This window comes from Lepidochelys kempii, chromosome 2 (assembly GCF_965140285.1).
Source record: "Lepidochelys kempii isolate rLepKem1 chromosome 2, rLepKem1.hap1, whole genome shotgun sequence".
Lineage (NCBI taxonomy): Eukaryota > Metazoa > Chordata > Testudines > Cheloniidae > Lepidochelys > Lepidochelys kempii.
The window spans coordinates 239,580,767-239,724,945 of record NC_136381.1 but is presented as its reverse complement, the minus strand read 5'-3'; the positions used below and the strand labels follow the sequence as shown (position 1 = coordinate 239,724,945).

Sequence of the window (144,179 nt, the reverse complement as noted above, 5' to 3'; positions counted from 1 at the left end):
AGGTGCATATCATAGGTTGGGGGAGTCTCTGCCTCCCCAAACTGCCCTGTGTGGCCCTGCCCACACTCCACCCAGGAGGCTCCCTCCTCCTTGCTCTTCCCCCCTTGGCCCTAGCCCAGGCAGGCTGGCTGCTCCTCTTCAGGGAAGCATGCTGGGGATGGGCTAGGGTGGCTTCAGCTGAAACCTGGGGTGGCTCCGGGTGCCCAGTGCTGCGGGGCCCCTGGGCACTGGGGCTGTGCTGCCTGGAGCTCAGGGGACCTGCCAGCACTGGGGTTGGGCTGGGCTGGGCTGGGCGCACTGTGGCTGCGGGGGGAGGGGAGAGGTGCACCGCCAGCCACCCGCCCGGTGCTGGGGACAGGGCTGGCAGCTGTGGGGAGGAGAGGGGCCTCAGGCAAGAGCCAGCCAGGGCTAGCCTCCCAGAGCCTGCAGGTCACCTGCTGCCCATGCTGAGGTGGACTGAATGGTAGCTAATATTAATACCCTTTGATGTGGAATAGGGACATTAATACTGAGAGAATTATACAACTTTAGTAAACCTGTATTAGTCTTCATATTAACAGCACATGCAAATTCATTACCCAGGTGCTGGTCAGTTAAAGTTTAAAAAATTTAGGCACTCTTTTGTTGCTAGTTTTTTCCTTGGCAATCATGCAGAGAATAGGAGACAATTATCCTAGCTATGTAGAAACATGGACATTATTAGTAAAATAAATCACTCCACACACACAAAAAGAGGATAACTGGCAAAATGTAACTTATGCTCCACTTTAAGGCACTTTCACATTACTGGAGCCTTAATGGAGAATCCAGGACACAAAAGTAATGTCTACACTGCAATTAGACAGCGGCAGCTAGCCCGTGCCAGCTGACTTGGGCTTGTGGGGCTGTTTTATTGCAGCATAGATATTCGGGCTCAGACTGCAGCCTGAGCTCTGGGACCCTTGCAGCTCACGGGGTCCTAGAGTCTGGGCTCCACCCTGAGCTTGAATGCTTTCTACATTGCAATTAAACAGCACCTTAACCCAAACCTCACGAGCCCGAGTTAGCTGGCACGGGTCAACCGTGGGTTTTTAATTGCAGTGTAGACATACCTTAAGAGTCTGTAGAAACTGGTCATGAGTAAGAAAGTCTCCTTTTTGATATGTGATTAGCCTGTTTAAGAAACTGAGGATCTAAAAGGGATTTGTTTAAGGAGGTTACAGTAGGAGTAGCTGAATTGTGCCTATTGGTCTCTGTTGTTCTAGACCCAATTTCATTGATCTCTTTTTGGTTGCCAGGCAATAGATCACAATTGGCATGAAAAATGTCCCAGGGGTTAGAATTGTCCAAGCATGAGAGAGAGACCCAGAAAATAAATGTTGCAATATTTAGTCTCACTGTGGGGTACTAAGACATGAACAGTTCTTGTGGTTTCCTAAGTGGCCGCTCATATATCTGTTACCTTTGTACTAGTGATATACAGCATGTTTCGACTGTACCTGCCATTGTATTATATCGCCTCTCTCCTTTTTGTGAGCTACTAGTGTGAAATGAATCCTTCTATCAAATATATTTAATGTAACTAAATCAGGTTTACAGCCAGTGGAGAGTTTGAAAGGAGCCCTGCGGTCAGCTGACCACTACTTTATAATGAATGGAAAATTCAGTTTAATGTGGAATTGGAAATTGGTGGAATCTCACCAGTTTGGGAAGCATCCAGGGCCATGCCCAAATCCATTTCAGGCCCTTGCCTCAGGGCACAATTTATTGTTCAAAAAACACAACACTCATGACAGGTTTCAGAGTAGCAGCCGTGTTAGTTTGTATCTGCAAAAATAAATTTGTTAGTCTCTAAGGTGCCACATGTACTCCTTTTCTTTTTACAACACTTATGAGTTACAAAGAAAGCAATTCCCCGGAGGCTTTTCCCTTGCCTGTCTCAGTGCCATCCTTCCCTTAAGTCCCTTGCTGGGCCATCTGACAGCCCTTAACCCTTTCATGGCAGTTATACCCAGGCACAGGGACTTTCAAATCCAGGAAATGTAGGATGGTTCTGAGATGCTCTTCCGTTGACATAGGTACAAACCAAGTCTGCCTAGATACTTTCTAATTTTGTGCTCATGGAGAATGGTTGAAGTTACTGGTGTTGTGACTGACTTATTCAGCCCCCTGAAAATAAGCAATTGGGGATAAATATTCTTCTCGGGTTGCAAAGGTATCATCCTCATTACTCTGGAAAGCCATCCAACTCCTGCTCTGAAACACATGCTATATATTATACTAAGTATTATCTATAAGCTTATCTCCAGATTGCTTCTGGAGCCTGATGTCCAAAGGCTTCAATCAGGATCTGGGCCCCATGGTGTAAGACAGTTCTGACCCTTACACTAAGCAATGGAGCCAGTCAAAAATTGTCATTCAGTGTAAAATGGCTTTTCTGTCAAAATGGAAACTTCTGTGGAAAATTGACATTTTCCATGATTTTTTGGGGTGTGTGTAAAAACTAAACCAATAAGGGTTTGGTTTTTTTTCGGGGGGGGGGTTGCAAAAAAATTAAACAAAAATGAAAACTCTTGTAGTTGCCAATTCTTGATCAGCTCTAACAATATAAGATGGGTGAAGTAGGAAGCTCTCCTTAAAACATTCACAGCACTTAGATTTACATATAAAAACCCTCAGTTGCTACACCCAATTGCTCCTCAACCGAGCCTTATTTAGTTGGCTAATATGTTATTAATGCCCATATCTTCAGTATACAGTAACAGCTGAATGCTGCCCCACTCAATTTGCTATACATGCTAGTGCCTGGTTTTCATGTGGAATGTAGCTATGAAGCCCACACAGCTAGACACCGTAAGGCCAGACCACCTCAAAAAATTAAGTTTGTTTTAATCTTTTGTTTTTCCATCAAGAAATTACCTACACCAAGCAGTTAGCTCAACTGAGCCAATGGCAGAAAGAGACAGAGGCACAAACAGCTTCTCCACAAAAAGTAAACACTCACAATATTCATGATTTGAATGATGATTGCACCTAGCGAGCCCAAACGAGATCAGCACTCCATTGCACTGGTCACTATACAATCAATGAGTAAGGTAGTAAGAAACTGTACCTCTGCTAAAATGCTTGTAATCTAAATTGACAAGACAGAGACCAGGAGAAAACTATCATTATCCTCATTTTACAGATGGGAAATCAAAGCACCAAAAGGTGACGTGGTTACACAGGGAGTCTGTAAGAGAACTGGGGACTGAACGCACATAGCTCAGGACCAGTTCAACGCCTTAATCACAATAGTGTTATGCTTTAGAAGGAGTCTGAAGGTTTTAGAAGATCTGTATTTATGTTCTCTCCCCCCGCCCGGCGTCCATAGCCACAGAATTTGAATGGCTACCGGTATTTCCCCAAAAGACAGCAGAGTTCTGTCTGAGGCAGGATCAAACTGGACTTCTCCAGGACCACTTCAGAGTGGTTATCTGAAAGGACTGACCCATCAGCAATGGGGATGGAGTTACATTTCCAACCCTCCTCAAATCAGAACTTCCCTTTCCATACTTATACATGGGAGCAACTTCATTTTCTCCCACCCCCACAGTAGGTTGTCTTGTGTCTACCTTTCATGTGGAAAAAGCAAGTGTTCTGATCATTTATTTCTAACAGTGTTCAAGAAGAGAGGCCTCTTGTGCTCAGTGTTGCACAAAAACTGAGTGAAAGATGATCCACAGAGCTCACAATCCAATGAAACCATTTAATTCTCTGTGCATACTTTGAAACTGCAAAACCAGGATGGGCCCGTTAGAAAACAAAGCAAAAGAGAAAAATGTGACATGTGTCCCACTGGGAATATGGATATATTTTTGCAGAAGACTGAACAAATAAATTAGTGGTTTCTTTTCTGATAATGTGAATACTCCCAGGAACACTGCAGATCCCAGTGAAGTCATCTGGATGGGGGTGTAATGCAGAGCAGATGTGCAAGTGCATGAAGAGAAAGCTAGAGAGCCCAAGCCTTTCTTAAAACTCCCCCCATATTTCTATGACAATGATCTGCTTGATTATTATTGTTGGCATGGTTAATACAGCAGCCGTCTCAGCTCAGCTTCATACTGGAGAATCAAGCTACAGGCCCAATTCATTAAAAGAAGATTTATTGGTGTTAGAGGGTTTTGCTATAGATCTTGTTTTCATGAGCTGGGCTCCATCCTGTATTATGTATGTGATTTACACAGGGGGAAGAAAAAAAAAAAATCAAGGCAGAGGCCAAAGTATACGACAAACAATTCTGAACAGGTTCTTGTGGTGTGAAGAGATTAGCATGGAAATCGGATATGGCACTGGGGGGTGGAGGGGGAAAGAGAAAAATGCAACTTCCACCTGTCCCTTGGTGTCTTGATACGCATGGCAGTGCTGGGGTTGTTGCAGATCTCTGCTATTGTGCTGCTGCACTTTCATTGTCAGGAAAGGTGCAAAGAGTAGATCTGGCTGTACTCCCTTAACTCCCATTTCCTTCTAAATGCAACCTGTCCTCACCTTTGGGGACTGTCAGGCTCGTGATCTATTGTTGCTAAGCAAGCAACAACCTGTGTGGATTAGAGCTTGTTCTCATGTTTGAGATAAGAACATAAGAATGGTCATACTGGGTCAGATCAATGATCTGTCTAGCCCAGTATCCTGTCTTCCAACAGGATGTTTCAAAGGGAATGAACAGAATAGGGAAATTATAGAGTGATCCATCCCCTGCCAGTTTCTGGGACTGGATAACAATCAAAAGCTTAGGGACACCCAGACCATGAGTTTGCGTACCTGACCATCTTGGCTAATAGCCATTTCATGGAGGATAGGGCCATCACTTATCTAATTCTTTTTTGAACCTGTCAAGGTTCCTTCCCCACTCTGAACTCTAGGGTACAGATGTGGGGACCTGCATGAAAAAACCCCTAAGCTTATTTTTACCAACTTAGGTTAAAACTTCCAAGGTACAAACTATTTTACCGTTTGCCCTTGGACGTTATTGCTGCCACCACCAAGGGTCTAATATATAACAGGGAAAGAATCCGCTTGGAAACGTCTCTCCCCCCTCCCCCCCCCAAAATCCTCCCAAACCCTACACTCCCTTTCCTGGGGAAGGCTTGATAAAAATCCTCACCAATTTGCATAGGTGAACACAGACCCAAACCCTTAGATCTTAAGAACAATGAAAAAACAATCAGGTTCTTAAAAGAAGAATTTTAATTGAAGAAAAAAAAAGAAAAAGAATCACCTCTGTAAAATCAGGATGGTAAATACCTTATAGGGTAATCAGATTCAAAACAGAGAATCCCTCTAGGCAAAACCTTAATATACATTCCATTCAGCACAACTTATTTTATCAGCCATTTAAACAAAACAGAATCTAATGCATATCTAACTAGTTTGCTTATTAGCCCTTTACAGGAGTTCTAACCTGCATTCCTGCTCTGGTCTGGGCAAAAAAGACAGAACCATTTGTTCCCCACCCCCAGCTTTGAAAGTATCTTGTTTCCTCATTGGTCATTTTGGTCAGGTGCCAGCAATGTTATCTTTAGCTTCTTAACCCTTTACAGGTGAAAGGGTTTTTTCCCTCTGGCCAGGAGGGATTTAAAGGTGGTTAGCCTTCTCTTTATATTTACGACAGAACCCAATTATAGTTTTGGCCTTCACAACACCCCCTGGGAATGAGTTCCACAAGTTGACTGTATGTTGTCTGAAGAACTACTTCCTTTTGTTTAAGCCTGTTGCCTATTAATTCCATGGGGTGATGCCTGGTTCTTGTGTTTTGTGAAGGGGTAAATAACACTTCCTTTTTCACTGTCTCCACACCATTTGTGATTTTATAGACCTCTACCATATCCCACCCAAGTTGTCTCCTTTCCAAATGGAACAGTCCCAGTCTTTATCTTTCCGCATAAGGAACCTCTTCCATACCCTTAATCATTTTTGTTCCCCTTCTCTGTGCTTTTCCCATTTCTAATGTATCTTTGCTGAGATGAGGTGAGCAGAACTGCAAGCAGTATTCAAGGTGTGGGTGTATACCACAGATTTATATAGGGGGTGTAGAAGGAAGAGAGCCTGAGACATAAGTCTGTGTGTCAGAAGCCTGATATGAGGCAGGACCTGCTCACAGAATCTGGCAAAAACAGGGCTGATAATGCAGAAACACACATTACTAAAAAGTGCTAAGCACAGAGTACTCACGCAAATACATCCCCGTTATCAAGTGGTACCAGGACATTCCCATATCAAGGATGGCACAAACATTCCCCAAGAATAACAGGAACACATTGACCGCTCCTAAAAGATAAGGTCAGGATTACAGTACAGACTAGAGATGTTTTGATCGAACCAACATGTACAAGGTGATGGGTAATAACTAGCCACGTCAGAGGCAGAACTAAACTTGTTTGTATCATGGTATAAAGATGTATTTCAGAGGGAGTATCTTTGTCCAGCCAAGGCGGGGAGGGGGGGGGAGAAATGGAAAGTCCCATCATTCACTGAGCTGTGTCCATTATCATGTGTGTCTCCTAGTAGAGTCTACCAGGTGCTATTACCATGCTTTGTTGACAATAAACCTTAGTAGCGGGTGCCTTCCGCTACTAAACCAATTCTTGTGGTTGTTGGGCTGAGGTCTGCTGTGCCAACTACCTGCACAGAGCTGGGACAGCACACAACAGCCAAACATCTGATGACAGGGGGATTATGATATTTACTGTCCTATCTATCCCTTTCCTAAAAGTTCCTAACATTGTTAGCTATTTTGACTGCCAGTGCACATGGAGCAGCTGTTGTCACAGAACTACCCATAATGACTCCACGATCTCTTTTTAAAGTGGTAAAAACTAATTTAGACACCATACTTTTGCATGTATAGTCAGGATTCTGTTTTCCAATGTGCATTATTTTGCATTTGTCAACACTGAATTTCATCTGCCATTTTGTTGCCCAGTCACCCGGTTATAGGGGATCCCTTCACAATCTGCTTTGGCTTTAATGATCTTGAGCAAATTTTGTATCATCTGCAAACTGTTTACCCCTTTTTCCAGATCATTTAAGATTATGTTGAATAGTACTGGTTCCAGTACAGATTCCTGGGGGAAACCACTATTTACCTCTCTCCACTGTGAAAACTGACCATTTATTCCTACCCTATGTTTCCTGTCTTTTAACCAGTTACTGATCCATAAGAGGACTTCCCTCTTATCCTGTGATTTCTTGCTTTGCTTAAGAGCCAGAGGTGAAAGTAAGCTGGTACACGGCCAACCATACCGGCAGGGGGCAGCTTCCCCAGGCGGGCAATTTAAAGGGGCCTTGGGCTCCCAGCCGCTGCCGGGAGCCCCTGGCCCTTTAAATCACTGCCAGAGCCCTGCTGCTGGAGCCCCAGGTCTCTGGTGGCAATTTAAAGGGCCTGGGGATTTAAAGGCCTCACCCCTTCTGCCCAAGGGGCCTTACCCCACCTGCTCAGAACCCCAGTCCTGCATACCAGTAAGTCCCTTAAGTTACTTTCACCCCTGTTAACAGCCTTTGTTGAGGGACCTTGTGAAAGGCTCTCTGAAAGTTCAAGTACACTTTATCCACTGAATCACCCTTGTCCACATGTTTGACCACCCCTGCAGAGAACTCTATTAGATTGCTGAGGGATGATTTCCCTTGACAAAAGCCGTGTTGCCTCTTCACCAACAAATTGTGTTCATCTCGGTGTCTGGTTGAAACTCTAGTGAAGCACAGATTTAACAATTTGCCTGTACTGAAGTTAGGCTTACTGGCCTGTAATTGCCAAGGATTGCCTCTGGAGTCTTAAAAATTGACATCACATTAGCTATCCTCCAGTCATCTGGTACAGAAGCTAATGTAAGTGGTAGGTTACATACCACAGTTAGTAGTTATGGAATTTCATATTTGAGTTTTTCAGAACTCTTGGTGAATCCATTCTGGCCTTAGTGACTTATTACTGTCTAATTTATCAGTTTGTTCCAAAACCTCCTCTGACACCTCAGTCGGGGAAAGTTCCTCAGATTTGTCATCTAAAAAGAATGGCTCGGGTGTGGGAATCGCCCTCACATCCTCTGCAGTGAAGGCGGATGCAAAGAATTCCTTTAGCTTTTCTGCAATGGCCTGGTCTTCTTTGAGTTAACACCTCAATTGTCCAGGGGTCTCACTGATAGTTTATCAGAAGCAGGAAGTCTGCAAAACAAACAGCAAGAAAAATGTTAAGTACGAGTCTTTTACTCTTCAAATTCTTTTTTGGCCTGCTTAATTATACTTTGACATTTGACTTGCCAGAGTCTGTGCTTCTTTCTATTTTCTTTAGTAGGATTTGACTTCCAATTTTTAAAGGATGCCTTTTTGCCTCTAATGCCTCTTTGTGTTTGTTGTTTAGCCATGGTGGCATAACTTTCCAGAGATGGTTACAGGCATAGCCTAGCAGGTGTTAACAGTGTGTCCTTGAGGCTGTGTGTCCAGGGCACAGGCACTGAATTTCCAAGTGCTGGGGGTGCTTGACCCCCAGCTGTGTCCCAGGCCCCGCCCCAACTCTTCCTATCCAGTTCTGCCATGTCCTTGCTCCTCCTCCTCCCCAGCTGTGAAACAGCTGTTAGCAGTGGGTTGAAGAGGTGCTGATCTGCAGGGCCCACCAGTGGGAGGGATGTGTTGTGGGGGGAGGGAAGGGGATGGGAGGGAAGCTGATGGGGAACTGCCAGTGGATGCTCAGCACCCACCATTTTTTCCCCTGTGGGTGCTCCAGCCCCAGAGCACCCACGGAGTCAGCGCCTAAGGTCCAGGCTCTTTACAAAGGAAATACGTAAAATATTCTGTTTTTACTAAACCAGGAATTCCTAGGATGAAAATAGCCTAAATATCTTAAATTGTAGCTTCCAAAAAATTCTGTTGGTGTGTGTAGTTTTTCCTTCAAGGAAATCAGAGCAGAATGCACCAAACTAATACTAACTTTGCCCAAACTAAAACGAACAGTGATATACATCCCCATATTATATCCTTATTGATTGGTCATGCTGCAACCACGTGTCGATACACACCACATCTGTACTAGAAGTGTTTTTTGCCATACATATTAATGCAAAGTAGTTAGTTACATCTCATTTGTTTTTCCCTTAGGGCTGCAAAGTTTTATATGCTGTAGTGACGTAAGCATGACAAGCCATTATTCTACAACAGTATTCAGAAAGCATGGGATGCCTGCTCTAAGGAGACCATCTAACCGAGGCAGTCATGTGCAGATATCGGTGAACACTGCAAAATGTTGTTTGCAAACATTCATATGTTTAAAGGCAGTTCATTTTGCCTGTATCCATGCCTCTTTGTGGTTCATGCACAGCCACGTGAACATATCAGAGGCCAGAATGGTTGCAGAAATTTTTAATGAAAACAAAGTGTGATGTGAAGCATTTCCTGTTTTTAATTTAACTGGTTTATGCTTCTCTTGTGTTCAGGAGCTGCTTTCCAGAGGACTTGCAGGTGTTCAAGGGCATACTGGAATTGTTTAGCCTTGTCAAACAGAAAACTAATCTAAAATTTGGGAATGTTCACACAGCAAGAGTTTTGAATTTGTAAGGCCTGGTATACACTTAACTTCTACAAGGATAACTATGTTGGTTAGGGATGTGATTTTTCTGCCAACAGCTATACCAGTAAAAACCCAAGTGTGGACAGTTTTACTTGTATACAATTGTGATATAGCTTATTTCATTTCACAAATGAGAATAAGCTGTACCACTATAACACTGTGCAGCACTTAAGCAGAGACAAGCTCAAAAGTGAATATTCATGCTATAAACCAGAATCTGAGAATTACACTCATCCAGTAGGCTTTTATTTCATTTGAACAAATCTGACTTGTTATGCTTTGACTTCTAATCACTTAAAATCTTTATAGTTAATAAATTGTTTATTCTACCTGAAGCAGTGCTTTTGGTCTGAAGTGTGTCAGAGGTTCCCCTTGGGGCAAGAAGCCTGGTACACATCAATTTCTTTGTTAAATTGATGAACTCATAAGCTTGCAGTGTCCAGTTACGCCCGCTGGACACTGCAAGACTGAGGTTCCCAGAGTTGTGTCTGGGACCACAGATATTGGCTAGTGTCAGTCGCTTGCAAGTAGCTGGGAGCAGCTTACATGCCAGAGGCTGTGCGTGAACAGCCCAGGAGTGGAAGTTCTCACAGCAGAGCAGGGTAAGACTGGCTCTCAGAGTCAAGGATTGGAGTGACCTCGCAGATCACCCATCCAGATACACCAGAGGGGAATGTCACAGCTCTATTCTATTTAGCTACCATGCTAACCTCAAGCCATATCCATCTAGCCACACTAGACACGAAGAGTGCTAGCCACAGCAGACCCACAAAACAGCAGCGAAGCATGCTTTCAGTAGAATGATAATAGACAACTAAATATTTACCCTTGTTTCTTGTATTGTTTGAGAGTGAGATTAAGAGGATTGCCTCAATTAAGATTCACCATTGACACATTACTGTACACAAAAAATTACCTTAAAAAGATTATTAAAGTTGCAAAGTTAGGAAATACCAGCACTAAGGTTGCCTGGGCAACACCAATACAGCCCCCTTGTGCCGTATGTATGCATTATGACAGAGTCTTTAATTACATGGTCATACACTATTTCTTTGCACAGAACCTCTGCCTCATCTAGAGCACAGGATTGAAAATACCAAACTGTGATGAGGTGTCCACCCCACACAGGACTGGAAGTGGGGGGTGGGGGGGAGATTCACTCCATGGGCTGCACCTGGAGGAGAAGCCAGGGAGCAGGGAATTGATTGGAAGCAAGATCAGCTGGAGGGCCCTATGAGCCAGAAATCTGGCAAAAGAAGGAGCCTTCCATCACTCCCTGGAAGAAGGGAGGTGTGTCAGGGGCTAGAGGCAAGTAACCTACAGTTACTCCCTGGAAGGGGGGGAAGTGTAGCTTGGCAAGCCCAGAGAAGTTGGAGAGCAAAAGGTGGGCAAGTACCAGGGGAAAAGCAGCCACATATGAAGTAGGTCAAACCTTGGGTGCCAATGAGAGGGGCCCTGAGCCGGGGCCCAGAGTAGAGGGTGTCCCTACCAGGCATTGATGAAGTGGCACAGTCAGGGCAGTGAGCAAGAGTAGCTCATTTGTCAAGAGGGACTTTGATATCCAGGAAGGAGGGGATACATATGGTGACTCAGCCAGAGGGTTGAGTTATGAAGAGGAGGCTATGGTTCCTAGAGTGAGAGGGGCCACAAAGTGAGACAGGATGGGGAAGACACCACCAATGGAGGGTGCAACACCTGGAGAGAGCTAGTCCTTAGGACAAACAGGAAAAAGCACCACGAGCATCACAGCTCGTGATCAGCTATTCAATATTTTGTTTTCCTGTTGTTCAGTGTGTGGCACCAGCCCTTATTTACTGCACACTATTCAAATGATGCCCTGAACGGACAATTATTAATTTCCTCACAGGCTTTTCTATGGTGCTCATCTGCATCTACAGTGCAGTATCTGAGTACTTCACAAACATTGAGGTCTTCACAACACCCCTGGGAGATGGGACTAACAGCTCCACCCTATTTTACAGCTGGGGAACCAAGGCACACAGAGGCTAAGGGACTTGCCCAAGGTCACAAAGGAAGTTTGTGTGGAGAAGGGAATCTCAAATCCTAGGCTAGTGTCTTAACCACAGGGGCAGCCTGCCTTTCAGTCCCAACTCCTTGTCCAGACACTCAGAGTTCTGTTAGAGAGCTTATTCCTTCACTCTCCCACTTCTCTGTTCATGCAAGAAAGACCAGGGAGCAACAATACCCAAAGTCCGAAGGTGCAAACAATTTGATGTTTATTGGGGTGAACTTCCGGAAAGCTTAAATACAAGTTCCTTTTTCCTTATTTTCAAATCCCAACTTACTTCCTGTTTGCCCCTAATTTATACAGTAATATTCTTAGCTATACCTTAACCAATCATTCTACTGAAATTTAACTAACCAATCCTAACATATTGTAACATGATTAGCTAACCAATTATATCCCACCACCTTAATTAGTTTACACCCTGCAAAATTAATTATACAGCAGACAGAAACAATCACAGAACCAGACAGAGATTATACAGACAAACAATAGCAAAGTGGGAACTATAATGACAAAACAATACAGAAGTGAGGATTTCACATCCCAGCTATTGATAAGTGAGTTCTTGCCAGACAGGATGCTATCAAACTAAGTTTCCTTTTACATTTTCTAGGCACTTCCCTTTCTCTGGAAGTGATAGGAATACAATCCTGTCCTGATAGTGCCTGACAGCCCAATAGCACCTTATTTCAATGTGACTAGTTTGGAATGTGAGGATGTGACCGTTCGCTTCCCAGCTTATGGCTGCCTCTGCTGCTTAGCCAAAGGCCTTAGCCTAAGAACAGGGCCTCAGACTGTCACAGTAAGAGACGGCCCTTACACCAGCAGACAGTGATTTTGATTCTCTCTTTTATACCTCTAGAACTAGCCAAGTGATAAGAATACCCCTAAATTCTTAAAGTACAGGCCTTTGCAGACAGGCCTAAATATCTATATCCTAACAAGTTCCCTCCTCCTGCCTCCAACCCATGTGTTCCTCTCCCCACCACTGGTTCCCAGTACGGTCTCCCATCCCAGGCTCTTCATCCAATCTTGGCCTCTCCCTGTGATGGGGTTTGGTCTACTCACCACTGGATGGTGCCACTTGATGGTGGTCCTGTGGATTAGTGTGGTCAAGGCCAATGGACCTTCCAGCACTTACACCCCATCAGTTTCTCCTCTACAGTCCCTCTTGGACTCTCAGGAGCCACAGCTGCCCTCTTCATGATTCCAGCTAGGTCACTATTGTGGTTCCCCTTCCAGGGGGGACTATCAAGTTTCCTGCTCTCCAGCAGTCTCAGAAAGTCTTCTGTTTCACTGCCTCACAGTGCCACTCCCTCAGTGGAGGTAATCTGGGTCTGCCCTCTACTCCAGGTTCCAGCTCAGGGACTTTCCACACAACAGCACAGGTCCATTCCCTGCACCTTGCTGCCTTTCCCTGAGCTGCTACCATACCACCTGACCTTCCCCACTCCTCTGTGTTTGCCAGACTCTTCACTCCCTCCTCCCAGGGAGTAACTTTAAGCAGATTATCTCTGCAGGCTCTAGGCATATCTCCCTCTTTCCAGGGAATGCTAACAGCCTTTCTGAGTAGCCCCTTTTGTTGCCAGCCTCCTGGCTTATATAGATCCTGCCTGTCACCCACAGGGTCTCTCTAGTTAGCTGCCTCCAGCCTGTTTGCAGCCTAACTAGCTGATTGGGACCACCTGGCCAAATTCAGCTCTTCCAGGACCAGTGTGCAAAGTGTAATTTTTTTCAATGGTCAGATATGGGTGGATTTTCATGAGGATGGCAAAAGGACATACCTAACAAGACATGACTGTCACCCCACTTCCTAATTTTAAGTGCCTACTCCACAGCATGGGGATGTTAGAGCATTTATTACAAGGTCTCAAGAATTTTTTTATTATAGGCAAAATGTATTTTCCCTGAGCCTTATCCTCAGAAACAAATTAAATTTTCCAGAAGAATTCAGCCTGGTGCATACACTAACATATCAGCCCAAACACATAAAGTTTGGCAAAGTTATAAGAACTGAATACAGGGTCTTATAACAGGAAGTGTCAGGCAACCTTCAGGGGCAGCAAGTTTGTAGAAATTTTGATGGTGCCCAGAATACCCAGAACCTGCTTCCCCCTTTGCAAACTCCCCCCCCCCACCTGCCTAAGGCTCTGGGAGGGAGTTTGGGGGGGGCTGGGGTGCAGGCTCTGGGACACAGTTTGGGTGCAGGCTCTGGGCTGGGGATTGGGGTGCAGCTGGGGTGCAGGCTCTGGGAGAGAGTTTGGGTGCAGAAGGGGTGAGAGGTCAGGCTCTGGGAGAGAGTTTATGTGCTGGGTGCAGGCTCTGGGCTGGAGTAGGAGGTGGGAGTGCAGAGGGGGGTGAAGGGTGCAGGCTGTGGGACGGAGTTTGGGGGCAAAAGTGGGTGCGGGGGAGGGGTGCGTGTGCAAGCAGGAGTTTGGGGGGAGGGAGGGGTTCAGGCTCTGGGTTAGAGTTTGAGTGCTGGGTGGAGGCTCTGGCCTGGGGCCAGTGGGTGGGAGTGGAGAAGGGGGTGAGGGGTGCAGGCTCTGGGAGGGAGTTTGGGTGCTGGGTGCAGGATCTGGGCTGGGGCAGGGGGTGAGGGGTTCAAGCTCTGGGTGGGAGTTTGGGGGCAAGAAGGGGTGCAGGGGGGTGGGGGTGCAGGGGGAAATTTGGGGCCGGAGGGGGTGTGGGTGCAGGCTCTGGAAGTGGATGGGGGGGTTCAGTGCTTACCTGGGGCACCCCCTCTGGCAGCGGCTCCTAGGTGGGCCAGGCAAGGGGGGGTCTCTGCGTGCTGCTGTTCCCCAGGCACCGCCCTCGAAGCTTCCCATTGGCCGCAGGGGCGTTCGGGGCAGCGGCACAGCCCCTCCCCTCCCCCCACAGGCTGTCAGGTGGTGGCAGGAGTGGCCGGGCTGTTTTAAAATCACCAGGGGGCAGCAGTCAGGGCCAGGGGATGCGCGGGAAACTTTGCTGGAGCCGGGCCCTCAGGCCAGGAATATTCCTGGTGCCCGGGCACCACGAGCCCATAGAACTCACCACCCATGACAACCTTAACAATAGGCAGTGCTGTCGCTTTGCCTATAATAATGCTCCAAAATGATCTTTATAATGTAACAGTTTTAAAGGAGTTACCGCACACGGGATTCAAAATTAATGATTTAACTGAGGAAGCCATAGGAGAACCCATTCTGATTCGAGTAACCACAGGAGATCCCTCCAGTTTTCCTATAGACTTCCACTGAGATTAGACTGACTTCAAGAGCAGCTCTGAACTAACTGAACAGCCATAAAAAGTGACAGTGTACCAGTGTTTCATATGGGCTTCTGCTGAAATTGGATCACTAGATTTACATTTTGTACTAACTGTATAATGTATCGACTAAAAATAATCCACCTATTGAAACAAGGTGACAACAAAAATCCCCACAAATCAGGTTTTTTATTATACAAATAACTAATTTAAAAACACTGGTCCAGGTTTAGAAACAGAGCAGTGGGTGCTTGGTAAAGGTGAACCACTGGTTTGACAGGGATCGTTTCTGGGTCACTAATGCTTCTCTTTGCCTGTTTTTCTCTTTATAAGGGCGAAATTTCCAAAGCTGGGTGCTTAAAACCAGAAACCAGTGTTAAATCCCCTGGGTACTGATTTAGGTGCCTGACATTAGTTCTGCTCGAAAATTTAGCTGCCAAAAATGTGGTCTCTGGTTTTCTGCCTTATCCTCATTTCAGCTCCTTTGGATCTATTTTGTTGTATCTATTTTTCACTGATGTCTCTTTTCCCTAAAGCCTCTCTCTCATTGCAGGAGAGATGGCTCTCTGAAGTGGGCTGGCACAGAGCTTTAAAATAATAGCAACTTATACATTGAAGAAAGACCCAGCTAGAACTAAGGGCACAAGTTCTTCTGATCTTAGAGAGAGGTACCTGGTCACAATGAAAATTCATTTTATGCAAATAAAAGCCAGGCAGAAAACTCTCCACTTAATTCAGTTTTGAAAAGAGGCAATTAGATGCATCTTGAGGAGCAGGGTGAAGAATCTGATTCAAAACCCATTGGACTCAATAGGATTCAAAGCCCTTCTCCCTTATTTTTCAGTGCCATATCTCACCAAGTCATGACTGGTTTTTGTATTGACATTGGGTCTGATGCTCCCCTATGTGGACGTAATATGCACAGGGAATAGAGGCAGAAACTTCACTCAGTTTCCTTACAAGTCTTTCGCTAAGCAGTGTGTGATTGGTCTCCTGAGGAAGAGGCCCTGGGTTACAATCCCTAAACCTGCAGACCTCCAGGATCTGTTGGACGGAAAGGACATGTGCACAGAGACTCTTGGCTGCTCCCCACCTCTCAGCAGCCTGGCTACAGTGGCAGGGGCTCACTCTACTTACAGCTACCCTGTGAAGACCCTCTTTGGGGTCATGAGAAGGGGAGGGGAGTTCCAGAGTACCAAGGTGGGCAGGGATGGAACTTTGAATCTGGGGTAACTACTTTTCCCAAATCAGTGGGGAACAGCTGTGGGAAAAATCGGGGGGAATAAAGCCCCACTTCCTCCATGTCTATGGAGCAGCTAGTGAGGGTTTCTGGGCCATCAGGGTGGGTGTCTGTGGGGACAGAGGAATGCAGTGCATTTGGCACTCCTCAGCTGCCATCCTCGAGACTCAATCCACGGCATCAAGTTGCTCACTAGAGGCCTGCTCCGGAATCCATTGACATCAGTGGGACTCTTTTCATTGACTCCAGCAGGTGCTGGCTCTCACCTGGTTGTGTATTAGAACAGGGGCGCTCAACCTTTCCAGACGACTGTACCCCTTTCAGGAGTCAGATTTGTTGTGCATACCCCAAGTTTTACCTCACTTAAAATCTACTTGCTTACAAAATCAGACATAAAAATACAAAAGTGTCACAGCACACTCTTACTGAAAAATTGCTTACTTTCTTATTTTTACTATATCATTGTAAAATACATCAACTGGAATATAAATATTGTACTTACCGTTCAGCGTACAGTACACAGAGCAGTATAAACAAGTCATTCTCTGCATGAAATTTTAGTTTGTACTGACTTCACTAGTGCTTTTTATATAGCTTGTTGTAAAACCAGGCAAATATCTAGATGAGTTGATGTACCCCCTGGAAGACCTCTGTGTACCCCAGGGGTACACATATCCTGAGTTGAGAATCACTATATTAGAGGACCACTGAATTAGATGGCCTTTGAATCTGAAAGATTAAGGCCAACATTTTCAAAGCTGGGTGCATAAAGGTAAGCACCCAACTACATGGTGATTCTCAAAGGTGCTGAGCACCCACAGCCAATGGGAGACACAGGTGTCCAGCACCTGTGTAATCTCAAAAGGTGGCACATCCTTAGAGGAGAGGAAGGTGCTTGTAATCTGCTTCAAGGTAAGTGGCAGGCTCTTGGCATATTGCCCAAGAGAGGGGTCCCTATGTGCAAAAATATGGGTGCCCAGCCTTTACTACACAACCAGGTGCAGATAAGTCACAGCACACTTCTCACTGGTACAGCAGCTCCCAGAGAGGGCTGAACTCAGCTACATTAGAACATGTCTGGCGCAATGTGGTATGTTTCCTGCTGATGTGTGGTTTGTACAGAGTTAGCAGTTTCAAGCGTTGTCCAATCGGCTGTGAGTGAGGTGACCTCAATAATGTAAACATACTGCTCAGCTCATGCAATGCTCTCACTATCGATGAATGGAAGAGACCTATCAAGGCATCTAGCCCACCTCCCTCCAGTGCCAGGAGACATTTTGCCTTGTAGAAAGGTGTGGAAAAGGCTTTTTCAAGAACTAAAGATGAAGAACAAGGAAAAAATACCTCTAATAATATGTTGCAGTGTAGTGGTCCCTTGCTCCCAAGTGAGGAGGGAGACCACCCTACCTCACTACAGGCAGCCAGTAGTCTGTGGGGAAGCTCTGGCCCTCGGGCGGGGGGGGGGGGGGAGAAGAGTGCAAACAGTCTTCAGCCCACAGCCTCCTGGCTGTGGCAGACAACAAGCAACAGTCTATAAAGGAAAGCTCTGGCCTTCTGGGTGGGACAGAGCCACAAACAGTCTTTACCCCACAACCTCCTGGCAGGGGCAGACACCAATTAACAGTCTATGGCTCCATAGCCTTCCGGCTGGGATAAGCCAACAACACAGTACAGGTCTTCCAGCCAAAAGGGGGAGTTTGGCCACCCCAGGAGTGGGGTCAGCAGCAGGGGCATAGAGGGACCCAGTCCCACCTGACTCCACAGGTTTCAGCCCAGGGCCCTAACAGTGGCAGATGGGTCCACCACTGGGTCAGTGGAGATCTTATCGAAACACACTAACTAATTCTTTGGCAGCAAAACCAGACTAAAGTCTTGTTCCCCTGGGCTACTTCCTACCATAGTCTGGACGTACAGACCCAGAGTCCAAAGGTTCTCCATCTCCCCGGGTACTCGGCAGCAAGCAGTCCCCACAGCTCCCCAGGGCATTTGTCTGGAGGCAGTTCCGGCAGCTCCTCGGAGTACTTGTCTGCCTCCTCTGACTGCAGGGTGCACCTCCACTCAGGGCCTAGTCCAGGATCCTGTTGAGATCTCAGCTCCCTGGAAGAAATGTCTGCTCCTTCCAGTGCTTCATCACCAACTGAGCTCCAAGGTTCTCCTATCTAGAGTTCTCCTATTCCAGTGAAGGGGGCGGGGGGGATTTAGCTCCTCCCACCAGAGGGAATGTCATGGTCCCTCATTCTCCAGTTCAGAGAGGCCATTCCGCCTCACTACATGTACTATATAGTATCTTCTAAACTGTAGATCTCAAAATGCTTTCAAAGGTGGGGATTATTTCTGTTTTGTAGATGGGAAAATTGAAGCACAGAAAGCTTAAGTGACTAGCATAAAGTTATAAAGTCAGTGAAGCATCAGAGTCCAGAAATAATCTGTGTGGGACTGGGGGGAGTGAGGTCATTTATACTTCTGAATCCTTGGAATAGGTGAATGGAAATAAAGCTGTGTGGAACATTCCTAACCTCTCCTCTCTACCCCTCCCAATACAACTAATGCTGGGTGTGTTACAAATGTGACACCCGGGACAAGTTTGTTGAGTTCACAAACTTCTTAGCTAGCCTAGGGACAAATTTTGAGAAAACCTGGATTAAGTTAGGGAGCCAGCTGGAAACGAGGCAAATCTTGGTGATCCTGGCAAAGTTTCGCTCTGTTTTCTGATAATGCAAACAGAAATGTAAAGGAAAATTTAAAGGGATGAGTGAGATGAGAGAAATTCAGATTCCACAGGGCTAGTGATGGGCAACTCCATGCTTACTTCATTCATATCTGTTGGGGCACCAAACTGCCTCACTCGGACAACTCTCCCTTGAAGATAAGTGCCCAAGCCCCAGCTGACCTCCTCCAGATGAGTGACCCCACAATCAGACTAACACACAACACACTTTTTTCCAGCTACTCTCTAGACACCCTGATTCCCACAGCCATGGAAAATAAGTGCATTCAGCTGAACATCACCATATTTACCTCCTAACTGCCTGAGATTTCTTGCTTTTAAACAAACAATCGCCTTCAGTTTATTTCCTATACAAGCTTCTAGTGCCACATCTGCCTATCCCGGAACAGGATTCAGTTGCAGAGGGAGAAGATTCTCCTTGTGGAGTCACTGAAATGCTAATGGGGGCCTAGGTCACAGTCTCAGGGCTGAGGTGCAATTCTGGTGGGTGGGAGAGGAGGAAACCCTGGATTCTCTGTATTTCTGACTATGATACAACATTACACCTTGGGAGATGACAACAAGGTCTGGTTAACCCAAACCTCGAAGGCCCTCAGTGTGTTGGTTCACTGCCCTCCAAGTGCTGATACTCAGAGGAGGCAGAATGGGCTTATCCAGAGTGGAATTTCTCCAGGATACAAGAGCTGGCACTTCCAGTCTTGTGAAAAGTGCTGTAGGATCTAGGCACTAGATGCCATAGCCAGGACTTTGGTTTTATGTCTCTTTCAAAAGATGGCACCCCCAGTTAACATGGCCACTGTCTCAACCTCACCTAACTGCCCCTGCCAGTATGATTGGTGTGCGAGGTCACGCTGGCGGGGACAGAGAGGCATGCTCTTCAAAATGGTGTCCTCCACCCATGGTACCAGATAAAGCCATGTCTAGTTTTGCCTCAGTACCACATAGAGGACAAAACCTGAGAAAAAGAGGACTGTCCAGCTTCAAACTGGACAAGTGGCTTGCCTACCTCCAGTATGAGTAGCACATGACACCATGCAGAAGGCCAGGGCTGGCCTTAGGGAAAATGGCGCCCTGGATAAACTTGAATTTTGGCACCCCTGGTCCCTGCTACCTCCCCATCCATCCCCTGATCGCCTCTGGCCCCCACTGCTGTCCCCAGCTCCTCACCCATCCCCATCGCCCCTGGCCCCCTCTGCCTCCCTGGCCTCCCACCCATTGCCCCAGCACCCACTGATTCCCCAGGCTTCCCACCCCTCCATTGCCCCTGGGCCCTGCTGCCTCCCCACATTGCTTAATTTGTAATGAAAGAGGTGCCAGGACTCAGCCCTGCAAAGCCCCAGCACTGGCTGAGCAGCTGGAGAGCAGCTGAAACTGAAAGGCGCAGGACGCAGAAAAGAAAGGCATCCCAGTTGCATCGCTACAAGCAGCAGATCAGGCTTTCCCCAGGAGTCCCAAGATCTGCCCTTGCTCATTTTCTGAAAACCCACAAGACCACAGCACAGGGTGTGCAGATAATCCATTTATTGAAACTTCCTCTCCCTGTACCCCTCTCCCAGGACACTTCATCTCACTTTGGAGGTATCCAAGTTTTCCCAGACCAATTTGGCTCACCACTGTTTACAATACTTCTTTAAACATCAACCCATTGGATAAAGGACAATCCTAATTACACCCACATGAACAGCTTCTGCGTGTATCAGGGACTTTCCGTACGTTTTGCACATGCCGACATGCAGAGATTAGACATTCTCCACAGCTATTTCCTTGCCAGGCCCAGCACAGTGCTGTGTGACTGAACTCTGTGTGAAATCAAATTCTCTGGCAGCTGCTCTGAATCACGAAAACGGCAACATCTTGAAGCATGTGAGAGTAATCATGTGAAGAAAGAGGGACAAGATTAAGCAAAATCAAAAATTTCCTTGTCATCATGTACAACACTCAAGTAAGTCAATCTTCTCCCACCTGCAGGAAGGTGCTCTGCCCATCTGCAGGGAAGCACAGAGCGAGGGGTAACAGACAGAACCTCAGTCTAGAAAATACCTTCTGGAAATTTAGAAGAGTTCAGGCTCTTTAGAACTTGATTACACCTGAGTACTTCCATCAGCCGTCCAGCAGGTGGTGCTGTTGTCAAGCCTTTCCTGCCTCAGTCTCTCTCCACATTTAATGAAAGGATGACCCTCAGGTCAGATGGAGCGGGAAACGTGCATGGGTGGCTGAACATCTGCATTGTACTTGGCAAGAGCTCTTAATCAATCCATCCTTCCCCCCAGCTGATTGGCATATATTTCTTAAACATATTAACGATGAACCTTGCTGCACTGATGAGGAAAACAGGGTGCATTCTTCTTTGTATGAAGAATTGCACAGAAAGCAAAATTAGCCAATTGGAGAACCTTGCCCACCTAGAAATCCTGGTTCCATAGAATCGGGCAAATACATAAATCCAAGACTGTATCTAGCAGCAGGAAAACACCAACCTTATGACTTCATTCAGTCAAACCTAGAAAACACATACCCAAGAGCAGGGAAGCTGGGCTTTGCTCCTGCCCTTTCCATGCTTATGCTGCACTGGAGCTCCTGCCACTTGGCCTTATACGCACATCTATATGTATCCAATCAGACTTGAGCAATTGCAGATCCACCAACTGAGCTACTTTGTGCATTTTCACTCTGCTCATACATCAGGGAGCCGTTATGCAAATGCAACCCTGATGATAGTCAGTGCAGAATACAGACAGGTATTCAAGGGACAAATATCAACTGCAGCCTTATCTTTATTTATAATTTAGCCACGTTAGCAAAAAACTGAACCAGAGACCTCTGCTTCCAAAAAACAGCTGAGGTCAGGCCCATTATAAAGACTTATAGAATCATAGAAATGTAGGGCTGGAAGGGACTTCAAGAGATCATCTAATCCAGCCCCCCATGCTGAGGCAGGACCAAGTATACTTAGATCATTCCTGACAAGTGTTTGTCTAAAACTTGTTCTTAAAATCTCCAGTGATGGTGATGCCAGTCTCCCTTGGAAGCCGATTGAGGTGCTCAACTATCTTTATAGTAACAATTTCCCCCCCTAATATCTAAATCTCCCTTGCTGCAGATTAAGACAATTATTTCTTGACTTTCCTGCAGTGGACATGGAGAATAGTTGATCACTGTTCTCTTTATTACAGCCCTTAACGCATTTGAAGACTATCATCAGCTTCCCACTCTGTCTTCTTTTCTCACCACGAAACACGCCCAATTTTTTTAACTCTTTCCTTATAGGTCAGGTTTTCTTAACCTTTTACCATGCTTGTTGCTCTCCTCTGGATACTCTGCAATTAGTCCACATCTTTCCTAAAATCTGGTACCCAGAACTGGACATAGTACTCCAGCTGGGGCCTCACCAGTGCTGAGAAGAACAGGACAATTACCTCCTGTGTCTTACATATGACACTTCTATTAATACATTCCCAAATGATATTAGCCTTTTTCTCAACTGCATCACAATGTTAACTCATATTCAATTTGTGATCCCCTATAATTCCCAGATCCTTTTCCTTTGTCTATCCAGTTATTCCTCATTTTGTATTTGCGCATTTGATTTTTTCTTCCTAAGTGTAGTACTTTGTCTTTGAAGCCAAACCTCTCCCAGCTTGTTGTTTTCCACATATTTTATAAGCATACTCTCCTCTCCATTATACAAGTCATTAATGAAAATGTTGACTAGTATTGGATCCAGGACGGACTGCCGTGGGACCCACTAGACATATCCTACCAGTTTGACAATGAACCATTGATAACTACTCTTTTAACCAGTTGTGCACCTCATAGTAATTTCATCTAGACCACATTTCCCTAGTTTACTTATGAGAATGTCATTTGGGACTGTGTCAAAAGCCTTATTGAAATCAAGATATATCATGTCTGCTTCTTTCCTACTATCCTCTAGGCCAGTAACTTTGTCAAAGAAAGAAATTAAGTTGGTTTGGCATGATTTGTTCTTGACAAATCCATGTTGGCTATTAATTAATACCTATTATCCTTTAGATGCTTGCAAATTGATTGTTTAATAATTCATTCCAGTAACTTTCCAGGTATCAGAATTAGACAGACTGGTCTGTAATTCCCTAGTCCCTTTTAGTTCCCTTTTTTAAAAAAAGATAGGCACTATGTTTGCTCTTCTCCAGTCCTCTGGCTCCTCTTCTGTTCTCCATGAGTTCTCAAAGAGAATCATTAAAGGCTCTGAGATTGTTTCAGCTAGTTCCTTCAGAATGAATTTTGTCAGTCCCTGCTGACTTGAATACCTCTAACTTATCTAATATTCTTTAACCTGTTTTTCCTTATTCTGTTCCTTCCCCTTGTTGTTAATATTAATTGTGTTAAGGATCTGGTCACAATTACCCTTTTTAGTGAAGACTAAAGCACAATGGGCATTAAACACCACAGCGTTCTTCAAGTCATCTGTTATTAGTTCCCCTTCCCCACTAAATAACGGACCTACACTTTCTCTTGCTCCTCTGTATTTATAGAACTGCTAAATGTAACTTAGCCTTTCTGATTTTGGAGGGCAGAATAGCATACGGGGGAATTCATCCAGTACAGAGGCTGCATCGGAGCAGTATGCAAGACCCTACACTTCTCCCCACGCCAGCCCCTGGTGCAAGGGCATGCTTTGCGGGACAGGAGAGGGTGTGGCTGGAGTCCTTAGTGCTCTTTCTATTTTAGGCTGCAGAGTAATCCACAAGCTATATGTTAGCCCTGGTCTACACTAGGACTTTGGGTTGAATTTAGCAGCGTTAAATCGATGTAAACCTGCACCTGTCCACACGATGAAGCCCTTTATTTCGACTTAAAGGGCTCTTAAAATCGATTTCCTTACTCCACCCCTGACAAGTGGATTAGCGCTTAAATCGACCTTGCCGGCTCGAATTTGGGGTACTGTGGACACAATTTGATGGTATTGGCCTCCGGGAGCTATCCCAGAGTGCTCCATTGTGACCGCTCTGGACAGCACTCTCAACTCAGATGCACTGGCCAGGTAGACAGGAAAAGAACCGGGAACTTTTGAATCTCATTTCCTGTTTGACCAGCGTGGCAAGCTGCAGGTGACCATGCAGAGCTCATCAGCAGAGGTGACCATGATGGAGTCCCAGAATCGCAAAAGAGCTCCCGCATGGACCGAACGGGAAGTACGGGATCTGATCGCTGTTTGGGGAGAGGAATCCGTACTATCAGAACTCCGTTCCAGTTTTCGAAATGCCAAAACCTTTGTCAAAATCTCCCAGGGCATGAAGGACAGAGGCCATAATAGGGACCCGAAGCAGTGCCGCATGAAACTGAAGGAGCTGAGGCAAGCCTACCAGAAAACCATAGAGGCGAACGGCCGCTCCGGGTCAGAGCCCCAAACATGCCGCTTCTATGATGAGCTGCATGCCATTTTAGGGGGTTCAGCCACCACTACCCCAGCCGTGTTGTTTGACTCCTTCAATGGAGATGGAGGCAACACGGAAGCAGGTTTTGGGGACGAAGAAGATGATGATGATGAGGTTGTACATAGCTCACAGCAAGCAAGCGGAGAAACCGGTTTTCCCGACAGCCAGGAACTGTTTCTCACCCTGGACCTGGAGCCAGTACCCCCTGAACCCACCCAAGGCTGCTTCCTGGACCCAGCAGGCGGAGAAGGGACCTCCGGTGAGTGTACCTTTTAAAATACTATGGTTTAAAAGCAAGCATGTGAAAGGATTACTTTGCCCTGGCATTCGCCGCTCTCCTGGATGTACTCCCAAAGCCTTTGCAAAAGGTTTCTGGGGAGGGCAGCCTTATTGCGTCCTTCATGGTAGGATACTTTACTACTCCAGGCCAGTAACACGTACTTGGGAATCATTGTACAACAAAGCATTGCAGTGTATGTTTGCTGGCGTTCAAACAACATCCGTTCTTTATCTCTCTGTGTTATCCTCAGCAGAGTGAGATATCATTCATGGTCACCTGGTTGAAATAGGGTGCTTTTCTTCAGGGGACACTCAGAGGAGCCCGTTCCTGCTGGGCTGTTTGCCTGTGGCTGAACAGAAATGTTCCCTGCTGTTAGCCACGGGGATGGGGGAAGGTTGAGGGGGTAGCCACGTGGTGGGGGGAGGCAAAATGCGACCTTGTAACGAAAGCACATGTGCTATGTATGTAATGTTAACAGCAAGGTATACCCTGAAAGAGTGTAGCCACTGTTTTATAAAATGTGTCTTTTTAAATACCGCTGTCCCTTTTTTTTTCTCCACCAGCTGCATGTGTTTCAATGATCACAGGATCTTCTCCTTCCCAGAGGCTACTGAAGATTAGAAAGAAAAAAAAATGCACTCAAGATGAAATGTTCTCCGAGCTCATGCTGTCCTCCCGCACTGACAGAGCACAGACAAATGTGTGGAGGCAAATAATGTCAGAGTGCAGGAAAGCACAAAATGACCGGGAGGAAAGGTGGTGTGCTGAAGAGAGTAAGTGGCGGGCTGAAAACAGGGCTGAAGCTCAAATGTGGTGGGATCGTGATGAGAGGAGGCAGGATTCAATGCTGAGGCTGCTGCAGGACCAAACCACTATGCTCCAGTGTATGGTTGAGCTGCAGCAAAGGCAGCTGGAGCACAGACTACCACTACAGCCCCTGTGTAACCAACCGCCCTCCTCCCCAAGTTTCATAGCCTCCACACCCAGATGCCCAAGAACGCGGTGGGGAAGCCACCGGCCAACCAGCCACTCCGCCACAGAGGATTGCCCCCCAAAAAGAAGGCTGGCATTCAATAAATTTTAAAGTTGTAAACTTTTAAAGTGCTGTGTGGCATTTTCCTTCCCTCCTCCACCACCCCTCCTGGGCTACCTTAATAGTCATCCCCCTATTTGTGTGATGAATGAATAAAGAATGCATGAATGTGAAGCAACAATGACTTTATTGCCTCTGCAAGCAGTGATCGAAGGGAGGAGGGGAGGGTGGTTAGCTTACAGGGAAGTAGAGTGAACCAAGGGGTGGGGGGTTTCATCAAGGAGAAACAAACAGAAGTTCACACCGTAGCCTGGACAGTCATGAAACTGGTTTTCAAAGCTTCTCCGATGCGTACCGCGCCCTCCTGTGCTCTTCTAACCACCCTGGTGTCTGGCTGCGTGTAACCAGCAGCCAGGCGATTTGCCTCAACCTCCCACCCCGCCATAAACGTCTCCCCCTTACTCTCACAGATATTGTGGAGCACACAGCAAGCAGTAATAACAGTGGGAATATTGGTTTCGCTGAGGTCGAAGCGAGTCAGTAAACTGCACCAGCGCGCCTTTAAACGTCCAAATGCACATTCTACCACCATTCTGCACTTTCTCAGCCTGTAGTTGAACAGCTCCTGACTACTGTCCAGGCTGCCTGTGTACAGCTTCATGAGCCATGGCATTAAGGGGTAGGCTGGGTCCCCAAGGATACATGTAGGCATTTCAACATCCCCAACAGTTATTTTCTGGTCTGGGAAGAAAGTCCCTTCCTGCAGCTTTTGAAACAGACCAGAGTTCCTGAAGATGCGAGCGTCATGTAGCTTTCCCGGCCATCCCACGTTGATGTTGGTGAAACGTCCCTTGTGATCCACCAGAGCTTGCAGCACTATTGAAAAGTACCCCTTGCGGTTTATGTACTCGGCGGCTTGGTGCTCTGGTGCCAAGATAGGGATATGGGTTCCGTCTATGGCCCCACAACAGTTAGGGAATCCCCTTGCAGCAAAGCCATCCACTATGACCTGCACATTTCCCAGGGTCACTACCCTTGATATCAGCAGATCTTTGATTGCTTGGGCTACTTGCATCACAGCAGCCCCAACAGTAGATTTGCCCACTCCAAATTGATTCCCAACTGACCGGTAGCTGTCTGGCGTTGCAAGCTTCCACAGGGCTATCGCCACTCGCTTCTCAACTGTGAGAGATGCTCTCATCTTGGTATTCATGCACTTCAGGGCAGGGGAAAGCAAGTCACAAAGTTCCATGAAAGTGCCCTTATGCATTCGAAAGTTTCGCAGCCACTGGGAATCATCCCAGACCTGCAACACTGTGCGGTCCCACCAGTCTGTGCTTGTTTCCCGAGCCCAGAATCGGCGTTCCACAGCATGAACCTGCCCCATTAGCACCATGATGCATGCATTGGCAGGGCCCATGCTTTCAGAGAAATCTGTGTCCATGTCCTGATCACTCACGTGACCGCGCTGACGTCGTCTCCTTGCTCGGTATCGCTTTGCCAGGTTCTGGTGCTGCATATACAGCTGGATAATGCGTGTGGTGTTGAATGTGCTCCTAATTGCCAAAGTGAGCTGAGCGGCCTCCATGCTTGCCTTGGTATGGCATCCGCACAGAAAAAAGGTGCGGAACGATTGTCTGCCGTTGCTCTGACGGAGGGAGGGGCGACTGACGACATGGCTTACAGGGTTGGCTTCAGGGAGCTAAAATCAACAAAGGGGGTGGCTTTACATCAAGGAGTATTTCAGGCAGGACTTCACGGAGGGTTCCAATAAGAAATGGTGCACCTAAGTTATTGTTCTTATTGGAACAAGGAGGTTAGTCTGGCCTCTGATTGATACATGGCTAGATTTACCTCGCTGCACCTTCTCTGCGAGTGACTACAGTGTGACCTAGAGGAATGAGTCCCCTAGACAGGGGAGGGGGGGAAGCAAACGAGTACAAAACAAATCTGGTCTATTTCTTGTTTTGATCCACTCCATCTATCTTTTACATCTTTGGCTGGCAGCAGACGGTGCAGAAGGACTGCATGCCATCCACATCTCATGGCTGCTCGGTAGAAGATGGTACAGTACGACTGCTAGCCATCCTCATCTCTTGCCTGCCCGGCAGAAGATGGTACTATACGACTGCTAGCCATCCTCATCTCTTGCCTGCCTGGCAGAAGATGGTACAGTACGACTGCTAGCAATCCGTATCGCCTGTCTGCTCACCATAAGACGGTTCAATAGGACTGACTGCAGGACTAAAGAGAATGACCTGATCAAGTCACTCCAAATTTAGTCCCTGCGCCCATGTCTGCCCAGGCGCTCCCAGCCGACATGGCCAGGAGCACCTTGGACACGACGATGACGGCTACCAGTCGTATTGCACCGTCTGCTGCCACAAGGCAAGGGGTTGCTGCTACTGTGTAGCAATGCCGTACCGCGTCTGCCAGCACCCAGGAGTCATAGGGTGACGGTTACCTGAGCGGGCTCCATGCTTGCCATGGTATGGCGTCTGCACAGGTAACTCAGCAAAAAAGGCGCGAAACGATTGTCTGCCCTTGCTTTCACGGAGGGAGGGAGGGAACGGGGGCCTGACGATATGTACCCAGAACCACCCGCGACAATGTTTTAGCCCCATCAGGCATTGGGATCTCAACCCAGAATTCCAATGGGCAGCGGAGACTGCGGGAACTGTGGGATAGCTACCCACAGTGCAACGCTCCGGAAGTCGACTCTAACCTTGGTACTGTGGAAGTGCTCTGCCGAGTTAATGCACTTAGAGCATTTTCTGTGAGGATACACACACTCTTTACTCTTTACTAGGCTTAGCTGTATTAGACTTTTGAAGCCAAATAAAATCAGACATACTTAAGCCAGCAATAGCTTGTTTTATAAATACTTCCATCACCACAGCCCTGGCTTCCTGGGCCAGGTGCTACTATCTCAAAAGCCCTAACTCAAGAGATTCCACCCACATGGATGGCTTCAAAAGTCATCATTTACCCATGGTTGTTACCCCACCATGTCTGAGACACCCTCCTCACGTCCTGGGATGGATCTAGGAAGACACAGCAGTATTGCAGACAGCACAGTAGCTCCACTTCTCAATCGAGCCTGATGTACCAGGGGTTAGTGGCTTTAAAAGTTTAACAGAGCCATCCCAGAGCTATGCCTAGCCAGTAGACCACCCTCCAAAGGACAAACAGTCTGTGGACTCAGTCTCTCTTGCTAGGTTTTCCCCTGCACAAAGAACAAAAGCCCATGTCACTTTCAGTCTAGAGGACTTATTTCCAATTAAGGAAAACAAAAGGGAAAGAAAGAACACCTAGGAAGTCTCCATGCAACAGAGAACAGCACACTCAGAGCCTCAATCTGACATCCAGCACCTGAACTGACGCACAAAGCAGCAGCTGCCTCCACACGTAAAGGTGCTGTGTACAGAAACAGATTGATATTTTCTTTCAGTTACATCCATACATACAACTGGAAGCAGGAAGTCTCCAGGCACTCTGTGCGGGGGGGGCGGGGGGGTTAGTTAGTTGACATTCATCGGGCGCTTTGAAAATGTAAAGTGTACTATTAACTCAAACTCTTGTCCCCTTACCTGCTGTGTTCCATGAGTTCTGAAGGGCTTAGTAAATTGGAATGTCCAATAAACCGGGGAGTGGTAAATCTCTCTTCTCTCTGGGTTTCTTGCATAAGGAGAAGTGGAGGTAGTGGAGAAACATACCGTAACACTACTGAAGAAATAGTGGGCACCGCTAAGACTGGCTGGACAACACAGGAAGTTATCTAGAGTCTCTTTTCACACTGGTGTTATCACTAAGGAGACTCAAATTGAGATCAATGGCGTTACACTGTGTAAAATTAGCATATGTGAGAGGGGCCTCAGGGCCAGATCTTAGGTAGGATGATCAGAGACACTGCCTATCTAGGATTTCCTCTCATCAGACGAACTACCTGTTTTTCTCTTACCAGCAGCGGCAGCCATCTGTAGAAGGGGCTCTTTGGCTCATCTGTTTCCTGTTGGATATTAGCGAACAGAGAGAAAGCCATCAGCTTTCTTGCCCATGATATTTTTCCATATAAGGGCACAAACCCTGTGGTTGGTTAGATCAAACCTGTGGCAGTGGGGAGGGGTGGCTGCAGGATATGGGGGGCTAATATCCCATAAAGGGGTAAGCAAGCAACCAAAAACACTTTAAAGTTAAGCTCTAGGCTGACAGAAGATCAGAGGCAAGCTGAAGCCAGTTTCAACAATCTACTGGCAGGAACGGGCTCTGTTTGGTTTCTTGTATTGTCTTTTTGGGAGTGAGGTTTTGTCTCCCTCCCAAAATGAATTCCCTGGCTTAATAGCTCTACTGGAGTAATGAATCTCTTTAACTATTTCTCTGTTTTTAATGTACAGACAGGGCCTTAGGAATTTCTTAGAAACAGAACATAGGGGTGAGACAAGCTTACCCTCTCTTTCCAGCTGCCCGCTTTTACTGTGTCTGAGGTGGGTGGGGGCTGACTTGTGGGTAGGCCCTGGAGTCAACCAGCACCTGTACCTGGGTGAGGAATGTTGGAGGTGTGCAGATTAACCCTACACAACAGCTGTCTGACCTCAGCTGAACAGTGGGTATGGCCCCCCAAGTGCTTAGTCTGTTCTCTCACACAGCCGAGGCGTTTCTGAAGCAGGATATGGATTTCAGAGCCATTAGCTGGCTGATTCTCGGTGTCACAGGGAACTTTCTGTAGATCTGGCTATAGATAAGGAATATCCTGTGGGAGGAGAAGGTGGGTGGGGCGTGAGGGGTAATCAAGCAGGTTGACAAATGAAAAACTAATTTTGCAAAAAATGTTGAAACAGCGATGTTTCATTTCAAAGGAGCCAAATTGGATCCATTTGTGCTTTATTCAAATGTCTTTGCAAATTTTTCCACCACAAATGATCAAAGCCGTGAAAAGGGTTACAGAAATTAAAATGTTTATTGCATTTTTCAATAAATATGTTTAAAATATACAGAAAAAGGCCCATTTTCCATAACAACCCAAATGGGTCTATGATATTGACCACTGTCCACGATTGTTCCCCTTAGAAACACGCCTTTTTTTATTTCTTTTGGTGGGTGAAGACATTTGTTGTTCAAAAACTGTTGACCTGCTCTAGTAGGGCGTGACTGCTGCTCAGGTGCCTGGATGCACCTTCCTGCGGTGAGTATGGATGTTGGGAACGTTAGGCAGGGTTGCTGCATATGAGATTCAAAGTGAAGGTATTGGGGCTGTCAGACAGGCTACTGGCCTGAACGCCAGGGCTATAAATGTGGGAGGAAGGGTGTTGCAGGGAACCGGAAGCTGAATGTGTTGGGAGGACTCTGTGGAAGGGGAAGCTGGAAGGTAGTTCAGGAGGGGAGTCTTTGTGGAGCTGTGACACTTTTCAGCCCATATACTGAGGGGATTGGCCAAGAAGGGAAGGAGAATAAGAGGCAGCTCCAGAAGTCAGTGGCGCTATGACGTTGTACAGCTGCTGAGGATCGGCACCTCAGAGTTTATTCTTCTTTCCTGTGGGTGTTGTCAGAGCCCCTTGCAAGGGGATATTATCGCTCTCTCCCAGACACAAAGCCCTACATCCATCCTTTGACCCACATCCTGAGAACTAGAGACCTCCTGTCTTATGCCATCCGGGATATTTATAGTCTGACCAGCTACTTGGAGAACAGAGCATTTCCTTTCCACTGTAAACATTGTGCTACAGTAACAAGGAGCTACTAGGATGAAACACAAACCTTCCTGTCTTAAGGATTTCCCAGCTCTGCGTCCCAGGGTTTCAGATGACACTGGCCGGCCAGCAATTCGTTGTATGGCGCTATTATTATTTGTATTACAGTGAGGCCCAAGCAAACACCCAGGAGGAGACACTTCCCGCCCTAAAGAACTTACAATCTAAATAAAGAAGACAGAGCAAGGGGAAACAGAGGCACAGCCAAATTAAGTGACTTACCCAAGGTCACATTGTAGGTCACTGACAGGTCTTGGCTTAGAATCCAGGCCTGCTGATTGCCAGGCCAGTGCCTTATCCGTGGGGACACAGTGCCTCCCATGTACAGCTAGTTTGAGTGAAGGGTGCTTTGCCAAGTGATGTTGCTTCCCTGTTTGGTCGTGATCATGAGACAATGTTTTTATTTCAATGGGAAAGCATAGGGGCAGAGGCCCAGATCTTCAGAAGAATTTAGGTCCTTAACACCCACTGACATCAACAGAAGTTAGGATCCTACATCCCTTCAAGGATCTGGGCCAGACTCCCTAGTCAGTCACCCTTCCCTTTGTGCAGCATGTACGGCCTGGGACACCAGCTTTACCCCAGGGCCATGGAGCAACATTCTGTGGGCTATTGCTAGCAAATCACTGCATGAATTTGCTGTGGGGTTGCCATGGCTGGGTTTTCGCTCTCCACAAGAAAACAGCAGCCACTGCAAGGTGTCAGAAGAACTGAAATGGGTTTGAGTGATCTTGAGCCACAGTGGTATCTAGGCTCAGTAAGAGATGATGTTTGTGCTGGGCCTGGAAGAGGTCAGCGAGAGAGAACCAATGAAGTTAGCGTGGTAAAAGGTAAGAGTGTGACAGTTTGGGCCCAGTCATAGGGTTGCCAACTTTCTACTCGCACAAAACCGAACACCCTTGCCTCACCCCCTGACCCCCCCAACTCCGCTTCTCTGAGTCCCCAGCCCCCTGTTCACTCCATCTCCCCATCTCCATCGCTCGCTCTTCCCACCCTCGCTCACTTGCTCATTTTCACTGGGCTGACTCAGGGGCTTGGGGTATGGGGTGGTGAGGGCTCTGGCTGGGGGTGTGGGCTCTGTTGTGGGGCTGGGGATGAGGGATTTGGTGTGCAGCTTCAGGCTGAGGGATTCAGCGTGCAGGAGAGGGCTCCAGCTGAGGGTGCAGGCTCTGGGGTGGCGCTGGGGATGCGGGGGTTTGGGGTGCAGGAGGGGGCTCTGGGCTGGGGCAGGGGGTAAGGGCACAGGGGGGTGTGAGGGTTCTGGCTGGGGGGTGTGGGCTCTGGAGTGGGGCTGGAGATGAGGGGGTTGGGGTGCAGGAGGGTGTTCTGGGCTGGGATCAAGGGGTTTGGAGGGTGGGAGGGGGATTAGGGCTGGAGCAGGGGGTTGGGGCACAGGAGAGAGTCAGGGGTGCAGGCTCCAGGCAGCGCTTACCTCAAGCAGCTCCTGGAAGCAGTGGCATGTTCCCTCTCCGGCTCCTATGCAGAGGCACGGCCAGGCAGCTTTGCGCTCTGCCCTGTCCGTGGATGCTGCCCCTGCAGTTCTCGTTGGCCTTGGTTCTCAGCCAGTGGGAGCTGCGGAGCCGGTGCATGGGGCGGGGGCAGTGTGCAGAGCCCCCTGGCTGCCCCTACATGTAGGAGCCAGAGTGGGGAAGATGCTGCTGCTTCTGGGAGCCGTGTAGAGCCACGGCAGGCAAGGAGCCTGCCTTAGCCCCGCTGTGCTGCTGACTGGACTTTTAACGGCCCAGTCAGCAGTGCTGACCGGAGCTGCCAGGGTCCCTTTTCAACCAGGTGTTCCAGTTGAAAACCAGACACCTGGCAACTCTATCCGGTGACTACGTGCCCAGAGAAGGGTCATGCGTGAGTGCATCAGGCATCATCAGGCATGTGCTAGAAATCATGAGAGCCAAGGAGCGCTAAGAGTCTCAGCTAGAAATCCTCCTGGGCAGCACTGCATGGGAGGAAAACTACACTCCTCCCTCTGCAAAACACACAGCATATGCCCCCTCTGGACCCAACTAGTTTGCTGGCAGGCCAAGTGCCCACAAAATTGCTAGGCGGGAGCAGGGACTATGTTCCCCAACAGGAGTGTGGCCAGCTCCTGTTAGCGTGTGATTGCTCTCTGTGCCCTGCCCCTCACATGCTGACAGGGGCTGGCCAGAATCTAGCCAGAATCTACCTGTGTGAGGTAGAAGTAGGAGGAAATGTGTGTACAGGGGTTTGTACTTAATTTCTTGGACTCTCAAGGCATATTGACTTAGGGCCAGATTTTCAGACGTGCTGATTCCCTACATCTCACGCTGACTGACCAGAGCTATAGGTGCTTAGCGCTTCTGGAACTCAGGCCCTTAGCACGCACCTGAAATGAGCAAACTAAGAACCAGCCCGGTCAGTGTTCAGTGTTGAACCTGCCACTCTCCTCTTTTAAAAGGATTTTTGGTGCTCAGGAACAAGTCCAAGCAGGGAGAACCCTGGGCACTCCCATCCTCTACCTGTCCCACACAGCAGGCAGCTTAACCTTCCCCACACCACCCTTCCAGGGCGTCTCACCTTTGCTTTGAAGACTCAGCTCTTAGGATGAAAGTTCAGTCACTGTCCTGTCTACACTACACAGTTAGGCTGACGTAAGGCAGCTTACCGCAACCTAATTATGTCAATGTACACACTACAGCCTTACTTCCGCCGTTGTAAGTGCCCCAATACACCCACATCATAACTCCACCTCCATCAGAGGCACAGGGCATATGTTGGTGTTTAGGGCGACACAGTGTCTTTGTAGACACTCTGTTACTTACGTCGGCTGTTACATTCCCTGGAGAGCTGGGTGGCTGGACCCCACTCCTGGCTGGGAGCTGTGGTGAGAAGCCCACCTGGCTGGACCATGCTCCCATTGGGGAATGGGGAGGCAAGAAGCCCCAGGTGGCTTCCCACAGCTCCCGGCCAGGAATGGGGAGTGGGGGGCAGCCCTCCGGGAGCCTGGGGGGCAGCTGGGCTCCTAGCAGGGAGCTGCCAGCAGAGCTGAAAGACGGGACTCTCAGTTCCCCACTCTGCCCCTCTTAGGTCAGTGGAAACGGTCTGGTGAAGACGTGCACCACCGACCCAATGAGGGTAGCGTGGACATGCACCATTGAAATAACTACTGCAGTGGCTGTAAGTTGACTTAAGATTTTTAGTGTACGCATACCCACTGTGTCTAGTCATTCTGTGTCCACTGAGGCTATCAACTATCCAGCAATGCCAATAGGAACATGGACCCTTCTGGTCCTTTAAGAAATGGACTGAGATAACCAGCTTCTTTCATGTGGAACAAGCAACCATCAGACAGTTAATGAGACACTAACCTTGGTAGATTAAAAACCATGACCTGAGAGCGAATGGCTCAGTATTCTATACTATCATTGTCTGAGCCATTCAGTCTTGAGCAGTAAACTTAATACTGTCCACAGAACTCTTAATGCAAGAAACACATTAATGCAACTCTTAATGCAGAACTCTTAATGCAAGAAACAATAACACAGGCCACTTTACAAACCCTTCCAACTTAGAGCCCAGCATATCCCTAAAAAATAATGTTATTAAAATGCTAAACAGACTAATAGAGTTTTAGTGGCTTTGTAATTACTGCTCTCTGTGAGTGGGCCTCCTGCACAACTTGGTGTCCTCTCCACCACAGGTACGTTTAAGAGACATTGTATCACTGATAAGATAGTTATAGAGCTGGCTTCTTCAGCAGTCAATGTATGGAGTTCTCCAAGTTCAGGCGGATCTGATAAGGTTTATTATTAAATGTCTAAAAGGCCCTCAGTCAGACTCTGTGCCAAACTGAGGCTGCCATGTGAAGTTGTGTAAAGGGAAGAAGAGCTTTTCCTCATTGCATGGGGCTGGGAAGCAAAGGTAATGTGCATGGTTGGTGCCAATGGTCAGGGCTGCTAGCTTTCCCACAAAGAGAAAGAAAGGCGAGGGCTAGAAGAAAGTGAACCCAGCCAGCTAGAATTCCTCCTGGTGGCTTCTAGCATAGAGTAGCTTTTCTACCCATCGCTCTAGCACTGGCTACGGCTTTAAGCCACACAACAGGGTGGTGCGTCTTAGAAGCAGTAACCAGTGTATAAAAAGGTCTGACTAGATTCAGGCAAAGCTCAGAGTTATTTTTTTCATCAGCTGTTAGAGAAAACTAAATATCCACTCCTGCCTCTGGCTGGGCAAAGCTAGGAAAAATGCAATTCAGACCACAGGGAGGGGGTGTATGTGTGTGCGAGAGAGAACTGAACACTGGTGAACTAGGGGTGCTGGCACAATTTGTAGAGAGGGGGGTGCTGAGAGTCATTGAACCAAACTGTAAACCTTGTATATACTGGAAATCACTTCAAGCCTAGGGGTGCAGGAGCACCCCTAATTCCAGCACCTATGTGGTGAGCCACCAAATATAGAAGACCTGTATGTCCCAGCCATTCCTGCCACCTGTTACACTATGTCTTCATTGCAAAGAAAGGTGTTTTTACATCGAGAGAGTTAACAAGATCGCTCTCTCGATGTAAAATCCTGTTGGAGACAAGGCACTGCAGCTTTTAACCATGGTAGGTAGCTAAGGTGAAATCTAACAGTGCCATTTCTCACTTAGGATTTTACATTGATACAGCTAGCTCTCTCAGTGTAAAAAACACACATCTTTTTTGCAGTGAAGACATAAAGTGAGACACAAAATTAAAGCGACAACTGGACTGTTATCCTGTGCATTTGGATGTCAAATGCGCTTGTTCTAATCTGGCAGGAGTTTACTCCCAGTTAGCCTAGGTGTAAATGACATGCTCCTAGGCAGTAAACGACCACCAGATTCACACATATGGGGAGAACAGATTCCAAAGCTACAGAATAAATATATGGTGCAAAACCAAGATGGTAGTGAGCTGAATTTAAAGTCTGTTACAAGCTAGAATGCCATCCCCTAAGAAGTGGGCCAGCTTTGTGGTGCAGGAAATAATTTTTCAGGGCACATACTTTAATTACAAGGTGAATTCTCAATCCACGAGGACATAAAATGACCATAGTTTAGTGGCTGCTACCACACTCCCCTGACAAATACCATGATGCTTTACAGTTTCAGTAGTCCCACTATCTATCTCCAGGTGAAGAGAAACATCAGCTGACACACCCCATTCCTTCCCAGAACAAAAAAAGCAAAGATCAGCGTGTTCATGCAAAACCTTTATTTGGAGAACGTCTATTGTTGGCCAAAAGCGCCACCTGACTTACACGGTAGCATGGAAACATAGTGTTTACATTGTGCAGAAAAATACAAAGAAATCCTTAAAGACATTCATCCTGCAATATTATACAAATATTATTGTAGTTGCTTATCCCTGTTTCCTCCCTTTATCCCTCTGAATCCCCTCTTGGCCTGTCTAGAGCAGAGATCAATGGCAATGACTTATTGTTGGCAGTGGAGATGACCCACATGTTGAAGCTCTCTCTCTAGAAATACTTCCCGTTTTACATAAAGACCAACACGTGTACACTGATGCATATTGTCTGTATTTTACATCTTCTTGTTTTCTGCTCAGTTTAGGAGTTACGTGTGGGATGTTTTTGGTTATTATTTCAACCAGTTGAGAGTTGGACTGCTCGGCTTTCTACTGGCTAGGGTGGAACGTTCCTCATTTATTGTATAATCTCTATGTTCCTGCGGTTTCCCCCGGATAGGAAATTTCATTTTATTTCTTCTCTCTGCTCTGTGTTGGTCACTTCAGACTTTTTGTTCTTTTCACCCACTCCCTGCACTGTAACACAGTGGAGGCATGTTGCAAACACAGTTGGCAGAATGGGTGGTGGTGAGGATTGTGGATTTTGGTTTTGCTAGGGATATCAAGATTCATCTTTTTCTTTGTTTCAAACAATTTATTTTAAATAGTGGTTAGGATAAACAGCTTTGATTTACTCCCACATTGAGGCTTCTGGTAAATATTTTCATGTGAGTTGGAAATAAGAGAATTAAATTGCAAATGTTTTAGCATTTCAACCTCCCTAACAGCGTTCCAATGGCTTCAGCAATTTAGCCGTTGTCTGTGGGTTTGCAGGCATGAGCCTGTAAACTCGCACCCTTTGGAGTAATCCCAATTAAATCAGTGGGGTTCCTTGTGTGAGTAAAGCTTATGCCAGTTAATAAGGGCTGCCATATTGTGGCCTTAGCGTCTATATCACCGAATTATGGAGAGCAGTTGAGTCCAACCTAAAAGAAACCAACTGTCGCAGAAACTATCAGTTTATGGACCATGATCCATAGACAATCTACCAATTCTCTCCGTTCCATTTAACACAGCTTATGATACAGTTTAGCTCATGCCTCCACTTGCCTCTTTGGTCTAATGGGTCCTATCAAGGAAAGAGTCTGTTTCCAGTTTTACCAGCTTAACCTGAGAGACTGGAATCTGAGCTGCAGCAGCCCGTGTACAGTTGAAGGATCTTCTGCTATTCGCAATTAGTAATGCAAAATAACTTTACCTTCTGCCTGCCCCCCACACTCACCCTCTTTCTCCCCTCCCCCTATACCAGGTATGTAGGAGTTCAGTCCTACTCCTAATGAAAGCGAAGGGTAGCAAAAGTTACATTTTGATTCCCAGCATAAGTGCCAGCACTAGAAACCCCTCAGTCAATAGGCTGTGTGTGCTTCCAAGGCAGCAGAACACTGACCATATATATATTACTACACCTTATTGAAGAAGCAAAAGCCTTTTTACTAAATTCAGATATTTATATATAAATAAGCCTGCTGGACTGGAGATTTTCAGATAGGCACAAACTTGACACATTATTTGTATTACTTGTAAATTTTAAACACAGAGTGTAAACAATCACTTCTTTTCAAGGTTGGTTGGGTGCTGTAGTGTATGAAGTACTGTACTTACCTCTAATGACTTTGCACTACTAGGAAGTCTCCCCACTGGACCTAAATTGAGGGAGCTTGGTGGCCCTGTATAGGATACTGGTGTCTGACTCACAGACTACCCCTCCGGTACAATCTACCTTGATCTTTGCTTTGAATGACCTGAGATTGTGAAGGCTAAGTTACGGTATTTTTTACTCCTAGAAAGGTTGTTCTGAGTTAATTTAATGGCTGGGAGCACTCATGCAAGTACATGGCTGGGCATTTCAATTGCCAGATTTCTTTGGCCATTAACAGACTTTTTCCAGACAGGCTCCAATTATTTCAAGGAGACCTAAGGCCACACGCTCCTGTCCCTTACTCCTCCCCCTCAGCAAGGTCTGGAACCTGCGCTAGAAAAGTAGTGATTCTTTAAAGGAAACGTAAACCGCAAATTAACCCCAGTCCTGCAGAAGGATGGATCTGTGCAAGCGGCTGCTTAGGCCTGCAGACAATCCCACTGGCTTCCCCAGAACTCCATGTGGAAATAGAGGGTCTGCCCACTGCATCCCCGCATAGGCTAGGAACCAGCGTGACTCCCCGTTGTTTGTGGTTGGCAAGGGAGTGAACAATGCAGAGAAGCATGGAAAGGAGCTGTGAAATCTGTCTACTTACACTTCTTCCCCGACGAAGAAAAGTGGCTGGGGATTTGGGGCTCTCACCTTCTTCCTGAAGGATGCGTCATTGCACTGGCAATAACATGACTAGTTCTTTGGATTGATCATTCACTCTGAAGCTTGATGGAAAAATGGAAGATGATGGTGGGTTCTAGAGGACTCTTCCCGTTACACTTTTTTTATTTTTAAAGCGGGCAGTAATTCTTTTTATACGTATTTGGGAATGCCTGGAAATGTAGTGCTTCTAGAGGGTTACACAAGGCTAGCCACACCGGAGCCTGCTGTCTTGTTTACTCACAGAATGGCTGCAGCAGTGCACGCCTCCTACACCAGTACTTGGAGGGACCACCAATGAAATTCGGTGCCCGATGCTCCACTGCTGTTCTGATTTGGTGGCATTTTGCACCCACGCTGATTTGGTGTAATTGATACACAAGGTGTAGGGAAATGGACAATCAGGCTCTTGGTCTTTCTGCTGAGACTACCTCCACCACCATTGTTAGTTCCTGCCACTTGTGGGGATGGTTTTATATACCCAGTAAGAAAGGCACAGAGACAGAAACTATATTCACGGCTTAGCTTTTTATGAGGATCAGTTTGGGACTTTTGTCCCAGCAGGTAAAAGCGTCCCTATGCTGAATGCTAACTGCATCTGGCAAAAGCCTCTTGGACTTATCCACCTATAGCGTTAGCCACTGGTTCCATGCCAGACAGCCATCTTCCTTAACAATGACACACGTGCTGTAGAAAAAACAGACTACAGATTTATGAATAATACACATTCAAGAGTATAGAATATTGTATCTTAGTAGGAAAGGACATGACCAGTGTTAGACAAATATACTATGTTCTTATAGCATTAGTGCTACTGTTGTTTCAGCTGTAGGTCAGCCACAAACTACTGTACCACCAGGGTTATAAACCTGCTGTCTAGATTTTAATTTTCCATGCATAGGCAATAAGTCATCCCCTACTCTCTGTTCACCTTTCTTTAAGATGTTGGCTGTTTACATGTCCTGGTCATTTCACTTTATCCACTCTCGATGGATTTACACAACAGATACATTGAAAAAATTGTTAATTCCCCCCTGCCTAAATTTGTGGATTATTCCCTACAGAATAAACGGATTATCCCCTACAGACATGAACTGCAGGTAGGTGGACTGGTGATGGATGGCAGTTTACAGTTCTCCTGAAAATCAAGTTATTGCCAGGCATCTCAGCTTTGCTACTCAACAGTATCATTGACATCAAGTGGTTCATTTAAAAAACAAAAACAAACACAGAGTGTGACTCTCCTGAGAGAGCAAGGGGAGAAACTTATTTTGTAGCTATTACTAGCACAGAGATGGTCTAGGTTGTTGCTAGTGATGAGTTGACAATGCAACCTATTATGGTATTACAACCAGAGAAGCCAGATTTAGAAAGGAGCAGGCGATGGCTAAGCCTTATGGATACAGATTGTTCACAAGTAGAGCTGGAGAAAGTCTGCAAGATTCAGTTCAATAAATTATACAATCACATTTTCTTTGAATATGTAACAAAACTTTTAAAAATTCCATGAAGTTCCTGTGTAACCGAATCATGTGTTACAGATAAGAAATTCTTGCTGCCAAAGCACAGTATGTGTGTTTGGTCTGTTTTTGCCAACTCACAGACCACCCAAAAATTTATATTTCAGGAATCTGAAATGTTTAAAAGATAAGGTGGTTCTCCAAAGCAAGAATGGCTTGTAACAAAGGTCTTGAAATTCATGGATATATTGTCAAAAGAATGTCAGCAAACAACACTTAAAAAACCCCCAGAAGTGGACATAAAGGCTTTAAAAACACAAACATTGTGCAGGTTAATTCAGTATTAAACACAGCAGAATGTACAGGCCTTTTAATATACTCTTTAATGTTTGTTTAAAAAGCCATATATTTGAATGTTACAAAGAAGCTGTCCAAATCTATCCACTCCCTTCGGTGATGCCCATTGGCTCCAAGGGTGAATTTGACCCAGATTTATTTATTTTCACGCACTAGCCTAATTCAAAACCAAACCACATAAAAAAAATGTTTAACAAACCAACCCAGGTATTTTATCAAAGCTGCTCCCAGACACCGAGACAGGGTTCCAAACCCACGTTTTGGTAATTACAGCCCGAGGAATGTTATGGCAGCAATACCAGCAGGGATGGTTCTCAGCTGTGTTCTCCAAAGAGCTGCTCCAAAAAGAACGATCCAACAGTTGAGGGGAAAATTGTAGAAATTAACCCTGTACTCCATATACATACATATACACTGACTGTTCTTTTCACAACAAAAGAAAGTGGCAGTACTGGATATGAGGCCATATGGAACGTGCATTAAGATACATAAGTGACCCCTCCTTCGTCTGTCTTCTGTCAAAAGAATTATTCTTAAAATATAATAATAATAATAAGTCTTTATACTGGCCACTTAACAATTGTTTACATCGTAGAAAAATAGACAGTATTCTGTAACAAGAAATATAGTTAACTTTGTTAAAATGGGCTATTTTAAACCAGCAATTATTGTGTCATATAAAGAATTTCTAAACAGCAAAACACAAATAGATAATACTGAGTGCAAAACAGCCAGTGGTATTGTTTGCATTGGTTCAATATATTTAGTTGCCAGCTACTGTAATTACATGTTCTGTACACGGTACTACAAAAGTCTTGATCTTTTAGGAGCTTTGGGGAGTTTGCTTTTATTTTCTCTACATGTGGCAAATAAGTATTTAATCAAAATTAATTCAAACTGTGGAAGTCCAAACTGATTTCACAATCAATCAATCTTCATTTGCTTTATCTTGCATTCATTCCAAAGCATCCCCCCCTCCCCCCCGCTCAGTACAGCAGCACTCATGACTCATGTCTTATGGCCAAAGATTCCTCAACTTAAGCAAAGTTTTGGCTTTAGAGATTCAGAAGTTTAGCTTATAAATTCACATTCCTTTAAAATCATTTTACTAATCTCCTGTGTTTAAATGTACACAGAAGAATAAGCTCCAAAGCCGAGCCTCATTGAGTTTACTATCTCAGCTGAAGACTGTTAAACATCGTTTAGATGAAAACTCTTTGTCAAGTGTAGGCATTAAGTCTTAATGCTACAAAAAACAGATGGTATCCAAGTAAGAGTCAGAGTTTTCTGTGATCTCCGCAAAGCAGATATGTGTGAATAACTAATTTCCTATTGGCAGTGTTAAAGGCTTTATCAGAATATCATAAACACCACAAATGGAGGCAATTTCCAAGTGTTAAAACACAGAGCAAAATCAGCAAAACATTCTTAGGAGAGCAGACGTCTCTAGATTCTCATCGGTGTTCAGCTCACACCCTTTCAACCCTGGAGGGATCGTACATATCTGAAAAATGCAAGACAGGAAAACCATGAGTGATGGGTTCTGAAATCTACTCAAGTTTAGTACATGTAGCTGGCAAGAGAATAAGACACTATTTTCTTAATTTAAAAGTACAGAAAAGCCCGGGCAAACACATTCTTCTTCTACAAAAAGTCCATTTAAAAATTGAATAATGAACTTGCAATTATTCTTTTTTTACATTGCGTGGGAGAATTCAGTGCTGGTGCTGGACTGAGAGCCCTGGAGATACAAGTTCTTGACTAGAGCCTGATTCTTGTCCCATTGGCTCGGATTCCGATCTCACTTACACTAGTGTGATTTGGGAGTAACTCCACTAAAGTCGGTGGAACTATACCAGTGTAAAACTTGTGTAGATGAGTCCAGGATCGGACCCACCAACTAGAAACGGAGTTTTGCTATTTTGCCGTTGAACTGAGTTGGGATGGGGCTTGGCCCCTAGGGGTGTGTCTGTACTGCAGCTGGGAGCGAACCTGCCAGCCCAGGTGGACAGACTCCGCTAGCAGGGCTAAATATGGCTGTATGAACATTGTACCCAGGGGATAGGGTGAGCTTGAGCTGAGCTGGGCCCAAGGCTCCTCCAGTGCCACAACGTTATTTTTAGCCTGCTAGTGCGACTTTGTCTACCCCAGCTGGGAGGCTCACTCTGAGCTACAGCACGGATATACCTTAACACTGCAGAGCAAAGAAGGGGCAGCGTACACCTCCCAGCCATGTGTCTCAACCCGGACCCATATGACCATTTTACAAGGTGGGGATACAGTTCTGTCTTCATTTTTCAGCACTCAGTGTCTCCTACTCTGTGGAATAATGCCTTTGCTTTAAACATTGGTATCACAAAGAGAGGCTGTGTTACATCACTGTGGCCAGGCTGTCTTCCTCCAGCGTGCAAAGCTCCAGGCCATAGTTTTCAGAGTTATTTTGTGTGGACAGAATGCTAGACACAAGATGTGATGATTATTATCAAAGAAAATCAACCCCATGCTTTGGTGAATGCAACAAGTAAACAAATAGCATCATCACCCAATTATACCCATTTTTCTAGCTAAAAGTACACAAAAGCTGGTCTATTATATTTTCAATGGGTTTCAAACTGAAGTTCTTACTCAGGTTCTGATCATGCAAGAGCTTACATGCAAGCAAATATCTGCATCCTCCCATGCATATCAGCCTGCAGCACTGGGGTGGAAATTCACTGAAAGTCCATGGGATGTGTGCGTCCAAATCACGTAGGTCCTTGAAAACCACACCCATAGTTTGTAGTCATGTAACCCCCCACTGCAGTGCCTGATCCCACAAACACTGGTGCATGTGAGTAACTTTACTCGTGTGTGTAAAGGAATAACCATGCAGATTTACACATATGCACAAGTGCTTGCAGGATCAAGGCCTAAATCAATGGAAAGTTTTCCCAAGTAAGAACTTCTGGATTTAGCCCTGTGTAAAGATAATAGGAATAAACATTTGTCGCACTGACAGATTGGTGTCGTATCATTTTGTCTCCTCTCTTGCCGCGCTCTCCCTCCCTCCCTGCAGTATTTGCAGGGCAATCAATAAAGGAAACCTTGTCAGCAACAGATATATTTTAGAAAATGTGTCATTCACCTTCTTCTGACAGTGTCCAAATGTTTTTATTAACACACAACACATGGATCAAAGTCAATAGAAGACTCCTGTTGGAACTGCTGTAGTCTAAAAGACATTGATGCATGCATTTAAGCCCTATGGATCAATGCGTGGGAAGAACCCGTGAGGTATGGGCACTTTTCCCCATGTAATTTTTTTTGGCCATTTTTTTTATATACATCCAGCCTTTTGGTATGTAGGAACTACGCTTCGTAGGAGGAGATGAAGACAAAACTAGAAAGGAATTCATGGTTTTGAATCATGGTTCTCCCTAAAGGCCAGAGGTGCTGAACACTTGCTACTTCCATCAACTCCCAAGAGAGCTGCAAGTGTGCAGGCCTGTGAAAATCAGGGCATAGGATGATGGAAGCTCACCCAGCCAGAACACTATTTATTCTCTGAAAAGTTACTCACACTTTCAGCTATCTGAACTGAAGCCAAATGGATTAGGGCAAGATTCTGTCTGGTGCATGAAGGGGCAGCAAAAGGACTGGGTTGTGGCTGGACCCTCCAGGCAGAATTCTGGCTTTGTCATACAGCTGGTGGGCAGGCTGGGGGAGCAGATGCTAGAGTAGTAGATCTGCTCCCCTGGGATGGCGCAACATGCTCCCCTGCTCAGCACCCAGCCAGTGCAGTGCATGCATGGGAAACATGGCCAGGGGACTGTTTTACTCTGCCCAGACAGCTAACAACCATGGGGGGCATTAGCAGGGAACAGGCACTTCACTTCCCAATGAAATCCTGGCCAGTCCCTGTCCAGAGCTTCTTCCACCCTTCCCATTGTAAACCTATGCAGCTAGTTCGTACTATTGCCCTCCTGCTTACTACTTAGGAGTACATTGCACTTCAATAGCCCCTTCCACCAGCTGGATCTCAAAGCACTCACCACCATTAGTAAATAAAGCCAGATCCCCCTTGCTAGCTGGGTGACTAATTAGCACCAGCACTTCACGGAGGTTAAGCGACTTGCCTATGGCCACAGCGGCATTTCTACAGCAGAACAGGGAAGTAAGCCCAAGTCTCCTGATTCCCAGCCCTGAGCTTTAACTCTTTGACTTTTCTTCCTCACATCTGACAACAAAAATCTAAAAAGTCTCTCCCCCATCCCGTCAGTTAAACAGCTCATTAGCTTACTGTATAAGACAGCTAATTAGAAAGATCAACATACTAAGGAGGAAATCCTTGTCCCACTTCAGTCACTGGTAAAACTCTCACCGACATCAATGAGACTGGGAACTCACCCAAATGCTTGCAGCTCAGTAATTACAATTGGCCCTAAAACCAGTGTGTGTGAGGGTGGGAGCTCAGAGGGATGGAAAGGCATGGATATGGGTGCACACCGGACAATAGAATAAAAGCTTGGAAAGGTAAAAGATTTCAATGTCAAGGTTCCAAGGTAATTATTATAAACAGTTGGGAGGAATTGTTTTTTTGAATTGTTTGAAATACTTTTACATGTCCTTTGAAGACAACGGCATTGATTTATTCTCATTTATTCAAAATACAGTGAAACCTGTCTTAAGTATGCACTCAAAAAACAAAAATCAGCAGCTTAAGAAGTGATCTTTTACTAATGGTGGGGCAGAAATGTACTCGTGTGTTTGGAAATACATTAGGGTGGTCTGTTGCAACGGTAGTTTGCATAATAAGGGACTGTCTCTTGTACAGTGTTTCATTTTAACTCCAACTCCCTCATTTAAAAATAACTGGTGCGTTTGACAAGTTATTGTATAAAAATAGCAAAACAAGGCTTTGGATGAGAATCTCTGTTTGTTGACTCCTCTAGCATCTGTGATTGACCTAGCCTGCAACTAGGATAGACATCAGTCTTTTCCTGTCCAAGCTGCATGGCACTTTGGCTCTTTTCTCTAAAATTCTGCTGGATACTTACTGAGTCCTCACACCACCTCCCCATTCCAGTCTACCCTCTCACTAGACATATAGTAAAACCTCAGAGTTACGAACACCAGTGTTACAAACTCACCGGTCAGACACACATCTCATTTGGAACCAGAAGCCCACATTCAGGCAGCAGCAGGGACAAAATAAATAAAATAAAATAATAATAATAATAATAAAAGTACTGTGTTGAATGTAAGCTACTAAAAAAAAAAAGGAAAAGTTTGAAAAAAGATTTGACAAGGTAAGGAAACCATTTCTGCGCTTGTTTCATTTAAATTAAGATGGTTAAAAGCAGCATTTTTCTTCTGCATAGTAAAGTTTCAAAGCTGTATTAAGTCAATGTTCAGTTGTAAACTTTTGAACGAACAACCAAAACGTTTTGTTCAGTGTTACGAACAACCTCTGTTCCCGAGGTGTTCGTAACTCTGAGGTTCTACTGTAAGCCACCATGGGACTTTGGTGGTGTGGGATAGTAGAGAAGGCAAAGCATGAAGCCTCTCTACAAAACTTAGTTTTATACTCCAGACTACACCTCAGAGGCCAGGACTTGAGATTTTTCTATGTCACTTGTATCCATATTTGGGTGTGAACAAGTTAATGTTTTGAGGATGGGAGGATGCTAGTGGAGGAGATTCCTTCCCAACCCCTGTACATGAGCACTACGCCCTCTGTTATACTGATTAAGGGGAAATGAAGATCAAATTCTATCCAGTTGTGGGAAATGCTGTTACAGGTGCAAAGGAGCAAAACTCTTCTCTGTGCTCTGTTGAAGTGGCATTGTCCCCACCAAGGGGGACTGTATCTAAATGGGAACAGACTGTACAATTCAGCAGTAGGGGTCAATTCAGCTCTGATTTACTCTGGCATAAACCAGGGCACTTAGATTGTAAGCTCTTTGGAACAGGGACTGGGTTTTTTTGTTCTGTGATTGGACAGTGCCTAGGACAACGGGGTCCTGGGAAACCATGGAGGCTCTGAGGCATTATAGTAATACAAATAAATAAATCAAAGTCTGATCTGATACATCCCTGCAGCAGTGTAGACTGGAAGAGCTCCTAGGGAGGCTCGGCTGCTGCTCTCATGCCCAGCAGAATGTCTCAAAAGGAGGAAGACACAGGAAACCTCTTTGAGGCACAGTAGGCCTCGTTAATTCAGGGAAGTTGAATTTGCCTACACAGTGAGTTTGGAGTTACAGTATAGTTCAACACAGAAGGAGAATCTGAGATGGAGGGGGCAGGAAATGAAACAGACGCCTGAACAGTAGGAGCTGGGGGGGGATTCTGATGTTTATTTAGAATTCATGTAATTCATCCCAGGGGCTGGGATGGGGACAAAAAATCCCTCTAAAGTATGGTTAAGTTAATCTCCATCTCCCTACACTGGAGAATTTTACATAGATTTATACTGACTGGGTTAAAGAAGAAGTGTTTGTGGGTTTTCAGCTATTAGAGAGGAAGCGGGGAAAACAAAAGAAACATTAAGTACTGGGTTATCAACCTGCCTACCAAGTACCATGCATTTACTCTTTCCAAACACTTTAAAGTCTCTGAACAGGTGGCATGTCTGACTTTATATAGATCTATGGCTACACTTCTCAAGGATGCCTATTCATTTAATTAGCACATCACTATGTTCAAAAGACCAGATGTGAGCTGTTCTGGAGAGTTCATCAATTTGTAAGTTAACTTGGGGTTACTTAAGTAGCAGACAAGACTATCCTTGACCCAAGGAGCAGAGGACTCCAAAAGCATATGCTGAAAGGTTTGGCCTCATGTTTTCCTGGGGGGATATCAGTTATCTGAAACACTTTGTATAATGTCTCAAGAATATTATCTAGACAATTTCTACCCTGAACATTTAACCCTTTCTCCATGGCTTCAGATTAGAATATATCAGGTTTGTAAGTATTTTTTATTTCTTCTCAGTCCTGATGTGGTGTGTTCCTGATTGGAGAATAAAAACCTGGACAGTCATGGAAATGGGTGGGATCATAACGTGTGCTATGTTGGAGCGCAAAACCAGGGCAGGTATTGTGAAATTTCACTTTATTTTTGACACATGCAGTCTTCTGAATCCATTAGGTTACGGGAAAGTCCTACAACTTTATGAATGAACTTCAGTAATCGGAACCCAAGTGGCTGCAATAACATAGAGGATAATGCTCACTACAAGAAAACTACAACTCTTTATTGACAACTAATCTGTTCATAGCCTATTAAATTACTATTTAAATTACTATTACTCGCAGCTGTAGTGTGTGGCAGTAGGTAAACAGGAATGTTACTTCTTCTAAGGATACCACAGAGGGAGTTGATGTACATTCCCCGTTAAAGCAGTGCCCAATTGAATCCCAGATAATGGTAAAACTGGGCCTTACCTAAACAAAAATCTCGGTCAGTCTTCTTCTTGCCTATCGTAGTTACGTGTCCATTTTCACCGAGAGAGATAATGCGCTTGGAAACCGCACCCGTGTGCGCCATTTTGCAAGAGAGTTCATTACTGCTGAGTGGGGCATAGCTTCCTCTCTCCTCTTGTACCCTTGGAGGTTTCTCCTCATCTACTTCCTCCCCTGAATCTGCACTCTTGATACTCAGACGCCGCATACGGGAAACCGAGTCAACTTCTTTCATTCGCACCAAACGATCCATGACTGTTCGGCTAGGGGGAGAGGCAAGTTTGCCTTGTAACGTCTCAATCACCTTTGAGGTGCTTCTAACTCTCTTTTCCGAGCTCGGAATGATCACGTTTCTTTCAGCAAGTTGATGTGTAACAGACTTGCAAGGCAGGTCTGGATCCTCATCTTGCCTGTTGAGACCCGCATGCTGTTCAAAACCTTGCTCAGTTACCAGAGTTTTAGATCTGGCTTCTTGGTCAGTGCTCTGGTGTTCACCAGTCCAAAACGAGAAGTCTCTCTCTCCAACAAAGAGAGAACTTTCTGTCCAGCCACACTTTCGTCTGCCCTCATAAGAGCGGTCTTTTGTTTCTACTTTGTCACGTACTATTCCCCCTACTGGTAATTCGGGATCCTGGATACTATTTGCAGGACTGGTATATTGGTGGAGGCTAGTTCTGTTCCCAGGAATTAGAGACTCCACTGCTACTTCTATACCCAGAATCCTTGCAGCTCTTGCCTGCAGTGACTCATTTTGGGGGATCTCCATTGCATTTGCATTAGAAGAAAAATCAGAGTTGTTAGCACCAGGTTCAGGATCAATATCCAGTCCCACCGACCTCAAATCTGGCTCAGAATGACCTTGATTTCTACTAGTTAAAGACAATCTTACTATAGATACTCTCTCTAAAGGTTTATCACTCCTGGGAGTTGTGCTTTTGTTCCGTTTTACAAAATCTAACGTATTAGCTATGTAATTTCTATTCTCTTTTGCCTCCTTTAAGTCCACATGATTGAATGGATTACTCTGATTTGCATTATTTGGACTACTGGACAAAACTCTATTGACTGGGCCTGAACTAGGTCCCTGTTTGTTTGTTCTGTTCTTGACTTCCTGGTTTCTCGTTTCTGTTATCACACTTCCATCTGCTGGCTTGATTAAACTACTGTTCTCTTTCGCATTCAAGGAGCTTTGTGATCCAACACAGATATGTGGATCATCAGACTTAAGCTCCGTACTCCAACTTTCAGACTTACTTTTAACTCTTCCTTGTTTAAATACAGGACCATCTGGTACCACAGTTTTTAGCTGCTTACAAGGTCTGAGTTCCTGGGTTGATTCATCAGTTCTGGAGGTCCCTATCTTTGTAGGAACACAGTCCTGCTTTGTTCCCTCACTCTCCACGCTATCTTCACTACTAGTGCTTTCTTCCTGTTCTTGGAGCTCCTTGTTAAAACTTTCTAACTCACTTATTGCATCCCAGGGACGGCGACCAACAGGTTTCAAGAGAAACTGACCAAATAGTTCTTTACTCTTGCAGGGAGCACTTGCTTTGCCCTTAACCACATCACCCCTGGCAATTGTGCCAGTTTCCCTTTCCTGGGTAGGCATGGTTGTGCAGGACCCATAAGGCTGGCTCTGGTATGCCTTTGGTGAATGTACCTGAATTACTGAGGTGGCAGTCCTTGAAAAAGCACTATTGCTGGATGGATTGAGGTTCATCTGACCTTTCATATTGCATGTGTTCTGCCTACATTTTCTGTCATCAGGGGATAAACCTGCCTGTTCTGACCCAACCAAAGACACTGTACAGGCTAAGAATTTTGGAGCCATCAATTTATTATTTGGTTCACCATGGAAAAATTGTGACCTTTTCGAGTCTTCAGTGAAACAGGTCTGTGTTTGCTGGTCTTTGTACTGATCACCTGGCCAAGAGCCAGAGTATTTGAGTTCCCTGTGTTTTGTAGGCTGAGTAAATCTGAGGTCATTCATTTGTTTGAACTCCTCTGGTTTCCACAGCTCTTGTTTTTGTAACTCGGTTTTATTGGTCATGCTTCCTGTGAGAGCTTGTAACTCCAAGTCGGTGGAAGACATACTTAAAAGACTTTGTTCTTGCAAAGCTCCATTGTTGTCGAATTCATTCTTCTTATCAGGGCTCTGTGTTAAGTTATTGTTCCTATCAGTATCTGGCAGATTTGATTCAGATTTAACTGGGATGGATACCAAACAAAATATAGTTTCATTCATTTTTTTCTTTGAACTCTTTTTGCTCTGCATCCCAGTTCCAGGTTCAAACTTTTTTACTCTAGTAACAGTCTCACAGGTGCTATCCATATGTGGGTTTCTTACAGAAAGGTTGCCTTTTGGGTACTCCTGATTGCTTTCATTTTCAGGGAGGTGATTATCTGTGTCACCACTGTCTCTTTGGTCAGGCAAGGCCCAGTTTTCCTGATCTCTGTTGGATGCTGCCAACCACCTGTTATTTGTGGTGCTGTCGGGAATTCTCTCACCCTTTACAATATTTAGTAAGTTTGATGGATCCAAAAAGGCACTATTGTATTGTAGTTCGATAGTTCTCTCCTGCAAAGCAGTAGGATTGGTCCTACATGTATTTTCAGTGTGTTTACTGTTGTCCTGCAGGCTCTCTGGATGTGCTATTTTAATATGCCGTATTCGAGGATCATCAAAAGGAATATACTGAATGGAATGCAGGTAGTCATCAGTGTGCCTGGAATGGCTTCGTTTTCCATGAGGAAGGTGGTCATCTTTGCAGTGTTCACCCTTAGTTTCCAATGTGCTAGTGAAGGGTAGATGGCTGCTGAGGGTCCTCTCTACTGGATGCCGCTGACTGTTGTCAAAGCACAAGTCATAGTTAGGCACTTCATTGAGGGAATGCTGATTCACACTTGGCTGAGGTGGGGACTTGTAAGATGGAGGTGGTATATAGACAGGGGGCTCTAAACCAGAGTCTGGAATGTAAGTGTCTTGCTTCAGCTCATTACCTTTAGCTAAATATGAAACAGGCTCATCTGTTTGCTGGTGGTCCTGAAAGCCACTGGTTTCTACCGGTGCCCTCATCTGTCGGTGCAGTTCATAGGATGGAGGTTTAAGGGGTCTGCCATACTTGGGCTTGGCCAGAGGAAGAAGGTGGCTTCCAGTTTCCCTGGGTTTTGTGAATTCCAAAGGCAGTCTGTTTTGGGGACCAGAGGGTGCTTTAGTTCCACTTAGGAAGTGATGATTATTCACCAGGGAGGGTATTTCCACACACTTCAGAGTCTCTGGTGAAAGAACTTTTGGCAATGATTGTGATTTCCCTTTGTTATGGGAGCTAAGTACATTGTCTCCCAGGCTCAATGAGTATAGATCTTGAAGCAGTTTCTCTCTATCACCATCAGACATTTGTCTTCCAAATTTTGTAGGTTGTTTCCAGCTTTCTGTTCTTAAACTTTGCCATTTGTAATCACCGGGCACTTTCCAGGTCTCCTGCAAGCCACTTCTCGTCACACTCTCTGTTCCTGTTCCTACCTCCAGCTGATTTTCTTTAGCATGTCTGTACACTCCATGGGGTGGTGCCAATCCTTTCATTTCAGAGTCTCCTTTGTCGGTGTAATCCAGTAAGACGCTAAAGTCTTGTCCTCTTCTTCTCCAGTAGGCCAGATCTTTATCAGTCTTGGGCCCCGAAGACCATGCTAACAGAGGTCTGTCATAAAACCTGCAAAAGAAATGCAGTGTCACAGGCAAGCTATAAAAATGCAGTCTCTTTCCTTTATAGGGAATTTTATTAGAGGGTCAAATGCTGAATTATGCCAATAGGGTTTCCACTCTCAGTTTCTGTAATTTATTCACAGCCATAGGACATTAAAATCCTCTCTTAGTAATTAACATACACATTTTCTCACAAGCAAGGAAGGAGGCTAAGCTATATGCACATGCACATTAGCATGGCATTTATTTTATTTATTGGTATGCTTAACTGCTAGAAAACAATGTGCACAATGTTGTATGCTGCGCAGATGTGTAGAGTCCTACTGAATACATACTATAAAAAGTGAATTGACCATGTTAACAAGGCTTTGAACCCTAATTTCTGCTCTCATTTACATCAAAACCCATTGACTTCATCAGGGTTGCAAAGGGGTAGGCAAGCATAAGATTATAGGACTCTAGATTTAAAAAGAGAAGGCAGTAGGGGGAGTTTCTTAATGTAAATTTCTGTAAGAAACAGGATTTTGTACTATAGCACAAGGGTTGAAAGAGAAGATGGTGCTGGTTAATTTGATCTTTTGTGTTTGGTTTAAGGAATAAGTCTCTCTAGATGCTTCAAATATATCACCTTTGTGGTATATATAATTTTATGTGAATATAGTTTTAATGAGATTTTAAACATCAGGTTTATTTTTGTGTGTAACCTTTTAAATTTGTTTTTACCAAAACACATCACTGAAACATGAAAAAGGAAGGCTAAAACAAACACTTTAGTTATAGAAATTCAGAAGGCAGATTTCTGAATTAAATCCAGCAGACAATATCAGATCCTTCCCATGTTTCCAGGCATGGTGTGAAATACTTTACATACTATTCCAAAGGAAAATTGATAGTTTTCTGCATTAAAAGTTTATCTTTTAGTTATACTGTGGTTCTGCTGTTCTTGTAAATAAGGTGTCCAAAAATCTAACTGCCATTATTTTACTATGTAACTGCCACCAGCATAACACAAGAGAGAAAAATCAAAATTGACATAAATAGGACAAGAATGTAGATGGAACCCAAGAAATTCCTTCCTCCTCCCCCACCCTGAGTTCTATGTACAATCTGCTCTTGGTTTCTGCCAAAAAAGTAATAATCTTCTCACTAAAAAGGTTTAAATAGATAATAAAGTTCAGAATTCCGAATGAAAATGTAGCAATCCATATTCAGAACACTCTTCAATAATTTTCTTTTACGTATGCAAACTTTATCCTATCAAGCAAAAATGTTTAAAACATTGGGATAAAGACTATTTTTGTTTTAAGTCTGATGGATTAAAACCCATTGTCTGAACGAAAGGTTCACCATATAAAATACAATTTGCAATTTGCTTTCTGGGTTTCAATATTAAAAGCCTGTATTAATCCATGGGCTATAATGGGACATCTCCGATATTGGAAATTTTACCACAGTTAGGGTGAAAACCACTATATCTTTCAGCATGAGGGAGTCTGCAGCTGACCGTATGCTGTCAGCCTTTGGAGATTACCAAGGCCACCTCTGCTACCTTTATGTTTTCTCATAATGCTATAATGCTGTTGTGTAGCTATTGACTGGAGAGACTGTGAGTGACTGGGTCTAGGGAACAGACAAGCCATGCATTGTTCTGTGCAAGATCTGGTAAAGGACATAAAATATATGGAGAGATCAGTCATACTAAACTATTAAAACACACCAAGTACAAAATCACAAGCAGTATTTATTCAAGACTATAACACATCAACACCACTGGAGGGTCTTCTAGGCAGTAAATCAACACTGAGGTTAGTGATCACTGTTATTGATGATGGATCAGTGAAATGCCCTGGCATTATGCAAGTAGCGTTTGTGAATAACTACTGGAAAAGTGTTACCTAGATTCCTAGTGGGAATCCACCAGAAAAGAAAGGAGAGTCAGCCTTCAATGTACGAAATTATGTGAATGTTTCCCCTAGTCATAATGCATGCTTCAGAGGAGAGAAAATCCTGCCTCCTTGATACCGAGAATGTAACCAAATGCTTTTACAGAAGTTGTTTAAACAATATTTTGTAGTTATAGTAACTAAGGAAGTTCTAAACATGATGTAAAACACCATACTGAAGATCTACATTATGTCATCATAGCAACTAGAATGCAGAAAGCATGTTTAAAGAAAGGTAATGTTAGGGCTTTTCTAAACCTTGTAACATATATATTAATGAGGCAGAGAACATTATTCAGTTTATATCATGTGACTCACAGCAATTAGATTCAGGAATGAGGATAGTAGAGGCATGGGTAAAGATACATTTAGTGGTACGGAGAAAAATCCTGGGGGGAAAAAAATTAAACTACTGGATTGAAATGTTGTTCATGTTGTTATTTTGGTTAGAAGATAGAAATTTTAAAATCTTTCTCTCCTCCAACCCCCTTTCCAATTTCTCTTGTTAGAAGAAAACAGTATTAATGTAATAGAAAAGAAGGCCGATGACCCAACTTTGAGTTAAACTTGAGTTGATTTCAGAAGCAGTGCAACATCTACCATGACAAGTAATAGCCTTGCACTAGTCCACATGGAGAAATAATTTTGTATCCAGGACAGTGTGGCCATATCCACAGTTGAAAATATAACTGAACAGTTATCATGGTTGAGAATGATCAAGAGGCACCTGTTGTGAAAATTTGTGCTATCTGGTAACATCACCGCTTACTGTGCAATTCTGCCCTACACTACTTGCAATATAACTGGTGATACGAACGCAAAAACAAAAACATTATACAGTACACCTGCCCTCTTCAGTTGGGTGTCCAATCACTGGGGCACCAAAAATCACCAGACATTTTTGAAAATGTAGGCCACTATATTTAACAGAATAAATCAGTAATAAGGAAAACTTATTAGCCAATCCATTAAGAGCTGGAGAGTAGAGTCAGGAGACTTAGATTTTGTTCTCCACTCTGCCAGTAGCTTGTAGGGTGGCCTTGTTTGAACCACTTAACCTCCCTGTGTCTTAAATTTGTGCTAATACCCACCTTTGTAAAGTGCTTTGAGATCTTTGGATAGAGGTCCGGTGCGAGTTCTAAATATGCCTTATTCAGGACCCAGTCCTGCAAACACGGCGTACTCCCTGGTGCTGTAGTGCTTAGTCCCATAAGCATGGGGGGACCCTTGGGAGTATCATGTTGGATAGTATTTACAGGCTCACGACCTATATGGTAAAAACTCTTTTCTAACACAGCCATTCCTATAGGTAGTACACAAGTGCTGTCAAGCCCATTTGCTCTCTCTCTATTTAAAAAAAAAAAAAACACAACCACACATTGGAAATATTCTGGATCAGAGTTTCTTTGATTATTTCCCTAGATGTGGCGTGAATTAGTTCCATCTGAAATTACACCGATGACAAACTTTTAAACACAATTTTGGAAATTTTTTAAACAAAAGAGCAACTCTAGCAGTATTTGAACTCAGTGCCTTTGCAAATAGGAGGCCAATACTATACGCTAGGCTGCACGGTCTCTGGTCATCATCCATCAGAATTTACAAGTGTGACTTGGTTACACTAATAATAATCACTGTGCAGTATCTGGTGTTCAAAACACTGTATGTCTATTAGCTACTTAGTTCTCAACACACCGCATGAATAATATTCTTACATCCATTTTATGGCCTCTCTCATGGAGGAAGTCACAGGGCTTTAAATTCACCCCACAACTGCAGGAATTATGTCTTTTTTTTTTTTAAATAGGTCTCCATAATCTACTATATCCCAGACTGGGGGAAGTTCTGCTAATCATGGATCAGCAGGGATCCTAAAAATCCGTTCTCTGTGGAAAAACACGGAATTTGTGTTTTTACAGCAAATCTTTAGTTTGTATATTTTGCGAAAAAATAAAAACATACATCAATTATTAATTAAACTTTACTGAAAGTCCCAGTATTGCTGAAAGTATCATGCAGGGCTGACTACCCGAACCCCAGCTGCCTGGGAAAACTAAAGCTCAGCATTTCCTTTTACTTGTGGAAAAACGTGGATTTTTAGGTTGTTTTAAGTCAGAAAAATTTTTATCACGGAAAACTAGGATCCCTGCCAGTGGCATACCTATGACAGGAAAATTGGGTCGGCTTCGACTTTTGGGTGGGCAGGCAATGACGGGGGAGGGTGGGAGAAGAGGGAGGAGGAGGGATGAAAAGCCCGCCTCTCCCCGCCCCCTCCAGCTGGCCCTTACTGCTCAGCAAGCACCAGAATAGGAGACTGCTCAGAGCATACAGGCTGCGAGGCATGCCCAAGGGGCGGATGGGGGCCCCGCTGGAGCTCAAGCTCCGCCCACCCCTCCCGCGGTGTCTATTCATCCGGCCGTCCAAGTCCCTCTCCTGCCGACACCACGTGCTGCTGCCCCGCTCTCCAGTCCCAGCACTAGCCCTGCCCAGACCCACCCCAGCCTGGGATGACTCACCGCCTCCCAGCCCGTGGATTGGGGGGGGGCTCTGGCCCCAATTTAGGTGGGCCTGGACGCTAAGTGGGTGAGCCGCAGCCCACCTGAGGCTATGCCCCTGATCCATGCTGATCAGCTGCAGCTTGAGAGGAAGGGTGCAGCTTCCGAGCTTCACCACTATTGCTTCTACATCCACTGCTCCAGTTGGTTAGGGAGGAGCCATGTGACCTTAGTACTACTGTCCCCCACTGAAAATCAGGACAGGGAGAAGAACTTCAAACCACCAGCTTCCCAGGACAGGAGCAGTGGAAGCTCCCTAAAAGTGGAGGGCCACCAGTGCCCGAACCATGGCCCCACCCCTGCACCACCCCTTCCCCCAAGGCTCCGCACCTGTGCTGCCTCTTCCCCCCAAGACCACGGCCCCTGCTCACTACTCTCCGGCCCCTTCCCCGCCCCACCCCACCATTGCTCATCCTTACAGCCAGTAAAAAGTGGGGCAATGGCTCCCAGCCCCAAGAGGAAACCCACTGCTCAACAGAGGCTTCTGCTCTACCCCATCTCAGGTTTTCAGCCAGTGAGGCCAGCTGCTGCAGTCTGGGAGTGGAAAGGGTCATCTTTCCTTAACATTGTTTTAGGGCTCAAGGGAGGGAGTCTGAAGGGGGTGGTACGAAGCAAGAGTAAGGGGGAGCAAAGGCCTTATATGGGGGGTGCAGAATAGAGGGCACGCAGAAAAAATCATTTCCAAAGATGGCGAAACAATGTCACAAGAGAAAGCCATTGCTTAATGACAGGATGGGGACGGTTTGAATTTCCATCAGCAACTAACCCAATTAGCTACCAACATTAATTAGATCAGTAGCTGAAAGAAAAAATAAACTCTGCCCTCTAGAGGCGTTTGAGTGTCCCCATTTGGAAGAGAGAGAGAGTCTGCAAGATCATCCCCTGACCAAGTGATTGCAGCACTGGCCCTAATATTTCTTTCCGGATGCAAGAGAAACACATTGCAAAACAGAAAACATGAGAGTTTAAACAAAATGCTTTCCAAAGACAATAACTGCTAGGGCTTGTAAGATTTCCTGGTAGGGCTGGTGTGTAGTAGGACTTGCTGCATGTAAAAAAAGAGGTAGCCATTTTAACGAAAGGGACACAACTACAGCCGTTCAGACCCAATATTTGGGTCCCTACTCTGAGGGGCAAAAGGGAGCTTTTTAAAAACAAGATTTAATATTAAATACAGTGTAAACGGACAGGTTCTACTCCATTACTTCCCATTTCATGAGAGGTTAGGGAGGGACACACTGAGTGGACACCCAGTCCTGTTTTTTAACTCTACTCTTTTTTAAAAGATACCACAGCCAGTATGCCATATTTTCCCCATCCACACTAGCATTAAAGAAAAGGAGTACTTGTGGCACCTTAGAGACTAACCAATTTATTTGAGCATGAGCTTTTGTGAGCTACAGCTCACTTCAGCTCACTTCAGCTCATGCTCAAATAAATTGGTTAGTCTCTAAGGTGCCACAAGTACTCCTTTTCTTTTTGTGAATACAGACTAACACGGCTGTTACTCTGAAACTAGCATTAAAGGACATTCCCCCTACATCTTGGCTATGGCAGACAAGCAAGCTAGTATTTTCTTGTAATGTTGATGTGCCCTAAACGTACTTACCCAAATTTTCTCTCCTCCTCCTCATGGGCCCAGCTCCAAGTCCAACCATGTTCTCCCCTCCACATGCTCTGTCCTCCTCATTTGCCATTTTTTCTACCTCTAGTAGTATATTACTTTGCTGCTGATGACTAGTCTCTCTCCCTCCAACTGAAGGAAAGCCTGCTCTTAAAAGAACCTCCTCCACTGGTTCCCCATCCTCATTCTTTAAAGAGGATCTCTCTCTCTCTCTCTCCCCAAAAGGGGCCAAACAAGCTTGGAACCACATCTAGACCAGAGATCCTTTTGAGCTCACCGGCTGCCTTACTGCTGCTGCCCAGCTGTTGAATTCGCTCCTTTCAGTAATTCTAGTTGGGGAGAAAGAACACTTCTGCGCCCAGATCAACAGCTTGCAGGTCACCTGTAAGGGGAGGAGATGTGGAGGAGAGAGGAGAAAAGCCTGGCAGCCAGGGGGTGCAGCACTGCAGTGCTACTGAAGGTGGCATAGGTGAGTTAGGCCAGCACTGGAGGAGAATGTCCCAAGACAAGATCCCGTTTCCTCACTCAGGACCTCAACACTTTCCAAACCCTTTGGACAGAGGAAGGTGGGGCGGAAACTGACCCTCTTTTTCTGATAACCACCCAGGATATTTGGCCTTGCTTTAAATATCTTCCCAGCCTCTTCCCTTTGTTCATATTTAGCATACAAGTGGCTACAAAAACTTAACTACTGAATACGCGTTCTAGACAGAGTCCTTCCTGTCCATTTTATCCCAGTTCAAAAGTGCACACGCTACACGACGGGAAGTGCAGTGGTGCAAGCACATTTTATGAAGTGCTGACAAGGGCTTCCACTGAGTTTGAGCTGCCTTAACAAGAACTTACAGACACTTTCTCATATTTGCTCCATGAGAGCTGCCTAAAAATAAAGATTGTGACCCTCTTTGGTGAGGGAACTTCCCCAGAAGTAGCTGCATTCAGCTGGATATCCACCAGGGATCGACGCACACATGAGAAATAAGGAGCTGGGTTCTGTTTTACAACTATTCATTTTCATAAGCAAAATTTTTGCTGTGTAAACATCCCTATAGTGAACAAAAAAGGTAATGTGAGCCCAGGCTCAAGCCAAACCCCCCTTGAGACCACACACCAATTGTGCTAAACTAGGGCTTGGATCCAGGGTCCCAAGACCTGCAGGGCTGGAGGATCTGAATCCGTGTTAAGCTGGGACTCTGCCCTTCCTGGGGCTGCATGTGCAGGGGTGCCCAGCTGTGTGAACTGTCAGGGCAGTGAGTGGGAACCAGTCCCAAAAATTCCCTGCAGCCTCCTGCGATAGCAGCTCCAGCTCCTCTGCACTGCAGGGAAGTTTTGAGCCTGGCTCCTACTTTCTGCCATCACAGTGCATGCAGCCCAGGTGCCCCTGCACACACAGCCCTATGGAGGGCAGGAGTCCTGGGAGCAAGGGCCAGAGAGAAGAGCAGGGACCAAGTGTTGCCCTGCAGGAAGGGGGAGCAGCAGAGTTCCTGGCTCAGCACAGCTGGGGGAGGGATGACCCCACGAACACCTTGACCGCTCCCCCCTCCCTCCAGGGCCATGGTTGGTCTCGCTATGTTCTCTGGCCCTTTCTCCCAGGCCCCTCTGGACTTCTTGGGACTGCGTGTGCGTAGACACCTGGGCAGCGTGCACTGTAAGGGCCGTGAGTAGGAGCCAGCCCCAGAACTTCACCATAGCCTCCTGGGGATCCCCTCGCCCTGCCTCCTGGGGTGCAGTGAGGGCAGGGATCCCCAGGGGGTGTTGGAGCAACTGCACCCCAAACCCTGGGAATGCCCTTCACTGCTCTGCAGCTGGCAACAGCTAGGCTGGGGTGTTTTTCCTCTGAAACCTACATTTTATCTCAAACCTCAAAACAGACAAAAATAAATAAAAAAACCAGCCCAACACAAACCCCTTAACTGAGCATCCCATTTTAAACATTAAGAATTGCAAAGTTTCATTTGAACAGTTTGCCAGCCCTGGAGACTGGTGTCCTAATTGTCCTCAGAACAGGTGCACCTGGGTGTTTTCTTGCCTATGTGACTCAGCCTAGCCTGAGCTCAATTCTTAGATTACAGGGTGGTTCAGTATAAAGTCTTCTCAAACTACAGTCAGTCATTCTGCTGAGACAGCCACCAAAGGAACTAATTACGAGCTTTATGTACTGATGTGCTCCATACGGGCACCTGAGTCCCACCAAGAGCACAGAGTGGGCAGTAGAGTTTTCCCACAATGCACCATGTTCCTAGAGCTAGGATGTCGACACTGGGGAGTTGCTAGGCACTTTGGGGTATGTTTACTTTGACTCAGGTCTGTGCATTGCAGTGTGCACACCAGATCCCTTGATTCAAGCACAGGTCAGAAAATGATTAACCTATGGTTAAAATGCCCAGAGTTCCTGACATGGGTCAGCTAACTTGAGTCCCACTAACCCTAGGTTTACATTGTAGACATATCCTATGTCTACACAGGAACTAGACACCTGCGATTGGCCCATGCCAGCTGACTCAGGCTTGCGAGGCTGTTTCATTGCTGTGTAGACTTCTGGGCTCGGAGGCCAGGCTCTAGGACCCTGCAGGGTGGAAGGGTCCCAGAGCTTAGGCTCCAGCCCTAAAGTCTACACAACTATAAAACAGCCACAAAAGCCTGAGCCCATGACCCTGAGTCAGCTGGCACAGGCTAGCCGTGGGTATCTAGTTTCTGTGCAGACATATCTTATGTGACCTGAGCTTCTCCTCCACACCAGCAAGGCCTTTTGTAAAGGGTGTTTGTTACTGATTCATTAAACTGCCCCCTCCCCTTCCCTCTGCTGTTTTGATAAAGACTACACACTACAAAAAGGCATGTTAATGTTAGTGTGCTGCATCATGTAACGTTTCAGTGCATTGACGGGCACAAAAGCAAACAAATGTTCACTTATCACAGGTAGAGGGTAAGGGGGGCTGAAGTCATGCTCAGTTATCTGCCAGAATGAAAGGAAGAGAGCAGAAAGCCAAGCCATGGCGTGACACAGACACTTACCCCGCTTCTGAAGTATGAAAAGTGGACAAACCCCGGAGGTCTGGGTGGTAACCGGGACCAGCATGCCTCCCTTGGCTCCCATGACTGCCTTCGCTGCTGCTCAAGTTGCCTTTTGCCAGTGGTTTCTTGTTGTAAATGTAGGCTCCAGAGTCTGTCTCAAACCCGTTCAGCGTTCCCCGACTAGTTCTGTTCTCTGTAATCTCAGGCTGGTATCCATCATTTCTGTTTTCATACGAAGCAGGCGGGGGGTTGGACAATTTGTATCCATGAGAAATCAGGAGGTCCTCCACACTGAACATGTTGTGCTGGTTTCACTCACTGCTGTGCCACAAGAAAGCTCTCTCCAGCAGGATCCATCACTGAAAGAGAGAACAGAAGGCTGTTCTAATAAGGAAAGACAACTTTACTCAATCTGCAGGCTACTGGATGCAGAGTTTCATTCTCTCGCCTCAACATAATAAAATACATAAGACTGAAGCGCCTGCAGATGCTGATGAATCATGTGTTGACCTTCCCTAGATAACATACGTAAATTTGTTCAGCCAGGGAACAGATGCAGAGCTGCTGCTGCTGAGTCAGTCCATTTGAGTGAAGAATTTGGTGATGATTGCAGCTTTCAGATTTTGATAAGTGATCTTGGGAAGCTTTGCACTGGAGATCAGCAAAACCATTGAGAAAGGCATTTTCTCCAAAATTTGTTTTTACTCTGATCAGGTGGAGCTGTGCTTTATGCTGGGGGGGGGGGGCGGGGGGGAGTGGTGTTAGACTGCAGGGCAGCACAGCCTCCTCCTGGAGCCCTGCAAATTCTATCAAAATTAGCTGGTGAACGAGCACACAAAAAAAAATGTATAACAAGAAAAGAAAAAAAGTTTATTCTGTTAGCTCATCAAGGCACCGCTTATGGTCCTGCTGTGCCCCGAATTAGACTCCCTTGTTTACAGTCTTTAAAGGTTGCTTTTCGGGAAGATTTCTTTATTGCCTAAGTGGGCCTGTTGAAATCTATAATCAGCTAATAGGTGTAATACAAATCAAAGAAGCCCAGTAAACTGCATCTGAAGCCATGCTTGTTGTTGCACAATGATTTCCAAAGCAAATGGGATCAATTCAAAGTTAAAAGATTTTCCCTCCTATCTGCCAGCCCTGCAGACTCAGCCTGAGTTCTTTACTGATGGCACATTGTTACTAGTAATAGGTTCTGCAGATCAAATTAGTTGATCTGGAACAGTTTCTCTTGGCTAGCTCACCCTTGTAACCTACTGTCTATTCTACTCTTCTAACTTGTTCTATTTATGGGGTACCAAGTCTTCAATGGTTTGGAACTTGGTAAACACTTCTGTAGATGAATACACTCCAGCGCACCACCTCTTAGCTGTGCTGTTCTGCCACATCACTGAGGTGCGTGGATGAGACTTGAAATACGCCTAGGGAGCAAAAACATCGAGTAAGACACTCAATAGGACCCTCGATAGGGGGCTTGTATAACATGCTCAGTGTTACAGGTCTGCATAAAGAATAAGAACCTACTATTTCTAGAAGCTAATGAAGTTTCTCCTTCAGCTGAAGTGCTAGAGGTCTGTGCTTTGGTGTAAGAAATTCTGGGTTCTGTCACCAAGAATGAGCTTTACAAAGAGTCTCTACTCTGTGCTAAAGAAGGAACTCCATTCACTGCTATCAATAGGAGACACGTTTTGTGAAGTGGGCACGAGAGGGGGAAAGGACACATTTACCTCGTGTGTTCCAGAAGTCAGTTTTCAGCACAGAACCAAACTTTAAGAAGTGCCTGTGCAGCCCATGTAATTGTTACTTAAGGATTTGAAAATACTCATTTCTAAACCTGTTTAGAATCTACGCCAGTCTCTGCATAGAGCCTAAAGAATCTGTACTTGGTCCCCTCTGCATGTGGTATTGTACACATCTTAAAGAAATCAAACATTCCCCATTTTTGGAGTGGTGGTTTTTTTGTTTTTGGGTTTTTTGTTTTTTTTTGCCAGAACAGGGCTCCTCAAACCCAGTAAATGCTACACTGTACTAGAAGATATCAGCAGATAGTCACAGGGATAAATAAGCCAGCCAAGAGGTACTAGACAGATTAATGGAAGAAAGGAGTGGAATCCCTTCCCTTAAAGGAAAAGACGGTTTTGTTGTTTATTTTTAAACACTTCAATAAACAGGAGGTGGGGCCAGATCACGTCAACTCAAATGATTTCTCTATTCCTAATTGTTTCTAGAACACAAAGACCTGGAATTGTGAGAGGAGGTAAAAGCACAGAAGACAGAACAGCTGGCTGCTACAGCTATTTAACCTCTAAAGAGAAAAAGATCCACTGTGACTGCATGAACAATAGAATGCCCACTGGACAGTGCACAGGTGCAAGGAAGAAATGTGCTTTTCCTGTTATTATTACCCCTTCTCTCCTACTGCTGTGGATAGTGGCCAAGTGAAAACAGTATTTGTCAGAGGTTGAAGGAGGCAATATGCAGAGGGAGAGACAGGCAATTTAGAAACAGACAAAACCTTTGGACAATGGGTCTTATTCTGATCTCACTGTCAATACTGAGAGTCACGAGTAACTTGAAATAAGTGGAGTTACCCATGGGGAAACACATGGGGAAAACCCAGTGGTAGCTGGTGCCCAAAATAACCCCTCAAGGTTAATCATATTTGAAAGTAAAAAACTGGGGTAGCCCTGGGGAGGTGTGACAGGAAAGTCCTTTGGTGGGGATATGGGGAAGTGAGGTGGGGGGGCAGGGAGGGAGGGATGCCCTCTTCCATGTTAGTGCCCTGCTCTTCAGAGTGAAAAACGGAGACACTTCACCATAAAGCCCAGGGTGGGAGAACACAGTTCTCTCCTCATCCCAACCTCTCTCCCTCCCTCACAGCTAGCTCTACCCTATCATCTCCTTGCTGTCTCCCTATTCCGACACTCACCACCAAGTCACCCCCATCCTCATTCACTAAAGGATTTCCCCTAAACTCAACTCTGTAAACCCAGCACATCTCACTCCGAGCTCAGAACCTCCCCAAACCTTCTCAGCTTCCTCCAACCCAATCAGTGCAGACCCTGTTCCCCCCACGCACCGAGACCCACCTTGATGGTTGCCACCTCTGAAGTACAAAAAACCAGGATGACCAGGATGATTCTGAGAGCCCATAAAACTAGACAGCCGGCTGTGCGTACTGAGCATTTCCCAGGACAGCTACTTCAGGAAAAGGGACAATCCAAGGGAAACACGGCCAGGTGGCAACCCTACCCCCATACCTATCCAAAAGCCCTTCCACTTCCTACCTAACCTCTCCACATCTCAAAACCAGCCCTTCAGCTCTGCAACCTTCCCCCTCCCCGCCCCAACACCTCCATCATCCCCCCACCCCCAGGTCAGAAAACTCCTCCACCTCCCTCCTATCAGACATCCACCAACAACTAAGTCAGGACTACGCTACACCCACCTGCCCACCCACATGTACACTGCTGGTCCTGGAGAAGTAGAAGCAGCAGGGAAGGACTGTGCTTGCAGGGAGCCCTATACTCCACATCAAGAGAGAACTGGTCCTACAGGAATCTGTATTCCATGCTTTGTGCCTCCCCCCTCTGCTGCCTTGGAGTCTATGGGCTTCAGAGCCAGGATGACTCAGGGCAGCCACCTGTATGACATCCTGACTCCAGAGACTGCAGAAGTTTCAGCCTCCCCCAAATGGCAGTCAATGGCATTGCACACTGTAGTACCTCAGCTGTGCTACACAGCTCTGTCTCCAGCATAGCTGACATTATTGACAGGGCTTAGTTCCATTAGCTCCCAGTAAGAGTAGTATAAATGAAGTCAGGATAGATTCAGAATGGAAGACAGTGCAATGGGTTGGGTGCTAGACTGCGACTTGGGAGACCTCAGTTCAATTTCTTCCTCTGACACACACCTTCTGTGTGATCTGGGGCAAGTCCCTTTGTCATTCGGTTCCTCAGATGCCCATCATAAAGTGGGGTTAGCAGCACTTTCTTCCTTCACAGGAGTATTGTGAGGATAAATACGTTAAAGAGACATTAAGACATTATAGGTACTTTATGAAAACAGATAGAAAGGATCAAGCCCCATGTACACATATTGTACATTTTGGCAATTTTCCCAGTGTTTCAAATCCAAGGTTTCTACTTTTCAGGTGGGAGGCCAGTTCCTTTTACTAGGAGTAAGTGGATGAAATTAAGTAAAGGAAGATGTAGACTGAATATGAGGAAACATTCCTGACTGCAAGATCTCTAATCCTGTAGAACAGTTTCTAATAGAAAGGGATGAAAGCCCTGATCATTTGGGGCATTTCAAGTATTGCTGTCCCCTTGAAATCTAAGCAGTTTCAGAGAACGAGTTAAAAGTAGTTTCAGGTAAAGCACATGTCCCTGAGTCCACCAGCCAATTTGTTATGGTTTTACACTAATATTTTTTTAAATGTTTTTCTCACACTTGTTTGTGTGTTGTGCAAAACATCCAAAAAGGAAACCAACTGACTGACCAGATGTGAAAAACAAACAAACAATGAAACTGCCTATGTGCACAGTGATATCAAAATGCACCAACTAAGCTAACAGGAAAAAGAGAGAGAAATCTACCTCCTCAGCTTCTTTCAGTCATGGTATCTTAGCAGCTATTTCTAACAGTAGTAGGTACAAAACTTTCAGACAGACGTGGGATTTTTAAATCCCTTTAAAAGTAACCAAAATAAAACAATAGTGAATGTAAAAGTGGGGACAGTTTGGCACTGGCAAGGAGATAATCTAATAAATCTTTTCTATCTCCCTGGTCTATGAAAAAGTGGGGAGGGATTTTACTCCTGGCAATATGACAAAGAACTTATCCTGCTCATTCCCTCTACTACTGTGATTTGGAGGCAGGCAGGAAAGGGTGTGTCCCCCATAGTGACCCTGAATTCTTAGAATCACATCCAGTTCTAGACTCTGGCTCCAAAGTGGTAAGGCAAAGAATTTGGTCCAAAAGTGTGTGAGAGTGTATTGGAAGGGATGAGGGTGACTCCTTGGCTCCATGACAGCAGACCAGGACCACTACTGATCAAGCCTTGAAGTGGATCAGCAGACTGCATGTTAACGAAGAGAACCTGTAATGCAAGGGGCTGCAATTCATTACAGTCTAGTTTAATACACAAGATCTCAGCTTCCTTCAAAGTGTGTGCCTGGCAAGAGAGGGTGGAGCTACTGTGGAGAAGGGTTCCTGTGAACAGCAGATGATCATGAATCTTTCAGACCAAGAGAGTGAAAGCTACCATTCTGAAGCTGACTGGGGAAAAAAAGGTATCGATGATACCCCATAAAAGAGTATAACACTACATAACAAACAATATTTCATGCATAAGGATAGGATTAGATTCCTGTGTGCATGTCATTTCATCCATAGTATACACAACAAATTAAAGAAAGAGAGCAGAAGTTCTCACTCAAGAGCAAAAAGAGAGCAAGATTTAACACCAACATCAAAATAAACTCAACTCAAGGCAGAGACGAACATAACATAAGAGGGATAAAAAGGAGACTAGCCACCGGATCCAGCCAAAATTTTTTGTACAAAAAAAGTTTCCTGAGGAAAAATGGCTTTTTAATGAAACCAGAACTTTTTGTAAAATATTGTCAACAACTTCAACGTTTTCATAAAAGTTTATGTGATGTTAATCAAACTGCTTATTTAAACCAGGACAACATTTAAAAGTTTGATAACTATTTCAAACAATTCTGGTAACATTTTGATAGAAAATGTGATGAGATCCCAGAATTGGGTTTGAAAAATACACCCATTTTGAACATTGCTATAGTTACAAAATCTCATGCGAAATGCTTTTTTGTCTTTGAGACAGCTCCACAGGTCACTGATGGAATCTGCTTCAGAACAGGGACATATGCTTGATCTGATCTAGTATGGTGAATGGTATCCTATGTTCAGCAACGGCACATATCTGCTATGTCAGCAGCAGACAGAAATCCTCCCAAATACACCTGACAATTGTACTATGAGGGAAAGAAATTCCTTCTTGACCTCTGTGGAAATTTGCTGATTTCATCATCTGGAGCATGAGATTCATCACCTCAATTTTAGCAGCTACAAGTATTATTGCTCATTAAATTAACCAGCTCCTTTTCAAATCATCCCATTGCATGACTTCTACCAGTCTTCAGCTTTCTTAGGGTGAAGGACTAGCCAGCACTTGGACAGTTTGGAAAATGAAAGCTGAACCCATCCATAACAGCAGCTCTACTAGTGCACACATCTTAGCAGACGGTGGATGGAGGAGACACGACTACTGTCATTGCTAATCTTGCCTCTTACACAGGAAATAATAACTGTGCACACTCCATAGGCGTCAAGTATCAGGGGGTAGCCATGTTAGTCTGTATCCACAAAAACAACATCTGCCATGGTGGGGGGGGGGGAAATTAATCATAGAATGTTACAACAAGATAAATAAGAGGAAAGAAACCCAATACAAATAGGACATGCATCTTTTTGGTAAATTCTTTCCACCATTCACTATCCCACAGAACCTGTCACTCTTCCCACTCTGTGTGATAATGAATGAGTACTGTGAAGCACACAACAAAAGATACAGATTAACACAAGTTGATGTCTTATGGCTCCTCTACACTTGAAAGATGTTTCAGGTTATGTTTGCTACATTAAGTAATCAGGAACAATTATTCTGAAAGCAACCACTGCTTTATTGTCCTCAGTTAACCTACTTCCCTTTTGAATCATTGTTTCCACCCACCACTGCGTTGTTCTTTTAAATAAGTGCACAGCATTCTGGCTGAGATGCCAAAGCGCAATGCTCAGCTGCATGGCTCTATGCATTCTGGGAATTTTTTCAACTGTGAATTATGGGATACCTACCAGAAGCCACTGAAATTCTGGGACTTGGGGTCAAACTAATAAATTCCCATGATTTTTCTACTTTCATCCCATCATTCATCTGGCTTTTGCAAGCCAACACAATTTTCAAACTGCTGTTGGGCAGCATGGAGGAAACACAACTAAGTGCTGCACTTCCGATGGTCATTAATACAAACAGGCGGATGCAGATGTGTTGGCCATCGTGCAGCTGGATGGCTGCGGATGACTTGAGAAGAGATCATGGGCGTCTGGGTCCATCTCCTCCCACTCAGCGTTCTCAATGGTGTCCACAAGCTGGGGTCCTGTGGTGGCCTCCTTTGCAAAAGGTATGCTTCAGGGCCTCATAGCAGATGGTGACCATGTGAGCTCTCCCATCGTCCAGAGCTTTTCTATAACCCTGCCAGAGCACCTTTCCTTTGTTGCAGCACTGGATCTGGTGCTGGGAGTGCCCCCTCTCCTCTATTTGTTTCACAGAGTCATAGAGTTTAAGACCAGAAGGGACCACTAGATCAGTTGGTCTGACCTCCTGTATATCACAGGCCACCAACACCACCCAACAGCTGCACACTAACCCAACAACTGACATTAGAACAAAAAAGTGTTACAGTCCACAGGGGACTAGACTAGTTTGTGCCAAAGGCAGAGAATAGGAGAGACTGAGGCAGGGCCAGCTCTACCGTTTTTGCTGCCCCAAGCAGGACGTCTGAAGACGGAAGCTGCCGCTGCGATTGCTGCCGTGGCAGCCAGAAGAGTAAAGCTGCTGCTGAACTGCCGCCACGGCGCAGCCTGCAGAGAAAAGATGCCGCCAAATTGCCGCCGCCACGGAAAGACGAGTGCTGCCCCTTTCACAGTGCGGCCCCAAGCACCTGCTTGGAACGCAGGTGCCTGGAGCCGGCCCTGGACCCAGGTGAACCTATACTCCCACAATGGCAGGGAAAGGATTCTGTGAGATATACCCAGATAACCCTGGCAAGTGACCTGCATCCGCATGCTGCAGAAGAAGGTGAAACACCCCCTCCCCCTGGTCACTGCCAATCTGACCTGGGGGAATATTCCTCCTGACCCCACATGTGGCAAATCAGCTTGGATCCTGAGTATGTGAGCAGGAACCAGCCAACCAAGCACCTGAGAGAAAGAAAATGCACAGTTTCCCATCAGAACCTAATCCTACCCTGCCCAAGGTCCCATCTCCTGCCGTACCTGATGTTTCAGAGGAAGGAGATTAAAAAAAATAATCCCAGAATGCATTTTGAGAGGAAAAGTACCCCTTCCTGACCTCTGCTGGTGGCTGGCTGAAACCCTGAAGCATGAGCTTTAGGAACATAGGACATACATTTATGTGAGGGTACCATCACAAACAGCCCCGTCATACAATCACACTCAAATTTATCCATCTCTCTCTTAAAACTAACTAAGTTGTTCGCTTGCAAATCTCCTATTAGAAGGCTGTTCCAGAACCTCAGCCTTCTGATAGTTAGAAACCTTCTTCTAATTTCCAGCCTGAATTTGTTCATGACATAGTTATACCCATTTGCTCTTGTGACAACATTGTCCCTTAGTGTGAAGAGCTCTTCACCCTCCCTGGTATTGCACCCCTCCTGCACCCCCACATACTTATAGAGAGAGTAATCATATCCCCTCTCAGACTTCTTTGCTAGACTAAATAAACCAAACTCTTCCAGTCTCCTCTCATAAGACAGGCCCTCCATGCCTCTGATCATGCTAGTATCTCTTCTCTGCACCTGTTCCAGTTTAAATTCATCTTTCTTGAACATGGGTGACCAGACTTGCAGATAGTGAAGTCTTACCAGTATCTTGTACGATGGCATTAATACTTCTCTGTCTCTGCTGGAAATGCCTTGCTTAATACATCCTAGGATCGCATTTGGCTTTTTCACAGCCACACCACACTAGTGGCTCATAGTCAAACTGTGATCAAACCACATGCCCTGGTCTCTTTCTTCCTCTGCCACTTGCAACTGACAAGCTCCCAGCTTGTAGCTAAAATTCTTATTAGACTGTACGTGCATGACCTTGCACTTCACACTGTTGAATTTCATCCCATTTCTGTCCCTCTAGTCTTCAAGCTCATCCAGCTTTTCCTGTAGATATTATCTTGGGTGTCTTGGCATTCTGATAAGTGCTGTTAAGATGAAACTGGAGTGCTTCCTCTTCCCAGAGGGCAATGAAGTCCAGAACCTCAGCATGGGACCACCCTGAAGCATGGGACACGGCTGCTATTGGCTTGGTGTAGTGCAGTATGTGACTCTGGTGTGTGAGCTTGCCATGTGTCAGGGATCAGAGCCTACAGCAGAGCCAGTCTCCACGTAACCTAATGAATGCAACAGGCCTGTAGTAGGCTGCCCAATTGGCTACACCGCCTAACGGAAGAGTCAGCAGACCAGCTCTTGAGCCCAGCAGCAGCAGAATGCTCAGAGCATTCACCCACCGGGATAGCTCCTGTGCCTGCATGTTCCCAGACTTGCCCCACCTTGTTCCAGCCCTGCTCCTTGCCTTACTCCAGGTAACCTCAGCTTCAATTCTCCTGCTCTAACCACATGACCGCTCATGCCCCACTCTCGGATACCATGAGTGAGAATCGCAAAGAACACCATCTGGCATGGAAACAGGCTGGTGACTTCCAGTCAAGTAGGCACCAGAGGGCACACAGGTAAACAGATAGGCTGTCCCAGATAGGCAGCAAAGCAGAGGTGCGAGAATGGGCGGGGGTAGGGTCAGGGGGCCATGCCCCCCCACTTTTAAAAGTCACTTTTTACTGGCCATAAGGGTGAGCAACGGGAGGAGAGGCAGAGAGGAGCGAGCAGGGGGTGGAGTATTAGGGGGAACAGGCAGTGCGGGAGCAAGGCTTTGGGAGGAAAGGCAGTACTGGGGCAGGGTCTTGGGGGAAGGGGCAGTGCAGGGGCAGGGCCATGGTTTGGGTGCCTATGACCCGCCCCCCCAAACACACACACACTTTTAAGGTGCTTCTGCCACTCCTGCAGAAAAGTAGTGTGGGATAGCAGTAGGAGGACTACCAGAGGCAGAAAACTTGATTCCAAATGGAGATGCCTCCATCCTGAATGTCAGTAAACTCACTTTCAAAATGGATTAATATCCAACCCAAAACAAAAAAACTGGGTGTAGACATAAGGCAGTTTATCCAGGAAAAAAAAAAACACAACTCAAGTTAAATCTAACACAACTTTCACCTGCAGAGAAGCCCTAAAACTGAGTTTCCCACATTATCTTCAGCTGTGTGTTGATTTTACATCTCTTTAGTTTGCTAAGCAATAGACTTTTGATTAAAGTCAAATTTACAAGACTATCTGATAGGGAGATTGGATTTCCAGCCATCCCTTTTCAAAAAGAAAAAATTCACTTTCTTCCCTACCGGGATGTAGGTCTTCCCTAAAAAAAGATGAACAAGTAAAATTAGTTCAGAGGTAACATCTTCAAAAGCAGTAAGTGACTTAGAAGCCTAAATCACACTGACTTCCAAGGAAACAGAATCCTAAGTGCCTAAATACCTTTTGAAAATGGGATTGGACTTTTGTAAAACTTTTCCTTGGGTCTTCAAATGTGATTTGTTACAGAAGTGTATGTAGGTTCTAATATTTGCATGGTTTTCCACAGGCACTAAGCAGTCATCTTACAAGATGGAAATGCAAGATCTAGTCCTCTCACAACATTATAGTTCCTGGATTGCGGAAATACTGTAAGAAGATAAGATCTTGCATTATTTCATCCCCAAAATGGCTTCTTGAAGCAAAAAAGTATTTAAAACAAGACCTCAAACACTGAGCTCTCCACGTGTTGCCTGAACACGTTGATTTCTATTTGGCGCACACAAGGGTAACTTAGTGCCCATGGACCATGAATACACAGTCCTGGTTTATTATCCTGCTAAGTTCTGGTTGAGGAACAAATGAAAACTGTGTATATTAAAAAGCAAATGACAGCAAAATAAAGTGCCCCATGGGGAGGGGAAGGGGAGTAGAGACTTGAACTATTGCTCTCTTCGAACGACTCTCTCAAACTGGGCCAGAAAGTGGATGTGCAGAGTTTCTAATTTGAGGTAAGATCAACAATGCTGGAAAACAGTTTGTTTTCCCAGAGCTCATTTGGTTTGTTTGCCAACGACATCACCGTGTCCTGATAGGTTTTGCTTCCTGAGGATGCCTGTTATCTCACCAGTGTTTCCGACTTGTCAAAGTCAGCTGGTCCAACTCTAGTGCAGTGGAAACATGGGTCAAACTTTCTTTGGCTACGTCTAACCTACAATGATCAGAGACAAAGAAACAAGTGTGCATTCAACCATGAAAAATCTGCATTAGAACACACACACACAAACAAAAGCATAGTTAAGGATTAAAATCTCCAGTACTTGGATACAATGGAACCCCTGGAGGGGAACATTAAAAGAGTTCCTTGTTGTGTATTATCAAACACCAAAATGCTTTGTTTGTGCATTTGTCTTGGGCCCTTAACGTTTCCTTAGCTTTAAAAAGAAAGAATGGTCATTCTTGCCTGAAGGGCGAGAGAAGATAAATGATATTGATACCATGGTGCAATATCATTGAAAGAACAGAAAGATGCATATGCTGGACCTACTGAGTGTATGAAGCATTGTTCATACTATGAATACTATGTTCATACTATGAATTGAATGACTGCACCTAAGCAAGGTGGCAGCACTGGAGAGTCCTGCACAGTGTATGCTTTATCTCATTATCCGAGTCTTTGATATGTGTTCTCTTGTTCTCAACATAGAGCCTGAGCTGCAGAAGTGCTGAGCACTGACAACTCTAATTGAAGCCAGTGGGAGGTGCCATGCCCAGCATCTCTGTAAAGTGGACCCTTAATGAGTAGCAACCCCCTGCTATGTTACATGTTCACGCACAGCTCCCAATGACTTCAGCTGCAGTTCTGAGTGCTCAGAACTTCTGCAAATCAGACCTCAGGGTCTCAAGTCAGACACCCAGAAAATGAGGAACACACTATAGTGACCACCTGTGAAAAGTTTGGTTTAAGTGACTTGTCTAATCCTTTAGAGAGACAAGGTGGGTGAGGTAATATCTTTTACCCGACCAAATTTCATTGGTGACAGAGACAAGATTTTGAGCTACACAGAGCTCTTCGTCAGATGTGGGAAAGGAACTCCCAGCATCACAGCTAAATACAACGTGGAACAGATTGTTTAGCATAAGTAGTTAGCACATATTGTAAGGGACCATTCGAGGTAGAGTGATCCGTTAACACTTCTGCAATCATAGGACAAAAAGAGGGAGTTAGTGATTGTTGTAATAAGCCATAAATCCAATATCTCTGTTCTGTCCATGAGTTTTAGTGTCTAGCAGAGTAATGAATCTAAGCTCCCAGGCTCGTCTTGAGAAAGTGTTGTGCAAGTTTCCTTTGAGGATGAGGAGTGCTGTAGAGTGATCACTTTTTACAAAGCATTCACCCACAGGTGATTTTTTTTTTTTGCTCTTATTTTCCTGTGTGAGTCTCCTTGCCCAGCTAGTTCCATTGCCCCTCTTCTGGCTCCTGGTCTGATCTGCCCCTCACTGCCTCTCAGTCCCAGTCTGCCTCTCTGGGCTCTTCCAGAGGCGGATTATGGTTTTGTGGGGCCCTGGGCCACAGCAAGTGGGGGCCCCTTCCACCTGCAGTCCCTCCAACCCCTGCACTCCTGCCAGAGAAATCTGGCCAGGGCATAGGGGCTCACTCCACCCCACCCAGTGCTCCTGCCAGAGAATGGGTTCAAGGCGCAGGGGCACTCATTTTTCCAGGGCACCCCAATTGGCTGAGGCCGCTGGCACGGGCCCCATCGGCCCAGTGGCTAATTGGCCACTGGGCTCTTCATCCAACCTCAGTCTTTTCTCACCCTCTCCTCTTGTCCAGGATCCCCACTTCCTGTCTCTTTGTCCCAGTTTCCTTGTCCAGCCAGGCCCAGTCTCCCCTCACCATCTCATCAGTGGCCGAGGCCCCTTCTCACCAACCAGGGAACTGACTTCCAGTTCACCCCTCATTTCCCTCACTGGTTCACAGTCCCAGTCTCCCCCTGGCTCCCAGTTGCCAAACAGCCCCAGTCTCCTCTCCCTCATCCTCCAGCTCCCAGTCCCAGCTTCTCTGCCCGACCAGTCTCAGCATCCCCCTCACTCCTCAGTTCCCAGTCTCCTTGCCCATCCAGTACCAGTCTCCCCCATTGTGCTCCATCACAGTTTTCCTCTCCTGCTCCAGTCCTAGTCTCAGCAGACTCCTTCTCCCAATCTCCTCCTCTTCATCCTCTATCCCAGTTCAGCTTTTGTTGCCTCTACATTTCACTCAGACAGCATCCTCATAAACTCAGTCTTTAAGGTCAGAAGAAACCATCATGAGCATCTAGTCTGACCTCCTGCACATTGCAGGCCACAGAACTATTCAATGTGGAATGAATAATATTAACAATATGGAAGCGGAGGCAAAATGGTTTTGACTGACCCATGGCCACACAGTGTGTCAGTGACACATCCTGAATTAGAATTTAGGATGCCTGAATCTCAATTTCATGCTTACTCCAATGGACCACAATAACTCTAAAATATTACTCTGGTCTTTAAGTTCTTCCAGCGTATTAACAGCAACCACCATCACAACCCTGCTGTGAATATATGGTAGGATGCAGACAAGAGAGGAAGATGGGATTGGGTATATATGGTACAAGTATAGATCCGGGGGGCAGTCCAGAAGAGGGACATTGATTCCACATAAAGTATGCTAATGGGGTGGATTTTCACAGGCATGGCAAAAAGCATATATTCCTGACACACACAGGCCACAGCCCTGATAAATTTCAAGTTGCTGATCCAAAACACAGGTGCACTCGAGCTTCTCAATGAATGAAAAGGCTGTGAGATTTTTTATTTTCAGGAAGAACAAAACAATGTATTTGTCCCAGCCTTGTTCTCAGAAACAGATAACCTCTTTTAGCTGAAATTTTCAAAAGAAATTCATCCTGCAGCTCACACTCAGCATGGGAAATTTCAACTCAGATGCCTAAAGTTTGGCAAAATTATAAGCAACTGAAAATGGGATCTTATATGGGAAGTGTTTGGAAACTTTAATAATGGGCAGTGCTATCTTTGGTGTTTTAACCTCTTCTATTTCTCACTCCTTTTCTTTTATGTAGCAGACAGTGTATTAAAAACATACATTTTAAATAGGATCTGGTTTTTACCTTGACCATTTAATCCTCTTTTAAAGTGAAAAATCCAATTAAACTAAATGCTTCAGGACAAGGAAGTGACCAAATTCATTTTATTGTTTTGTTGAAATGAAATATTCTGAATCAGGTGGTTGGTGTCAGATCACAGACACCCATCAGCACAAGGCTATTAGGAGAGTTTGGGACCCTGTGTGCTCCCAGGCATGCACATCTCTCTAATTCAGCTCACAAGAAGATACAAACCTGTGAATTTTGCATTTAACCTTCACTGCAGACAGCAGAGAGTGTACATTTTTCCCAAGGAGAAAGCAAAAAGTGTATATGTTCACATTCACTGAAAATCATGGTCCATATTTTACCATCAATTTCTGAGCAGAACTCCCCAATGAAATTAATCAGATGTGCCATAATGTATTATTATTAGGCACAATATGGCTCCCAAGAAAGTTTGGAAGTGGGGGCAAAAAAATAAAAGGAAAAAATCTGACCAGATAGAGACGAAATAGCATATTTCAGAGAGTGACTCTTGCCCCGCAACATATTGACACAGTGGTGGTCAGTGGAGGCACCTGAGCTGAAGCCTTGTTAGAACAGCAAGGGAGTGGCTTGCCAGGGCATTCTCCACTGGAGCCCCAGACGTTTGGGAATGGCTTCTGCCCGGGTCTGTAACAGCCTGAGTTTGCTAGCCTTCAGGGCATGCAGCAAAGCTTTCCTCCCGTGATCATGAGGAGACAGGTGCTGGAGAGGGCTGTTTGTGGTGATGTGGGACTCTGGTGGGAGCTGAATGTGCATTGAGAGTTGAGCCATATCTCTGGTATATATGTTGCTGCTGGGTGGCCTGGGGGAATAGATCTGCGTCTGGTTAGTTATTTTGTGTACAGTATTTAAAAAAGTTTGCCCAGGGTGCTAGAGCACTGGATAAGTGCTCTTTTATTGTAGCATGCACAAATCCAGATAAGGTAAACACAAAGGCAGAGGGGGAATCTTTGAATATTCACCATTCTGATCAGCTCCAAAGAGCTGGTTTTCAGAATGTCGAGAGCTTGCTGCCACTGATCACAAAGCACCACATTAGTAGTCTGAAAACAGGCCAAGGGGTTTTTCTTTTTTCTGGTTTCTCTTTAATAAAGAAGGAGCGATTTTTAAACACTGTTCGCTGACATTCCATAGGGAAGATGTAACAGGTTTCTAGAGGAGTTGGCAGTGTGTGGTAGAAGTATTTCCTGACAGTTCTACTGCTGTAATAAATAGTAAAGTATTTTATTAAACAAAAAGTAAACAGCCAACTCCCTTCCCTCCACCACCCTCCCCCCGCAAAAAAACCCACCTACAAAAGAACACGTGTCTCAGTTTGAAAACACGTTTTCTCATGCTGTTCAAGCCGCTTTCCATGGGTAAAATCTGTCAGAGCTCTGTTGGAACAAAACAAAGGGAACTTACATTTCTTGACTCTTAAAATTAAGTCCTTGAGAGCCAACAGTTCCTCTTTAAATACCTACATGCAAACCCCAATAAATTGTTCCTACACTAAACTATGTGGATTTTTTTTTTCTACCCAGGAGAAAAAGCTCTCAGTTTGGGCAAAAAACACAGAGAAGATCACTTGGCCAATTGTATTTAATTGTATGGAGTAAGAAATGTTTTAATAAAGCGATCCATCACAGAGCTGGACTTCTTTGAGATGACAGGGACATTGGTTATAAAGCTTGGGCTCCATGATCAAAAGGATTACACACATGAGCATTCTCCTAATCACAGCAGGGCCAGCCAGCCATTCAGGCCAGGTTTCAAGAAAACAAACACACACACACACACACACTTTCCCCTCCTCACAAATGCAGACAGTGGCTTGTTGTGGGGGCTCCGCAGGGCTGGCCTGCCTCCCCTCCTTTCAGACACCTCCATAAAGATCATGTTTGCTGGAGTAAACAGACTCTGAGCACATCTTTGTCTGGTTTGCTCACTCACTTTCACATGTTTCCAGCCTCTCTTGCCTCCCGTTAGCATACTTTTATGTGGAATCAATGTCCCTCTTCTGGACTGCCCCCCAGATCTATACTTGTACCATAGATGTCCAACCCCATCTTCCTCTCTAGTCTGTGTCCTACCATATATTCACAGTAGGGCTTTTGTTGTTGTTGGAAATACGCTGCAAGAACTTAAACACCAAAGTAATATTTTAGCGGTATCGTGGTCCAGTGGAATAAGGATAAGACTGAGAATCCTAAATTCTAATTTAGGGGATGTCACTGATACACTGTGTGGCCGTGGGTCAGTTGAAACCTCTTTGCCTCAGTTTCCACATTGTTAATATTATTAATTCCACATTAAGTAGTTTAATATTTGGTATTTGACAGTAAGGAAAGCAGAATGTAAGGGCAAGAATACACAAGAAAAGTCATACCAGTATAATATATTGCTTAGCCTGATTATTTTAACCCTAATGTGGACACTTATACCAGTATAAAGCTACCATACACCAATACAGATTATTCATCTTCCCAAACTAGAATAAAAACTATACTAGTACACCTGCATCCACACTAGGGAAGGGTTTGTTATTTTAACTGCACTGGTGTACTTAAAATGGCAAATCTTTTTAGTGTAGACAAGCCATTAGAGACTGAATAGGCAAGTGATAGCCAATCAGTAGAAGAGGGACTGTCCCAAATTTTCAAAAATGGCCACAAATTTTGGATGCCAACTTTAAGATATACGACTAATTTTGCATGCAAAATTAATGGCCACTTTTGAAAAGTTGGGCCAGTATAGTTAATACTATAAACATACTTCCCATCTAATATTGTCTGAGTGACCACGGACAAATTTCAATAATGTTCTAATCATGATCTACTTGGGCAATGTACATGCTGCTGTAATCTTTTGCGGTCTACTATAATCAGCAATATATTGCACAGAGACATACTTAGGTTATTCCTGCTGTAGGTGTTAAAAGATCCCATCAATTTATGCAGATATCTACGTTTGGATCTTAAAGGTGGTATAAAGTTGTTGAAAGACTGACCTACCCTTTCCTTTGTAGCTGGACCTAGTGAGTAAGCTTCCCCCAGCATTCCACAAGTCCACAGGCTCTTGAAACAAAGCACAATAGCAAGGTTTTAGCAAGTGAGATAACCCTTTCCACTCATGAAGGGGAAAACAACATCTGTTAAAACCAAACAAATTGGTGTAATGGGTTCAGCAAGAGACCCAAAGGATTTTGAAGACATAGCTCTTGGTTGGGTCAACACATGTGAAAAGAAAATTACAAAAGAACAATTGTTTCATACTGTGCTCTCCCACCCCTAACTCCCTCAAGATTAATTAGGATGGACTCTGGCCAAATTCATTAAAATAGAAGATTTGGGCAGGACCTTGCAGCCTGCTCATAAGCAGCTCGAAAATGATGGAGAAGTTCAGAAATACATCACCCTCCAACCAGATCTGCTTTTGGCAAAACCCAAGTTTGCATTTGCCACGTCATTGCTGTGACAGTCAGGAGAATTATTTTAAAATGATCTTTTCTTAATTAGATAGCAACACAGAAAACATTTGCTTTTCCCCACTGAACAATAGATCCTTGTTTATTTTCTGTGTGCTCTTTAGGTCATGAGAAAGCCAGTCAAGTTATGTATCTAACAACATACTATTGTAATCTGTTAACACTCGAAAGACTAAAACCTACAGATTCAGTCGGATTAGTACTTTCTGAGCACAGGAGAATGCACTTTACAGCCAGCAATTTTGAATAATGCTACAGGAAGTGAGGAGACAAACTAGGGCCCCCATCCTGGAAACAATGGGCTAGACTGTGATTTCACAATCTACCTTGTGTAGGTAGTGGTGTGCTGCCAGGCCATCAAGGAGCAGTGCAGGGAAGGAATTGTGCCTCAAAGATTCGCCATCCCACCCTGTGATCCAGGCGATAGTAATTTGCTATTGGTCCTTTCTAGATTACAACCCCTATTCCATGGCAATTCAACTGCACAGGCTGGTACATTGGGGAAGAAGAATAGAACCAGTGTTCCTGTCACTACCCACTCTCCTGCTTTGTGGAGAATAGTGGACACAACAACAGTGGCAGAAGCAGGTCTCAAGTGAGTAAAAGCCATGAGATTCCTCGCCAATTAGTACTGCAGTAATTTGTTCAGAAGTTGCTCATTCTGCTCTTTAACAATTGAATTTAGTTGGGTCATTATTTTCCATGTAACTGTTTATAACAACAACAAATGGTAATATCTTTTTTGACTTAATGCAGATCCTTTAAAGCAAAGAAAGGAAAACGGTTCAGCTACTGCTCAGGAGCGTGGCTGAATGCTTTAGGCTAGAAGGCAAGATACGCATTGCATTGTCACTAAGATTTGGTATCCTGACAACATGGATCAAAATGCTTGCTCATGCAGTTGTACTCAGATTTTTACTGAAGAGCGTGAGCTGAAGTGTCTTAACTTCTGGGACGCCTAACCATGGAAAAACAATTTTTCTGAATCCTTAACAAAAACCCAATCCAGAAAAGATTCTGCAGATACACAAAAGTCCATTGGATGGATTCGATGCCCAAATCAGGGCTATAATTTGTAGTTCTAGGACAATTTAAAATGTAATATTCAGCCTAACACCCAATGGAAAAACAACAGTTTTTTTCTTCTCTTTGCAATGGTAACTGAGTAAAGTGTAAAAGGATGCACTTATAATAGACAGCACTAAGACTGATAATAAACCTTTGCAGCTTCAGGTTTAAGGCCCGGATCCTGCAAACTAATCTGTGCAGGTAGACCACCCCTAAAGTCAATGGGGCTCGCATAGACACAGGGGTAGATGTATAGATCAGTCTAAGGGATTAGTGCCTGTGACTGTATTATCACATGCTAACAATCAGGTTTTTAAAGGCAATTTTAGTTTTTAAGACAGGCATTGACTTTGTGACTCTTCATGGGAGTAAAGTTAAGCAGGAGTTGGGATGCATTTGCAGAACCAGGGCCTTTTACCTCACTAAAGAATTCATCTCTCCTGTTCAGAAAGTGGGTTACAATGTGGGAGAAGACTGGAATTAACAGGTAGAAAAGTGACATGAAAAGAGACAGAAGTCTCACACTGTTATAGGCACTTTCCAGGGTGAAGGCAAGTTTGTAGCTTTAAAAAAAAGAGAGAAAATAGCAAAGCAGGAAAGAAATTCAAAAGCTGTAGAGAGAGACAGAGAGAAAGGATTGCTTCACAGTCTGTTTTCTTATTTGGTGTGTTTAGACACAAATCAGATTATGGCTCTTCACAAAAAATACTTTGCAAGATTTGGGGATTTAACTAAATGTCTTTAATTTAGTTACAGAAGGGCCTGTTTTTCTCATGTCTACTGCTAATTCACCCACCATGGGGCGGGGAAAGAGAAGGTAGCTGCCTGGTATTAACCATCCACACATTTTGTCTTGCATGTACAAATTAGAGTAACTGATGCTTTGTTGTTATGATTCTAGAGTGGAATTATTTAGTTTTTGAAACATCCAGATGGATCCCAAGTATTAAATTTCTGTTATTCCTGGCAAGAAGCAAATGCAGTTTCTCTTAGTACACTAGTTCGTGTTACGGCAGTACCCTCATCTCTCTGCTATAAAGTACCTAAATATTTCATTTTATTGCTAAACTGGTAACAGCTTGAGAGAGATGCTTTGAAAATCAGAGACCCCGGGCTGGCTATAGTGCTCAATAAACATCTCCCTTACAGGGGGTTTAGTTTGGAATAATAAACACTGTAAGAAAACTAGAGGGATGTAGCAGCAAGGCACCATAAAGGAGACCTACACAGAGGCATTCAGATTGCACACTCACAGATTACCAAACCCTAATCCCTAAAACACTAAACCCCCTCTGTGAGGGGTGGTGCTTTCCACAGCCTGGGTTAACATCATTATTTCTTTGATGGAACATTTTAAATGTCAAAAATGTGTGTGTGGGGGGGGGGGGGTAGTTTGTAAACTTTGCAGGGCTATCAGTACAGAAACTGAATCTGTTACAGCAGTGGTCACTGAATCAATTAACCAGCAGGTCACCTGAAGAGACCACAGGCTGCAATTTACTGCAGAAGACTCATTAGTAGCATAGAGGTGATCTAAAACCTGCCTTGGAAATATGATCTCTTTCCACTGCTGCGTGGGAAGCCAATCCTTTCGCTCTGATCTCTTTGATTCCACCTACCCAGTGCAAAAAGGGTAGGGGGAGCTGCTAGCAGGGGACTTTAGGTCCCCCTATGTCCAAGCCAAATGGGGAACACATACCTCACATAGTCTTCAAACAACTGAAGGAGAGAGCCAAGCTGCTTGTAAACACATACTCTCTGGTACGCGAACAGCTACATCTGCAACTAACACCAGCGGAGACCAAATAATCTACTGCTGCTCCAGCAAAACTATTCATCCGTTTGAAAACGGTCAGAGCAGCGTGTGCAAGAACCATACACTCAGAGCTCCGGAACAGAGCAAAAAGCCTATGGTTTGACATGAGGAGAGAAACTTAGAGATGCAGTTAGAATCGTTGGCAGCTGCATGACAGCTTTGCAGTGGCTTGGTTCGTTTTTGCAGCATGCCTTACAGAGAAACAACAAAGCCACCCACACAATTCCCTTGAACTCTTAATTCAGGCTGAATAAATTAAGTGGCTTTAACTTGGAGTTGTAGGAAGAGAATGTCACTGACTTACCAAGTGGCTCCCCCATGCTTGCCTCTGTTCTCTGCGTTTGGGAGTATTGTGAGCGAGCCCAGCCTTGCATGAAGCAGTCACTGCGGAGCATGCCTAGTGCAGACAGCTTGCCTTGCCTTGCCTTTCCTCCCCAGCAGCTTAATGGCTTTGAAGTGAACCTCAAGCTTCCTGCAAATTATCAAAGATTCCTCCACGACAGAAAACTTTTTTTTTTAAAGGAATAAACCACTGTAGTTTCAACCCAGGTGGTATGGCTGTTGTGAATTCCATCGGATCTCTCTTCATTATCACCTCTCTGAACATTCTAGCCACCTGAAGTAGCTTAGCCCCCAGGATTAAGAACATTCTTGTTAATGTGCTGCAGATATTACACACACACACACCCTTCAAAAGTTAATCTTCACAAACAAGTGATGCTGGGTTAAGACAAAATGGGGCCCAGATCCAACCCAATCCAATCCAATCCAAGGGCTCCCCCCAAAGCAAAGAGCAGCCCACAACAAATCAAATACTCTCGGGCGCTCCGACCTGATAATCATCCCTCATGTCCCACGTCCCTGCGACAGACCCCCTGTGGAGCCCTTTCCTACAGATCTGAACTTTCGCCCCAGTCTTGCAACTTGTAAGCGGAGGATCTTGCTGTGCAGAACAAATTCTAGGTTTGGGGCTCTCACGAGTGTACGGGTTCCCCTCTAGCCCACGGCCTGGCTCTACAACTCCGTGAATCCTGCTCTAATCCACCCCTGTAAACATGCTTACTTGTGCTGTGGGAAGTCAGAGTCCTGCACAGCACTTCCAAGAGGTAAAGCATACACAGTGCATTTGAAATCTAAATAAAAGGGAATGTCTGAGGAGCTATGTGGCTGGTTAGCTTCAAGCAGATATCCCCATCACTTAGAGCGGTGTGCCTTTGCAGGCCTCCTACACAGGCATCTAGCTATGAAGCCAAGTCAGACAGATTTCCAAATGCAGCACCTTCCCAGAAAAACAACACGGGGAAGCAGAAAAGCCTGACCCAAGAGCACCAGCCACCAGTTCTGACAACAGCAGACTTGCTGAGAACATCCCTCAGCATGGGGTATATTGTTTCCGTTGAGAGAACAAACAAAACACCTCCAGCTCTCCCACAGGAGCTGCTGAGTCTGTAAGTGCTATATAGTTAATAAGAAAAACATCAGCTCTCTGTGCATGGAAAATCTGTAGGATGGAAGATTATAGTCTATCAAGGGGAAAATAGGATGCACTTTTAAAATTAATGCTATCTGACAGGCTTGGCTGGTACCCAGGACAAGACAAGACATCAGAGGGGTCCCCTCCTCATCCAGAGAAATGCTTTTGGGGCACCTGGGAGCCAGGATGCTGGTGGCAGGAGATGATAATCACTGCATGTAAGTGATGGCTGGAGAGACAGCCCAATGCTTCCAAATCCATCCACTGGCAACTTCTCCAAAGAAAAAAAACAGAATTATTTGGCTTCTTAAATGCACCCAGATAGGCCTGTTGTAATAGAATCCTGTTCCAGCTAGCTCTGTTTTAATGATACTATTACCAGAGTTGGCCCAATGTGATCTGAGTAATTTAGTTGATGAATTTCATGATCTCTTTTAAAGAGGAATTGGAGGAATATTTTTTCCATCATTTGCTCAAGCTATAGAGCTGGGCAAATCATTGGTGAATAGATTCCAGCTTAGTGAAATTTTCCATATTTGCGAGTCATTTCTTTCATTATTCACCTGGCTTTACCAGCTGTTTTGCATTTCTGAATGGATGCCTACCCAAGGCTCTCAAAGGGCTTTGAGAGCTCATTCTTAATCTTTCCCTGTTTGCTGTATAGGATGTTGATCAGATGGTTTTGCAGTTTCTTTGAGAGTGTGCGGCATAATCTCTCAGCATAGTCTGTGTGATATGTAGATTGTTATGGATTTTTTACCTTTAGTCCTTTTGGTATGATGTCCATCTGTTTGCATTTGGAAAGGAAGATGATGTCTGTCTGTATCTGTAGGAGTTTTTTCATGAAGTTGATGGATTTCCATTCCATATGGCTAAATTCAGTGCCTCTGAAACCTGTCAAAGGGCTTTGACCACGTTCATGAACGGAGCCTCACGTCATCCCTGGCAGGTATGTGATGCGCTATAGCTCCATTACACAGCCGGGGAAACAGGAAGAGACTCTAAGTGACTTGCCCAAGGTCATCCAAAGAGTCTGCAAAAGAGCCAGTATAGAATACAGATTTCCTGCTCCCCCATTCTGATGCTTTAGCCATAAGACCACCCTTCTGGCAATTTCTGTTATCTAACAATCTTTCTTTCTTATCTAACCATAGGGTTCTGATCCTGCCAGCACTTAAGCACATGCATAACTTTCCACACATGAGTACTCCCCACTGCCTTCAGTGGGGCTACTCACATGCATAAAGTTATGCAGGGGCTTAGTATCTGCAGGATTAGGGCCTGTACAGAAAGAGCTGTACTCCTTTCGTTGCTAAATGTCTACATCATGTTTCAGCCAGCTACACTCATCGTAGAAAAATTACATGGTCTCACTACAACCATAGGCGTTTTATCACAGATACTCCCTAGATGAGATAACACAATTTGCCATCAGTCAAAAGGACTGACAGTGGATTGAACATTTAAATCTCTTCACTGTGTTAAGAAAACTGGAAGGTAGTTCAAATAAAAAATAACCAGAATCTGATCCTTTTTGTAAAACCCTTTCTGGGATGATTAGTGTCATTTGCATGTGTGTAATCTTATCTCAATCAGGAACTGTTTGCTATCCTACAGCAGCTGTTCATTAGGAGAACACAGTCATGGGAAGCAGCACTGTATACTTCCCCCTTCCTCCTTGGCCTCAACACCTCTCACCCGCTATTGTGGTGTTTACTATGCAATATACAAAACACCTCTTCGCTCCAGCGCTGGTAACTCTGCTGATTTCATTAGGGAAAGGCTGCCATGTCATTCAAGGGACTGAGAATGGGGTAAGTTGCCAGTGTAAAGGAGGGGATTGTTATTTATTGAGCACCATCAGGGTGCAGAAAAAAGGAAAGGGCAGTCCTTGCCTCAAGGGGTTTACAATCTAAGCACAGTACAGTACAAACACACAATCCACCATATAATCGGATGCTGCTCACATCTCAAAGCAGCGTGGATTTTTTTGGTAATGTAATCTTCCAGAATTCTTCGACTGGGGGGTTGCTGTCAAATGTCAATAGAATTATGGAAGAAGTGCACTGTCAACTCTGGTGATTTTATTGGAAATCTTGCCATTGTTCCTGTTTTTCTTAAAGTCCCAGCTCTTGGAGCTGAGAATCCTAACTTTCATAAAAGAAAAAAAAAAGTTTCTGAAAAGCCTGACAATGTAAACTCAGTGTAACCTAAAGGCTCAGAAACTGGATGGCAAATATTTTTAAAAAGGATTATTTTTAAAAAAGCTAAATGATTTTTAAGCCATGACTCCTGATGTTTTGGGGCCAGACTCGTGATTTTTAAACACTCAGGGGTGGCAGTACTGGAGGTGCATTTGATGGAAGGATCCGAATGAGAGAGGGTGACTTGTGGATAAGGCACTGGACACGGATGCAAGGACTAAGTTCTATGCCTGGCTCTGCCACTATTTTGCAGTGTGACCTTGAGAAAAAGTCACTTCACTTCTGTTTCCTCTTTCACACTTTAGACTCTGGGTTTCTCAAGGCAGGCATTGTCTCTTACTGTGTGTTTGTACAGCATCCAGAAAAATGGGCCCTTCTCTCAGTTGGCGCCCTGTAGCTGCTACTAGACTACAAATAGTAACTCCAATGAGAGGATCAGGGGGCTAAAGTAAGGAGGAGCATGGGAGATGGTGATGGCAGCTCCCCTTTTTACACTAAAAGTGGAGACAGTGATCTCCCAGGCCTGGCTGAGTAGTACTTCCCCATGGGTCTCCCTCCACCTTGACTGGTGTAGTGGAGCTCCTCCTCTTGGTTCAATTGACTCCAACCTCTGGAGAAGAGGGTAGGTGTTTGGCATTCAGGAGTATGCAGATTCAAGCATAAAAGGGATTGAAAAAAAGGTAAAAGATAGCCGTGGGAGAAGGTCTAAGAGGGGGGACATTTAGGAGAGGAAATTGGGAAGACGAAAGGAAGGCGAAGATGTGGATGGGGGTGGCATCGTGCAGGACCCAAAAGGTGAGGGTGTTGGGGGAAGGAGAGAAGAAGCCAAGGAGGGATCCTGAGAGAAGAGTGACGTGATCCAGTAGCAGGAGAGAAGACCATGTTAGCAATAACATTTTGTACAGACTGTGGAAGTAGAGCAGGGCAAGCACAGGTGAGAAGGTTTCAGAATTGCAGCAAAACATAGCCGAGGGCTGGACTAGGACCCAGGGAAGGAGGCAAGCTGAGCAGGAGTCCTAGGTAAAGTTGCCACCTATTCACTCAGGTCACATTCTGACAGGTGTCCCGCAGGGCATTTAAAACAGTCTCAAAATATCATGGGATGACAAATTTCCAGCACAGGAATGCAAGGGGTTTGGTCCTGAGGAACTAGAAAGCAGTATCCATAAGCTGGAGTCAGTGGCGAGTATGGAAAGATAACTGCTGCATCTGTAACCCACACACCTCCTGGGTGTGGTGTTCTGTCCCATCTAGTGGCACCGAGACCACTTAGTGAGAAAGATTAATGAGTCTGCTCTACAGTCTTAGCTAAGAGGCATATGGCTCTTAACTGATGCAGTAAAGACTCATGCATTTAGCTCCAGAGGTCCCAGGTTCGATCCTGCCCGTCAGTGACCGGGGTCTGTTGGTGTTACACATCCAAAGGTGGAACATACAAATACAGAAGAAATTGGCTGGATGGGGGAACATATAAAAGTAATAAGCAGGGAGCACAGAAGAGAGAACAAATGCAAACCATACAACAGCCAGCTCTTTGCGGCAACAGCTGTCTTGCTTCTTCAGTGTACTGGAGCCTAGGTCACTTCTTGGCAATGGTGAGTGAGTGGGAAGCACTGCACTGCCCAATGCATTTCCCTGCTGCCTTTCTGGTTCACTTTGGGCCAAATTCTGCTTCCATGGAAGTCAATGGGAGTTTTACCATTGACTTCAATGGGATGAGGACTTGGCCTTTAGCAATTCTTTCCCAACTGCTCATCCCCTAAGGTTACAGTTCACGTTCCACCCTCAGCTTTGCTGATCAAGGTCAGTGCTTTCCCTCCATTTCTGCTAAGCTCGTTATTAGTGTTTTGTCTCGTTTCTGGAAGTGACCTCGTGTCAATGGTTTTTGCACCTGGTTGGGAACGTGATAGAGGCTAGAGCTGCAGGGCCAGCAAGTGTTCAGTGAATGACATAGGACTGAAAACACTTTGTAGGGTTTTTTGTTTTGGGGTTGGTTTTTTTTGAACGAGTAGGTGTATTGATTTTTCAGAGTTTTCTCTATAGCTCTTGTTGCTAGTCTACTGCTGCATTCTAGAACACATGCTGAAACCACCACATACCTGAGAGAGTTACCATAACTAACTAGCCACAGATGTAGTTTTAAATCCATGGCTATTTTCCCTCCCTCTTCTGTCCTATATAGCACACATTACAGCCATAATAGATTAAACTTTCTTGGAACAGATGCTATTCATCAGCAAAATTACTATTATACGTTTGCAGAAAAACACGTTACACATTGCCCGTTCGGTCAGCAAACACCTGCTTATAGAGTTGGCACCTTTTTTTCATTTGGAGCATGTTAGCTTGAAATATTTTATAGTTACGTGGAGGAAAGCATCAAGACTTGCCACGGAGAGGAGATGTTTTCATTTGTCAGTTCTTTTCTGCTTCTTCAGCAGTATTTTTGACCCTCGTCACTTGGGGATTCAATTTCTTAACAGCTTCCTAAACATTCTTTAACAAGCAGATTAGAAGGGCTGCCTTTCAGTGGTGGGGAATCAGTCAAGGTATTTTTTAGTGATTATTCTTTTAAAATAATGCAATGTGTATATAGTGTTCTTGAAAAGTGCTGTATTGGAAGCTGTGGGGAACTAAGTTCTGCATTTAAGTCACTGAACTAATAGAGCATGGGTAGCAGTAGTGTAGGTTCCTTGCACAGCGGAGTCAGTGTGCTTCAGCCCTTACCTAGAAGGACCACTTCAAGAGCTCTTTCAAGTCCATTCAGCCTTTGGCCTCTCTACTGAGGCTCACTGTGGTGATAGACTGTGCCTTGGACACCCGGGTCACTGGGACAGGTCAGAGCATTTGGTGCACAGATAGGGGTATTAGTGATGGAATTAATACACTGCATTAATCAAATTCTTCCCCCCCCCCCAACATAGGATTTCAGCTAACACTTAAGCTGAAACTGCCTGGAGCCTCTAAAACATGAAATAATAATGGGAAAAATAAGCTCCTAAAATACAATAGAACCTCAGAGTTACGAACTCACCAGTCAACCACACACCTCATTTGGAACCAGAATTACGCTATCAGGCAGCAGCAGAGACAAAAAAAATTAAAAAAGCAAATTCAGTACAGTACTTGTTAAATGTAAACTACTAAAAAAATAAAGGGAAAGTTTAAAACAAAGATTTGACAAGGTCAGAAAACTGTTTCTGTGCTTGTTTCATTTAAATTAAGATAGTTAAGAGCAGCATTTTTCTTCTGCATAGTAAAGTTTTAAAGCTGTATTAAGTCAAAATTCACTTGTAAACTTTTGAAAGAACCAAAATGTTTTGTTCAGACTAGTGATGAATATTTCAGAGTTACGAACAACCTCCATTCCCGAAAGCCCCAATTTTATAGCCCCATAGCCTGATCTCCATAAGCCTGAGTTAGCTGATCCAGGCCAGCTGCAGCTGTGCCATGGGTCTTTTATCGCAGTATAGACATACGCTAAGTATCTGAACAAGGCTTAGAGAGCCCTCTGTCTATTATTTATGAAACTTTTTTTTTCACCCTGTGACCATGTCAGAGAAATTCCCTGAGTGGAGTTCTCTGCCCCTTCATTTCTCACGTGATCTCCAGAAAATCCCCAATGTCAAGCAGTTGTTATCTAGACTTAATATGAACTAAATTGATTACAAACTGAGTGAGAAAGGGACCGAATCTTGGTCAGAACTGGCCAGCTGAAAATTATTCTGGCATGGATTGAGGGATCTCTCAGCTGGAAAAAGTTAGCAGAGCCAGCACTTGTGCCAACCACCCCCAGCTTGGTATAGAGGGTGTCAGGGACAGAGGGACCTATTGGGAGGGTAGACCTCCGTTCTGCTGGTCCTCATCTGGTGTAGAGGCCCTAAGTAGAGCCCAGATGCAGAAGAGAATCTGCCCTATAATGAAGTGTGTTACACTGCAGCACAGAATACTGCACCTTAGACCTATGATGTTGTTTCTAATATTTATTTTAGAAATATATTGCTCTGTAGAATTCTGATGCCTTGAACTAACTTCATGAGAATAATATGGAGTGCTGAGTTCAATTAATTAAAGATTCGAAAGACATGGACAGTCTTGTAGTTAAAGCAAAGGGCTAAGAGAGTCAGGAGATCTGGGTTCTGGTCAAAGAACAATGGCCAAGGAAACGATGCTAGCATTTTTCTAGAGAACCGTGCTTAAACCAATCAGCACTCAAGTCTTGTTTACACTGGCAAAACTACCCATTGTTGACAATGGGTATCAGCAATTGCTCAGCTAAACCCATTGTCAAGACCCACTATTAGTGGTTTATCATTTTCAAATACTGACCAGGTCTCTAAGCTGATTTCTTGGTCTAGAGAAGATGGGAATAAAGTACTAGCAAAGGGTGTAAATCCCATAAGAGTCAGATGAAGGGCCTCAGTATGTGTGTAGTTGTAATGAGGAAAATAAGTTAGTGCAACAAAAGATAAAAAGGAATAGGCCTGGTCCAGATCTAATTTACAATGGCATAGAGTCCTGATCCTGAAAGGTATTAAGCAGCTCCTGGGAGATGCTAATGCCTTCAATTCCCATTAACTTCAGTGGTAGTGGAAGGCACTCACCAACTCCCAGGAAGTGCTCAGCACATTGTAGGATTGAGTCCTAAAGCTGAAGTAACTCCACTGAAGTAGTAGAGCTCATCCTGGCCTTACCTGTACCAGTGTAAATCTAGTCTCAAAAGGAGTCACTCCAGATTTACGCAGATGAAAATAGGATCTGACCAAATGGTATTACACTGGTGTAAAACTGGTGTAAGAACAGAATCAGGCCCAATATAGCCACTCACAAAAGTTCAGGGTAACTAATGGTGCCCAAACCCCCTTAGCCTCCTTTATTAAGCTAATTGTACAGCTAATTGAAAAGAGCAATTCCACTTTTAGAACAGGTACATACACATTCTCAGGTGCTAGAAGTAATTTAACTTACAAAGACATAGCATATATCATGAGAAACTCATCTGTTCGCTCACATAAAGAGCAATTGAAATGACCGGGATTGTGTTTCTGAGAGAGGAGACGTGATGAAAGTATACAAACTATTGAAGGATAAAGAGAAGGTATGGTAGACTGAGAGTTTCTATTCACCTGTCTCATAATATAAGAACAATCAATGAAATTGGAAGGCACCAAATTCAAAACTGAGAAGAGGAAATGCTTTTTCACACAAGCAACCATTTGGATTGTGGACCTCATTGTCACAAGATATCACTGCTGCCCAGAGCTTAGCAGGAACCAGAAAAAAAATATATCTATAACAAAAATTCCTACTTACTATAGTAATTATTCAAAAATATGAGTTTGGAAGGAATACAATCCTTCAAGTTTCAAGGCATAAACCAACCTCTAGCTACAGGAGGGTTAGGAAGAAACTTTCGCTGGGGCAGGTTACCCCATAAATGCCTACTATAGGGTTTCTTCCTCTGAAGCAGCTGGTATTGGCCACTGTCAATATTGACCAAATATTGGACCAGGTAGACCTTGGGTTTGATCCAGCATGGCAACTTCAAGGTTCCTTGTTTGGTTCTGGAAAGTAAGAGATAATTATATCTTCAAAGATGTTTTTCCCCACAAAACTGAATTAGGATATCACAGGAGTTAGTCTTTTCCTTCTCTAAGTCACCTAGTCCATCCACCTGCCAGATCAAGAATACTTCTCACAGTATGTTATCTAGTACTTTGTCCAGCATAGTTTCACATATCTCATGTCATTGGGCTTCCATAGGTCAATGGGGAGTTTTCCATTCTTGAAATTATTCTTTTTGAAAAAAGAAATCAACAAAATGGCACATGTTGGTATTAAACAATGGTAAATTGGTTTGATACAATGGTTTCCTAAAGTAACAAAGCACTGTGTCAAAGGCAATGATGCAAGAATATCTTTAGCACAGCATTTTATGTTACAGTAGGATACAGTAAGAAATTAAATTGAATCTAGGTCAGTGACCAAGCCGTGACGTAAGTGCCAGTAATAAAAATAGCTTATTGTAAGTGCTTTGTGCTATAGACCCTAAATTCTATAGAATTTAAGAGGGAAGAAACCAATAGACTTCCATAGAAATGAAATAGAATTTTATAGATATTTTATGAACCAAAATCCTTTTTGAACCATCCTATAGATATTAATGAGCAATTATGCCCCTGATATAGAATCATATGGTTGGTTTAAAAGTATCTATAGAAAGGATAACCTTCTATGTGACTCTTCCATGAGGAAAGTTGTTAATATATGATAATGATGGCACGGTGTGAAGTCTATCTACTATAGACACATCCAGATAGCTCTACAAGAGACCGCAGAACTCCTTCAAACCATTAGGCCCTCACAAAAAAGAAATGCACTACCCAAGGAACTAAAGAACTACAATAATTTTGAACTGACAAGAATATTTTGAGGGCAGTTTTTGGTTTTGAATGTGAACTGCTATATTTACCTCCAGATAGTAGCCTTATAGATGCAACTGTCATCCACTGGGTTAAACAGTAGACAGAAAAATACAGATACATGCCCTTAACTGAGGAGCACTGAGCATTAGACAATCCGGTTCTGAGGTGGGTAGAAGTTCTTGTTATCTAACTGATATATACCAGAAGTGCCACAATTTTTACAAATCCAAACAAATCTTTACATGGGAGGTTATGCAGATTCTGGAGCTGCTGGAAAGAGGCCAGGGAAATGAACCAATCCAAGGGCAGCCCATCAAGATGGGAACAGGGAGACCTTTTCTACATAGTTATCCAATGTCACAAATGATTCTTAATATTCTTGTGGGGCCCTAGGATTATGCTTTTAACAAGCTTTTAATAGAAAATCATTCTAAAATGGCTGACTGGCAGGTGACACGGCTATCAAACTGTTCCATGGCTGTACTGTTATCTATGCAAAAGCATTGGTCCACTTTGGTCCAATGTATGTTGAACATATAAAGTCCAGGCAAAATTATCTCTAGATGAAGCATACCATTTGCACAAATGCATGATAGACCAGCTTCATTTTCCCTTGAACCACTAGTAACATGGAGAGATTCTGCCTTTATGTGAGCTTCTGCCTTTTAGACAAACAAACAGGTGCGAGACTCATTGCATTCAATGCATGGCCTGTGCACATGGGTAAAGACAGAATTTACCCCAGTGCACATTACACACTTCCTCCTCCATATACACTTAGGACCAACCGCTACTGTCCCACTAAAATCTTAGCCCCACTCCACCGGAAATGCTTCCCGAGGAAGACCAACTCAGAACTGCATGATTTGGCTGTCTTAAAAGAACTTGTGTCTCCTCTAATGCCCTCTGAACACAGATTGGTGATGACTAAGAGAAATATATATTCGTAGTCAAAAAGTCATGTTAATTACACTGATTCTTCCCAAGGGTCTTGGTAATGTTACTACAGGATATTTACATAAAAAGGCTAGGAAAGAAGTAGGCACCCTACCAAGATGAAAGTCTTTGAAATCTATTAATTCTTTATACCAATATCCTTTGGTCAGAAACCTGTGATTATAAACAAATCTTGTTAGGAGGTAAAAGGCAGCAGCACAGGGTTTGTTACTTTCATGTTATAACTGTTTTCTTTAATTAAGTTAAGGTGTTACCTTCCATTCTGGAATACAGGGGAAGTACCAGTGCTTAATTAACCAGGGCTAAGCATTATAACAATAAAATCCTTTATTAGGAAAACTCTCATTTGGATTAATGAGAAGGAGCCAATGTACACTTTATTAGGCTTTTTTTTTAAAAAAAAGAATCTAGGAAAATATGATTTAAGGCTGCCACTGCATCTTAACTTGCCCAGGTTATGCCCATATGGCTCTCCTGTAGGGGGATCAGAACTACAGTTGTACCTATATACAACGCCATGTGTGCTGCACTTAGGATCAAAAGAGTAAATAAAGGATACTGTGAAAATCTCGATTAATCACTTCTTTGTTCTTATTGGTTTAAGTCTCAATCCTGACATTGGATGGGTTATAGGCACTGTGAGAAATAACCTTCAAGAACCCTTTCATTAAAAGATAGGCTGATTAAAGGCTTGAATTATGTGAGGATGCACTTGTACTGTGAGATTCAAAAATTAATCTGTTCATTCCTAACACACACATCACTGATATCACACAGAGGAAAATATCAACTTTCTAGCAATCCCTTATTGGTAGTGGACTGACTACAACCTGAGAGGGTGATACTGCTCAGAGCAAAAGAGGGTGTGAACACAGGGTAACCAATGGAAGGACAGAACGCAGAGTTCATCTCTCAAATTATGAGCCCAGTCATGCCCATGGGCAACTCCCCACTGCAGGGGGAAATGCCCAGGAGGAGCTCTACGAGGGTCATCTCATGACGTGTCTTTCTCAGTCTCACTTCACGGGGTAGGGATGTCCCACCCCATACTGGGGGAGAGAGTGTGGCCTAGATACCACATGCAGGCGAGGGCTACACAAACCAGTCAGGCTGCAAGCTGGCAGTTTCCCAGGCAGCAGCACAGCCAGCCTGGCCCTTTCACGTGCTTCCTAGTCAGTCCACTCCACCGACAATACAGTTCCACCAGGAGCCATGCTGTCATGGGCTCTCTCCCCCGCATCTATTCCCTACTAACACGACATGCTCTGGTTCAACCACAAGCTGTCGGGCTAGATGTAGGAATCGCCATGGGACGTTCTGCAGCCTTGTTAAGTAGCTGGTCAGACTACCTAGCGTATTTAAACTTTTGAAAGCCGAGGGCCCCTTCAGAAATATGAAACCAGTTGTGCCTCCCTTAAGCCCTGGCATGCGTTGTTAAAGGTCAACACCAAATGAGGGTCACAAGGTATGTCAACGCTATGGATAGACCAGCATAGCAGTGTCAGCATAGCCCTGTAGGTAGTCATAGCCCTACACTGACAGAAAGGGTTTTCTTCCCCCCCCCCACCCCACGGCACTTCTTCTTCCCCCAAAGCCCCACCCCTACCCCGCCTCTTTCCCAGGAGACCCTGCCCCCAGCCAAGCTGGAAGCCAGAGCGGGACCGGGGAGCCTGGACCCCTCTCTGCTCGGCAGGAAGGGGCAGAATGGAAACAAAAGCAGCCCCCTGCCCATGTCTTTCCACCCCTGCCCCCCCTGGGAGATGGAGGGACTTTGTAGAGTTAATGGAGCTACACCAAACTAGAACAGTTGAGGCTCTACCCCAGAAAGCAGCAGCTTTGCCGCTTTTACAGATCCAGACTAACACGGCTACCCCTCTCATACTTGACCCCAGAAAGGTTATTCAGCTCCCTTCAACCCATGAATATTCCAAAATGGACATGAGCCTAGAAGGAAATTCTGGGCCAAAACAGTAGTTAAGACCCCCGTGTGCATTCAAGAAAGTTTGGGGAGATAGATAAGCAACACCTGAACAAATTATCACTGCAAATAAAATTAACAACACTGAAGATCTAACTTAAATCCACTAAAACCAGGAAATTAAAATACAGTTACATCTTCTTACTACGTCCTTCTTTTGTTGTGCCTTGTAGGAATCCAAGAGCACATGTGTGATCATGCACACAATACTATTTATACTACAAAAGCAACGCAAAAATGACCTGAATGAAGAATTGCGCGTCTTAATTTCCTCTTAATTTCCTCCTTTTTTAGAAAAGCAAGGAACAGAGGAGTTTGTTTTCTGATCCTTAAACTATGGTCTCCCTCTATTTCTCAACGGTTTCCTTATCACAAACAGCACCACAATTGGCCTTAGTACTTGGCATCCTTATTAGTCTCAACAGAATCATAGAATCATAGAATATCAGGGTTGGAAGGGACCTCAGGAGGTCATCTAGTCCAACCCCCTGCTCAAAAGCAGGACCAATCCCCAATTAAATCATCCCAGCCAGGGCTTTGTCAAGCCTGACCTTAAAAACTTCTAAGGAAGGAGATTCTACCACCTCCCTAGGCAACGCATTCCAGTGTTTCACCACCCTCCTACTGAAAAAGCTTTTCCTAATATCCAACCTAAACCTCCCCCACTGCAATTTGAGACCATTACTCCTTGTCCTGTCCTCTTCTACCACCGAGAATAGTCTAGAACCATCCTCTCTGGAACCACCTCTCAGGTAGTTGAAAGCAGCTATCAAATCCCCCCTCATTCTTCTCTTCTGCAAACTAAACAATCCCAGTTCCCTCAGCCTCTCCTCATAAGTCATGTGTTCCAGACCCCTAATCATTTTTGTTGCCCTTCGCTGGACTCTTTCCAATTTATCCACATCCTTCTTGTAGTGTGGGGCCCAAAACTGGACACAGTACTCCAGATGAGACCTCACCAATGTCGAATAGAGGGGGACGATCACATCCCTCGATCTGCTCGCTATGCCCCTACTTATACATCCCAAAATGCCATTGGCCTTCTTGGCAACAAGGGCACACTGCTGACTCATATCCAGCTTCTCGTCCACTGTCACCCCTAGGTCCTTTTCCGCAGAACTGCTGCCTAGCCATTTGGTCCCTAGTCTGTAGCTGTGCATTGGGTTCTTCCGTCCTAAGTGCAGGACCCTGCACTTATCCTTATTGAACCTCATCAGATTTCTTTTGGCCCAATCCTCCAATTTGTCTAGGCCCCTCTGTATCCTATCCCTGCCCTCTAGCGTATCTACCACTCCTCCCAGTTTAGTATCATCCGCAAATTTGTTGAGAGTGCAATCCACACCATCCTCCAGATCATTTATGAAGATATTGAACAAAACCGGCCCCAGGACCGACCCCTGGGGCACTCCACTTGACACCGGCTGCCAACTAGACATGGAGCCATTGATCACTACTCATTGAGCCCGACAATCTAGCCAACTTTCTACCCACCTTATAGTGCATTCATCCAGCCCGTACTTCTTTAACTTGCTGACAAGAATACTGTGGGAGACCGTGTCTAAAGCTTTGCTAAAGTCAAGAAACAATACATCCACTGCTTTCCCTTCATCCACAGAACCAGTAATCTCATCATAGAAGGCAATTAGATTAGTCAGGCATGACCTTCCCTTGGTGAATCCATGCTGACTGTTCCTGATCACTTTCCTCTCATGTAAGTGCTTCAGGATTGATTCTTTGAGGACCTGCTCCATGATTTTTCCGGGGACTGAAGTGAGGCTGACTGGCCTGTAGTTCCCAGGATCCTCCTTCTTCCCTTTTTTAAAGATTGGCACTACATTAGCCTTTTTCCAGTCATCCGGGACTTCCCCCGTTCGGGGAAGAAACGGTAATGAGTGAATGGTGTGGAAATTGAACTACCCTCGTAGCCTTAGTGGTGGTACTCCAGATTAGGACTGACACACATAAATGTGGCAGCTTGGAGAGGTTACATTGCTGCTTGCCCTGTGACTAGACAGAGGACTTCAGTTACCAGGCAGGCCATTCTAGCGCTTTTGATGACCACAAACATTTCCTTTAAAAAAAACAACCAAACAAAAAAACCCCCAAAACGTAAAAATTTCCATTAACTGACTTAAGCATTTAGTGTTTATTATTAATTTTTTCTCTCATGATTTGAGCAGGCCTGTGTTGAATCTCTAACAAACACACAAGAGACTAGAAGCACAATATAAGCTGTAGCTCACGAAAGCTTATGCTCAAATAAATTGGTTAGTCTCTAAGGTGCCACAAGTACTCCTTTTCTTTTTGCGAATACAGACTAACACGGCTGTTACTCTGAAATACAAACTCATTCTTAGCCCTACATAGTTTTTTTAAGTTAACCAAGCATCCCAATGTGATGCTGAATTTGTCATCCATATTCCTCTCCCCTCAAGCTAGACATAAAAATAATAAGAAAGTTATGAAAATCCAGGTACAAAGAGAGAGAGAGTACCTCACCATTTCACTGCACTGAATTAATTCCGAATACAAAAAACAAATTATCTTTATGCATGGCGTACAGAGAAATAAGCAGTTGAGAAACGTGTGTCGGGAACTCATCTATTTTGATGGCAGTGCCTTTTGCTAGAGATGAAATATCTGTTTGGGTGATCTGACAAAAATCTTTCAACCAAGTTCTTATGCTATAAGTGCATTACACTTGGCTAGATTCTTCTCTCATGTGATAAAGCAGTTAGGGGTCCATGTAACAGACACTCTTGCACTTCTCAAATATTTGTCTCTCGCAGGGTTCCACATGAACAATCTGTTCTTCTCATCAAACCCTTCTGTTTGGCAAACTTTAATGCAGTTTACCTAAATCCGTGCTAGACTGTAAAAGGCCTAATCTATTTAACATGCTTATTCCTGGTGATGTCAGGCAATGGTTATAACAAGCCACCAGATGAACTGATCTGCTGGCAGGTAAACTTAGGTTTGCAATCAGAGGCTTATAACTTTAAAGTCAAATGCTTATTCTCGAAAAAATGCATCCATCCTTAATTTCAGCGAGTTACACCAACACCACAAAGAAAAAATCCCTCCCTCCCTATACTGCATTCTCATATTGATACCTTAAAGAATAGCATGCAGATGTGGAGATACATTTCAAAAAGGAATTAGAAGTAAATCCAGGATTTAGAAGTAAAAGTTTCCATTTAAAAATTAAATACCACAAGTTACAATGTTATCAGCACCATAATTAGAAGAAGGATGAAGAAACTCTTTAAATATGGGAATGATGGAAGAAGGAAAAGTTCTGCTCTCAGTCTTGCACAGTAATGTGCTAATGTAGTGTCTCCTCTGCCTATGTGTGTATGTTTCCTGCTTGACATCAGCAGGAAATCTGCACATATAGGTTTGCAGAATACTGAAGATGACCACTACTGTGAGTGTCTCAGAAGAGAAATTGGCTGTCCGTCTGTATACGTGCGGTATACTGTATGTTTCCTGTAGTTGGCCACTATACTCCAGTTGCACTACAATGCATGTATCAAAGGGACCATCCTTTCTCCTGAAATTATTGGCACTGGAGGAGCAGCAGAGCTAGCAAGCATGGTTTCAGGAGTTTATATATTTTTCAACCCCTGTGACAGCAGTTCAAGTAGCAATTTTATTGGAAAGCCAAACACAGAGGTTTTACTTAGGTTCGAAACGGCAAAGTATTTGTATTACAAAAATAGTTACAACGCACTGGGTATTTTGCTGATTGCAATAATTATAGCAGAGATTTCCTTTTATCTAGTTCAAAGTCTCAGTTGCTTCAAGTTTAGAGCTGTCACACAGCCAAATGAATAATACAAGGCCCACATTCAATGGAGATGGCGCACCCAAACCAGCTGCTGGCAGTGGCCTACTTTTGCAAATCTACAGGGAGTGAGGGAAGGACAGAGTACACCAGGATGCAAGCTCCCATCTACAGTTAACATTACTCTGACTCAAAATAGTCTATCAGGACTATCACAGGTTAAAGCAACAACTGGATTCTTGAGGGGGATAAGCCAGCATTTACACTGAACTCTACATACAGGTAGAAATCAGTATTACTGCAAAGCTGTCATATATGCCATCATGTGAGTGCCTTCTCATTTTAAATAAGATCATGTTAATGTGAGGAAACATCAGGCACATTATGAAATTAGTGGGAATCAGAGAAGAAAGTTGAGCTGCAGCTGATCTCTTTGAGAATGAAGGTGGCACATCCTAAGCGTTATGTGACTAGGAGAGGACTTTTTTTTTTTTAAATGACAGAACATTTTGTTTTAACTTTAGAAGAAGGTTTTGTAATCTGACACACTAAAGGTAGGTAGCATTAGCCAATACCAGCTGACAAAGTCCTAGCGCAGAGGGTCCTAAATATCCAGCCTCTCCTCATTTGCCATTTAAGCAGATTTATAATTTACAGAACATTATTATATCTTTACAAGTCAACCCCAGCATAGCTAGTCATAACTAGACAGATAACCACTGTAACAGGAGTGCATACAGAGTGTCATGTGTGTGCACCACAGGATAACTGCAGAGTAAGTGAACCTTAGTTTTCTAGGTACTCTTTACAGGAGACTGATGAAAAGTGTAGCTTTTCTGTGAATTTCTGATAGATCCCTCAGCAGGAAACAATTACTTGTAATACCAATTTCCTGCAGAATCTCACAAATCCGTCCCTGCAGGGATTTCACCTTTCAGTGGTCTCCACTGTACAGTACACAAATCTAACTGGAATAGTACAAAGGCAGATCTGTGAAGCAACAGATGTTTTGCACTCTCTGAAGGCTGGAGAAAATAGTCACTCATCTTTTAATAAAACAGTGTCGCCAAACTATGCGCCCTCCAGTCAACAAGATGATTCTACACAGAGCCAAGAGGTGGATGTAACGCATGGCAGGGAGGACAAGAACAAGCACGTACAGCAGGTCCTGCTGCTTATGAGGTGCGAGATTATACTTCCACCTTGACAGCAAAACCAGTAAGAATTACATCTGTGATAATTGGACACACTCGGGCATTGAAACATCAGTCAAAGGGTGCACTTCCCTAATGACAGCCCGCTAGAAAGAGGAAAGCCTCCTGGGAGTGCATTTCAACACCACTGCACTCTCCTGCTACACCATCAGGATAAAAGCGGCTGTTGCCCCAGAGCGCTGTTGGAACGGTTGTCATTCTCCACCAGAAACAGCGAGGGTGCCAGGGCTGAGGAGATCACAGAGGCAAAGATCAGATATACGTTTAAAAACAAATCAGAGAGCGTTGCTAACTAGAAACAGATCCTCAGCTGGTGCAAATTGGGTAAACTTCACTGAAGCCGAAGGAGCTACACCACTTTACCCCACAGGAGGTTTTGTCCCACAGATTCCAGCTCCTAGTGAGCGTGCATCCATAAATAACAAACTACCACCGCAATTGGCACGAACAGGTATTCTTGTTGGCAGACTCAGCAGGGAGAGTGCGGGCTAAATGGATGGGGGAAACGCACTGCCTTTGCTCCGCGGCTGACCCTTCCCATGGGGGGTTGAGGCAGGACAGCAAGGGGACTGTCACGCTGGTGCCTGTGCTGTTTCTGCTCTGTAGGCCAACAGAGATTTCCAGTCTCCGGGACCCCCAGCCTGGCAATGAAAATTCACCTGCACTAAACTCACTGAAAGAAACCAAACAAAATAACCCAGGGGATTCTATTGGATTATTGTCATAATTATCAGCTCACCTTATTATTTTGGATGCCACTGTCATTTCTAGCAGCTGCTGCTTTGGTGAATGGCTGCCAGCATGAACGTGGGCCCAGTTTTTAAAGGGCCCTGTGATTCAGCATGGCCAGAAGGCAGCAGGAGAGTGATCTAGGAGAGATATGTAAATCCCAGCATGAGGAGAAGCCTTATTCCCTGTAGAGGGAAGAAAGGTTTCTATAGATTAATTAAAAGCACCTGAAGCCAATTAGAGCACCTGAAGCTAGTCACCTGATAAAATAAAAACCCTGATTCAATCATCCAGGGGAAAGAGTTGGAGCAGAGAGCAGTCTGAAGGAGTTGAAGTAGAGGAGAGTTTAGAGAAGTGCCGTGGCTGGCTAGAAGACCAAGACCCTAGGTAAAGAGACACCCAGCTTGTGCAAAGGGAGGGCAGGAAGCCCCACAAGCTGAAGAGCAGAAGGAAGTAGCCCAGGGGAAGGAAGCACTAGTTCAAGTGCTTTACCACTATCCCTAGGGTCCCTGGGCTGGGACCCAGAGTAGAGGGTGGGCTCGGGTCCCTCCCTCTCCACTACCCTTCTCTGGGTTACTAGTGGGACCGTAGATACCCTAGTTCAGGGGCAGGAAACTGCATCCTGAACCCCCTCCAAGAAGAGGAAGCGTGGGACCCATCATAATCGTACCGCAATTTGCTACAGCCCCCACTTTCTGCACACTCAACCTTTGCTCAGGCCTCCAAACCGCAGATTGACGCAGCCAAAGTGCGTACCTAAGTAAGCAGTTTCCTGATTACTGTGTGTGCAGGCAGATGTGCACACACAGACCCTAGGCCCTTTGAAAACTTAGTTCTGTGTATGTGCATTTGTCTGCCTTATTCTTTAAAACATCATAATGTGTCTCGTGCAGATACCATGATCAGCTGCTAACTGCACATTTGTGGCACTGGTAACAGAATTAACTGGTGAGCTTGACCAGTAGAGCTTACCTGTGAGCAATCTGACATATCCCCCCCAGCAAAGGAGGATGGTGAACACAAGCCAGTCCATTGCAAGATGCCCTGTATCTTAGAAATTCTGACAGGTAAACACCAACAGGACTTGTCCTACTTGGTTATGGTTATAAATATTCAACTGGGTTTTTCTAAAAGTCTTTGTCTTTTCCAGTATTGAGCTATTTATTAACTCCAGCTTAGGTGGACTTGACGTTAACACTCCAGTTGAACCTGATCTCAGTTTCTCACTGTTAGAGCCCTTATGGCTTTATCATTTAGAATGGAATTTCAACCTGGAAAGCACATCGTCACCTAAGACTTAATCTTGAGCGTTAATAAAGAAAGGCCATACAGTATGTGCTGCTGGCAAAGTAATAATTCAAATCTTCGCTAGGGTGGGACTGAAATAATGAGAGGACTCAAACAACTGAGAAAGCTGTTTGGTTGCAATAAGCTTTCTGGGGACCGGGCTGTGCCACACCGCTCTGAGGGTATGCAAGGAAGGGGATAGGGTGCCTCTGAGTGGCAGCCAGGCACAGATGCATTCCCTACCTGTTTTGGAGTCCAGGAACTGTTCCCTCTCTGCATCCCTTGAAATAGCGGGTGTGGAAGAGATGAAGTTATGGATCTGCCCCTAAGCACTGACAAGCAGAGCAGACAAGGTGGATAGGGGAGAATATTAGGAAAAACTATTTCACTAGGAGGGTGGTGAAGCACTGGAATGTGTTACCTAGGGAGGTGGTGGAATCTCTATCCTTAGAGGTGGCAAAGCCTTGACTGGGATGATTTAATTGGGGATTGGTCCTGCTTTGAGCAGGGGATTGGACAAGATGACCTCCTGAGGTCTCTTCCAACCCTAATATTCTGTGATTCTATGAAGCACCCATGTATGTATGCCAGGGAGTTCTGAAAGGAATTCTGCCTCTGCTGGGTTTCCACCCCAACCCAATGCAGAGCGGTGCCTAAATGACACAATAGAGGGGGAGGAGGAAAGGGGAGTGTAGAAGTACAGAGTGTAAAAATCTGTGACCGTTTCAGCCTTTGACCTTCTGTGCTGGTCTCTAGCACCTGAAGAGAGCAGAGAAAGGGAACAGTTCTGCACATGAGACTTGAAGAAAGCATGATGCTATCTGCAGCAATTTTTAAAAAATTGTTCATTGCTTTCTAACTTGGAGGAGTTGAGGGGCACAGGGTGTTATCCCCTTCAGAGAAGTCAGAATTTAGAGGCCACTTTTGCTATGTTCAAAGACCTTAAAATCTATAAGACAAGACTCCGGCCTACTCCCTCAAGACAGAAGCTCATCTTAGTCTGGACTGGCTACCATATCACCGTCTCTTGGCTACTTGAAAAGTTAATTCTTTTCTCTCCACTACAGCTGGTCAAAAATGCATTTTTCCCCTCAGAAAGTGAGAAATTTTCTTTCAACATTTTTCATATGTTTCACGTATCCCAGAAAACTAGACATAATGTTTCCATCCAACATTTTGCATTTTGATAATATTTGATTCAAATGTTTTTTTTTGAAAACTAAAAAAATTCTGGATTTTGTTTTTCCATAGATCCCAAGGTTGGAAGGGACCACTGTGATAATCTCATCTGGCCTTCTGTAAATCACAGGCCATAGAACTTCCCCAAAATATCTTAGAAAATCATCCAATCTTGATTTAAAAATCGTCCATGATTGAAAATCCACCACAACTGCGGTAAATTGTTCCGATGGTTAGTTACGCTCACTGTTAAAAATTTCCACCTGAATTCCAATCTGAATTTGTCTAGTTTCAACTTGCAGCCATTGGATTGTGTTATACTTTTTGCTGTTAGATTGAAGAGCCCACTATTAAATATTTGTTCCTTATCTAGTTACTTACGGGCTGTAATCAAATTACCCCTTAACCTCCTCTTTGTTAAGCTAAATAGACTCAAGGAGCTCAGTCACTATAAGGCGGGTTTTCTAATCCTTTAATCATTCTTGTGGTTCTTCTCTGACCCCTCTCCAATTATTCAACAACTTTCTTAAATTGTGAGCACAATATTCCAGCAGAAGTCACACCAGTGCCAAATACAGAGGTAAAATAACCACTCCACCCTTACTCAAGATCCCCCTGTTTATTCATCCAAGGATCACATTAGCCCTTTTGGCTATAGCATCACAGTGGAAGCTTATGTTCAACAGATTATGCCTCTCCATCCCCAAATCTTTCAGAGTCACTGCTTCCCAGGATAGAGTCCCCCATCCTGAAAGTATGGCCTACATTCTTTGTTCCTAGATGTCTATATTTACATTTAGCTGTATTACAGTGCATGCCATTTTCCCTATTCTGCCTTTTCACTACCGAAGTCAATAGGCTGAATAGTGTTTGTTTATTTATTTCCACCTCCCCCTTTCCACTCTAACTTTTAAAACTTCATCAGCTTTGGAAAAGTTACAGTGCTTTCCTTTTTCCCTTTGCCACTCTGCAAGTTTTCCAACGTTGGAGCCGTTTTGAAAAGTTGCAGTGTAAAAAGAACAAAAAGGAAAGATAGAAAAATGTAAAAAACAAGAAAAACCTTTGTACATTATTTATTGTATTGAACTCGGTGGCAAAAAGAGGGAGAAGGGGGAAAAACAAAAATTCAAAATATGAAACAAAATGTAAATTTAAATGTGAAATTAAATTAAAATTGTAGTTTCAGTTCACTTTGAAATTTTTCAATGGAAAATTTGATCCAAAGCAACATCTTCCTCTAACAAGCATCATTTTTGACTAAATCCCACTTTTTGGCAGGGACATTTTTTGACCAGCTTTGCTCCCCAATATGGAGGATTCAACGTTCTTTCATCACCTCTGGGCTGGATTGCTACAGTTTATTCTTCTTTGGGTTCCCCTTGAAGTTGATCCAGAAGCTGCACCACCTGCTGAAGAAAGCTTCTCATTTGCTTTTCAGTATAGGGAGGTAGAAAGTGTGATGGTTACCCTTGGAGATATGCACTCATTGCTAATAAACCAATGGATGCACCATAAGGCTTTAATGTTGAGATATAAAGCCATGGGGCACATAGCCCAGCTGTCCAGTATCTCACCTGATATTCATGTCACCTCATCTATTTGTATTCATAATCTTGTAGATGTTGAGATTTCTCTAACAATCTTTAATCCAAACACTGCATTCCCCACTTAAGATCACAGAAAGAAAGGAGCCAGGGTAAACATGTAATTTACATGTTAATAGAGGTCTGCTTGAAAGGAAGTGCGTGTCCTAGACCAATTAGCCACACAACTGGCAAATTAATTTATATGCATTTTTTAAATTGCGAAGACCACAAGATAAAATATTTGTTTGTAAAAGCAATAAAGAAACAATGAAAGAAAAAAGAAGTTTAATCCTTTCCTATCTGTGGCATTTTGAGGTGTTAATTGATATCAGGGTAAATCCAGGATGGAAATTATTCTACTGCATTGAACACAATCGTTAAGTCGTGTGTGAAAGGAAGTTGTCCTTTAGGCTATCCAAAAGCTTACATAAAGGCATAGTTTGACACAGCTCTAAAATGAATTACCCCTTGCTGCGATTTGTACCATGTTTACTCATAATGGAGGGGAAAGATAAAGGGACAGACCTTGGCCAACACTTTATGGGTACATGAACATAAAAACAGGCATACTGGGTCAGACAATGGTCCACCTAGTCCAGTATCCTATCGTTCAACAGTGGCCAATCTCAGGTGTTTCAGAGGGAATGAACAGAACAGGCAATCATCAAGTGATCCATCCTGTTGCCCATTCCTAGCTTCTGACAACCAGGGGTAATCAATTATTTTTTGTCAAGGTCCAAATTTCTTGGTCAAGGTATAGTCAAGGTCCAGACTCCAGAGAAAATAATGCAAAAATAATGATAATAAACAAATAAAAAGATTTTGCAGTCCACCTACCGATTAACCCTGGATCCCTGCCCATCCTGGCTAATAGCCATTGATGGACCTATCCTCCATGAACTTATCTAGTTCTTTTTTTGAACCCTGTTATAGTCTTGGCCTTCACAACATCCTCTGGCAAGGAGTTCCACAGGTTGACTGTGCATTGTGTGAAGAAATACTTCCTTTTGTTTGTTTTAAACCTGCTGCCTATTAATTTCATTTGGTGACCCCTAGTTTTTGTGTTACAAGGAGGAGTAAATAACACTTCCTTCTTTACTTTCTGCACACCAGTCACGATTTGAAAGACCTCTATCATATCCCCCCTTAGTCGTCTCTTTTTCAAGCTGAAAAGTCCCAGTCTTATTAATCTCTCCTCATATGGAAGCTGTTCCATACCCCTAATCATTTTTGATGCTCTTTTCTGAACTTTTTCCAATTCCAGTATATATTTTTTGAGATGGGGCGACCACATCTACACACAGTATTCAAGATGTTGGTGTACCATGAATTGATATAGAGGCAATATGATACTGTCTGTGTTAATTTCTATCCCTTTCTTAATGATTCCAAACATTCTGTTTGCTTTTTGACGGCCACTGCACATTGAGTGGATGTTTTCAGAGAACTATCCACAATGACTCCAAGATCTCTTTCTTGTGTGGTAACAGCTAATTTAGACCCCATCATTTTTATATGTATAGTTGGGGAGGGCACTAGGTATTTTCTTCTTTCTTCTTTCTCTGCTGAGGCTCACTCTTCTCTTTTTTTGGGTTGTGTAGGATCTTCTCCCTTCTATCATTCCCACAAGTGCTAGATGCCTAAAAGATGGCAGAGTGAAAGCATGTCTGCACACAATCTAACAGAGCTGGCTGGGCTCAGAGAAGGAAATGTGCTGTGCCCTCCTCAAGAGTGGCAAAGTGAATGCACCATGGATGATGCCCAGAAGGAATCTGGCTGAGGTCACAGGATACAGAAGAATTCTTCGTGGAGACTGCTGTTGCTGTGGGGTCCTGGCCCCTCTGCTCTAACACACTGCACAAGCTAGCCACAAATCAGCAGGGTTACAGAAGAACCCTTGGCTGATGGAATATCTAAGGCTACATGAGATAACTAAACACATTAGGTTTTTAACATGTTTAGTATTAGTCCTTTCATCTTTCCTGTGCAACTCTTAACACTTGCTTGTACAGTCTTATTATAGGGCCTATTTTTAAGTGCATTGTTACCTTTAGCCAGTCTCCAGTGAAAACTACAGGAAGTTAAAACATGGTTGGGTGTGTGTGTTTTATTTATTTATTTATTTATTATCTTTTGTGTTTTATTTTAATTGAGAAGCTACCAGTTGTGGTGAAGAAATATACTGTCATTGCAACTTTTACAAAATTACTAATGGTACAAGTGAAAACAATGACACCTGATATGCACTGGTATAAATAAGAGAACCACACCCAGAAATTCTGGCATGCCTGAGAAATAAACTTGTGATAAGAGAAATGTAATTACTGAATTACAATTGATAGTGTTTCTGATGCAGGCTCTTAAGTGGACAGGGACTCTTATCTTTAGTGATATTAGTTACCTGTCCCACTTTCATACCAGATACGTCTGGCTGCCTTTTGTACTATCAGGGTGAAAAAAATAACCACCAACTATTAGCAGCATCATTCTGTGCTTGAATCCTTTTAAGCCAACTTTACGCTTGGAGCTAGTTTTCCTACCCAAGTTGCAATACTCAGTGAACAGGGGCTGACTATATACTAGAGATACAAGTAAGCCTGTAACTATCGGTGTACAAACATTAAACAGTTACCAAAATGTTGTTTATAATACTTACTGGTATATTCAAAGTAAATAATTCTATTGGAGTCACTTCTGCCTGTGTGAATTTGATGCTCTTCATTGGCTAGAACTAAGCACAATGAACCACTCTTACACTAGTATAAATCTGGAATAACACCATTGAATTTGTCCCTGTGTGGGCAGGCACTGTTCCATTCTGGATCCTACTTCTACCAATACACCTCAATCCTGGTCTGAAACTTCCTGCTTGTGCTGGGGTGGCCTGCCCTTTTAAGGCCCTGAGACCTGGAGCTGGCCATCCCCAGCCTGTTAGCCTGCCTCATACACCTGGGATGAGGTCTGTGGTTAATGAATAGAACCGGCTGAGTATGGAAGAGCTGATCCTCCCATAAAGAGCAATAGGAAGCTGTGGGGGAGAGAATGAGGAGGAGGGGAAAAAGTATTCAGGAAGTATAGAGAGACTGCAGAACATGGGAGAGGCTCCTGCAGGGAAGACCCTGAGACTAGGGGAGTTGCTCCAGCTAGGAAGGGCTGGGAGTAACCTGCTAAGGCAGGAAGGACCCTGAGACACCAGAGGAGTTTGGGGCTGTGACCAGCTTAAGGTTGGAGAGAAGACTTCTGGGTTTATTTTTGAACTTTAGTGTAATAAACCATGCCCTAAGGAGGGCTGTTGTCACTGCATTCAAGAAAGCCTGTATTAAGTTGATTTAAGAAGCCCCTCAAAGAAAAGGAAAGTGAGGCAAGTCATCTGCAGAGCAACCTCTGGCCATGAGGAGGGGCTCAAGAAGCAGCTAGCGTGGTAATACTGCTATACCAATCTTAGGCATATCTCAATCATATCAATATGTGTGGAGGTTTCTAATAGGGAGAAATTCTGATTAAAGTTTAGGTTGAGGCCATTCAAATCTTTCCCACCCATGACTCTGAGTCAGGACTGAAATCCCAGATACTCCACTCAGAATGGGGTAAATCAGGAGCTTCTCCATTTAAGTCAATAGTTATACCAGTGTAATACTGATGTAAGTGAGCAGGAAATCAAGTCTCAGGTCTCCAAAGGAAACAGGCATTTAGTTCAGAGTCTTTCACTGAAAAGAAGGGTTTGTACTAGAAACAAAGATCCATAGTTTCATATAAATTACCACAATAAAAGAAATGCATAAGCAATCTAATAGAATGATGCAATTAATTTGTATATGACTCTCTTGCTCTCACCTCTTACTCAAGATAAAGTTATATAATTGGAAAGCCAGATCAGTGAATGAACTCCAGTTATGTTTCCTTCTGAAACATTGTGTCTGCCCCTTCCCCAAGCACTTGATTTGGGAGATGCTTGGACAGGTTATTATTTATGTCAGCACAAACTGGTGGTACCAGGCATGCCTCTGCAGTAGAGAAGGAAAATACTAGCACCAGCATCTTTGCACAGCATATGTATGTGATGAGATAATACTCATCTGGCACTGAGCGGCTACTGGAACTCAGTAAATCTTTGTTTTGTAACTGTGTGCCAGCACCATATATGATTATATAGCATGCTGTAATACATTAAAGATCTCGATAAAGCTCTAAATTGTGTAAAGTTCGTGTTATTTCCAGAACTTTGGCTAAACACTCAGCGCCTGATTCCCCTCTTACTTACATTGGTGTAAATCAGAAATAGCCACTTGGAAGTTAGTAGAACTACACAGGTGTAAAACTGGTGTAAGGGAGTCATTGGCCTCTTAAACTCAGGTGGAAGACATCAGTAATGAATCACTCTAAAAAGCAGTGTTCGTATTTATAGGGTAACCTATAGTTAACCTTAACCAGTCCATGTTACTGGCATTTGTAAAGGAACTGAGAATCAGTCATTCATTAGAAATTGCTTATGTTTATGTTCTGTAACAGATCTTGCCATATAGAATATTATTCTGTTAATCAAATTATGTGATTTGTGATAATGATGAGGTATTTCCAGTTCAAAACCCATCAGGATAAATATGGCCAAATTCTGCTCCCTCTTACATTGCTGTAAAATCTAGGATAACTCTACTGACCTCAGCTTGGTCCAGAGTGCATCCTTGTGGCCTTTGTTGGTAAATTGGTGGGACATTTCATCTCTCATAGCAATAACAGGAGCAGAATGTCCAGTTCCACGGCTTGGTGTTCTGGAACTATCTGTTTGAAGGCCTGGTTTGAGTGAAACAAAAATGAAAGAGAGAGATGTGGAAAAATCTCTTTATGCCTATAAAAGGATCACATCGAAACCACAGGATTTTGTATAGGAACCTATTTCCTTAAATAGTAGTAACTGTCATTAGATACATTCCCTCAGTTAAACAAATGGTGGCACAGAAAAAAACTACTATATCATACAGCCGTTTCCTCTCATCTTCCTCCTCCCCCTCCTCACATGTCTCCTGCCTTCAGAAACTGCAGATTTAGGACACATAAGAGGAAAGTGATTGCAAAATAAATATACAAGGAAAGGAAAATCTGCAGGTTGGGATTTCACTGCCCTCCTCAAAAACCACCATTTTCTTCATCTGAACTAGAATAACTGAAACCTTGAACTAATGCTTGCTGGACTGCTAAAATATTGTACAAATTCACGCTGGAGACCTGCCATCTGAGGCACACCCAGTGTCCAGAATGAACTAGAGAAGAGTGGAGAGTCAGAACTGTCTAGCCCTGCCTTAGAAGTCACTGAGCCAAATCCTGCCATTATCAACCAGCCTGGATAATCCTACTGCTGTCGGTCAGGGCAGGAGTTGTGCCGGTATCCCTCATTTAGGGTGGGATTCTGATTGCTCCTCAAGGGCCAGTGGTTGAGGAATTGGGGTGGTTCCATTGCAGGGAGTGTGGCAGAAGTCAGTGAAATGGAACCCCGTTTTGTGGGAGCATCTCACATATCCCAGTGGAGTGGAGTTGGCGGAGGATGAAGCAGAACAGGTAAGAGGAGAAATGGGGACAGGACCACAGGGTCCACCATTACATGGAATGACTGGCCAATGCCTACAAGGGAGCAGCTCCAGCTACTGCAGCTTCACATTCAACTAGTACCCTGCAAGCTAGAGAGGGCTAGGAAGGGGAGAAGATTCCTGACACCTCAGCCCCTATGGAGCCCCCTTGGCACCAAGCATGGGGTAGGGTGGGGGAAGAAGATAGGCTTTAATATTTACATTGCATGAGAGACCCCTCAGCCTGAGCATAACCTTTAATATGAGGTTTGTTGGAGAGGCCTGTGGTTGTCATTCATATGGGGAGTCTGGGTGGTGATTTGCAGATTAGCATGACGCACGTGCTGTACAGAATGGTCTGTGTAGCCCTGCCCTTTCCCTGGCAGAGTGAGGATGTTATCTGTGGCCCAGGGGCTAATTCTTGGTAAGGTGAAGGGCAATCCCTGCCTCCCTCACAAAAAACCTGAATAAAGGGTTTTGGAGATAAGTCACACCACAGACTGCATGCAAAGCATGGAGCACCGCAGTGGCCCTTCAATGGCAGCTATTCCAGCACCCCATGCGGACATGAGCATTACAGGCCCATAGGTCACACCCCAGCTCAGTATGCAGCTCCCCTTGCCTGCCCCCCCGAGAGGCAACATAGAGCAATGGCCAAGGCGCCAGACTAGGATGCAGGAAACCAAGATTCAAATCCCTGTGCTGCCAATGGTCTGCTGTGGGAGCTTGGGCGAGTAACTTCATCTCTGCATGTGGCCATTTTCTCTCCCATCCTTTGACTGTTTATTTAGATGGTAAGCTCTTTGGGGCAGGGAGTGTCTGTCATGATATCTCTGTACAGCACTTAGCACAATGGGATCCCAATCTCAGTTAGGGGCTGTAATATAAAAAATAATAAATAATAATAATAATAATAAAAAGCTGGGGAGCTGACCACCCCCAGAACAGTGAATTGTTGTATTTCTTCTGCTTTGGGGGCTCTTCCATGCCTTGACTCAGTTCCACTCTTTGTGAATAGCAGGGCACTTGCTCTGCATATGTACATTGCTAATAAAAACATGAGTGCTATTAATGAAGCACATCTAGGACTCTCATATTCAACCTTTCACCCTTTATAGTGTGTACCTGAAGGGAAAGAAGTTGGTTGTGTGAATGGAGGGATGCTGCAACAGAGAGAACACTGAATTAACTGGTTTGTATACTTCTTGAACTTTTAAATATGATCTGGCAGCAAACCAGTGCAAATGACGTGTTATTTTTCCATGCCTTTGTCCCAAAGTGTATATTTCATGGGCTTAAAAGAATAGTCTATTAAATGTGATAAATGAGGCTATTTGTCACCAGCCTTTTAGCTTTTCTATTAAAGTATGAAACAAGATAATGAGGAGGGCTTGAAGAAATCCTTTGTGGTGTTGGAAACCAGGGGCACATGATATATGGAGTGGATTTTATGCCTCTTCCATCATGTGAATGAGATCTGACAATATTCCCCTCATACCTCGTGAGTCTTTGACAGAGAAATCAGAGACAAGAAGAAAATCACTAATGGACCAAAAATCAGTGACAGGTTCAGGGGGGGCGGAAAGTAATAAAGATAAGAAGAAATTCACTTCGTGTAGGGCAAATCTGTCTCCAAGAAGTTTCTTTAACCTCTTATTTTAGAATTTGGTTAATAGCACATGTCTGTCTCCACAGTGGTATCCCTCATTAGCCAGAGTTTCTTAATAACAAACTCAGTAAAAAGCCTCAAGAGATTTAGTATTATCTCCACTGAAAGGAATCATGGACTAGATTTGGCCCCTACAGCGGAGGCTGGAGAAAGTGGTGATGCAGGCGCTGGTTTGTACAGCTGGAGACTCCTCCACAGTAGAGGAATCTTCAGGTGGGGAGATCCTTTTAGGCTCCTTTGTGCCACCAGAGCAGGCCAAAGTGGGCCAGACTGGAAAAGGGAATTCAGCTCTTTGTTCAGAATGATACATTTTGGGCCACATGTTCAAGAGAGAGCCCCATGTGCTATGCATCTCTACAGTTACATGCAGTTACGCGGATTCTGTGGGCAAACTGGGTGATTGCACATGCAAATAGCTGCTCAGGCCCCTGATTTTTACAGTAGGAATGTAACCCAGGGCACTTGTAGGAACTAGGTAATGCCCAGATTCATTTGGATTAATTGAACATGGAATCTGAATGTGACCCTTATTTTCTATGGACGTCCGCTGACTAGCACTTTAATCTGTACAGTAATTGCACTTTTCCTACATATACCTTTATACATTAGAAAACATTTTACCATGATGTGTGAGACAGATGTATGCACATAGAAATGTTAACTGAATGTAAAGAACAATTTTATAGGCTTTATTACCATACATTAGGCACTTCAAAAATAGCACTTGTATTTTAATTCCGCCTACATTCTAAATGCTCCATTTGTACCTTTCTTCTGCTCTCACCTTTGCACTTTCCTCCATACTATTAAAATGCAGCACTTCCTCCCTTTCCTTCTGCCTAAAAATCAACATATGTATACAGAGCAAGATAGAAATATAGGTACATATAGATGGCTGTAGCCATGAACAAATAATCAAAGAGACCAGAGTCTCTGGAAGTTTGAGTCTATGTTGTATGTATCAAATATATCTACACTGTATGGTCTGTATTTGAATTAGATTGTCCCATGGATCTTCCACGGGCTCTGGGTGAGATCTACAAAGGGACTTAGGCATTGCAATGCTGAGCATCATGGTGTGCAGGCTGCCGGGAGGCACCTCGCACGGCTTAGCACGCCGGGAGTGGGAGCCAGCTAGTTGCAGGTGCCTACACAGCTTCTTGCAGGAATAAGTGATGCATTCGTCTCACTCCACACAAGCTTTTAGCCCAGTGGTTAGTGCACATGCCAAGTATGTAGGAGACCCAGGTTCAATTCCCCCAATTCTGTCAGAGGAAGAATCAGGGGTTTCCCTCCCCTCAGGAAACCAGTCTAACCACTGAGCTATGGGATATTCTGATGTGGGGCTCCTTCAGTGTCTACTGTTGAAGCTGTCTAGATAAGTAATGAAGAATGGTTGGGACACAGGGTCTCCCACCTCCCAGGTGAGTGTCTGTGACCCAAAAAACCTCTGTCAACTGCCAGAGGGCATAAGGGGTGCATAGAATCCTTGTGTCAAGTATGTACACAGTAATTCACCACAGGGAGGCCTATAAGGTCCCTCCTGAGAGCCAGTAGCCCACTGGTCATTGCAACCATTGTGAAATACAGATAATATTTACAAAAAGAAAAGGAGTACTTGTGGCACCTTAGAGACTAACCAATTTATTTGAGCATAAGCTTTCGTGAGCTACAGCTCACTTCATCGGATGCATTCAGTGGAAAATACAGTGAGGAGATTTATATACACACATAACATGAAAAAATAGGTGTTTATCATGCACACTGTAAGGAGAGGTTTCAGAGTAACAGCCGTGTTAGTCTTTATTCGCAAAAAGAAAAGGAGTACTTGTGGCACCTTAGAGACTAACCAATTTATTTGAGCATAAGCTTTCGTGAGCTACAGCTCACTTCATCGGATGCATACTGTGGAAAGTACTGAACATCTTTTTATAAACACAAACCATGAAAAAATGGGTGTTTACCACTACAAAAGGTTTTCTCTCCCCCCACCCCACTCTCCTGCTGGTAATAGCTTATCTAAAGTGATCGCTCTCCTTACAATGTGTATGATAATCAGGTTGGGCCATTTCCAGCACAAGTGATCGCTCTCCTTACAATGTGTATGATAATCAGGTTGGGCCATTTCCAGCACAAAAAGATTTGTGCTGGAAATGGCCCAACCTGATTATCATACACATTGTAAGGAGAGCGATCACTTTAGATAAGCTATTACCAGCAGGAGAGTGGGGTGGGAGGAGAGAAAACCTTTTGTAGTGGTAAACACCCATTTTTTCATAGTTTGTGTGTATAAAAAGATCTTCTGTATTTTCCACTGAATGCATCCGATGAAGTGAGCTGTAGCTCACGAAAGCTTATGCTCAAATAAATTGGTTAGTCTCTAAGGTGCCACAAGTACTCCTTTTCTTTTTGCGAATACGAACTAACACAGCTGTTACTCTGAAACCAGATAATATTTAAGAATTTATGGACCTATACTGTAAATTATGTTCTTAAAGCCTTGAAGTTAAAGGCAGGTCACCAGGAGGTGACATGCCTTGGACAGGTTCTGTTCAGGCATGGGGCAGTAGATGTTTATCTCTCTGTCTGGTCATTGTGTATTGCCTGTTTCATTATGTAAGTCTATTTGCATACTGAGCCACCAGCTAATCAAGAATGCAAAACTGATGAGATTGTGAAATCTACAGGAAGAAAACACACAGCAGGAGGGTGTCTGTTTATGACTAAAGATCAAAGGAATGTTTTGATATCTCTGGGATTGCAAAGAGACACACAGTATCCTTCACCTAAGGGACATATTGCAGCGTGTTTTGTCTCATATAAAAAGGATCACAGCCAGGCCTGGCTGAAAACCCTGGAAGGACTTTGGGGTGAGTTTTGCTCTGTAAGACATGAAAAGTATCTAGTTAAATAAATCTAACTTCTAGAATGTATGTTATGATTTTATTTAATATGTACCCCTTTGCGTCTAACACTTCCACTTGCTATCATTTGCATCAATTTGTTAAATAAACCTTTTGCTTGGGTTTCACTATAAACCCATAGGTGCTGACTCCGTCGGTGCTCAGCACCCACCAGGCACAGCTGTTCTACGCCCCCGCTCATCAGCTGATGGTGGGGCGCTGCCACCCAACAGCTAATGGGGGCCGTGCTGCCATCAAACAGCTGTTTGGCGGTTCGGGGAGAGGTTTGGGGGAGGGCGGAGAGCGGCGAGTGGGCGGGGGCCTCAGGGAGGGGACGGAGGGGGGCAGGAAGAGGTGGGGCAAGGGCAGGGCCTTGGGGGAGGCAGTGGAGTGAGGGCAGGGCCTTGGGGGATGGGGCAAGAAGAAGCAAAGTCAAGATGGGGCTTTGGGGGAAGGGGTGGAGTGGGGTCAGGGCCTCAGGGCGAAGCAGGGGTGGAGCACCCCCAGGGAAAAGGAAAAGTCAGCACCTGTGTATAAACCTATCTAAATGCTGTGTGTTAAACAGAGCAGTGATTGGAGATAAAACTGATAAGCTGGGGTGTACTGCTTCTCTGGGAGCAGTGACACTGTGAGTGTCCAGTGGCGCAGGGGCAGGACCCCCCAGGCGGATGCTCAAAGGGCTCCAGGTACCTATCACTAACCCGCAGAGGGACAGTGGAGCCTGCATAGGACGAGAGGAGAGCTTGTGTTGCCTGTGGCCAATCAAGTTAGGGAGCTGACTCCTCGCAGCCATAGACAGGCTTCCTCCCGCTAAGGGCAGATGGTAGTAAGGTGCCTCACAACCCTGAAGGATCACAGTGCCCTAACCACTGGACTACAGAGTCATTCTCTCTCTTGCCAGCCCAATGACTGGTCATATTTTTCAGATCAGGCCTTAAATTAATGTTTTGGGGCTCAGTGCTGCATCATTAAAGTCAAGGAAAGTTTTCCATTGATTTCAATGGAAGCAGACTCAACCCCTATCTGCAGACTGCCCAGACTACATCTCCCTGAAAGTGGAATAGCATGTCTCATACTGAAGTCTTGGTGGTCTTCCCATTTCCCCTCCTCCTCACTCACTCAGTTCCAAAACAAATTGCTGTTGGAAAGGCTCAGAGAGTTTGACTTAAGCATTCCTGCTTGTAATATGATCCCCTTTCCCCTTTGTATAGGGAAGTGAACTGGTATAATGCATTGAATCCTGAAAGGAACAAAAATCAGATAGTCATAGGAAATATCAAGAAATATTTCATAAAATACCATCCTAAACCACACAGGAGTTTGAATGCTGCAGATACACAGCTTGGATCAGCCTCTTTAACTGGCGCATTTTCAAAAGCACAATGGCCTGTCACTAAAACTAGCAGGCAATGGAGTTCATAACAGCACCGCTTGAGTTCATAGAAACAAATCCACCCTTCCATCACAGACATGTGGGAGGCAAAGGTAGTGGAACGGGTGTCCAATTATGCAGAGGATCTGCAGCAATATGGATCCCAAACCCTCTTTTTTCCTACACTGCTCTTCCTGCTGTGGTATCTGAGCCCACACTGGAGTCCGAACACTGAGGTTGTAATAGTGACTCATGCAGGGATTCTGTTCATCCCTAATGCTGCAGAGCCCCCCAACACGACCGATTCAGGATAAGAGGATTATGAGGATTTGTCTCACAGCAGTATAGTATTTAGAACTGAAGGAAAGTGGTTCTGTTGTGAACACCTTTAATTGGCTTGTTCATCTTATTAGTTCTAAAAGGGTTAGGAATTTAAAAAATAACCCACAATGAGCCAATACTGCCCCAAGTTACACCCTGGACAATTCCATTAACTTTAGTGGGGTTGCACAGGGTATAAGTCAGGGCAACCTATCAGTTCAGAGTTGGTCAGCAATATGCTTTGCTAGTGCAGTTGTAGCTTGCTTTGGAGTTCAGGAGCTGTTCAAAATGTTTCCTTATCTGACTGACAAAACGATATTAAATAACTTACACGGTTAAAGTACCCATGGTTCGGTGTAAACAATTTATAGTGCCAAGATTGCTGCTAGATGCTATTTGGAAAATAGCAAGACTGATATATATATTTTGGGTTTGTGTTTGGATAATTTAGTCTCAATTTGACTGGAATGACTACATAATAATTAATAATTAGCACTTATCCAGCTTTCCATGTTCATAGAGCTCTACAGATACTATAGAATTCATCACTACAGCTCCTTAGGCAACTATTATTATCCAAGCTTTACAGATGGGGAAAATGAAGCGGATAGGTTGAGGCCTCATTTTCAAAAATGGTTTCTAATTTCTAATTTTAAACGCCTTGGCCAGAATTTTCAAGCATAGATGCCTAAAGTTAAGTACCTAAATACAAGTGGCCTGATTCTCTGAAGTGCTGAGCACTCACAGCTCCCATTTTAGTCAGTTCTACCCCTTGGTTGAACCACTGTGATGCACTAGGGGAGTCACATGACCATAGTGATTTTCAACCAGCTCTCCTTAACATGCTCTTGGTCTGGAAACTATGTTATAAAAACAACAGAAAGGCAAAGACTTAAACTTGAAAAGAAAGAAAAGTTCTAAGCTTCATTTGTGTTAATAAGGTACTGTTCAGATAATGTAGCACAAAATAGCAATTTAAAGAAATAACTGAAGCCCTTCTCCCTGGATATATTCTTCTGGACAGATTTAAACTCACAAGCCCATTACTACGTGATGCAAGTGAAGACAGTGCGGAAAATTAAAGGAAGAGCCTAAAGAATCAACATTGATACGAATGCAGGATGGTTGGCTGAACATGAGGAATGGCTGAATAATGGCTACAAGTTCCCTAACAGGGAAAAACGTGTTTCTGCTTAATGGATTGAGGTAATGAAGTATTTATTGTACATCTGAAATTAAACTGTGGAACATTGCATCCATTTTGCCACAGATGCCATCCAGTAATTTAGAGAACAGTATGACAAAAGGTTTTTTTGCAGTTGCTCAGTCAATGAAAATAGAATGAAAAGGATGAGAACTACTGAGGTCTAGATGTTCAGCATAATATATTAACCTTATTGGAAAAACTGTAATATCTAATGCAGTGTTACAGTGCATTGTGCAAATTCAAAAATGCTTCTGCAGCCATCATCAGGCTCATGGTTGATTGAATGAAAAGGTTGACTGACACCCCATCTCTCCTGATAACACTCAGTGGAACTGTCTGGAGAATGAGTCTCTTCAGTTAGTTCAAAACTACCATAAGTATGTTGAGAGTTGCACTCAGTACAAGAAGGGTTTCGATTCAAACAGCGCACAAGGGACTCTACAGAAAAACACTAAGTTTACAGAAGCAACTGAAGGTTTCAGAGGGGCTTGACAGATTGCAGACTGATGACACTACTGTTGTAGTTTCTGTGGAAATCTGGCTTGATGTAATTAACAAGAAAGAACTCGAACCACAGAAGGACAAGATCAAAAAATGATTCAGAGACGCAATGGACTCTTTCCATTGTTTTGCCATAATGACTAAACCCAAATGGCCTAGAACAAGAAGACGAGGCTGATTTATAGGTGATGGATCATAATCCTGTGTCTCTTCCTTCTCTTCTACCATTTAAAAGTGAAGAATCAGTTTTCTACCCCAAATCTATGTTTGCAGAGGTTTTGTCACTGCTTGTTTGCATCAAAATGGTGGATGATTAAGGAAGTAAAATCAAGAAAGACAGGACAGAAATTCACAAAAGCCAACATGCAAGGCAGGGAGCTGCCTAAGCTAATCAGTGGCAGATGCCAACTAGAGGGGTGTTTGCTAAGCCCTGCCTCTCCCATGAAGATATAGGCATCTCCCTGCAGCCTCTCTGCTAGCAATTCACGACCTGGGACTCTCTTTGGAGTTAGAAGCCTGTGCCTTTTTTGCAAAAACACAGCTGCCTAGGAAGCTTTTTGCTGAAACAATTTAGGCACCAAGTGAGTTTAGGCACCTACAAGTGAATCACAGTGGAGCCTAAAACTGAGACTTAGAAACCTAAAACCAGACCTAGGCTCCTAAATCGGACTTTAGGCATTTAAGTACTTCTGTGAATCTAGGCCTTTTTAGGCAAGGAACAGAGAGCACACAGAGCTTGTGTTGACTTCAGTGAGAGCTGTGAGTATTGAGCATTTCTGAAATCAGGCCATTTATTGAGGTGCCTCACTTTAGTCATCTGACTCTTGGTCCTTAGTGTTCTACACATGACTACAGAAGTCAACGTGAACAGTTCAGACTACAACTCAGTCCTGACGTTCCAGACCTGTGGAAAAAAAACACTAGATGATCCCTCTCTTGAAGAATTATTACTTAATCAAATTTGGTTTAAAATTCAGTTATTTTAAGTTAAAACAAATATTTGATAAAGATGTTTTGTATTTTCACACAAGTTTATAAGAGTTACTGCTTATTACTGACAAGAGAAAAAGAACCCATGCTGTTAGCACTGCATGTCTTCAGAAATAATTGACTGTGGACCAAAACAATTCCTCTTCCTGGAAGTCATTAAAATATTTAATTTCTGGGACAGCAATAATACCAATAGGAAAACTTGCAAAAATTGACTCTGAGAGATTGTGTGACACTCTGCATTGTGATTGTGGCAGCCCCTTGGCATGATCTGCATATCAATAAGAAGATCTCAGACCTTTTACAAAATGAGATCCACTAAAATAACATGGGTAAAATAGGAATGGCTTAGTGGACATTATTTTGTCTTGATTCATATTTAAAGGAGGTTCCTACCAAAGGAAGGGTGCATTGTGTGAGTCAAAAGTAGACTGTTTCAACATGTGAAAAGTGTGTGTGTGTGTGAGAGAGAGAGAGATCTTCATCATGGAATAAAGAAGATGGAGGAGGCTATTTGTGTTTCTTCAAGATGCAGTATTGACAACAGTATTTCTATTTTAATGTTTACTTTTCACTGAAGTATATGTGAGTGATTGCAGCAAAGTTTAGTACACAGTAAATAAAGCCCGTTCTGTGCCGACATACACCCTTTTCAACTTTGTCTAAATTGGTAAAATTGCCCAGGGTGTACGTAAACAGAGAATTTAGCCACTAGTGTGAAATGCTGTCACAGATGATAGTTAACTTACAGTGGATACTGCACAAGTCCCTACTCAGAACTACAGGTTTCAGGGTAGACATTCTGAGTGAGCATGGGATGGGGGAGGGGCAAAAGGAGGAATGTCAAGTTATGCTCCATCATGTGTTGTGGCAGCTCTTTGACAATGGCTTGGTGATTGCCCCTGATGCTAGAAGGACTGGAAGTTCTAGGTACATTTTCATTTTAAAACCTTTGTGATCTGTGTGGGGCACAGGGATGGAAACCACAAGAGTTATGTTTGTTAGGCTCCTATGGCCCCTTTTGGGCACCGCATGGAGTTGGGCAGCGTAACTCAGCACAGTGCAAAGTTTAACATCAGAGGTTTAACAAAAGGAGGCACTTTTTCCCCTGCAGGTAGAAAATGCCAAGAGCATAAACAGCCAAGCTTCAGTACCTGCAAAATAAGAGAAAGAGAGACAGAGAGAGAGAGAGAGAAATGGAACACACTGCCAAGACGCCACGCTATTAAGTAAAAGGGAATATCATTTCTGTATCAAGAGGCTTTGACCAGACACCAAAACTTCAGTGCTTTTGATGTGATTAGCGCCCTGCATATATTCTATTCTATTACTTACATTTGCTCTGGCAATTTATACATGTAATTTTAAAAATGGGCCAAAACTTTAGGGGAGTTCAGAATCAAAACCAGCATCTGGATCTGAATTTCCCAGAGGGGACTTATCTCTTTAAAGTGGTGAAACACCCACTCTCCCATCACACCACCTAGATTCAGCTCCTGATCTGAACAGGACTTTGGGGTATTTGAAATCAGCCCTTGGATGAGGGAGGCATTAAAAGAGTGCAAAGAACTATCCCCTACGTTTTGTGGCTCTAGGTCATGTCTGCTTATTTTTACCGATTTACATATTCTCAAACAAGAGGTAGTACATTAACCCCTTGTCTTCACACATGCTTCTGTGCAACTACATTTACATTGCACTGATACCATCATAACATACCAGGTAATTTCAACAGTCCAGGAGATAAACATCTGATGGATATCCAGGAGTTGGTACGTTGGACAGCACTAGTTAAGAACTGACACAAATTCCGCTCACTGCTTATGCCCAGTGGTTTGTTCCTCATTGCTGCTTCCTTCCTAAATTCACCCAGCATCACTAGCAAGGGAATTCTCCAACCTTCCCTGATACGTCTTCTAGATGCCTTCTCTGCTTTGAAGTATTTGACACACAGTGAAACAACAGGCTCACAGGGTGCCTCACGTTTCAGAACAGTATGACATACAAGTAACTGAGGGGATGTCTACACTGCAGTTAGACACCTGCAGCTGGCCCATGCCAGCCAACTTGGGATCACGGGGCTTGGGCTAAGGGGCTGTGTAATTGCGGTGGAGATGTTCGGGCTCAGCCCTACTTTGGGACCCTTCCACCTAGCAGGGTCTCAGAGTTTGGGCTCCAGTCCGAGCATCTACAGTATAATTAAACAGCTCCTTAGCCTGAGCTGGGCCAGCTGGGGGTTATTAATTGTAATGCAGACATACCCAAAATCACAAGAATGAAAGCACATACCTAAAGCACCCACTTAGTGGGAGTCTAATAATTAGTTATCTATCTGCCTACTTCTACTGTTAATGAAAAAGTAAGGCCAGGTATTGTTCTTTCTCTGTTACCAGACCTCTATTCACTCCTCAGTTGGAACTGAATCACAAGCCAATAGAAAACAAACCAAGTCTTACAAATCAGGGGTTTTTTTGTATTAACCCTGAAGTTTATAAACTTCTTTAGGGGTCTCACATCTCCAAATGTACACATTGTTTAGTGAAGATAACATGAGGCTTATTATAGAGTGTGATGTGTTTTATATAGAAACATATTGTTTGGAACATCAAGAAAATTTGTTACAAGAGATTGTATTGTCACCTAAGACTGTATTCCTTGAGAGACAAAATCCTTTCTGCAGTTATCTGAATTCTTCATCACATATTTCACTTACCTCATCTCACTGGTTTGATCATAACACAGGAACAGATTCTGACACCTGCTGCAGTTCTTTGTACCAGTCTGCTAGCACAAAGCCACTGTACAGATGGCAGACCAAGCTGCCTGAATAATCTTCCAGCATGAGGAAATCGCCAGGTGGAATATGCCTGGGGTAATGGCCTTTATGCTGTCTTCCCCCCAGTCTGTGGTGGAGGGGGTGTGGGTGGGGAAAAAGGGTATGGCTAGAGTGTCCCCATGCCCTGGGAATCCTTGCCCTGCTGGAACAGCCCCTGAGATTTGGGCAGCCTGAGCAACTTAGAGCAGCCATGACCCTGCTCTAAATTGTGCCTTGGGATTTTTCTGTGAGGAACTGCAGAATTAGCTTCATGTCCATTACTCTGCAGCAAATACCAACTCTCCAACCAGATCCCCAATAACAGTACTACAGTAATTATTGGTTTAAACAATAACCGAATGGGTTGTAGCAAACCAAATATAAAGAATAACTATCTGGGGTAAGCAGTGCAGTAAGAGCTGAGTTCAAATCCCAACTGGGTTAGAAATAAAAATGAGTTGGATGGTGTCAGGTGAGTTCCTGAGAGATGTTTGTCATATGTGCCAGCTACTGCACTGTTAATACTAACAATGAAAGGACTGGGACAGCAAGTGTTGCAGGTTAGGAGTGAGATGCTCTTCTAGAGCCAAGTGAAGAAGCTTGTACCTGCCTGCACTAGGCACAATGGTGATCACATTCCTGGACTATAATCCAACTGTTATATTAGTCCACCACCTTCCTGAGCACCACATTCACCCAGTAGATAGTAAATAAACAACACTAATAATGAACATACTATAATGATTTCTTCTTTAGTAGCTTTCACATGAGCATCTCAGAGCACTCAGAAGCAGTAACTGATTCAGCCTCAAAGCCAGCGCTCCTTTGTGCTAGGTCAGATTATACAGACTTCTGTCCCTCAAACTGCCTGCACCAGGGGAGGGTTCAAACACAGGGAATGTGTCCAGAACTGGTATGTATGCTTGCAAATGGAGTAAGGAGAACGGTGGATGGAGGTGTCCTCTTAAATAGGGGGAAGGAGAAGCTGTGCTGTGGGTCAGGCAGTGCTGCAATAAAGAGGGAGACATCTCAGTTCCTCAGGTTATCCCTACAGAACTCTCAGTCAGTGCACAGCAGGTTGTTCTCCACAAAACACGTCACTGGAACATAAGCCACAAGTATCACCGCGACATTTCAACTCATCTCTGATGGGCTGGGATCCTCATAATCCAAGGCCCCCTCAGCTGAAGGTTTGGCAGCATTGCCTAAACTATCTCTGTACACCTCTAGTATACAGCCACCTTTGTGGTGAGGCACAGCAGCTGTTCAATAGTGCATAAAACTACACAACAGGATAGGGCAGAAAGTGAAAGATGCCCAACAACTTGAATTCCCAGGGGGAATTTAGACAGGCAGAACCTAATTACCTATGTTGGAAAGTAGGTGGGACCCCCAAGTGGTCAGGACCTCCATTTTACATTTCAATCATCTGCATTCATACCATGCCCATCTATGGTGCTGTATATATCACAACATTCAAACAGTAGAACCAGAGAAAGGCTGGCAATGCTATTCATTTCATGTGCATCTTCCCAAAGTCACTGGGAGAAAACGTGAATTCAAGGACATGAATAAGTCTTTTTTGCCCTTAACAGTTCTTCTTACCCTGCCAGCTCTGCTTATATATCAACCAGTTTTGCTGAAACCATCTTCCCTCCATAACATTCATGCACATTTGAGCTTCTCCTTTCTTGGGTAAAGGGAGTTTACAGTAAAATATAATGGTTCTCTGAACATATGTATCATTATCAATAAAAAAATAATACAACACATACTCCTCTGGCAGGTTCCCATAAATATCTTCCATAAAAGTTCATTTTTCCACATGAACAAATTGTGAGTATGTGGGGGTTTTTTTCCTCTGAATCTTGATACGGAACTTACAATTCTTGGCACTAGCCTGTACAGTTAAAATGACATCAGCTTGACTTTCTATACGGAAATTTTATAGTTGCTGCCTAACCACATTTCTTTGTCCTGAGAATATTCACTCTCCTCTTGGCTGCCTCTTTAATATGGCTTACTGTTCATGGGTATCACTGAAAGCTGTGCATGCGTATTCACTATAGTTCCCTGTGTTCCATACCACAAAGCGAGCGGTGGTATGGAGCGATAAAAGCTGCATTTCTCTCTCCAAGACAATGAGGCACTGTCAGTTTTAAAGATGTGCGTGGCTTTGCCAACCCAGTGTCTTTATAGTGGCATTGCATAGTCTGTGGCATGAGAACCCTGACTTTGCTATCCCTGTTTCTCCCTAGGACCAGCGGAGTTCAGGACATACTGTGGGAGGTGATGCATGTTGGGGATAGCAAGGGCAGGTGGCGGCCACTTATTGTATGAATACAGCCCACAGGCTGAAGCTATGTAAAAAACCATTCTAGCAGCTATCAAACAGAGAAAAGGGATGAACTGGAAGAGAGGGGGCAGTGGGCAAGTTAACGCCTCAAAATGTGAATGGGCTGGAGGATTCAGAGTGCCACCTGTAACAGCATTTGTTTGGTGTTGTGTGCAGTTAGGCAGAACACAAAAAGCCCGGGAATGGGGCAAGCTAGTGAGTGGCAACATGAAAACAAATTGAACAAGCAATTATCTCAGTAATGGACATTGCCAGTATTTTCAGATGATGTGACCGCAGATTTCCAAGAATGAAGACCCTAAGGACTGATTTCATGCCCAGGATCTGTGATGATCTAAACTGTGGAGGAGAAGCAGGGCAGGTACAACTGTACAGTTCAAACCTCTGAATACAGTTCAACCTCTATTTGGAGCACTATGTTTCATGCCTGCATTTCAGAATCAAATAGGGTTTCAAGAAAGAGGTGATCTTTTACTACACTGTGTCTTGGAAAGCAACACAGCTAATATAAAGGCACTTAATTATCTGGCAACACTGCATCAAAAATACTCCAGAATAATAGCTCTGTTGTTATTTAATAGCACTACCCTATACACTGTAAACATATCCAGTGTGATCCTAGAATGCACAGCTTTAGCCTTTTGCATGGAGATTACACTGGTCAGACAACCCTGGGAGTGACTGCACTTAACATTCAACAAAACAGATCAGGTTCTAGTTTAGCATTAGGCTGTCTCGAACAGAATAAAATCCAGTTTTGTTACTGCACCAAACCCTGTTTTATCTATTCCCTAAACACTCAGCCTCTTTTCCATGTGACAGAGAATCCGTGCTGCTCTCCTCTCTCAGTGTAAGCTTATCGTTTCATCATTTCACTCCTGTTGTATTGAAATAGCCACAAGACCAGATTAACAGTTAAAGATTGTGAAGCCATTTGCCAAATGCTTCTTGCTCTATTAGTAGCAACATTTTTGCAGTTTTCACACACATAGCTATAGATACACAGATTGCAGGAAATTTTTACCTTGCATGCAAACAGGAGAGATCCTGGTTTCCTCTCATGGATCAGAAGTAGGATAAAAAAACCCCATCAAAACCCTAACAGACTCATCTGCTGAGAGTTCTCTAAATCCCAAGTCTGCTTCAGCCAGCGGCTCTAAGTTTGTGCTCTGAATAGAGGCTGTGTTATTTTAACCACAGGATTTCTGGTCATGGGGGAGGAGAGATGGATTAGGTACGTTTGCAATCTAATGCTTCACGTTTACCTCAAGTGAAATTAACTACTCTAAGCCTGATGTAAATAAGAACTTCTGAGATATAAATTTCAAGAGCCCTCAAACCAATTATGACTAAACTAACATGTTAAATAACTGTGGAAAATTCCAGAGGAATAAGATAACATACTTTTGTGTTCTTTCCTAAATAAAAGGCATGTGTGGAATGCTAGATACTGACACAAGTGAGACACAACAGATGAACTCTACAGACTAACCTATACAAGGTACAGTACCTTATACAGTAATGTTCCCAACACCTGTTAGGATGTGTTTCATCAGACATCAGAGCAATTTGATTGATCATGGTCCATGCCAATTACATAGTTAGATGTAATATTTCAGTAAGGCAAACAGCATCTTTTTAGAATAAAAAGCAACATTTGTAAAGGGGCCTCCCCAGGCTCTCCAGTTTTGTAGGTGCATAGGTGTCAGCAGGAGCAAGGAGATAATGAGAGCTCTTGAAACTCTCATTTGCACTCACAGACAGCTGTAATCACAATTAAATGCAGGAAAAAACTTGTGCCCACAAAACTTTTAAAAAAATCAAGCTGAAAATCTCTATTCATTGCCTGGTTTCTCATAACAGACACAGTGGTAAAGTATCATGGTTTGGCATGGGCTAAGTGACAGACTTCAGTGCTCACCTCAAAAGCAATGATTTACAAAAATTGCAGCCAATAGGCCTCCTTTCTGAGCCGAAAGTCATTTTTGTAAATAAAACATGCCCTTGAATTTTGAACTTAACAGAGGCAAATCATTCACATGGGAAAAAAACAGTGAAAACAAGAATACACTCCAATCTGCCCTTGACAACAAAAACACCATGAATGGAAATTTGGCTCCATTTTGAGTAAACTTGAGATCTACAAATAATATCATCTTCCATTTACATAATGCTTTTCATCCCAAAGCATTCCTAAGTGCTTTACAAGCATAATTGACTCATTTGTAAACTATCAGCAGATATCATTTCACTCACCACTAAAATATAGCTGCTACTGGGGTGAAATGCGGAAGCTGTTTAATAGAGCACAGGAACACTACCCCAAAGTTTAGGGTAGGAAGCGGGGAATAGCATAGCCAGCTGAAACTACAGTAGCGTTAAGCAAGCAGCAAGTACTGTAATTACCTGAGTTGGAATTTGGCCAATATATCAAGATCAATACCCTAACTCTTGTGAAAATGAAATGAGGGATGTGGGGTCAAAACTTCAGCTGGTGTAAATTGGCAGAGCTGCACTGGCTTCATTGGAATTTATGCTGATTTACGATGGCTGAGGATTAAGCCCAAGTGCCTCCCTAATGACCCCCGGCGGTCAAGAGCTGTTTTACATTTCATCCAAATGAGCTGTCTAGTGACAAAATGCTTACTAATAACATGCTGGGGCATTTGTTCCATAAACATAGGAAGTGCCACCTTCTGACTCACCAACTCTACTTCCTGCACCAAGCACTCTGTATGTTCCTTGGAAGCCTCTCTTCTTATGATTGAGCCAGCCTCACGCAATTTAGCTAATTTTTTCTGGCTACACCAATTTTGCATTTGGAACAGAAGAGGCTATTGGAACCCTAAGCATTTGACGTGTGAACTAGGCAAAGTCATACATCTAAACAAGAAAATAAAATGATCAGAAGCCCCAAATTTATGTAGGATTTTGTGATACTGCTATTATGGCCCATCCTACTCTCTCCATTTTCTCCCAGTGAGTCTCCACATAATCTATCCCTTTCCTAATCCAGACACCTCTTTATTATTACCACAGTCACAGGAAAACCCATGTCATTGACAATTTCTGGAACAGTGTGGGCTTGATTGTTCCTGATCTCTGTGCAGGGCCTCAAAATGGGAGAGGGTGCAAGGAGCTTTCTCATTCCTATATCCACTGCACAGAGGACAGGTACAGCTGCAGCCAGTCCCTATAATCTCCTCAGCCCAAGGTCTCTCCCTGCTAGCGTCCCCATGAGCACTAGTCACTCAAAAGTCAGTAGGATAGAAGTGGAACTAAAGGTCCATTGACTACACGCCAGCTATTGGAGATGTCTGGGATTCTGAGCCTCACCCTCCGAAAGTGGGGAGGGCACTACAGACTCATCCCCTGCATTCTGTGATTCTCAGAGGCACGTTTTGACTTATGACACTGTTTGAAAGTTCCACCTGGCTGGTGCAGTTCTGCATAATCTAAATGTGTACCTGTGCCTTAATGGCCTGAATCTGCAACTAGGACACATGCCTTGATAACGAGGTTATTAATTTTTCCCTCTTGGGTTGTATAGGCTATAAATGGTCACTCATCTGGCACTGTGCTGCTATTATAGTACAGACCTGAAAGCTGCATGCTGCTTCCAAAGCAAAGTGCCCTTTACATACTTTCATAGGGCTATTCCCCTCCCATCCAACCCTAACATTACAGACCGGTAATTAGGTCACCAGATGAATAGCTGGGAGAAGAAGGCAAACAGGATAAAAGGATTCAGAGTAACAGTCGTGTTAGTCTGTATTCGCAAAAAGAAAAGGAGTACTTGTGGCACCTTAGAGACTAACCAATTTATTTGAGCATAAGCTTTCATGAGCTACAGCTCCCTTCATCGGATGCATACTGTGGAAAATACAGAAGATGTTTTTATACACACAAACCATGAAAAAATGGGTGTTTATTACTACAAAAGGTTTTCTCTCCCCCAACCCCATTCATCACCAGGACCTCCAGTTCTCCCTGCTTGTTTCCAAGGCTTTGTGCATTCGTATATAAGCACTTGAGATAACCTGCTGATCGCCCCTCATTCTCAGTATGAGGCAGGAGCCCTCCCCTCACAGACGTTCCTGCCTGTGCTTCCTCCCGGTATCCCGCTTTCCCACTTACCTCAGGGCTTTGGTCTCCTTCCCCCGGTGAACCTAGTTTAAAGCCCTCCTCACTAGGTTAGCCAGCCTGCTCGCAAAGATGCTCTTCCCTCTCTTCGTAAGATGGAGCCCGTCTCTGCCCAGCACTCCTCCTTCATGGAACACCATCCCATGATCAAAGAATCCAAAGCCTTCTCTCCGACACCACCTGTGTAGCCATTCGTTGACTTCCACGATTCGACGGTCCCTACCCAGGCCTTTTCCTTCCACGGGGAGGATGGACGAGAACACCACTTGCGCCTCAAACTCCTTTATCCTTCTTCCCAGAGCAACCAGATCTGGGTTCACTTGTGACCCTCCACAACCCAGAACAACCCAGATCTGGTGCTTGACCCCCCATCCAAAGATGCAGAGTAATTCTGTCTGATTCATGCTATCCAGCAGTTCCTATCAGGTTATAGGAAGGTTTGGAGAATCTCTCTGGGGCAGAGAAAGCAGGCAACTGGCACAGAGAAAGTCCTGCAGGAAAGTCCTAGGAATAGCCAGGCTTGAGGAGAATGTTCAGACCTGAGGGCTTGTCTACGCTTAAAGCGCTGCAGTGGTGCATCTGCACTGCTCTAGCACTCAGTGAAGACGCTCCCTATGCAGATGGGAGAGCTCCTCCTGTCGGTGTAGGTACTCCACCTCCCCGAGGTGCTAGCTATGTTGATGGGAGTAGCCCGATGGGACATAGTGCTGTCTGCATCGGGGGTTAGGTCGGTACAACTACATCTCTCAGGGGGGTGGATTTTCCAAGCACTAGGAAAACATAGACACCAAACAGGCTTCATGCTTTCCACACCCCCTGAGTGACATAGTTAAACCGACATAAATGTGTAGGGTAGCCCAGGGCTGAGGTTTATGTTTTGTTCTGTAATTGGAATTACCAAGAAGGAAAAGGGGTACATTTGGCCTGTCTATGGTGTGTAAAGACTGTTCAAAGCAAGGTGGGAATTTTGCTTGCTTAGCTGGCTCTTTTGGCAAAATAAAGCAGTTTAGAGAACCTGATAGGGAAAATATATGACTTTCCCCAGAATGCCTTAGAGTATGTCTTTACTGCAGGGTTATTTCAGGCTCTTATTCTGGTGTTGACTGGAACTGGGAGAATACCTGATTTTTCAGTTCAGTGGCAGTTCTGAAAAATTGCAACAACAAAAAAATTCATTTGGGTCAAACCAAATCTGAATATTTGGTTAATCCAAAAAAGGGAGCATTTGAACCTGGATCTCCTGCTCCCCAGGTGAGTTCCATAACCAATAAAGGTTATAAGAGGGTAGTTGCTGCTTCTCCTCCTCCAGCCAATTTTGTGAGTAGCAAAAATATTCATGTCAAATTTATGAATAGTTTCAGGTAAACTGAAAATGCATTTTTCATCAAACTATTTGTCTGAAAAATGTTGCCCAGCTCTAGTGTTGCCCCAATTCCCATTCCTGTCCACACACAAAACCTCTCGCTTGAATTTGGTGGTGCTGTCAACCCAAGCTAGTGGGCCTAGCTGGCGGTATAGGCTAGAGCGCAGGTGCTGCTTTCACTCAGGCCGGTAACCCACTCACTTTGTAGTGAGGATGCAGGCTAAATTACTCAAGTACCGATAGTCCTCCACTGCTTTCCCACAATTCCCCCTGTGTGCGTAGAAGGACAGACAAATTCTTCCACAATTCATTGGGAAAGGATCATAGAGTGGCTCAGCCACACAAGCATCAGAGGGGTAGCCATGTTAGTCTGGATCTGTAAAAGCGGCAGAGAGTCCTGTGGCACCTTATAGACTAACAGATGTATTGGAGCAAAAGCTTTCGTGGGTGAATACCCACTTCGTCGGATGCATGTAGTGCAAATATCCAGAGGCAGGTATAAATATGCAAGCAATAATCAGGCTAGGGATAACGAGGATAGTTCAGTCAGGGAGGATGAGGCCCTCTTCTAGCAGTTGAGGTGTGAACACCAAGGGAGGAGAAACTGCTTTTGTAGTTGGCGAGCCATTCACTGCTTTTGTAGTTGGCTAGCCATTCACAGTCTTTGTTTAATGCTGAGCTGATGGTGTCAAATTTGCAAATGAACTGAAGCTCAGCAGTTTCTCTTTGAAGTCTGGTCCTGAAGTTTTTTTTGCTGCAGGATGGCTACCTTTAAATCTGCTATTGTGTGTCCAGGGAGGTTGAAGTGTTCTCCTACAGGTTTTTGTATATTGCCATTCCTAATATCTGATTTGTGTCCATTTATCCTTTTACGTAGGGACTGCCCAGTTTGGCCGATGTACATAGCAGAGTGGCATTGCTGGCACATGATGGTGTATATTACATTGGTGGATGTGCAGGTGAATGAACCGGTGATGGTGTGGCTGATCTGGTTAGGTCCTGTGATGGTGTCGCTGGTGTAGATATGTGGGCAAAGTTGGCATCGAGGTTTGTTGCATGGATTGGTTCCTGAGTTAGAGTTACTATGGCACAGTGTGTAGTTGCTGGTGAGAATGTGCTTCAGGTTGGCAGGTTGTCTGCGGGCGAGGACTGGCCTGCCTCCCAAGACCTGTGAAAGTGTGGGATCGTTGTCCAGGATGGGTTGTAGATCACTGACGATGCGTTGGAGAGGTTTTAGCTGAGGACTGTATGTGATGGCCAGTGGAGTTCTGTTGGTTTCTTTCTTGGGCTTGTCTTGCAGCAGGAGGCTTCTGGGTACACGTCTGGCTCTGTTGATCTGTTTCCTTATTTCCTCGTGTGGGTATCGTAGTTTTGAGAATGCTTGGTGAAGATCTTGTAGGTGTTGGTCTCTGTCTGAGGGGTTGGAGCAAATGCAGTTGTACCTCAGCGCTTGGCTGTAGACAATGGATCGTGTGGTGTGTCCGAGATGGAAGCTGGAGGCATGAAGGTAGGCATAGCGGTCAGTGGGTTTTCGGTATAGGGTGGTGTTAAAGTGACCGTCACTTATTTGCACCGTGGTGTCTAGGAAGTGGACCTCCCGCGTAGATTGGCCCAGGCTGAGGTTGATGGTGGGGTGGAAGCTGTTGAAATCATGGTGGAATTCTTCCAGGGTTTCCTTCCCATGGGTCCAGATGATGAAGATGTCATCAATGTAATATAGGTAGAGAAGGGGCGTGAATGGACAAGAGCTGAAAAAGCGTTGTTCCAGGTCAGTCATAAAAATGTTGGCATATTGTGGGGCCATGTGGGTGCCCATAGCGGTGCCACGGGTCTGGAGGTATATATTGTCACCAAATTTGAAATAATTGTGCGTGAGGATAAAGTTACAGAGCTCAGCAACCAGTTGTGCTGTGGCATCATCAGGGATACTGTTCCTGACAGCTTGTATTCCATCTGTGTGTGGGATGTTTGTGTAGAGAGCCTCTACATCGACGTTGGCTAGGATGGTGTTTTCTGGAAGATCACCAATGCATTGTAGTTTTCTCAGGAAATCAGTGGTGTCACGAAGATAGCTGGTGCTAGTGGCATAGGGCCTGAGTAGAGAGTCCACATACCCAGACAGTCCTTCAGTGAGAGTGCCAATGCCCGAGATGATGGGGCAACCAGGGTTCCTGGGTTTACGGATCTTGGGTAGTAGATAGAATAACCCCGGTCGGGGCTCTAAGGGTATGTTGATTTGTTCCTGTGTTAGTGTAGGGAGTATCCTGAGTAGATGGTGCAGTTTCTTAGTGTATTCTTCAGTGGGATCTGAGGAAAGTGGCCTGTAGAATTTGGTATTGGAGAGTTGTCTGACATCCTCCTTTTGGTAGTCAGACCTGTTCATGATGACAACAGCACCTCCTTTATCAGCCTCTTTGATTATAATGTCAGGGTTGTTTCTGAGGCTGTGGATGGCATTGCGTTCTGCATGACTTAGGTTATGCGGCAAGCGATGTTGTTTTTCCACAATTTCTGCCTGTGTACGTCAGTGGAAGCATTCTATGTATAGGTCCAGACTGTCATTTCAACCCTCAGCCACACAAAGAACTCTGGCATATGCTTCCAGAACTTCTAGTGATACATAGGGGTGAGTGCAGCACCAGTGAGGACATAGTAACTCAGGTCTGGCTTTGCAGTGGCTGACTGCTCACAGCTGGGTTAGGTTGAGCTGGATGCTAATCACCTGAGTGAACTCTGCAGTGAGCTGTACCCTAAGGACCAGGGCAGTGCCTAGCAGATCTCCCAGAGGAATGAGAAGCGTTTATGTTGCTTTATGCTTGTTTTGGACTTTGACTGCCACAGAAGGGTAGAACAGTAGGAGACCTAGTCAGAGGGCTACGTCTCTGCAACCCAAAAGACAATGGCAGCTAGGCGTCCAGGAAGAGAGTGAGGAAACTGAGGCAATGTGTCTGCTGCACAGCATAATGCTGAAAGGGGGCGTTCTGGTAAGGGTGCACAATAACTAACAACTTTGGTTTGAGAGTAACAGCCGTGTTAGTCTGTATTCGCAAAAAGAAAAGGAGTACTTGTGGCACCTTAGAGACTAACCAATTTATTTGAGCATAAGCTTTCGTGAGCTACAGCTCACTTGGTTAGGTAGAGGAAACAAAGGGATTTAAGGAGGCGAAGTCGTGGACTCAATCATGGATCACAGGTCTGGAAAAGGGGAGCTCTTGGATTCAAGGAATGAAATGACCAAAGACTTGGATTTGCCTGTACTTGAGAAGATAACTTGGCCCTAATTTTTTTGATATAACAATACCTTATTATAAGTTCCTTATTGTAATTTGTTCCAGAAGTGCCTCCCTATTTGTGGGAGGATTTCAGTTAATATTAATATGCTGAAAAAGCTCCTGTTTTATTTTGGCACATGGTCCTGGACAGCTGTGAGTACTTTATTATTACTTTTAGAGGTGGGTGGCATGAACTACCTATATCCTGTTTAAGTTTTGCATTCCCCTTCTGGACAAGGAGGTTCTGTACATACCTGTGACTTATAGTTATGGTTACATAACAGCTTTCCTCACTTTTTGAGGAAGTCCAAACAATCTACATGGAATGGTGACTATTATAACTTGGAGGTCTTGTCTTTGAGACATTTCAGGGCTAGTGTTGTTCTATTATTTCACACTGATCCCCTATATGGAATTGTGGGGAGCCAGCCCATTTAATAGTGGTGGGAAGAGTTTATAGGTCATTCAGCGTCTAGGTGTTTGTAGAGCTCATCAGAAATTTTCCAACAGAACGCTTATCTGTCAAAAATGTCAGAAGTGAAATGTTTGGTGGAAATATGTCTATTTTGGTGAATCTTTTGAGGGAATACATGCAGGTTTCAAAACTTGCCTGCCAGACAGACAGCTTCCTCTCAGCAATTTGCTTAGCTCCCCGCCAGCTCACCCGCCCGTCTCCTTGGCAGCCTGGGGGACTGTCCCAGGATCAGGTACTCCAGGACTTTATAGGGTCAGCGGCTTTAGTGGAGCCTGCATGCAGACTGCCCCAGCATCAGGGACTCAAGGGCTTCCAGGTCCCTTGATGTGGAGCCAGGAGCTGGCAGCTGAAGTTCTCTCAGAGTTTAGAGGCTCCACAGGAGGAGAGGAAAGCCTGGGGAGAAGGGTTGGGCTGGGATTTAGGTTGTATTATTATTTACCTCGTTAATAGAGTCAACTGCCAAGAAGAGGGCAAGTTTGGCCCGACAGTGTGTTCAGAATCTCAATCCTGCCTGTTCTTAGAGCCCTGTGAGGAAGGCACTATTATACCCATTGTACAGATGGAGAAACTGAGATAGATGGAGGCTACTAGATATTAGACGTGTTCTTACTCCTATTGAAATCCAGGGCCTTCCAGAAGGGGGCAGGGAGCAAAAGGGACAGTTGTAACCTGGCATATGAGTTTGACTCACTTGCTCCTCTATGATCGAGGGGTAGCCAGGCCAAACTTGAATGGCACTGTGACCCCAAAGGCCAGATTGCAACACCAGGAGCAGGAAGTCGGACCCAGCCCCATAGGCCAGGAGCTGCGACTGAGTGCAGAGCGGTATTTTTCCCCACCCTACATTGGTCCTTCCCTCAGTGGTAATTTTTTTTGGAAGGATGGGGCCTGGTAAGAACATAAGAAAGGCCATACTAGGTCAGACCAGTGGCCCATCTAGTCCAGTATCCTGTCTTCCAACCGTGGCTATTGCCAGATGCTTCATAGGGAATGAACAGAACAGAGCAATTATTGAGTGATCCATCTCCTGTGGTCTAATCCCAGTTTCTGGAAGTCGGAGGTTTATAGACACCCAGAGCATGGGGTTGCATCCTTGACCATTTTGGCTAATAGCCATTGATGGACCTATCCTCCATGTTTCAGATTTTGCCCCAGGTCTCTCAGAACCTCTGTGCAGTCCTGTGGAAATCGATAAGATTTTTGCCAATAACCTGAATGACGGCAAATTGGAATTAGAACTCTCAGCTCCCAGTCTGTGTTGCAGCTAGTCCACCAAGCTCTCTCCCTTTTCTTATAAGTGTTTTACCCATCTGTCCTTACAGTTTATTATTAATCATTTGTATGAGGTTAGGAGGGAGCTGTACAAATAATGAAGCTTTTGGTTTGCTGGCAATTCTGAAAAAAATCAGGGAAAAAATAAGTTCAGGTTGACCCCCAAAGTGATTTTTTAAAAAATGTTTGGCAAATTGAAGAGTTAAAAACAAACAAAGAAACCAAAAAGCCTTAATCTTGAATCAAACTAAGTGCTTCGTTTTGATTCTGAGCTTTTCAACTTTTAAAAAAAAAATTTAAAGGAAATTTAAAAACAAAGAGCCATTTTGCATCAAATAACTGAAACTTTGTTTTGAAACCGCTGAAACAAAATGTTTCAATTTTTTTGGAATTTTTTTGTTTTATTTTTCCTGACCCAAACAATGTGATGAAATTGACATGATTTTGCTCAATGTCACTAAATCAGCATTTTTCACTGAAAAAAGTTGCAGTCAAAAAATTTTGTCCAGCTCTAGTTATGGCCCCATTGTGCTAGGCACTGTACAAATACACAGTAAGAGCCAGTCCCTGCTCCGAAGAGCTTAGTCTAAATAGACAAGACAGAAAAAAAACCAGGAAAGCAAATGGGCACGGAGAGGTGAAGTGACTTGTTGAAGGTCAGTAGAATTGCTGGGAACAGCACCCAGATGCATTTCCCTGATTGTTTCCTGCGTGAAACCTTGCCCACTGAAATCTAAGTGCTACCCACCTCCTGTCTGTCCCGGGTGTTGTTTTCTCAGCAGTTTGGTCAATTTTTGCTTAGCTATCACAGCAAGACAGAAGACAACAAAGCAGTTGATATGGGTGGGGAAATAAATGCAGGCTCAAAATTTTAGCCCATACTTCTAAAAAAAGACCCCCAGTGAGCAGAGCTACCTATCAGCTGCATCATGAGGTGTCTTGCTTCTAGCTACTTATTTATATTATAGTTGGCCAAATTGCTGGCATTAATCTGACCGAAGATAGTGCTGAGGGGAAATATAATTAATAAAAAACATTATGAATTAAACACAGAGAAAGATTACCACCAAACCTACACTACCAAACCAATGTTTACCTCCAACACTGCTAACAAAGCATTCAGCTTTGCTGAAACAAAAGATTTCCCATACATGACTACTAAAAAACTCTAACTGCTATAGTCTCCCTTTGTTTCAGTTCATCTGCTAAAGAACTTTCTCCATGCTGTTAAACCACCATCAGATTGGAAATCCTGGCAATATTTATTCAGAAATTATCCAAGATTGAGTGTGGAAAGTGAAATATCTTATTACACCTCCATGGCTGAAGAAGAAGCTGAATCATGCCTTTCCTCCACACAAAATATGGGAGTATAGATCACCACCTCAGCACAATCTTAAACTGGGGGCAGAGTACAGCAGCATGACCCCAATACAGTGTTGGTGCCATTTCTCCTGGGAGAGGCAGAATACCTCCCAGAACTTTCCCAGTGAAATACACAGATTGCTACACCCCTTTCATCAATGGCCAGATCTAGCTTATGTCATTTTCTCTGACACAAAGATGGCTAAACAACATACAAACACAGCAAAAAAAAAAACCCAAAAAACAAAAAACAAGGGTCAGAGAGGACTGCAACACATGCAGGGGTTGTGTCCCTGACTGTCACAGCTAATAGCCATTGATGAACCTATCCTCCATGAACTTAGCTAATTTTTTTTTGAACCCAGCGATACTTTTGGCCTTCACAACATCCCCTGACAACAAGTTCCACAGGTTGACTGTGCATTGTTTGAAGAACTTCCTTATGTTTGTTTTAAATCTGCTGCCTATTAATGTTATTGAATGACCCCTGGTTCTTGTGTTATGGGAAGGGGTAAATAGGACTTCCTTAGTCACTTTTGCCACACAATTTCTGATTTTATAGACCTCTGTCATATCCCTTCTTAGCTGTCTCTTTTCTAAACTGAACAGTCCCAGTCCTTTTCATCTCTCCTCATATGGAAGCTGGTCCATGCCCCTCATCATTTTTGTTGCCCTTCTTTGTACTTTTTCCAGTTCTAATGTATCTTTTTTGAGATGGGGTGAACAGAACTACACAGTATCAAGGAGTGGATCTACCATGGATTTATATAGTGGCACTATGATATTTTCTGTTTCCTTATCTATCCCTTTTCTAATGGTTTCTAACATTCTGTTAGCTTTTTTTGACTGCCACTGTACATTGAGCAGATGTTTTCCGAGATCTATCCACAATGTCTCCAAGATCTCTTTCTTGATTGGTAACAGCTAATTTAGATCCCATCATTTTATATGTATAGTTGGGATTATGTTTTCCAATGTGCATTACTTTGCACTTATCAACACTGAATTTCATCTGCCATTTTGTTGCCCAGACACTCAGTTTTGTGAGATCCCTTTGTAATTCTTCACAGCCAGCTTTGGACTTAACTTTCTTGAATAATTTTGTATTGTTTGCAAACATTATTCATGGGGGTTCAGCACTGGGTTCAATTCCCGGTTCTAACACAGGCCTCCTGTGTGATTTAGAGGAGATTACTTAAGGTCAGATTTTCAAGTGCTCAGCACCCACAGTTGGGGCCAGACTTTCATTGCATTTAAATAAGGGCCAGATTTTCAAAAGTGCTCACCATCCAGTGTCCTGAGTTCTTCTGAAAAACTGGCTGCTTACTTTGATGTCTAAGGCTATGTCTATACTACATACCACTTTTGGTGGTGTGTAGTGTACATACCTGTGGCTGGAGCTCTTCCCCTATGCAGGAAAAAGACTCCCCCAGCCAAATGTGGTGTGTTATGTAGACATAGCCTAAATGGGAGCTAAGCTCTTCTGAAAACTTGGCACTGATTGACAGTGCTGAGCTACTTAGAAAATCTAGACCCAAACCTCCCTTTGCCTCAGTTTCTTATCTGTAAAGTGGCAGCAACCATTTTTCCTTTCTTTCTCCCTTTGTCTGGTTCACCGGGATTGTGCAGTCTTCATGGCAGGGATTAGCTCTTACTATGTGTATGTGCGGCACCTAGCACTAAGAAGCCCTGATCTCACGTGAGGGGCTCTAAATGCTATTGTAATACAACAACTAATAATAATAATAAGCATCAAATTAAAAAAAACCACCCAACAATACAAAGGGAAACACTGGAAAAGAAACAGTCTTGTTACATTTTTGCCCTCTCTTAATCTGTTCTTTCTTTGTATACTTAGACGATAAGATGGTAGACTCCTGGGGCACAAGCATGAATGTAGCACACCTAGTACACTTTTGGGTACTCTATAAGTAACAATATGGATAAACAAGCATTTTCACACCTTGCCTAAAGTTAACAGTATCTGAGAGGGCAGAAAAACAGGATCTCCTGGGAACTATAAAGGAAACATGGAACCAAAGCTCCAGGTTACAGATAAACCGAATGTCCCTCCATTTTATAGCTGCATTCCTTCTGTGGTTTTGGAAGGTTGGAATTAACATTTATGACTTTTCAGCTTCTAACACCGAAGCTGCACCTACAGGCTCTGACGATTAATTCACAGAACAATGCTGCAGAGGGAGTTGCAACCAAATTACACACTGTTTCGACTCTGGGAAAGTGAAAATCATTACTACCTGTTGTTAGTGAGAATGGGACCAGTCAAACACTGCCAGCCCCTGGAGTTTTTCATTCTGCAGCAATTCAAAGCTAGTCACATACATATAGGTTTCAGAATAGCAGCCGTGTTAATCTGTATCCGCAAAAAAGAACAGGAGTACTTGTGGCACCTTAGAGACTAACAAATTTATTTGAACATAAGCTTTCGTGGGCTACAGCCCACTTCATTGGATGCATCCCGATTGGCAGCATACAATTGTTTAGATGTACTGGAGAGAGACAAGAATATTTTGGCAGCCCTCATATTTTAAACTAGGAGTTATGTTAAAACTGAATAAAAGCAGCTTTTTCTACCAAAAATTACAATAAAACATGGTAAAATTAAGAAAAATAACCCAGTAATTTGAAAACAAGTCACAAGCGCCATACTCCACTGCAGAGATCTGTATAGCTGACAGTTAGGGCCTCATTCTGCCTGAGCAGCTCTTGCATCCTACTCATGTGGGAGGGGGAGCAGGGACCCCAGGGAGGCTGCTCTCCCTCTCCCCAGATGCAGGTAGCACCTGTAGGGGCGTGAGGGGACACTCCCTGTAACCACGAATGGCTGTAGGAGATGAATCCAGGCTCTCTGACCAGGGAGTGAAATGCAATGAAGCTTCTGTCAGTAGAATCAGTACCAATCCCTCCCTCTGTCCTGTTTATCGGCTTTTTCCTGTTACTCCATCAAGTCAGCAAACACACACGAGGCCACTGTCCTCACTTGCAGCGCAAAGGCAGTGCAGAGAGGTTCAAGAAAAGATTGTAAGCTAGTCCTCAGATTGTAAGTAAACTCCTTGGGACAGGGACCACATATTCTGTGATCTGTGTATGTGTTGGTACAGACAGCATCCTAGCAAAATGCAGCCCCTGTCCTGAGCCGGATGCCTCTGGGAGCCACTGCAATACACATTTTTAGTACTTCCTTAATAATAGACAGGCTGAGAGGGCTCCTGGAACACTTACAAAGAAGTAGTGAACATTCCAGCCAATGAAAAGGGCTTTTGCATACATAATAGCAATACTCAGGCTTTTGTGCATGGTACAGAGCCAAAATATTGTAATATCATAAGTGATCCCCACAAAAGTGTATCTTTGGAGTCTGAAGGTGATTTTATGATGTCCATGTATCTTTCACTTAGAGCAAGACAAAGGCTGTAAGAGAGGCAATGCGCTGTAATTCTCCTTCATACCCACCTTTAACATGCATCTCAGAGTACAGTATGTCTCTATTGACATCTTAACAAATGCCAAAGGTTGCCGATCCCTGCCCTATAAGGACTTGGAAGGATAGATAGAGCCTGTGCAGGGGATCAGTGATATGACACATCCCCGGGCCATGCTTTTAGGCAGTTCCACTTAGTTTTAGGGCTGTGATAGCTGGTGCTGGAACCTCCACCCTTATGCCGTGGAATGTGGGCTGCAGGTGTCTTGCAATACCATAGCCACCTTCTGTGCAGACTTTCTAGCCCCAAGACCCTGTGCCCCACATTACACCAAGACATGACTGTACAAACCATGGCTGTATTGAGACCACTGATTTTTCAGGGGTGTGTGTGATTTTTTTAAGTGGAAGAGGATATTTACCGCTTTATCCTGAGAATGGTAGTCACCCCCTATACTCAGGGGCCAGATCCAGGACAGGTGTAAGCAGGTGCTGCAGTTTGTTTTTTAACTTCCTAGCGGCACATTCCTTAGGGTGCACTAGTACCGTATTTTGGCCCTCAGCAGACATAGTGGTGGATAGCTATATCTAACCATCTGCTGTGCTAGCAATTGCACTCCATGTAATGGTATGTCTACGTTCTGAGATAATGGGCATTTAGCAGGCAGGGAGCGTGTTGTGTGGGCAAAGGCCGAGGGATCAGCCAGGGGGCATATATGTTTCAAATTGCTAGCTACAGTTCAGATTCTGAAGGCTAAGGAACTTTGCTGTGTCAGTTTTAACTCAGATGCAGAACCTTCAGCAAGGCTGGCTTCATCAACCAACAGGGAAACACATGGCTCTGGGGAGAATAGCCAAACCCCTGACTGTCTTCCAACAGAAACACATTTTTGCATGAGGTGTCCTTGACTCTAGAACCTGGTCCCTTACTCTGGTTCCACAGAGACTGGATTTACTAAGCTTCAGGGTACGCTGAAAGGCATATCTACTTTCCAAAGCGTTTCCTGAAGAGGTGGGGAGAGGGAGAGTGGAGAGTTTGATGAGAGAGGCTATAAGCAGCTCGCACATTTTGGAGGATCCAATACTAATAAATCACACTAATTAATTGCTGTGGGACCACTGCAACCCTTAGATTAAAGTTGCTGCTTCGAGCTCTTGTGCTGCCAGGCCGATACTGCTGACACCGCTCAGCACAAGCAGCATATTTCCAGCAACAGTATTCGTGTACATAAAGTATGTCTTCCAGCTATTTCATAATGGTCTCTGAAGCTTTAGCAGTGAGGTCACAGGTAACCGTGTGCTTGGCAAACCAGAATTAGGGAAGGCTGTATAATTAATAATACTCATTACCACAGTTGGCTTGTATGTGCAATGGCTCTGTTTTTGAGAAATCGCCATTTCTGCGTGCATACTGGTGATAGAACAAGTGCTTGGAGGCACCAGAAGAATGGCCTCCCGCAAGGATCAGTATTAGCTCCAATATTATTCAACTTATATTTGAATGACCTACCATATACCGGGTCTTGCAAGTTTGCTTATGCAGATGACATATGCTTTGGCACTCAGTCACATTCCTTTGACATACATGAGAGTGTTTTGAATGCAGATATGGTGGCTATCTATGGACAATTATTATCACCAGTGGCACCTGATACCAAGTGGAAGTAAGACTGTGTCGAGTGTCTTCTACTTACATCATGCACAAGTGGGCTGAGAGATGAATATAGTTCTCAATAGTCAGTGAATAAAGCACGATTCACACTGGGTCCATGTCCATCCAGGTGTCATGATGGATAGAACTCTCACATATCATGACCATCTTACAAAGACAGCGACTGAGGTTTAAATGCACAACAACCTGCTTGGAGAACTCGCTGGAATGACATGGGGTATCAACGCCCAAACGTTACGCATTTCAGCGTTGGCACTCTGTTATTCAGTGGTGGAGTACTAGGTCCAGTATGGGCTTGCTGGTTTCACACCAGGATGATCGACATACAACTTAATCTCACCATGCACATTATTTCAGGCACACTTAAATCTACTCCTCTACCATGGTATTGCAGTTGTCTCCAATATTGCGCCACCCAGTGTTTGCAGAGAAGAAAGTGTAGCAAAACTTGTGATAAAATTGCAAGATATGCCACATCTACCATTAATTAAAGACTTGTTTAATCCACCACATGGTCCTCTGCCCTCACAGCACCTGTTGTGGATAAGTTTTTGTGAATAGGGATTTACAGTAGAAGACACATGGCGAGCTTCATGGTCCACAGAGAAAGTGACTAATAATTATCTTGTCTAAGGCCCCACTCCACATCAACCTTGGTATGATTTACCATGAAGGCAACGGCACCTTCTCAACCAGTTTTATACCTGACATAGAATTTGTACTGCAGCAGAATTTTGGTGGCATTTTAGAGACAGTCCACTATGTCAATATGGGCAGCCACAAACCATGACACAGATTGTAGAGGACTGCGATGACTCAACTTCCTGGAGGTCTTTGTGCCTTGAACATTGTTCAGAAGAATACTGTGGCTTGGCTTGGCTTGACTGGACTGCATACACCAAATAAATAAATAAATTACCAAGGTATCTGAGCACTTCAGAAACGTTAATGACTTTACCTTCACAATCCTCTTGTGAGATAGGATGGTACTGTCATCTTACAGATGAGGAACTGTTGATTAGAAGTTTATGGCTGAGCCAGGAATAGAATCAAGATCTTCTGACTTCCAACCCAGTGCATTAACCCTAAGACTATCCTTCTTCTATACTTAGGGCCCTATCAAATTCATAGCCATGAAAAATGCATCACGGACCATGAAATCTGGTCTCTCCCTGTGAAATCTGTTTTTTTTTTGTGTACTTTTACTCTATACTATACAGATTTCATGGGGGAGACCAGTGTTTCCCAAACTGGGGGTCCTAACCCAAAAAAGAGGATGCAGGGGAGTCGCAAAATAGACTGTGAATTTAGTAGGGCCCTATCTATACTACATGGGACCTATTTAGAGCATTATCAATTTAATTATTTTAATGCATCCATCCCCTAGCAGATTGTGGGATGCTGTATAAAAAAAAATCCCAAATAAAATATGAGCCAAAAACTCGAGCCAACTCAGATGCAGCTGTCCAATAAACCTGAGCTAATAAAGAAAGGTAATCTCTCTCTGTCTCTCATGCAGACACCCACATGCATACAGAGCAAATGGTCCAATATGTACAAAACTGGTCTAAACAGAAAAAACTGAGCTCTGAATAGATCCCCTCCTCTGAACCAAGAAAGCCCTACAGCTCAGCTAACATCAGGCAGAACCTTGGGCTGGAGCATAAAGATAATTGGGCTGGTTTCTAAAGCTTTAGGGACACAGCAGGATGGTTATTCCTCAGCACTGCGGGATTCGTGTCCCAATTCAGGAAAGTGCTTAAGCATGTGCTTCAGTCCTATTGACTTCAGTGAAGCTTAACAACATACTTAAACATCCTTCCTGAATACTTCCCCAAATCAGGGCTTAGTTTATTAATGTTTTCTTTGCAACTCGTTATTTATTAATATTATCTATTACTTGGGGTAATAAGATAACAGCCAGGCACAATAGTATTCATCCAATCACCCCAAGCAAGTCATTTTTTTGACAGCTGAGCTTCTTTATATTGACATGTTTGGATTAGAATGAAAATATCACGTTTGAAAGTCATAACTATCATCGTTAGGGTGAAAAATGAGCAAGACGATTTTGTGTCCTGGCTGCTCAATTTTTATAACAATTTTACAACCCTATAATTGACATACAAAATGTGACTGTAGTTTATAGGCATGATTACTCTCTAGCCAGAGCAGTAAGGGAAATTATCACCATAAGAATAGGATAATACTCTATTTGTTCATATCAGGGTGCTGACAGCAAAGCAAGAAAAAGGGGGTGGTTTTTATGATTGCTCTCTCTCTCTCTCTCTCCTTTCCCTTCATACCTCAAACAGGAGGAATGTGTCCTCAAAATGACCTCATTTCAACGTGAGATTTTAAATGGTTTAAATGACTGAAGTAGGGAAAAGATCATTTGAGCAATGTAAGATATTGAAAACAATGATGCACAAAGGAAGCTGAAGTGCAAATATATTTCTCTTTTCAATGTGTGGTGATACAGACTCCAAATTACACACACACTTGTTGCTGATATGGTTTCCAGATATGTGAAAACACTGTCCAACTGGCCTAGAGATTTCAATTGCAATGGTGGCTTCCTAAGAATCTGGAACTACCTTATATAATGCTGCAGTGGGTGACTGTACCCAAAAGAATACAGTTCTTTATTCCTTTAGTGATCAGTAGGATGGACTGCAGCAGCAGGAGATACTACAGCATATTTGATAAAGGACTTGTTCCTGCAGTATGCTAAGTGCCTTCTACAGGGTTCCAAACACTCACAACTTCAGGACATCGTTTCAGGACTTGGGGCTTGTCTATACTATGAAGTTAATCTACTTTAATTGTACTGGTCTACCTAAAGCAGTACTGGCGTCCCAGTGTGGAGGTGAGGGGCACTAAGTACATCTCAAGCTCCTCAGAAAAGAAGAGTCAATCTACCTCAGAATGGTGCTGAGAGGAATAATTCACCTATTTGTTAACGGACCCACTCTGCAAGGCCATAGTGCCCAGAATTCCCATTAACTCATGGGGAGTCCCATGAACAGATGGCATCCATAGAGCATTCTGAAGAGGCAAAATAGTATACATCATTATTTATTAGTACTATTCTCAGTGTATCTTTTTGAAATTCTCAGTTCAGAGATAGTTTTGCCTAGACCTTGCCTTGCAGAGCCAACACTAAGCACGGTACTCCACATCTTGATTGAGCTGGAAGCTCAGTTTGTTCTG

General features: G+C 44.2%; 1 protein-coding gene across 3 annotated transcripts; it reads right to left on the bottom strand.

Annotated features, from left to right (window-relative positions):
• Positions 1-41,681: 41,681 nt before the first annotated feature.
• On the bottom strand, positions 41,682-125,073 carry JCAD (junctional cadherin 5 associated). 3 transcript variants are annotated; one of them, XM_073334372.2, is made up of 5 exons: positions 124,987-125,073; positions 108,926-109,058; positions 60,979-61,337; positions 48,121-51,848; positions 41,682-42,200 (listed from the first exon to the last, which is right to left on the bottom strand). In XM_073334372.2, the coding sequence occupies exons 3-5, from the start codon at positions 61,275-61,277 to the stop codon at positions 42,166-42,168; spliced, it is 4,062 nt and encodes a 1,353-aa protein (XP_073190473.1). In that variant the 5' UTR covers positions 61,278-61,337; positions 108,926-109,058; positions 124,987-125,073; the 3' UTR covers positions 41,682-42,165. The 3 variants fall into 3 exon arrangements, with proteins under 3 accessions (XP_073190473.1, XP_078707972.1, XP_073190472.1); XM_078851846.1 differs by lacking the exons at positions 108,926-109,058; positions 124,987-125,073 and adding exons at positions 78,091-78,153; positions 81,752-81,877; XM_073334371.1 differs by lacking the exons at positions 108,926-109,058; positions 124,987-125,073 and adding an exon at positions 81,752-81,877.
• Between the last annotated feature and the right edge of the window lie 19,106 nt (positions 125,074-144,179).

Coding starts and splice junctions, on each gene's coding strand:
- JCAD (XM_073334372.2), bottom strand. CDS start 61,277: ATGTTCAGTGTGGAGGACCTCCTGATTTCTCATGGATACAAATTGTCC. Junction 51,849..60,978: donor TTTCATACTTCAGAAGCGGG/GTAAGTGTCTGT, acceptor TTTCTTTTGCAG/GTTTTATGACAGACCTCTGT. Junction 42,201..48,120: donor TGACCGAGATTTTTGTTTAG/GTAAGGCCCAGT, acceptor TGCATTTTTCAG/ATATGTACGATCCCTCCAGG.